Raw genomic sequence first — 144,179 nt, forward strand, 5'->3', positions numbered from 1 at the left:
TTTGGATCAGTAATTTTGGATTACTTCTTCAGCACTGGTTGATTTTTTCACTTTTGACTATAAAAACTCTGCCAGTAAAGTAAGACAAAAAATACACATGTTAAAAATAAGTTCTCTGAAAAACCTAAATATTTTATGCAGTGTTGTTTCTAAAACAAGATAAATCAAACTGATCTTGTTTTAAGGATTTTTAGATATGTTTACAGGAAAACAATAAAACAATTATTATCAAGAATACAATTTTTGCCCTAATATCAAAGGTTTTACTAGAAAAAAAGAAATTATGATCCAATGTGAATTTTCTTGATAAAATAAATATGATCATGCCTGGTAACGTGCATGTAAAATGGCTAGAAATAGCATTTTAACTTAGCATAAAGCTGACAATTTACACAAGGTTTATTTCTAATATTTTCTGCTCCAAACTTACTTCAAACTTACTTCTCTGTCTGCTCATATGAATGTAACACATAAGAAAGTGTTTCACCACTGTTCAGATGCACTTTGGATCACATCATTTATATGTATAAATGTTTTCCATCTGAAAGGACTAAATATTAAATGAAACAAATGACAATAAAATGCAAAGTAATCTCTTCAGTAATCAAAATACTTTTTGAATGTAACCCCGGGAGGGGGATAACGCATGTGTAATGTTTAAATTTGAGTTTGAAATTAATGTTCTGTTGATTGTCCACACCGGTTCCTGCTTCCTCCTTGGTAGGGTAGGCAGAGTCTGCCACAGTGATACCGAAACCCGAGATAGGAGAAAGACGCACTGTCAGAAATGCCCTCGCTGCTGGGGGAAGAGTCACAACGCTGAGGAGGTATGATACTGTGGTACTGGAGCCCAGTGCCGTCTGGCAGGAGACAAAGGAGCTGCTGCCATCCGCCAGGGGGCGGGGGAGCTCGCTGCCATCCGCCAGGAAGTGGAGGAGCCGCTGCCGGTCGCTAGAGGGCGGAGGAGGGACTACCATCCCCCAGGGTGCGGGGGAGCTCGCTGCCATCTGCCAGGAGACAGAGGAGCCTTTGACATCTGCCGGGAGGCAGAGGAGCTCGCTGACATCCGCTAAGAGGCGAGGTCTAGTGCTATCGCCCGGCGTCTCGGAGGACCGCTGCCCAGCTCGCCAAGGACCGAATGGCGGCATGGTTGGGGACCAGTGTGTTTCTTTATTCTCTCTCTCCTCACACACTCTCTCTCTCTCTCTGTCTGTCTCTCTCTCTCACTCTTTCCCTCTCCCCTTTCCCTCCCCTCATCTCTCCCAGGGTCCAAAGAGGCGGGGAAGACCTGCCGGCAGAAGGACAGGCGGAAGGGCAACACCTCCCCTCCAGGAAGGGAGGGGAGTATGTCAAGCCGGAGGTTTCCCCAGCCTGAATTGGGTGGTGGAGGAGTGTGACGAGGAGGAGGGCGTGGCCGTCCTTAAGTCCACTCTCATCTCCACTGTTTTGAGCATGTTCAGCTCAAGCTTGCTTTGACCGCACCAGACAGTCAGCTGTTCAACCTCCCATCTGTATGCAGACTCGCCACCGTCGTGGATGAGGCCAATGGCCGTGGTGTGTCTGCAAACTTCAGGAGCTTGACAGGGGTCCTTTGCAGTGCAGTCATTCATTCATGTACAGGGAGAAAACCAGTGGAGAGTGAACACATCCCTGAGGAGCACAAGTGCTAATAGTGAGGGTCCCGAATGTGATTTTCCCCAGTCTCACTAGCTGCAGCCTATCTGTCAGAAAGCTGGTGATCCACCATCAGATTGTGGTTGGCATGAACTGAAGTCCACAAATAGGATCCTTGCATAAGTCCCAGGTCGAGGTGTTGCAGGATATAATGCAGTCCCATGTTGACAGCATCATCCACAGACCTTTTTGCTCGGTAAGCAAACTGAAGGGGGTCTAGCAGGGGTCCAGTTATGTCCTTCAGGTAGGCCAAAACCAGTCTCTCAAATGACTTCATGACCACAGACATGAGAGCGACAAGTCTGTCGCTCAGAATCCTGTGATTTTGTTTTTTTGGGGGACCGGAATGATGGTGGATTGTTTGAACCACCAGGGGCTGGTTGCACCAGCTATATGTAAGTTACAACTTAGCTTATTTGTGGCGTAAATGGGCACTAAGTCACAATTTACACTCTACTAAATATTTGAGCATTGCACCATTATTCTTAGGTAGGACGTAACCCTACGCATAAACTAAATATTTACGGAAGCCTCCAACCAGGAGTAACGGATGGAATAAAAAAGCAGATTCATTTAATGACATCAATGAGCTCATGTTTTATGTTTCCTTTCAACATATATGATGATGTTGGCAATGACACTCGTTTACATAACGGGAGAAAACATTATGTAAAAAAACGTACTTCTTCAGCATGAAACCGATCTAACGGTGCACTTTCCTGTGTACGCCGACTGGTGTCAAGTTTCAACATACGAAATAGATATTAAAATGAATAAATGTCTATTTTTCCAGCCTGTTGTATTAGAACTTATGTATTTATTGCCCCTTATTCATTTTAGAAACAGTTATTATCTATTAGTATGTGAACTTTACATCCCAACTTACCTACTTACGCACAGCTGGTGCAACCCTACCCAGGGAACTTCACACTGCTCAAGTGATCTATTGAAGATCTGTGTGAAGATGGGGACCAGGGCAGGGTTGCACCAGCTGTGCGTAAGTTCTCACATAAGTTAAGACGTAAAGTTCACACTAAGGGCTTAGTAACTACTAGTTAGTTTGTAACTAAGTCAGAGCTTAATTTGGTTGCACCACCTGTTCTTAAGGCAAGACTTAACTTTTTAACGTAATGTTTTCTCCCGTAAATATAAACGAGTGTAAATGCCAACATCATCATATATGTCAATAGGACTGAAGCCTGTCATGCAAAACATGAGCTCATTGACGTCATTAAATGAATCTGCTTTTTTATTCCATCCGTTACTCCTGGTCAGAGGTTTCCGTACATATTTAGTTTATACGTAGGTTACGTCTTACCTAAGTTTAATGGTGCAACCCTCAAATATTTAGTAGTGCGTAAATTGTGTCTTAGTGCCCATTTACGCCACAACTAGGTTAAGTTGTAACTTACGTATAGCTGGTGCAACCAGCCCCAGTTGGTCAGCGCAGACTTTCAGACAGGTAGGCAGTAGGGGTAAAATCTTTCCGTGGCAGGGAGAGCTCTCACTCCGCCTGCCACGGCTCTCACTCCACCTGCCACGGCTCTCACTCCACCTGCCACAGCTCTCACTCGGATATCACTCGACCTGTCACTGTCATTTCATTGGGGGTTAATTTCCTTTTGACAAAGTCCTGTCCAGTGCATTTTAAGTGTGATTCAAACTTCCACTGAAACCACTACTCAAAGTTCAGCTGCCTCTGTGTCATGCACACACTTTAAGAACGTGCAAGACATAAGCTCCTGATTTTGCATCAGATCTAGGTGAGAGCTGGCTGTGACATTTACTGATCACATCTGAGAGCTGGCTGTGACGTAACGGATCGTGTGTGAGAGCTGGCTGTGACATAGCGGATCATGTGTGAGAGCTGGCTGTGATGCAACAGATCGCGTGTGAGAGCTGTGACGCGACGGATCGTGTGTGAGAGCTGTGATGCGACGGATCATGTGTGAGAGCTGGCTGTGACGCAACGGATCGTGTGTGAGAGCTGTGAGGCAACGGATCAAGTGTGGGAGCTGGCTGTGACGCAATGGATCATGTGTGAGAGCTGGCTGTGACGCAACGGATCATGTGTGAGAGCTGGCTGTGACGCAACGGATCGTGTGTGGGAGCTGGCTGTGACGCAACGGATCGTGTGTGAGAGCTGGCTGTGACGCAACGTATCATGTGTGAGAGCTGGCTGTGACGCAACGGATCGTGTGTGAGAGCTGGCTGTGACGCAACTGATCGTGTGTGAGAGCTGGCTTTGATGCAACGGATCGTGTGTGAGAGCTGGCTGTGACGCAACGGATCGTGTGTGAGAGCTGTGAGGCAACGGATCAAGTGTGGGAGCTGGCTGTGACAACAGATCGTGTGTGAGAGCTGTGAGGCAACGGATCAAGTGTGGGAGCTGGCTGTGACGCAACGGATCGTGTGTGAGAGCTGTGAGGCAACGGATCATGTGTGAGAGCTGTGACACGACGGATCCCGTGTAAGAGCTGTGATGCAACAGATCGCGAGTGAGAACTGTGACGTGACGGATCGCGTGTGAGAGCTGTGACGGGACGGATCACGTGTGAGAGCTGTGATGCGACGGATCGCGTGTGAGAGCTGTGACGCGAAGGATCGCATGTGAGAGCTGGCTGTGACGCAACGGATCGCGCGTGAGAGCTGTGATGCGACGGATCGCGTGTGAGAGCTGTGATGCGAGGGATCGCGTGTGAGAGCTGTGATGCGAGGGATCGCGTGTGAGAGCTGTGATGCGAGGGATCGCGTGTGAGAGCTGTGATGCGAGGGATCGCGTGTGAGAGCTGGCTGTGACGCAACGGATCGCGTGTGAGAGCTGAGAGGTGATGGATCACGTGTGAGAGCTTTGACGTTATGGATCGCATGTGAGAGCTGGCTGTGACGCAACGGATCGCGTGTGAGAGCTGGCTGTGACGCGACAGATCGCGTGTGGGAGCTGGCTGTGACGCAACGGATCGTGTGTGAGAGCTGGCTGTGACGCAGCGGATCGTGTGAGAGCTGGCTGTGACGCAACGGATCGTGTGTGAGAGCTGGCTTTGATGCAACGGATCGTGTGTGAGAGCTGGCTGTGACGCAACGGATCGTGTGTGAGAGCTGTGAGGCAACGGATCAAGTGTGGGAGCTGGCTGTGACGCAACAGATCATGTGTGAGAGCTGTGAGGCAACGGATCAAGTGTGGGAGCTGGCTGTGACGCAACGGATCGTGTGTGAGAGCTGTGAGGCAACGGATCAAGTGTGGGAGCTGGCTGTGACGCAACGGATCGTGTGTGAGAGCTGTGAGGCAACGGATCAAGTGTGGGAGCTGGCTGTGACGCAACGGATCGTGTGTGAGAGCTGTGAGGCAACGGATCATGTGTGAGAGCTGTGACATGACGGATCGCGTGTAAGAGCTGTGATGCAACAGATCGCGTGTGAGAACTATGACGTGACGGATCGCGTGTGAGAGCTGTGACGGGACGGATCACGTGTGAGAGCTGTGATGCGACGGATCGCGTGTGAGAGCTGTGACGCGATGGATCGCGTGTGAGAGCTGGCTGTGACGCAACGGATAGCGTGTGAGAGCTGGCTGTGACGCAACGGATCGCGCGTGAGAGCTGTGACACGACGGATCGCGTGTGAGAGCTGTGATGCGACGGATCGCGTGTGAGAGCTGTGATGCGAGGGATCGCGTGTGAGAGCTGTGATGCGAGAGATCGCGTGTGAGAGCTGGCTGTGACGCAACGGATCGCGTGTGAGAGCTGGCTGTGACACAACAGATCATGTGTGAGAGCTGAGAGGTGATGGATCACGTGTGAGAGCTTTGACGTTATGGATCGCGTGTGAGAGCTGGCTGTGACACAACAGATCATGTGTGAGAGCTGAGAGGTGATGGATCACGTGTGAGAGCTTTGACGTTATGGATCGCGTGTGAGAGCTGGCTGTGACGGGACGGATCGCGTGTGAGAGCTGGCTGTGACGCAACAGATCGTGTGTGAGAGCTGGCTGTGACGCAACTGATCGTGTGTGAGAGCTGGCTGTGACGCAACGGATCACGTGTGAGAGCTGGCTGTGATGCAACGGATCACGTGTGAGAGCTGTGACACGACGGATCGTGTGTGAGAGCTGGCTGTGACACAACGGATCATGTGTGAGAGCTGTGACGCGACGGATCGCGTGTGAGAGCTGGCTGTGACGCAACAGATCGTGTGTGAGAGCTGCCTGTGACGCAACAGATGGTGTGTGAGAGCTGGCTGTGACGCAACGGATCGCGTGTGAGAGCTGTGACGCGACGGATCGCGTGTGAGAGCTGTGATGCGACGGATCGTATGTAAGAGCTGTGACACGATGGATCGTGTGTGAGAGCTGTCTGTGACGCAACGGATCGTGTGTGAGAGCTGGCTGTGACGCAACGGATCGTGTGTGAGAGCTGTGACGCAACGGATTGCGTGTGAGAGCTGGCTGTGACGCAACGGATCGTGTGTGAGAGCTGGCTGTGACGCAACGGATCGCGTGTGAGAGCTGTGATGCGACGGATCGCGTGTGAGAGCTGTGACGCGACGGATCACGTGTGAGAGCTGGCTGTGACGCAACGGATCGTGTGTGAGAGCTGGCTGTGACGCAACGGATCGCGTGTGAGAGCTGTGATGCGACGGATCGCGTGTGAGAGCTGTGACGCGACGGATCACGTGTGAGAGCTGTGACACAACGGATCTTGTGTGAAAGCTGTGACGCAACGGATTGCATGTGAGAGCTGTGACACAACGGATCGTGTGAGAGCTGGACTGATACTAGTATCATTTAAAAAATGAAAACCCTAACCTAACCCTTTAACCCCATTGTGTCTAAATGAATTTCTTTAACTCATTAAAAATTATTACTGAACTAATCTTTGTGAAGTAAACAAAAATAGTCCCCCCCCCAAAACAACAACAACAACAACAAAAAATCTTTCATTGTTTACTCACTCTAATGCCATCCCAGATGAGTCTGACTTTGTTCTGCTGAACACATACAAAGATATTAGAAGAATCTGTCAGATCTGTAAGTCCATAAAATGCAAGTCATCACAATACAAAACCTTTAAGCTCCAAAAACACATAAAGGCAGCACCCTTTATCTTGACATTAGCAGTCTCCTTGTTGGTCTTTCCTGTATACTGCAATTGCAATATTTTTGTGAAAAAGGTATTCTCTGTTCTCACCCAAAAAGACGGTCTAATTAAAAAAAAAAAAAGATATTAATTAAGCCACTTATGGATTACTTTATGGTGCCTTTATGTGCTTTTTGGAGCTTCAAAGCTTTGGACCCTTTTGAATTGTGTTGTATAAAGCTACATAGCTGAGATATGCTTCTAAAATCTTTGTGTTCAACAGAAGAAAGAAGGTCATAAAGATCTGGTATGGCATGAGGGTGAGTAGATGATTTTCATATTTGGGGAAATTATCTCTTTAAATTTTACACTGGGATGCGTGGCAGAGCTCATTTCGTGAACACCAGTGGGAAAAGCAATATTTAAAAAACATTACTGGACTTTGAGGTGGTGTTTGTAAATGTTACATAATTATTTATGATGTAACAGTGTTAAGATATTTTATTTCAAATACTTTGTAGGTATTTTCTAGAGAATCATTGTTCCTCTGGGATTTTGTGAAAAGAGGCTCTTCGAAGGTTTTGCTTCTCAGTATTAAGAATTTCTCCATTTTTGCTTTTGCTTAAGGTAGAAGGCATCCTATATATATAATTAAATGCATCAAAAATTATAAAATTTTCAAAAGTTTCTACTTGACCATATTCACCCAAGAGTATTAAAAACAAAAATTAATTCAAGATCATTTTTATTTTATTTTAGTTAGTATTGGGGTTATGAAAAGATTAATTTAGTTTAGTTTTATTTATTTTTTCCAATCATTTTCTTTTTTAAATATTTTAGTAAATGAGAATTGTTTTAGATGGTTTTGGTTTTGGTTTTTGTTAACTGTAATAACACTGGTGCAATTAAATCTAAAGTTTTACATAGAAGATAAAGGAATGCAATACCACAACATATTTAATGACCATTGTTAATTAATGATTAAAGTTATGTAGTCAAAAAAGTAAATTAATTTTTTTAAATCCAAATTGACCATTAGAAGTGAAGTGGGTGCCTATACCATCACTGATATACTAGCCATGATTTGAGTGTCAGTTGACAAAATGTGATTGATTTTACTTACATTCTCTATAATTTAACATAGCCAATATCCAGTTAGTACTACGTAATGGTGGTGTAACTTTTCCGGCATATAAAAAGCATTTCATGCCCTGACAGGCAAGGACGAATTTCGATCGCAACATTACCTAAGACCGACCGACCTACCTACCTACCTACCAACCAACCAACCAACCATCTCATGTTTATCTTGTTCATAATGTAACAGTACATTGGCACTAGTGACTTATGAATGTGCTGCCTTCATTCAGAATCAAAAATCGTAGAAAGCATGCACATCCAAACCATGTTTGAATCCAGGTGCACGACCCAAAAATGTACATCCATAAAAACTCACAACAAAGTCGGCACACTTTTGCTCCTACACTGTAAAAAAATACATCTACTTTAACTTAAAACTTAAGTTTAACTGATGCCTTAAAGTTTTAATTTAAATCAATACGGATCTAAAAGTTATTTCAACTCATTATAAGTTTTCCTAATTCATTATTTTACATTTAGACTGTTATTAAGACTGAATGTAAAATAATGCAATTTATTTTTTGTAATTATTTTTGTAAAAATTATTTTTAAAATTACTTGTAAAGCTACACTATATTGCCAAAAGTATTCGCTCACCCATCCAAATAATTGAATTCAGGTGTTCCAATCACTTCCATGGCCACAGGTGTATAAAATGAAGCACCTAGGCATGCAGACTGCTTCTACAAACATTTGTGAAAGAATGGGCCGCTCTCAGGAGCTCAGTGAATTCCAGCCTGGTACTGTGATAGGATGCCACCTGTGCAACAAGTCCAGTCGTGAAATTTCCTCGCTACTAAATATTCCACAGTCAACTGTCAGTGGTATTATAACAAAGTGGAAGCGATTGGGAATGACAGCAACTCAGCCACGAAGTGGTAGGCCACGTAAAATGACAGAGCGTGGTCAGCGGATGCTGAGGCGCATAGTGCGCAGAGGTCGCCAACTTTCTGCAGAGTCAATCGCTACAGACCTCCAAAGTTCATGTGGCCTTCAGATTAGCTCAAGAACAGTGCGTAGAGAGCTTCATGGAATGGGTTTCCATGGCCGAGCAGCTGCATCCAAGCCATACATCACCAAGTGCAATGCAAAGCGTCGGATGCAGTGGTGTAAAGCACGCCGCCACTGGACTCTAGAGCAGTGGAGACGCGTTCTCTGGAGTGACGAATCACGCTTCTCCATCTGGCAATCTGATGGATGAGTCTGGGTTTGGCGGTTGCCAGGAGAACGGTACTTGTCTGACTGCATTGTGCCAATTGTGAAGTTTGGTGGAGGAGGGATTATGGTGTGGGGTTGTTTTTCAGGAGCTGGGCTTGGCCCCTTAGTTCCAGTGAAAGGAACTCTGAATGCTTCAGCATACCAAGAGATTTTGGACAATTCCATGCTCCCAACTTTGTGGGAACAGTTTGGGGATGGCCCCTTCCTGTTCCAACATGACTGCACACCAGTGCACAAAGCAGGGTCCATAAAGACATGGATGAGCGAGTTTGGTGTGGAAGAACTTGACTGGCCTGCACAGAGTCCTGACCTCAACCCGATAGAGCACCTTTGGGATAAATTAGAGCGAAGACTGCGAGCCAGGCCTTCTCGTCCAACATCATTGTCTGACCTCACAAATGCGTTTCTGGAAGAATGGTCAAAAATTCCCATAAACACACTCCTAAACCTTGTGGAAAGCCTTCCCAGAAGAGTTGAAGCTGTTATAGCTGCAAAGGGTGGGCCGACGTCATATTAAACCCTATGGATTAAGAATGGGATGTCACTTAAGTTCATATGCGTCTAAAGGCAGGTGAGCGAATACTTTTGGCAATATAGTGTATGTTGATTTAACTTAACTTTAAGGCAGCAGTTAAACGTAATTTTTTAAGTTGAAGTGCATGTAACTTTTTTTACAGTGTAAATAAATGTAATGAGCTCACCACATAAGCAAACGTGATGTTTCGAGCTATATGCAGCATACATACAGCGTGCTACCTTCATCCAGGATATTTGCACATTGCGCGCAAAATTTTGCCAAACCCACATGTGCCTAGACTTTGCGCATCTTGCACAAAAATGCCAAAACTACCACTGACTTTGCGTGTATGGCTTATGGCATTGCGCTGAGCTTATCGCTAGCACTCTTAAAATAGAGCCCCATATCGCTAAAATAATGCAAATTCACCTACTTGAATAAATACTGTGTTAACCAGTATTTATAAACTGAAATGTATCAAATTAAAACCATAAATAAAACATGTGTTTTCAGTTTTTATCATGTGTGCAAATGCCAAATAACACACATTAATAATGGTTTAAATATATACATACATTATATACTGTATGTACAAGGCATGTGTGTGTATACAGTATGTGTGTGTCTGTTTAGATATATTACGTTTATATGTAAATACAGCATGATGGTAATTAATTATGTATTATTTTTATATCTGATGTGCTAGCCAATTCTGCCGAAATATTGATGTGCCTAACAACCACAAAATCAATAAGGCAACTAACCCCAATCACACTCTCTTCATAAACAATGTTGGCCAGCTACTATTGCTCAAGCAGGTTTATAAACCATCAACATAACATATAGTTATCAAATTACCAGAAACTTACTATGTGGCAACCAACCCCTGTTGCCGACGGACCACGGTAACCCCTATAAATTGTTGTATTTTATAGGCTGGTGTGTGATTTTTTCCCCTTTTCCAACAGTACTCCCAATAATGTTTTGTTTAGAAAAAGTATTTTTGCTTTTGGCTTATTGATATGGTGTATGGCTGTATGTATCCCATGACATATGCTAGTCTATCTAGTAACAAGACACCCAGGTACAATTCTCTGCACATTAATATAACATAATATAATATTTTAACATCAAAATCTAACATTCAGTTGGCTAAATTTGAGAAATGTTTTGGATTAAAATCATTATGATGTTTCCATATTCAGTTACAGAGGCTCAGTGCAATATGACAGGCTTTATCTAATATCTACAGTGTTGTATAGTGAAAATATATAGCTTTTGTTATGACAGTAACTGAATGTTTTTCACTCCTTTTAAAGTTTGCAAAGTGTTTGTGGTTTGCAAAAGCACTGACATGTTTTTTGTGTTTGTTTGTGTGCGACTCCACCCCTATTTATTTAGCCTGTTTTATTTGTCTACATAAGATGCTGTGCTGATCTCCCCTAATGATAAAACAAAAAGCAGTATATGTAGAAAATAATATGCTTAGAAGTTTTGCTGTATGTCATCATCACTTGCTTTAATAAATCTCCTTAAAAAATACTCTCTTGTTGTGAATTTTGTTATTAACATTTTTTATTGATTCATAAATTAACACAAGAAATACAACAACATCTATATGAATCAAAAACTTTTAACATTAAACCCCCACTATATCCCCTCCCCCTACCAAACTCTCAACCCACCCTGACCCCCCCACGAACACCCCTGTGGTCAATAGAATATAGACACACACACACACACACAGAAAACTAAAACAACAACATAAAATAACATACAATAAACAAGTATGATAATAATTAAAAAAAAATAAAAAACTCTAAATTACTCCCTCCACTGCCCCACCTCGAGATTCCCTAAAAATGCTAAATAATTGCCCCATTTCTTATTGTAAGTTTCCCTAACACCCATCCTAATGCTCGACCCCTCCTCGAAGGCAGCCACCCTCCCCATCTCTGCGCACCACTCTGGGAATGAGAGTGCTCCATCCCACTTCCAACTCCTCAAAATAACCTGTCTACCAATCATCACACCGGTCAAAACCCAGTCCTTCATGTACTTATCTACCAAATCCATGACCTCCCTATCTCCCAAAATGCAGAGTCTGGGACAGAACGAGACCTGAGTGCCCAACACATCACACACAAAACTTTGCACCTTCAGCCAAAATTCTTGGATCTTAAGGCACCCCCAAAAAACATGGATGGTGTCTCCATCTTCAGTACGGCATCGCCAGCAGATGGGTGTGTCCTTAAGACCAAGCCTATACAATCTAGAGGGGGTCCAATAAAATCTATGTAAAATCTTAAATTGCATAAGGCGAACCCTTGCATCTCTAGATGCAGACTTTATGTTTTTTAGAATCCTTGCCCACACTCCCTCCTCCAATACCAAGTTTAAATCTTTCTCCCATAATCTTTTAAGAGAATTTGTAGCTCGGTCCCCCAGACTCTGAATTAACAAGGAGTAATACACTGATGCCTCATGACCCTTCCCAAAAGCAGCAATCACCACTTCCAGAATATCTGCCACTCTAGGGGGGTGTATGCTACTCCCAAAAACAGAGCAGAGCAGGTGGCGCAGCTGTAAATACTTATAAAATTGAGATCTGGGAATCCCAAAATGTTGAATCAAATTTTCAAAAGACCTCAATACTTCACCCTCAAACAGGTCACCAAGTGTATTAACCCCCTCACAATCCAATCCTACCAGCAGAAAGGGGACTTATTAATACATAGTTTAGGGTTTAGCCATATGCTCGAGGCTACGTTTAAATAAATATCAGAATTAAACACTCTGGACACTTTTGTCCATATCGAGTGCAAATGCAAAATAATGGGGTGCGACTTAACCTCTCCAGCTAGTTTAATCGAAAGGCTTTGCAGTGGCGAGATAGGGGCAAGAACTTCCTTTTCAATACAAAACCCCCTGGTTTTGAGGAGCTCTCTCAGGTGGAAGCGACCAATGAACCAAATGTCTAAGACCGAATGCTTAATAATAAAATAAAATCTTGGGTAGGCCTAACCCACCTTTGTCAAGCGGCCTATGTAACTTACTGAAATTTAACCTGGGACGTTTACCATTCCAAATGAAGGACTTCACTATGCTATCAAATTGCTTAAAATAAGAGAGAGGGACATCTACAGGGAGAGATTGTAGCAAATAGTTAAATTTTGGAATACAATTCATTTTAATAACATTAACCTTCCCAATCATCGATAAGTGTAATGAAGCCCACCTGTCCACATCATTCGAAAACTTTTTTATTAAGGGATCAAAATTAACTCTAACTAAATCAGACAAATTTGCTGGGAATAAAATTCCCAAATACTTAATTCCCTGTTTGGGCCACATGAAGGCACCCAGCTGGAAAGGCGTTACTGGACAGTACGCTGTCAAAGCCAAAGCTTCGGATTTAGACCAATTGACTTTGTATCCTGAGAATTTGGAAAAGGAGTTAATAATTCTGTGGAGGCAAGGCATGGATCTAGTAGGGTCGGAGATGAATAATAAAATATCATCTGTGTAAAGCAGAAGCTTATGCGCTACACCTCCCGTCGTCACCCTTGGAAAATCATCTTCCTTTCTTATTGCGGCTGCTAATGGTTCCAGGGCAAGACAGAACAATAACGGGGAAAGAGGGCAACCCTGCCGGGTGCCCCAATCCAGAGTAAAATAATCTGAAATTAACCCGTTTGTTTGGACCGCTGCTACAGGGTGTCTATAAAATAACTTAATCCAACCAATAAATGTATTCCCGAACCCATACCTTTCCAAAATCTTAAAAAGATAATCCCATTCTACCATATCAAACGCCTTTTCAGCGTCAAGTGAGATGGCAGCAACCGGAGATTGTTCATTTGCTACTGACCACATAATATTGATGAAACGCCTAATATTATCAGAAGAACTACGGCCTCGAATAAACCCCACCTGATCTATATGTATAAGAGATGTCATAACTTTACTTAATCGATTAGCCAGAATTTTGGACAAAATTTTTACATCTAACTGGATCAGGGAAATTGGTAACTTTTACACTCGCTTGGATCTTTATCTTTTTTTAGAATCAGACTGATCTGGGCTTGTGTCATGGTTGGCAGAAGCTTTCCGTTCTTTAATGATTCAGTATAAACTTCTAACAAAAGTGGAGCCAGTTCTGTAGCATAAGATTTGAAAACTCAAAGGAAAAGCCGTCAGGCCCCGGAGCCTTGCCTGTAGGCAAGGCTTTATTTACCTCATCAAGCTCCTCCAAGGTTATCTCAGAATCAAGAGTTTTTTTGCTCAGTCGTCAGTTTAGGAAGATCTAATGGTTCCACAAAGTTCCTAATATCTTCATCAGTAGATGAAGACGTGGACCTATAGAGATCAAGATAGAACTCTTTAAAAGCATTATTAATATCAATGGCTGAGGTAAATATTTCACCACCAGCAGATTTCACTGAGGGAATGGTAGAAAAAGACTCTGCTTTATATATCTAGCCAAAAGTTTTCCTGCTTTATCATCTGACTCAAAGTATGACTGTCTTGCCCTGAATAACCAAAACTCCACCTTCCGCGACAAAATAGTATTATACCTGTATTTCAGTCGGGTCAATTCTCTGAGGCCGTCAGCTGACATACAGCGCTTCAGCTCTGCTTCTGCACTTTTAATATTTCCTTCCAACTCCACAAGTTCTTGTGCTTTGGATTTTTTAATGAATGAGGCATACTGTATGATCCGACCCCTAAGAACAGCCTTAAGTGCCTCCCAAGCCACGCCCACAGAGGATACAGAGGACCAGTTGGTCTCCATATAAACATTGATTTCAGCCTTTAACATTTGTTGGAAATAAGGATTTTGCAAAAGGGATACATTAAGGCGCCAACTATATGATTTATTTTTCTCCACATGTGGCAACATCTCTAAACTCACCAGGGCGTGATCTGAGACTAAGATATTTCCAATTGTTAAAAAAATCTATTCTAGAATAAATCTTATGGACTGATGAAAAAAATGTATAGTCCCTACCAGATGGGTTCAAAAGTCTCCGGATGTCTGTAAGACCAAGATTTTTACACATCCTGTGAAGCATCAGTGTTGCTCTAGGGGGCTTACACACTTTTGCTTCACTGTGATCAAGGACTGAATCCATCAAAATATTAAAGTCTCATCCCAATATTATATCATGTGGGGTGCCAGCGGTTTGCAACATCCCTTCAAGATCTATAAAAAAGCCCTGATCATCAGCGTTAGGTGCGTAAATATTAGCCAAAATAAACCTTTGCCCTTGAATTTCAACTAACACAATAATGACTCTTCCTAATTTATCTTTAATCTGTTTGAGACATTTGAATTGTAGATGTTTATTTACCAATATAATGACTCCCTTGTTCTTACTTGAGCCAGCACTAAAAAAAACATGTCCACCCCATATCTTCCCAAATTTTTCAGCTTCCTGCGGGGAGAGATGTGTTTCTTGAAGAAACACTATATCATATTTCTTACGCTTAAGAAAAGTAATAACTTTCCTTCTTTTTATGGGGTGCCCCAACCCATTTACATTCCATGTGGAGAGAGATACAGTAGTACACTCATATTAACATTTGACATTTTGATATAGTATTTGTGTGTCAAAAACAAAATTATATAGACCACATTCCCCATTAGTGAAACAAGCAACCCCCGAACATCCCCCCGAACAAAACAAACAGAAAAAAGAAAAACGTGCACATTAACCCCGTGCACAACAGCGCCAACTGGCGTCAATCCCTCTAAACTCAAAAGGTCCATAAACGCACACGAGTCCCCACAACAACTTTGCCATCGGATTGCTCAATTTATGAGGCAAAATTACATAACAGAAAATACTTTGTAAAATAAACCCAGTCAATAGCAAGAATGAACATTAAGAACGTGTAGATTCATTCACAGAACTGTCTCAAAGGTGTGATCTTCCACAAAACAAATTCCAGCTGATATAAAACCATTCAGATTCCTCGGACAGACAAACAAATGTTTAGTTAGCCGGCTGTTATGAGTTCAGCAGATGACGTAATCATTCCAATGTCCCGTAAAAAAAAACTCAAAACAAACTACAGCCAGCAGGAGGAATAAGCATGAAGAACAAACAGATTAATCCACAGCTGTTCCAAAGGAGTGTTATTCAACAGAACAAGCTCCAGCCACTAGGCGGAACTAATACAAAAAGAAACAAAAACCGGCATCCCGGTTCCCCGGATGATTGAGTCAATTCACTCGGAGGCCGCATAAACATATATACCATAACTTACACAATCCGTCAACTTTATAAAAGACATCCTTTGTGTGAGCATGTAGATATTTTACGGTCATCCATAGTGTCCACTCTCAATCTGTCGGGGAACTTCAATGCAAATGTAATCTTCCATCAATGCAAAAGTTTCTTTAAGGAAAAGTGTTATTCACAAAACAAGCTCCAGCCGCACGGCGGAGCCAACGCAAAAAATCAAAAATGTCGCCCAGCATCCGCAAGAGTTAGTACAGCGAGTCACCCCACTCCCGTGAGAAACACCCAATGGTTTACTCAGACATTGATTTTATAAAAGACATTGCCAGATTTGGACATGTGAATACTTTGCGACCGACCTTCGTTTCTATTCTCAGTTTGGCAGGAAATATCAGAGCAAACGAGATCTTTTTCTGATGTAAGAGTTTCTTACATTCCTTGAACCGATCGCGTTTCTCTCTTGTCGAACTCGCAAAGTCCGGGAACAAGAAAATATTATGGTTCTTCCAAGAAAGCTTCCCTTTGCTCCTTGCCTGGTGCAACACAAGATCTTTATCGGATGATCTCAGAAATCTGGCCAGAATCGATCGGGGCCTGTCTCCCTCAGCAGATCTCCGAGCCGGCACTCTGTGAGCTCGCTCGATTTCCAGCTTGTGGTCTGTTATGTCGAGCAGACTCGGGAAAAACTCATCTAGGAATTTCACCATATCTCTGCCCTCTTCATGCTCAGGAATTCCAACAATTCAAACGTTATTCCTGCGGCTTCTATTTTCAAGATCTTCAAGCTTTTCAAGGAGACGTTCCAAATCAACTTTGGTCGCGGGTGGATTAGCGGTTAATTCCCTCTCCGAAGATTCCAGAAAATCGATTCGTTTTTCAACATCAGTCACTCTTGTAGCTAACTCAGAGAATTTTATTTCCATCGCCGTGGTCGATCGACGTATTACAGCGAGATCCTCCAAGTCAACAAGAATCTTCGTCAACATCACCGACATGTTGGACAACTGACGCTGGATCTCCTCTCCCGCCGCGCCGTCCAAATCGAGTCCCCGGTCTGTAGGCCTGTCGGGGCTTTCATCCTGAACACGTAAGTGTCTTTTAATGTCTCCCGAGCCCGAGGATTTTGACCTCTTTGCCATGTTTTGCAACAAAGGGCAAATGTGTAACTGGGTGTAACAAATTTCACCAGATTATAATATGAAAATAATCGAAAATTCAGCAAAGTGCGCATAGCTCGTCGCTCACACGTCTGCTCCTTGCATGGTGTCACGTGCCACTCCTTGTTGTGAATTTTGTATAAAAATGTCTAAAATTTTTTTTGAATTTAAGTAAAAAGAGAACATGCCAACAACCGATAGCCAATCAAATGAGTGAGCTTAATCAATAGGAGGATTGTATAATTTGCTGGCATATAGTCCTGTTTAGCTTGTATAGATGATGACTGTCAGATGAACCATGCTGCTACAAGGCAGATACCAGCAGTCATCAGAACCACTTTGGACTGCAACTTTTAATCCTGTAAAAGACAAAGAACACTTATTTAAAGATTACGAAATGTATAAGCCCTTAACAAATATTTAAAACAGGACTAAAGATTGCAAGAGAGGCGCAAGTAACGGTGACGGTGCTAGTTGGAGCGGTCTGTGACGCTGACGGATCGAGAGGGAGGCGCAGGTAACGAGTGAGAGCCGTGGCAGGTCGAGTTATAGCTGAGTGAGAGCTGCCTGCGGCGGTGGCAGGTCTCTGCCACGGAAAGATTTTACCCATCTGGGCCTAAAGCTTTCCTAGTTTCCTAGCTTTCATAGTATATAAATATTATATATTAATGTGTAACATTTATATTTTAATATGATATAAATATTGATTGTTTAAATTTAATTTTAGAACCCTTAGTTTAGCCTTATATTGTAAATTTGACTGTTGTTTTCAACTGTTATATTTGGTTTGGGACCTGCGGCGCTCCGTCTCTGCCATTTGCACGTGACTTAAAAAAAACTATAAATAGGAGTAGAGGGCGTCCATTGTCTACAGCGCAGAGTCACTGCCTGGACAAACACACTGGAACAGTATGGCGTCGACAAGCCGGTGAGTATGATTTCTACTGCATTTATTCTCGATCTCATGTTTTTTGATATCGATCTGTAAACGTATGGCTCAGAGGACCCATGAATGTTCCTGATGTGTACTTCTCATGGCAGTTTGGCAGAGCTTGTTGTGTAAAGAAGGAAATGGCCTCTGATAACATTGTGTCATTTTGTGCTAGCGCACGTTGGCTGGCCTTTGATGGGGTCTTGAAACTGATCGAAATGAAAACTGATTTCAGCAAATAATTCAAGACTTGCCGTTCTATTTGATCTATTTGAGGTTCTGGTGTTGGGGTGATGTTTGATAAGGTGTTGTCAGACATCTCAGCTAAAAGCGCTATCTGCGCGTACCTCAATAACAACAACACAGCGACTTTAAAATGTCAGCAAGTGATTTCCATTGGTTATATATCCAATAAACAATTCTCACCAATTTATCCTAGCCCTCCTGAGCATGTGGCTTTGAAAAAAACGGCTTTAGCATCTGTGTCTGTTAGCATTTATCATACTATGGTGTGGCTGTAAAACCAACAGTGGTATAGTACTGTTGGTTAAATTAAAGAATTGTAAGAGTGTTATTACAGTTTCTTGAGTCAAATTTTCCAAACAGTAATGTTGAACCACTTTTATTCTTGTGACAATGAATGTAACTGTTAATGAGATGAATAATATATCAAAAGAGAAGGAATTATAACTTCATTTTGCATATTATTTCAAACTATAAACATTTCTTTGATTTTAACAATGCAACATTTTAATCTAAAGATAGATGCACAATTTGCTGCTGCTTAGTAGATTTTAGATCTTTGGATTTTATTTTATGGATCCTACTAAGGATGTGACTAACCATATATTCAGAATTGGAGCTTTTACTGTAACCTCATTCGCAGACAAACGGTAGAATTCATGTGGATCTTCTAACCCCTTGAATCTGCTGTCTGTTACAGTGGAGACTCTCTTCCTAAGGTGCAGTGCCCAAATCACCCCGATGCACTGCTGGTGGAGGACTACAGGGCAGGAGACATGATCTGTCCTGAGTGTGGCCTTGTAGTAGGTATGATGCTCTCTGAATTTTCACTTGTTTTATGTTCTGTTTCTGAATATTGGAGCATTGATTAAAAAAATACAAATATTTTTATGGCGTTGCTTATTTGTCCAGTAGGGAATAAAGAATAAATAAGCTTGCTTTTCTTCTAGGTGACCGTGTGATAGATGTAGGGTCTGAGTGGAGAACATTCACCAATGAGAAAGCAACTAATGACCCTTCTCGTGTTGGTGACGCTCAAAACCCTCTCCTCAATGGAGGAGACCTCACCACAATGATCAGCAAAGTGAGGAGCTTTGCAATCCTGTCTTCCTAATGACTACATACAAACAGCCAAACATTAAGTCATCTTCCTCATTGTGATTTTATTTTTTATTTTTTTAATACTCTCCATATGCGTTCTCAGGGAACCGGTGCAGCGAGTTTTGATGAGTTTGGAAATTCCAAGTACCAGAATCGTAGAACCATGAGCAGCTCCGATCGAGCCATGCTGAATGCCTTTAAAGAGATCAGCACTATGGCTGACAGGATCAACCTCCCCAGAAACATCATAGTGAGTGACCTGCCTCTCCTCTCTACTACTGCTGCTGACATAATAATCACCAAAGCCTTAACATTGTTGCAGCCAGTGTTCATTTCGTCAGCAAAATCACTGACTAAAATGTTTCAATCAAAAAACTCTTCCTCAACAATAACGAAAACGAGACAAAGAAAACGCATCATGATGATAATTAAACATTTTATTAATCCTTTAAGCTCTGAAGGTGTTTATAAAGATTTCCTGCTTTAGTGGTATACCCAAAATTAAAGTCATAAAAAAAAAGAAAACTTTTCAAATTTGTAATGATATAGATCATGATAAATTCTGAGACTCTCAGCCTAAGAAACTGCTTAAAAAGTCACAAAAAAACTTGAGCCAAAAATTTCTTTAATTTTTCTCAGTGTAAATAAAGTAAATCTGCTTTTGTTTTGTTCCCAATCATGTCACCTGTAACTGAGTAAAATTGTGTTGATACGACAAAGTAATCAAAAGTTATAACATTACAAAAATTATTTATCCTAATCTCCAAAATCCTCTCCAAACCAATAAACATAATTGTACATAGGGACTAATTACACCTGCAAATACAACAACGACTAAAGGTATGCTCTCTTTCCAAAGCATGCAGGCATGAATAAAGAGATCTCGATCAATTCCATTCTGTGTCATGTAATTGGTGCCATCTCCTGATGGCCATATGTAATTAGAGTGAACTATCCTCTCTGCCCATATATGGGTGATTTCCACCTGTGGTTGCAGCGCTCTGAATCCTAATATAGGGATGAAACGATTTGTCGTCATCGAATAGTAGTTTGATGTCATTTAACGTAACATGAGATCATATGAAACTCTAATGTTGATGCGTGAGAGCAGCACTGCAGTTCGCGCCTGACTGAGGAGAGGAAGAATTACACCGCTCACAGACCAGATGCACTCTAAACTTTCCAAACAGCTTCAGGTGATGTACAGTTGTGCTCAAAAGTTTGCATACCCTGGCAGAAATTGTGAAATTTTGGCATTGATTTTGAAAATATGACTGATCATGCAAAAAAGCTGTCTTTTATTTAAGGATAGTGATCATATGAATCCATTTATTATCACATAGTTGTTTGGCTCTTTTTTAAATCATAATGATAACAGAAATCACCTGTCAAAAAAAAAACTGTCTTTTATTTAAGGATATTTTCAAAATCAATGCCACAATTTATGCCAAGGTATGCAAACTTTTGGGCACAACTGTAGATCGCGAAATATGAGAGAAGTATAATGCAAAAGTACAAAATAAGTAAAAATACAGAAGCACTCTAATTGTGGAATAAGTGGAGCCGGCGCTGTCGCTCCGCTGAAGCAACACTTGCGTGTTGAGCATCTTTTAAGACCCCCTCCAGTGAAAATCATGTTTTTATCCTTGTTTACATGTCCATATGGTGTTTTTTATATGCTAGAAGACATACCATGAGTGAAATCAGCAGTCAGTGCCATGGCTGAGCTTTTTCGCCTTGGAACTGCAGTCTACCAAAGAGTACACTGATTCAGACAGCCAGGGTTTCATACGTCACAAACCTAAGGAACCAGTCCCATCGACTTGCGGGGTGGGGCTTTCCATATCAATAGCATATGGTACAGCGAAGCAAGGGGGTATGAGGAGAAGCTATGTGTAGCTACTTATCTGTATTTTGCAAGACATGTTCTGTTTTCGGATGTAAAATTGCGAAAGGACGATTGGTGAGCCTTCATGTATTACCAAAGGATCTGAAATAAATTAGATCCGAGATAAATGGGTGCAGTTTATTTGGAAATCGTAATGTCCCAGCAAAAAAACTTGGGTTTGCAGTAGTCATTTTCCAGAGATCTGTTGAAAATTTTACCCAAAAACAGATGCCATTAAACTTATATTAAAGCCCAACACAGTTCCATTAATTTATGCTTGGGAGCCTGAGCTGCACGCTTGCTGCAGCTAGATTATAACGTGATGGCTCGCAATTTATTGAATCATAATATATGTCACTGTGCATTTCATATCATGAAAATTGGCAATACGCAGCTTTATTAAGAAGAGAGAGTTTGTTTTTTTGTGAGTTAAAGATGGATTGAAGTGAACAGAAAGGTGAGAGAGGGTAGTCTTCGCTCCGTTATACACTGCAACAAAATACGTTTTTGATTTGTTTTTGTTTTGGCTTGTTTTCCAATATAAATATCTAAAACTCCTTTAAAACAACGTACATTTACTTTAGCAGCTATATTGCAGAATAAAAAAATTATCTGAGAATGTTAAATATAATATTAAAAATACAAATATTTTTAAATATCTAATCATTTTTGCAGTGAATTTCTTTACTGAATTAAACTTTTTTTTTTCCCCCCCTTTAATTCAGTGAATGTCATTTAGAGGAATTTTTTAAAAGATGAATTTGTCCTCTTTATTGTTAGTAAGCATGTTTAATATAACCTTTTAAGTCTGGGCACAAGCTGAATAATCGGTTAAGAGCTAATTATAAATCGTCGCAATCGCTGAATAGTCGAATAATCGTTCGAATAATCGTTAAATTAATTGATTATCAAAATAATCATTAGTTGCAGCCCTATCCTAATGATTGTTTCATGACGCTGGACAATGTACCATATAATTTCTGATGAAATCATATGATCCAGGAAAGATAGTGTTTTTTTTAGCCAGAAAATACATAATGTGCTGTGCACATTGTGCTTTGTCCAGATTATCTAATGATCTATGCCTCCGATTGTGGACTCGTTTTAGCGGGAATCCCCTCTTCTATGTAATGATATTTTATGTTCTGTTTATTTTCGTGAAGTTGTAAGCAAAAACGCGGCATATAAGCAACGCCTGTTTACATGTAACATTTATGTCAAAGACATATACTTATCAAATAGGCTGGTTGTATTCTACTCTTGGAGAGCTTTCCAACAGCATATGAAACATAGCTATTTGATCAGTTTGATGTCTTAACTGAATACAGTAATATGTTGAGTGCAAAAATATTAATAAATTATCAAAACGGAACACATCTGATTTGTGTGCAAACTTCAAAGCACTTGTTCAGTTATGGTCATAATGCCTACATGCATTGTAAAGTACAGTTTCTAAGATTTAAAACGATGCCTATTTTGTTTTTGTCAAGACTATAGTTATTAATATTTTGATGATGATTTTTTTTCTCAGTGGGCCTGCCAGTGAAAAAAAAAAATACTGCGAGATATTAAAAGTGCAAAATATAAACAGAAGAAAAATCTACAGAAACATCTGTTTATAGAAGAAGATAATAGATATTGTTCATCTAATACAACAATCCACGCTGAACATCGGCAAAATGAACTGCTTTAAAACAGGTTCATTACCTCACCCATTTATACATGAGATTAATCACTACATTCACAACATGTATGTAATACTACAACTTATATTTGCACAGCCAATGAAGCTAATGAACAGGTGGACTTGAACTAAGTTAGGCATTAGTCATAATATGCATAACTTGCTCTTTGAATACGCTGTTTCCGTAAAAAATCACGCTACACGTAATGCAATGTCCTAAACTGATTAAACACGGAAAATTAATACGTTTCTAAAGCATTAAAAATTCAGAATACAGTAGGCTAACTTCTAAAGAATATCTAATACTTCAGGAGCTCAAGTTTTCACAACAACTGTACAGTATTTTGTATGTAACCTGTCTTGTATATGTTTGATACATGTTTAAATTAAGAAATGTTTTCTAAATGTTTGATTATTTTATTAAAGTTTGGTCTGTTACAGTTTTTTTTTTTTTACACCTTTTTTGTTTTTGTTTTCATTTTGCACATTATCATCAACTAAAATGTTATTTTCATTTACTAAAATTATAGTGAATGAGTTATGACTGAATTATGACTGAAATGAATGAATGAATATGACATGATACAATACTGACTGATGTTAAAGGACATTTTCGTCAAAAGGCAAACTATGAGTAAAAAAAAAACTGTGTGGAAATAAACACTTTTTCCTGGAGTGGACAGAATTTGCCACTCAGTTGATCCAGTGTTACATAGAGTATTTTCTGAAGAGATGATGTTTTTACACAGCTGTAAATAATAATTCCATCCTCACCAGTGAAACGCACCTTTTAAATCTTTCTCTTTTTATCCATCAGGACCGAACAAACAATTTGTTTAAACAAGTTTACGAACAGAAGAGTCTAAAAGGCAGAAGTAACGATGCCATAGCTTCAGCCTGCCTCTACATAGCGTGCAGACAGGAGGGGGTCCCAAGAACATTTAAAGGTAAAAAGAGCATATTCTTTTCCATTGAGTGATATAATGTGCTTTTGACATTAGTTATTAGTTCAAATAACAAATGGTTATCTCCAAATATTTCTCTATCTTTGAAGAATACTCAGCTGTTGATATTTAAACTTGTCTTGAGATATAAATATTTTAATTATCCAATTTCTCTCCAACCCAGAAATCTGTGCCGTCTCTCGCATCTCAAAAAAGGAGATTGGTCGTTGCTTCAAACTGATCCTGAAGGCTCTAGAGACAAGCGTGGACCTCATTACAACCGGAGACTTCATGTCACGTTTCTGCTCCAACTTGGGCTTGCCCAAACAGGTGCAGATGGCGGCCACCTACATTGCCAGGAAGGCCGTGGAACTGGATTTGGTTCCAGGCCGCAGTCCTATCTCAGTGGCAGCTGCAGCTATTTACATGGCCTCTCAAGCATCTGCTGAGAAAAAGACACAGAAGGGTATGAAACTCTAGTTGTGTGACAAGACATCTCTGTACTTTAGGCTTCAGTGCTCATTGTTGTGGTACTTATAGAGCTGGGTGACATATAAAATTTTTGCAATATGTTTGTGGTACTTCTGCTAGCCATATAAAATTAAGCAGCATTGTGAATATTGCAATGATTTTAAGGCACTTTTTATTCGACCAATGAGTTTCTTAAAGACCGTACCTAATTTCGCAATTCCTTCTTGTCTTGCAACTTATGATTTTGAGAGCGTTAAGACAGAAATGTTTAATAGCGTCTCATTTAATCTTCAGTAGCAAAAATGGCATCAGTATTCATCAGTTCGATTCATTTCTGTGAATCAGTTCAAACTGTTTCAATTAATCAATTCAAATCACTAATTCAACTATTCGTTTTTGTCATTACTTGATGTTGGTGTAAGTCTTTGCATGGCGTTTTTCATATTTAGTGTAAAACAGTATGGAAAAATGCCTGGATTCTTTTTTACTAGATGTTTGCTGTATTTTACTATCAACTAAGGCTGTCGATTTAATGCTTCAAGAGAAAAAAAGTGTTAAAAAATAAATAGTGCAATTAATCATGCCTCCGATCTGGACGAAAATTATGAAATAAGGAATTTATTCAATAATTTCCCAATTCAAGCTTAATTTACAACTTTGTTGTAAGTCAGCACTTCAGCTGTACAGGCAACACGCCCTGTCAAACCAATGAGCAGGCAGCGCCACCTTTATCAGAAGATAGCTAGATGGCTAAAACAAGCACAATAGAATGCAGGGCCTCTTGAGATGCATTTTTCAATGTTTCAAAATACATTTAATATGACACGGAGTCGTAAAAACACGGCGCTTATAACTATAGACACTGAAAACTAGTTAGACGCGACGCAACCAAAGTGAGATGCTCAAAGTGCCCATCTGATGCAAAAGTTCATACACCAGCAGAAGGAAGCAGGCCAATAATATGGTTATGTTCAATGATTTGGAAATAAAACACAATATTTTGACTTCTAAGCCACTTTTTTTTTTTTATTGTCTAAATGCTTTTACTTGTCTGCTGCCACTGTATATTAAGGCTGGGTATTGATACAGATTTCCCGATTCGATTCCGATTCGCAAGCTTTTGATTCCGATTCAATATTGATTCAAATGGGTATATTTTAGTTATAATGCCCCCTTTGAAATTCTCTCTCAGTTAATGTTGTTAAACGAAAAGTTCACCCAAAAATTCTGTCATTATTCACTTACTGTGATGTCATCCCAGATGTGTATGACTGTCTTTCTTCAGCAAAGCATAAATGAAGGTATTTAAAAGAAGATAGACCTCTGTCAGGTACTTATAATGGAAGTACACAGGTGCCAGCACTTTGACAGTCCAAAAGTCACATTTAGGCAGCAATAAAGTAATACACACGACTCCAGTTGATCAGTGAATGCCTTCTGAAGCGAATCGATACGTTTGTGTAAAAAAATAAATAGATAATTAAAATTATTAATGTTATTAACTTTTAAAAAGCGCTTCACGCCAGCTGCTGACGCGAAACGTGACGTAAGCGTGTCTGCGACTTCACGTGAGAATTTGGAAGCGCCGCTTATTTACAACAGAACAACAAAGTCATGCGAGAGTTCGGCCATTTCAAACAGCTTCAGAGCCCTGGATGGAAGCGCCGATTTAAAGTTAAAAACGTTTTAATTATCGACTTGTTTCTTACATAAACCTATCGATTCGCTTCATAAGACATTCATTGATCGACTGGAGTCGCATGGATTACTTTTATGCTGTCTAAATGAGACTTTTGGACCATCAAAGTGCCGAGTACATCCATTATAAGGACCTGACAGAGCTCTATCTTCTAAAAATCTTAAACTGTGCTCTGCTGAAGAAAGACAGTCATACACATCTGGGATGGCATCAGGTTAAGTGAATAATGAGAAAATGTTCATTTTTGGGTGAACTATTCCTTTAATTATACAAGGGACCTTCTAACTGGGTACAATATCAAAGTATTAATCTGACTAATTATATTTTATTAGTTTTTCATAATTTTGGTCACATTTGAACTTTTTTAAAAATGAACAAATCAATGTATTTAATCAATAAATATGATATTATATTGCATATATTATATTTTTTACATGTTTATTGTTTAATTGCATAATTGATAACGTGCTAAAAATACTGTCTCTTTAAGGAAACCCTACATTTTTGTAAACAGCATCTTTAAATTAGCGTATGTTAATGAGAGAGACTAGAATTGCTTTATCTGTGCATGATTAGAATTCAATGTTTATTTTTTGTTGTTTTTGATCAACAACTGACTGTAAAGAACAACAGGGTATTAAAGGTGCATTCTTTTCCCTCATTAAAAAAGTTTAACTCCTAAAGACATTAATTATAATTTTGCAGTATATGTAGGAAATGATGACCATTCATATTATAATGAAGACTCCAGTCATTTCAGTAACCTTATAAAAGCTGTTTTATTCTACATGGAGAGGGTCCACACATGGGGGCTGCCATGTTAGAATCACATGACCAGCCTGTCACATGACTGTTATTTGACACTTTCACTCATTGATTAAAATAATCATGGCTGACTGTGAATACTACATTTCTACAATGGCATCTGAAACTGAAAACGATTTAAGCTACTATTCAAGAATCTATAACTGTCCAAGCTGCTAGGTGTCCATGAAAGTCCAAGATGACACGAAGACAAAAGTTAGAGTGCACCTTTTAAAAGAGACATTATTCATTGACAAATCGGTTGCCTGGATCTCGTCTTTGGACATGCATTACACAGAACAACTTTTACTCTCAACATGCAGTGAAAGGATCTTCATCACTATACTACACAATAACTGATGAGTGAAATGTAAACATTTACCAGGCGGTTGACAAATATACATTTTTAGTCGCATAGTGTGAAATTTGGTTGCAAATGCGAGTGATTTCCTCTCATTGTGGAGGGTTGTGCAAAGAGCAAAAGATCAATCTTGGGATTTAAAGGTGCACTCAGTAACTTTTGTCTTTGTGTCATCTTGGACTTACACTGACACCTAGCGGCTTGGATGCAGCATCATTTAAAATCAATAGTTTTCAGTTTCAGATGCCATTGTAGAAATGTAGTATTCACAGTCAACCATGATTACTTTAATCAATGAGTGAAAGTGTCAAATAACTGGACGGTTACTGAGATTAAGTGAGTAGTATTCGGCTGGTCATGTGATTCTAACATGGCAGCCCCCATGTGTGGACCCTCTCCATGTAGAATAAAACAGCTTTTATAAGGTTACTGATATGACTGGAGTCTTCATTATAATATGAATGGTCATGATTTCCTAAATGTATTACAAAATTACTATTCATGTCTTTAGGAGTTAAACTTTTTTTAATGAAGAAAAACATTTCTGAGTGCATCTTTAAGTATCAATATATAGATCGTTCAAATGAAGATCGCGAGTAATTGGGAAATCGATATCTTTACCCACCCCTACTGTATATGATGTAATGTATCTGAATTATTATATATAATATTTATAATTATTTATGTCAAGTTCTTTATTTGGGGGCTTTCTCAATAAATATCGATAATTTATCGCCACATCATAAAATTAATACTATTAAAAATTGTAATCGATTTGACTGCCCTACTTTAAAAAAAATTAATCTACTGTCTGAAAAGATGGTTCCTCTGATTAGGGAAAATAAGCTATTTAAGAGCGAATACATAAATATCAAGATCTATATCAATGAACAAAAATCTGAACACTATCAAAATATGATTATTTTGGATTTATTTTAAGTATTCAGATTTAGCCAGCAAATGATTGCAAAGAGCATACATGTGACTTTATGCTGCATTTGTGGATGTACACGGATGAAGACATTAGTTTTGAAGAAGTGTCCTGAAAAATTCAGCACCACAATTTCACTAAATTGCTGATTCAAGCTTGTGAAATTGGCAATAGAATACTTAAGTTTGTAATATAGTAATTTTGGTCAATGTGTTTGGCCTAGATATAAGGAAGTGTTTGTTTTATTTTCTTTTTTCCTCTTGTGCAGAAATTGGGGACATTGCTGGAGTGGCAGATGTCACCATCCGACAGTCATACCGCCTCATCTACCCCCGTGCTGCAGATCTCTTTCCTCCAGACTTCAAATTTGACACACCAGTGGATAAACTGCCTCAACTGTGAACACCCGTGTGCCCAACAGTCATTGCTTTTTGTACTTTTAGAATTTTCAGCCTTTTCTCTTTTGAAATTTACAAGGTTTGCTCTCACAATCCTTTTGAAAGACAATGGCAGGGATTCTACAAAGTACAGAAGACACATTCCAAGGTTTAACACAGATTCTGGGCTGTACTTTCATCTGTGTATATATAAATTGTACATATGTCTAAGGGAGAATTTGATTGGTGGTTTCAACTAGGCATATTTCTTACTGTAAACATTTTCTTTTGTAGGAAAGAGTGTTAGCTTGTTTGCATTATATTTAGTAATTTAAATAAATGCTTTTCAGAAAAGCATTTTGAACATCTTGGAAATCCCCAAAACAGGTTTACAAAAATCTTGAGCTTTGAATAAGCATAAAGCATAAATGGTTTTATTATTTCCCCCCACCCCCCTTTTTTTATTTCACGAGAGATGTGGGATGAAACAGAACTTTTGTTTGTGTGTTTGTTCCTGTATTCACAGCACGGTTGTTATAAAAGCTTTCATCAAACCCCAGAGAATCCTTTTTTGAAGTGACCAGAATTCACTCAAATCATAAATTCTACAAGTACAAAAAAGAGAGGAACTTGCCATGTTTCTTACTTCCATAATAAACATGGAAGTGGCAAAACCTGTTATTTACATCACTGTCAGCATAAACTTCAACACTGTGTACCACTGAAACATTTTACTTTGCATAATGCTCAGACATACTGTATAATAGGTAAAAAAAAAAAAAAAAAACTTTGTACAGTCCATTTTGTCCACAATTCACATAAAATGTGGATAATTTAAAATTAATTTAAAAAAATGAGTGCTTACAGTTAGTGTTTATGTCGGATAGTCTATATAACATGGCTAAAACTAGCATCTGCCCCTCCATTTGGATTGTTTGGTACACACATTAAGCTTCAAGCCAATTTGGTTTTGAACTTCTAGACTCTTACAGTCTAGTTATTAACAACTGGTGTCATGTATGGATTCCAGTTTATGCCTCATGCCTACCAGTTATGAGCCACACCAAGAGTTTTGTAAACAAAGACCTATGAATTGGAGCAATTTAAGTAGGGAACTAAGAACAACTAGCCCCTAACTCAAATGAGCATTCTGCCATATCATTATACAAATGGAGTTGTAAATATTTTTGGAAATGGCAGCAAAATTTACATTCACTGGTGAGATACAAAATATCTGAGTGGCAACCTATCAGCTCAGACTATGGCTTTATAACACTTTTTAACCAGTCACATTATACATTCTAATACATCAAAATCAATGCCCATTATTCTTATGACACTTATAGCATACACAGCTGATGAAATTATATAGGAAAGATAAATGTGGCTGTGGCTAACTGATTTCCATAACTCTAGGGGGTGTTTGATAGCACAGACAGAGACCAACCAGAAGTAATCAACTCGAACCCTGGCAAGCTTATTGCAATGATCATTAAGACTTTTTTTTTATTTTTTATCAGTGATGATGCTCGGTAAACTTTTTATCCTAGACCTGAATGTGGTGGTAACAAAATACTCCTTTTTTTAATTTATTTTTTATAAAAGTTTCTTCAAGTTAAAAAAACTGGAAAGGGTCTTATGGTAATCGTAAAATAACACTTGAGAACAACACATGGTATGAAATTGCGAATGGATAAAATAGTCTGATTCACATTTTTTGCGCGTGTGTGGAGAGGGAGGAGTGCCATCACATGGCTAACACCAGTCTGCTATATAGTCAAAGTCTGCAAACAACTCCTGCTCCTCCTTGTTTAATTGCCGGGGTTCTCGGGGCGGCGTCAGCACTGGATCCTCTGAGGTAAATTCATCATCAAAGTTACTAACGTCACTGGAACATTGGATTGTGGGTACAAATGGTGGCTTCACTTTCTTTGCTAAAAGTCCATCCCAATCAATATTCTGAAAAAAAAATAAAAATCAAGGTACAAGTAATAATTTATTCAGACAGAAAGAGAGAAGGAAAAAAAAAACACTTAAAATGAATGAGCACATGTAGCCAGATGGGTTTGGACTCACTCGGAAGAACAGATGTTTCTTCACATCCTCTGCATCGCGTTCACCAGCTCCAAGCCGTCGTTCTGGATCCCTTCTTAATAGCTATGGGCAAAAGTGAAAATAAATAAATGGATAAGGCTTATGACTGATATTTTTAACAATTTTTTTTAAAAATTTTAGTTCTATGAGAACTTTTGGTGAGTAAATGGTAATGCTGCTTTTGGCACAAACCCTTCTCATAATGGAGATGGCCTCTGTTGAGAGGAATCTTGGGTAGCGAACCTCATCATTCACAATGCTGTCAAACACCTCTTCTTCATCATCACCAGGGAACGGAGACTATGGAAACATAAGTCCACTCTGTCACAAAAGATGTTCCAAAAATACATATTTTTCTCAGTTCTTTCTTTACAAGATGAGCCAATGTATGATTTTGATGTCACTCTCACATTTTAAACTTTGTAAAATGCTTTCCTTATCAATGGTTCTAACACTGGAAGCTGTTTAATCACTGTTGCCAGGCAATAAATGCTAGAAATGGTAGAACAATGCTCGTTTAACTTTTTAGACGAGATTTGTGTCTCTGCAGAACAAAAATGTGGGTGTTTTCAAACTGGGATGGACGTTTTTCCAACCTCTTTATATGACTTGTCTACTACATTGAGATATCCCCATTGGATAGTTGAGGAATGCCCATCATGGTTTGGAAATGCCTACTGATTAGTACATTGAGATTCCCTAATTTCACTGGATAGTTGAGGAATGCCCATCCTGGTTTGGAAATACCTACTGATTAGTACATTGAGATTCCCTAATTTCATTGGATAGTTGAGGAATGCCCATCCTGGTTTGGAAACACCTACTGATTACTACATTGAAATTCCATACTTTTATTGGATAGTTGAGGAACGCACATCCTGGTTTGGAAACACCTACTGATTACTACATTGAGATTCCCTACTTTCATTGGATAGTTGAGGAACGCACATCCTGGTTTGGAAACACCTACTGATTACTACATTGAGATTCCTTACTTTCATTGGATGGTTAAAAAACGGCCATCCCAGTTTGAAAACGTCCACAGATTGGAAAACGCCCATTATTGTTCCGCAGATACCTATACTTCTTCACATCTTGTTTCTTCTTTGTAACAAGATGTGTAAACTTTAAGTGTAAATCAGATGTTTATTGTAATTGTCATACTGCTATGTTGCTTGGAACCACACCCAAAACTTTCACCCTCTGTTGCACTTGTGTATATGGTTGAGTGACAATAAAGGGATTTTATTTTATTTGATTCTTTCACACCCACTTTTTCAATGGACTTGGTGTGCAACCAAATTCAGAAAATGGATTTCACCCCAATCGAATGAACAAAACTTTATGTTCAATCAAACCAAGGTCCACACCGAAAACTCTTAACGTCAAAGTGACATGAGACACACTAACTTAATTTGCTTTGAACAGAATAATGATTATGATGTATTTGGAGAGGGGGAGAAGAATTGAATAAGTAGGGGAGCTCTTACCTCCCCAACAAGCATTTCAAAGATGAGCACACCGAGCCCCCACCAGTCCACTGCACGTGTATATGATGTTTCGGTTAAGACCTCTGGAGCCAGAAACTCTGGAGTGCCGCAGAAAGTGCTTGTTCTGTCATGGTAACCCATTCCTAACATGGAGACAGTATGACATTTCTCTCTGGTGCTTGCACAGTATTCAGGGATAATACAAAAACAAATATTTCCCTACCTTCTTTGCAAAGACCAAAGTCAGCAATCTTGACAAATCCTTCTGTGTCTAGCAGTAAGTTATCCAGCTTCAGGTCTCTAGAGAATAGATCTAATTATCCTCAAATTACTGGATTAAATTCATAATAAAAAAATTAATACTAGTAACAAATTTTTCTTATACCTGTATACAATCTTGTGCTCATGTAAAAACTGTAATCCCAAGACAACACAAGCAGCATAAAACCTGTAAAAACAAAAATAAACAAAAATTTTAACATATTACACACACACCACAAAACATCAGGTCACTGCTGGAGTTGCACTGCAGTCCTCGTGTGTATAACTCACGTGGCCCGTGGCTCTAAAAACACATCTGCATGAATATGCATCATGAGATCTCCACCTGCTGCATACTCCATCACAAAACACACATGCTCCTTGGTCTGGAAACATGCAAAAAGATTGACCAGGAATGGGTGGCGTACACTGTTCACAGTCTCAAATATCCTCTTCTCACACATCAAGCTAAATTGAAAACAAAAACAATAAAAAAAAGCAGTAAATAGTGACATTAGCTGATAAGTCTTGCTCTCAAATGAACGGAATGTGGCCCCAGAATTAGTTGGACAACTAAACTGCACTTAATGTTTGGATGTCATTGCATTAGATAAAATATCAAACCAAATGACATTTATTTTTAAAGAAAGATAGTACAAGCACACTTTTTTTAAGCAAAACATTTCCAAATTAGTTTAAAGCTAGTTAAAATTCATACATTAAAGAGATAGTTCACCCAAAATTTAAAATTCTCTCGTCATTTACTCACCCTCATGTCATCCCAGATGTGTGACTTTCTTTCTTCTGCAGAACAAAAATGAAGATTTTGAGAAGAATATTTCAGCTCAGTAGGTCCATACAATGCAAACGAAAGGGTACCAAATATTTCAAGCTCCAAAAGTACATAAAGGCAGCGTAAAAGTAATCCATACAACTCCAGTGGTTAAATCAATAACTTCAGAAGCGATATGATAAGTGTGGGTGAGAAACAGCTCAATATTTAAGTCCTTTTCTCTATAAACCTCCACTTTCACTTTCTTGTTCTTTTGTTTTTGGTGATTCATATTATTTGTGCATATCGCCACCTACTGAGCAGGGAGGAGGACTTAGATATCGATTTGTTTTTCACCCACACTTATCGTATTGCTTCTGAAGATATGGAATAAACTACTGGAGTCAAATTGATCAAGTTTTTGCTGCCTTTATGTGCTTTTTGGATCATCAAAATTTTGTAACTATTCACTAGCATTGTGAGGACCTAAAGAGCTGAAATATACTTCTAAAAATCTTTGTTTGTTATTCATGAGAAGAAAGTAGGTCACACACATCTGGGATGACATGAGGGTGAGTAAATGAGAGAATTTTCATATTTGGGTGAACTATCTTACATTCTCTTACATACATTTTTCTGTTAAAACTCATCTTTTATTTAAGCTGTAAAGTTGTTTAATTTTCATTTTTACAGTCGTTTTATGGTTTGTTGACATTACATCGTAATGGCAACGAAGTTGTAAATTGGCTATAACTTTACACAGAAAAGGTTTGTAAGCGATTTTATCTCACTAAAATAATGTTAACACACATACTGTTTATGTCTTGTGTCTATACTTTTGAAACCTGAGTATTTTAACGTTCACCTATTGGCCCCATTCACTTCCATAGTAAGTGCCTCACTGTAACCCAGATTTGTGCTTTTTATTTTTTTTAAGAAAATGAGGGACAAGTCGAAATGAAATTTTGTGGTAATCAATATTATGCCACAAATGCTGTTGAATGAGCTTGTATTGAACCCAAAATATTCCTTTAAATGTCCAAATAATTTTGGGGCCACTGTCCATTAAACAGAGGAGAAGAATCACCTTTCAACCTCATCACGGGCGACAACATCTCCCTTCTTTAGGGCCTTGATGGCAAACATTTCACCTGTAATACTGTATTCTGCAAGTAACACCTGTAGAGACATGGGAAAAAGTAAAGTAATATAGATGGATTCAGAATTTGAAAAATTAAAAGGCAAGCATAAACAGTCTCCTACCTTTCCAAAATGGCCACGGCCTAACACTGCAACACATTTAAAGTCTTTAAGGCTGAAATTAAACTGTTCTTTTTCCTCCTCTTCCCTAAAAAAAAGAAAGAAAATAAAGTCTTAAGTTATGTAGTGTATATTTGTACAAAAAAATTAAATTAAATGAAAATGATAAATAGTTCACCTTATATCTGTGTTTGTTTGGACAGCTATGAGTTTTAATGCTGATGGTTGTGTCTCATGTTCCACAACAGTTTCGAGATTAGATTGAACAATGATGCTGTTCCTGTCATTTCGATAGTCAAATGTGGCCAAGGTGTCCTGCAGAAAAAAGATATACTTTTAGTTGTCGCTGGTATCAGTTCAGTTGTTTATACAAGATGAGACTAAATAGTCTGTTATCTTCACGCTAAATAAAAGTATGGATAAAGGCATTTCCTTTTCTTTTAAATCCAAGGGGGGAGATTAGATTTTTTAGTTTAAAGAAGTCTTTAACTGTACAAGTCCTTTTAAGGAAACAGATGGTATCAAAACAGATGCCTGCACTGCTTGTCTCTACAGCAACATGATAGTGTGTGATGTTACCTGTTCTCTGTCTTTGTTGACCATCTTGTTCTCAGGCAGTGCTTCTCTAATACTAACAGGAGAGTAATGCTTTGGTGTAGCGTCTTTGTCAAAGTCCAGTTTTGTCACTACTGGGTCACTAAAAAAGGCATTCAATTACAAACAACACAATCAAAGCCCCACATTTAAAAAATTGGCATCTAAGACCGTGTCTTAACCAGACACAATGCAATAAGATTCCAGCGGCAAACTATTTGCCCGTTCACACTGAACACGATAATGTTGCATTACCCAGCACAAGCACAGCCAATAAGAACAAATTTAAGATTTAATGCACAGTTATGAAGAGTGCAATTTTGGACCAATGACACTTGATGCCACAGAAATAGAAGCCAAAATATCCTGACGCTTAGTCGGTTAGGACAACAACTCTGATTAACATGGAAGTGATCCCTTTTATCACTAGTCGCATCCTGTTTCATTAGGACACGGTGTAAATGAGCATGTTTGCAAATGTATGCGTGTTGTGTACATTCATACCTCCTCAAAGCAGGGGTTCCTGGATGACTACTGTGGCCAGTCTCGGCTGCCAGCTCTGCTACTTGTGGACTAAATGAGTTATTCGGAGAGGGAATGGCTCTCCTCACCAGCCGGCCCCAGGTACCAATGCTCATCTGAGGGGCCCGCAGGAATGTTCTCCCTATAGACACAGGTGCGGCCATCAGATCAATCCAAAAGCATGAAGAGGAAACACATTCAACCGGCCCCTATAAACCTCTTCACTTAGACACCGGGGTAGTATAAACAAAGTGGTTACAAAAAGAAAATGTCTTAACTTGAAGAAAATGATGTTTCACAAAAAAAAAAAAAAAAGCTGCCAGAATTTGTAGGTGGTGTGCAGATCTGGGCCTAAACACAGGGTCTGCTGAGAGGCTGGTATGCATCGCAATTTTGCCACACTACAAGCAGTGTGTGCTTTATGGTGTGTCCTCATTCCAAGTTATTTAGGTTAAAATCATCTGCCCAATTTCAAATGCATCTGCTCTTAAAGGGGTCATGTCATGAGGAATCAAATTTACCTTGATATTTTGACAAGAGGTCATTCTACAATAAAAACATACTGTACATTTCAGAACACAAAACGTAATCCCCAATGCAATAAAAGCATTTATTGAAACCAAGCTGCAAAAAATGCCTCGTTCTCTACTTCTGCGACTTCTCCACATCACTAGGGCGCTCATTAATTCATGACCGCCTATACAGCAACAACATCAACGCCTACTTTTACGTTGTCACACCCTTGGCCCCGTTCACTGGCTCTCAGTTTGTAAACTGAGAGAGAGAGCAGGACAGACAGGCCTAGTGTGGCCTAACTATTCCTGAATGCCAAAGGAGACACATCTGGACTACTTTGAAAAATACCCTAGACAGACATCTTTGACAATTGTCATGTATATCGGGATGCTTTTAAAAGACGCGGTGTCAAGTTACAACTCTGAAAACGAGAAGCCATTCAGTTTCATTTAGCTGCTGTGCCTCTTGTTGTTTTCAGCGTAAACAGGTCATGGATCTGCGCTATTTTTAATTGTTGGTGTAGGTAAACATGCACTAGATGGATGTCTTTGATGCGTTTCTTTGATGATTCTGATGCGTTTCCGGTGATGTGCGCTTCAGTGCATGATGATATTGTACAGTATGTGTGTGTGCGTCTTTTTCATCCTGCTTTGGACTATGTAGTTGCGTATGTTTTGGCTCATATCAGCGTGGATTGCTTGTGAACCAGTCATAATACTATTCAAGCTTTGCAAAGGAACTGTTATTGAAAGATGGGGCAGTTAAAAACACTACTGGACCCGATCGCAAAACCGTGAGTAAACAGTTTCATCAATGAATGTTTCAAATGTCATGACTGTTTGATAGTTTATGGTGCTGAGTTTTAACAGTTGTGCTTGAGTGAACAGTTTAATATATTTGGATACAATGTGTTGGATGTGCTTAATGTGTAAACCCTGAATATTATATATATATATATATATATATATATATATATATATATATATAAATAGAGTATGTTTTAACCCTTTTGAAGGGGGTAATATCATTAAAAAATATATATTTTTGGAAATAAAACAGCATGTAAACATTCAGAACTCACTCCTCAGTTCAAAAAGACCATCTACTAAAACTATGTTGCAAAAACAGCCTTTTCTGAAATTTGTGCTTTTGTGACATCACAAGAACGAATACATTTACACATCGACAACACCTGTTTGGGCTATATAGTTACTCGTTTAACATGCCAAAGGGTGTTTACATAGAAATTTTAAAGGTAAAGTAGCAAAACACAACTCATTTAATTCTAAGGGTCAGAGAGAAGGTGGAAAATGGTCAACACAGACTAATTTTCAGCTGTTTTGGTGCAAGAAACAATCTTAAAATGATCTAAAAAATCATCAATTTACAAGATATTTCTAAGTACTCAATCATAGAGACTACTCCCAAAGGTTACAAACATCATGCAGAACAAATGCCCTCACCTTGTTGTTTTGAAAAAATCTTCTTCTGCCTTTGGAGTTTGGTTCTCCGCTCAATGACAGGATTGAAAAAGGTAACCTGTAATACAAACATGCCTTTTAGATCAAGCTCTAAAACTAATCAAATCCTACTTAAGGACTACTAGGCTCAGGTTCCCAAAAATGGGAAAACCTCCCCGAGGGTTTAAGGGGCCACTGAGCGTGAGGAATTCACAGTGCGCTAGACTGCTAATCAGAGGTCTCTTTGTGGGAACGTGTTGATCAGTAAAAGACAATATTGTAAAGATACCTCTGCAAACAGAGTCCCTTGTGGTTCAAGGTAAAGGCACATTCCATGGCGCTGGTTGTCCAGAAAGTCCTCCAGTCGGAGGAATTTTACAGCACAAAGAGATCGCCAATCTCTCCAATACACAGAGATCTCCAACTCCCGAGACTACGGTACACACAAACATTAAATCATCTCATATTAAAACAACACCCAGTACTGTTATGAATGCATCGTAAACAAAAAGCTGAAGTGTGCAATTTCATTACTAAATGGACTGCAAAATGTATGGTTTTAAAAAGTTTCCCTGAACATTCCCTCTGTCTGCCATTGGTCAGGAAGAAAGACAGTCCCACTCCAAACTTATGCCATAAAGCCACAGTGTTTACACTCTTTAAGTCAACCTACTAATGGTTTACTAATAGTTACCTCAGCATCTTAAACTAGGATAGGAGAAAGTACAGTATTTTAACACTGACAAGATTACACACTTCAGTTTTAATTTAAAGTTGACGTGTGTAATTTCTGAGCCACTAGCGCTACCTAATGGAATTGCAAAAATAACATTGTTTTCAAAACAGCTTTCCGAATATGCCCTTCCCCTCCCCCTGTTGACTGAACAAACAGATAGTCCCACCCGCAACTCACACCATTGGTGGAGTAAATGTTGTAGTGTCAGGCTGGACAGGCCACTCAAAAAAGAGCAGTTTCTATAATGCTAGAGACAGTGTTTACAGTTTTCAAGACAGTAAGCCAGTCACATACTGCATATTAAGCTGGGATGATAAAAAGTATTTTAACATAAAAAAAAGTGACACACTTCAGCTTTAACAGTAAGGAAGGCCAAATTTTACCCGGTCTAGCTCTAATGTAAACTTCTGGTCCCACGACTGATTGCTGACAGGTTTCCAACTGGTCTGTCCTACTAATGTGTTGTCAAGCTTCAGAACAGCACTAATCTCATCTGGACACACACATAGAAAATAATATTTCTGACAACAATTAAGCCCCTCAAAAGGGTGCAACAGTCTGGTTCCGGAAGTAAAAATCCTATTAATTTTTTCCATAGACAAATTAATTTTCAATGACAACTTATAAATCTTTAAAAACAGACCTACCTTGAGCTCCGAGGTTGTTCTTCGATGGTATATGCTTTCGTTTAAGTCATCATATTCGTGGTACTTCATGGGATTGTAGTCCATGCCCTCATGAAAGATGGTAAGTACACAGTACCTTTGTCTTTTTGTCTGATTTTTAAATACTTTTAAATACTTTTTTTTGCCTCAAAACAAAATTTGTGATGTTGTGATTTACCACAGAGCCGGCTGGTTTGGTTCATGGCTTACAACTCTTTTATAAAGGATTTTATGAAAAGTCTATGGGAAAAATGAATAGGAAAAATACTTCCGTAACCCAGATGGCTGACTGTTGCGCCCTACTGCCACAATAATTTTACTTGATTAATTGTGTCATGTCAAAATGAAAGGCCTGTGGAGAAGCCATTTGAAGGCAAGCACTTAAATGCACTCAACTGGAAAGGTCGTCAGTTTTGGAGAGATTTCGAACGCTGGTTCCTCTGCGGTTCCCACGGCTCATGAAAGAGGAGCGCGTTTCACTGGGGCTCCAGCCTGGCAACGGTACCGACGTGGCTTTAGACCGGCCAGGAATATTCTCCAAAAGGTCCTGGCATCCCATGAGTCGAACCTCTAACTTACCTATTTTAAGTCAGTTTCAATCATCATTAATATAGATCTGTGCAGATACAACTCTATGAGGACTCAACAATAAGGATGTCAATAAGACAAGTGACAGTTCTGTCAAATGGCATTAAACTCTCTCTCACCAGCTCTGTGCCATCCTTACTGTTAAACCCTGTTAATAGAGTAACAATTAAGTACCATGTTAAACAAATTCTTGAGGCAGTATGTCTTTGTCACCTGTGAGTGCAGCTGGCTTGGTGCTGTACTGGTTCTTCACAGTGCTGTGTTGGTTGTGTGTGGATATGAAGCTCTGGCGGGGGCTGAGAGCAGGGGAGGACATAAGGGATAACTCTTCCATGATCAGACTGCTCTTGGGGTGGTTTTTGGGAAGCTCATTGAGTCTCTGCTCCAGGGAATACTTCAACAAATCCAGCTTCTGATTGGACTCATTGAATCTAGCTTGGGCCTGGATAACACATAATTACAGCAGAGGACGAATGAATGGAAATTACACAAAAGTATAAATGTGAAATTGTGTAATTTAGTTTACAGATGCTAAGCTTACAACTATGGCATTAATGTGGCATTCATTACTATCTTTTTATTATTTTATTTATATTATTTTATTTATCTTATTTTATTACTGGCTTGTGGCTGCTCTCTCTCTGACCAAAATGCACCATGTTTTCTATGGCTACAAGGTCTACCAGATGAAAAACATGAACAGTTAAAGCTGCTGTTAGCAATTGTTTAATGGAATAGCATGCAGAAAATGTCCTTATTACACAACAGATATCACTGAAATAGGTGTCCTGAAATATCATACCTAGCAAACGCAGTTAACAGTAGGGTCAGAAATTAAGGGAGGCTCGGGGGGAAAAAATGCCACTGACAGTGACAAAAATGCCCCCATAATTTAAAGAAATATTCTGGGCTCAATCCAAGCTAAGCTCATTCAACAGCATTTGTGACAGAATGTTGATTACCTCCAAACTACATTTTGACTTGTTTAATTTCTACCATACTTTTGTTAAAATAAAAGCAAAAATTCAGGTTACAATGGAAGTGAATGGGCCAATCTGCAAACATTAAAACACTGTTTTAAAAGTATAGCCACAAGACATAAAGAAATATGCGCGTTTACATGATATTAGTGTGATCAAATCGCTTACTAAACTTTTTTGTGCAGTTATATCTAATTTTACAATATTGTTGTCATGACGACGTAACGGCATAAACCCTGTAATCCCCGTAATTTAGTAGTCCGCCGCAAAAATGATGAATTAAACAACTGTACAGCTCAAATAATAAAAGCCTCCACACGCGCTATGTCTCCGTGGTAACACATTCAACAAGTCACGTGATAAGATGCATGGACTGATGGGTCTCAGACGTGGAGGCAACTGAGATTTGTCCCAAGTCAAAATATATTTTTGTGGTAATCAACATTATGCCACAAATGCTGTCTCATAATGAATCCTCTGTTTTTTATTTGTAACATCTGATGCAGTTCTTAGTATTCTATTCTATGCATTTTACCTTGTTAATCTTAATGAACTGGTTCAATTGAAGCATTTAACCTGAAAAGATGGCATGCAATATATTTTTTTATAGTTGGAAATAAAAATACAAAATCCTCCTTAGAATCAACTGCAGGAGGCACATACTGCCCCCAGCAAAAAAAAAAAAAAAAAAAAAGGAATCTGACTGCAGGAAACTATTGTTTAGCCAATCAGAAGACTTTGAGGTAAGGGCAGGATTTTTTTTAACTTTTTTTAAAGGGTCTGGTCTAATTCAGTGGCTAAGTCTGGCAGAAGTTAGCAAAATGGCTAACATCGATTACAACACCTTTAAATATCCAAATAGTCAATGAAGGACAGACAGCGCCTTGCTTTACATGCCAAACAGAGTGCCACAGACCAGAAGAGATTCAAAGAGGTCAGTTCAGATGATGCTGATGATGTTGCAGTTGAAGATACCTCAGAGTGAGCCCTCTTCTCAGTCAGTTTGCCAGAGCCTAGCAGCTTCATGACATTCTTGGCCCCCTCTGCCACAGCGTATTCTATCCGTGTGTGATGACAGAGCTCCTCCACCCGCAGGTCCAGTGGACTGATGATGGACTTGGCTTCACAAACACCACCAGATAAATAAACTGTTACACTACAGGTGATTTTCGAAAAGCATATATACATATTTTTCTTTTGTGTTTATGTAGAACTGGTGAATGCTAATATTTCAAGAAACAAAGTTTGAGTGGTACCAATGACATCATTGTTGTCAAAGCTGAGTTCGTTGGTTTGGCTGGCTTTGAGAATCTGCATTCTGATAAACTCGATCTTGGTTTTACTGTCTTGGAGCATCTGCTGTGCTGTTGCAAGCAGTTTTCTGTCCTATAAAGCAATGTCAACAACAGTTTTATAAAAGCCAAGTCTAAACCACAAAAGGGAGAATGCAAACACAAAGACACAAATACAGATTTTAAGTGGTGGGATATTAATTGACAAAATTTATCTTACAACTAAGGTCAGTTATCTTCTTTCACCCCGTTTATTAGACATTCAGTAGACCATTTGTAATATTTTTTAATGTACATTAGTACTTGCACTACTTGCACTTTTGTGCAAGCTGGTCAAATTGTTATCAAGTTCCCTCCAAAATCCAGGGTTACCATGCTGACGGTGTGTGAGAAGTCATTTCCTAGTTTACATCAGCCCTAGCTTAATGTTGAGCCACAGAGGCAAGCTCACAACTCCTGGGACTAATCCCCTCAACCAGCTCACAGGAGCTGATATTATAACATGTCATTAAAACTGAGGTTGCAGTACTGGGCCTGTGTTTCTAACAGAATACATTTAAATCACTGCTGTTCACAATTTAACAAAAAAAAACCCACTCTCAATCTGTCTAGACTGAGATTTAAAGTTGCACTTATTTTATTTTATTTATTTATTGTCATTATTTGCTTGTTGCGATGGCCAATACAGCTGATTTAAAAAAATTACAATTCTGTCATCATTTACTAACCCTCAAGTTGTTCCAAATGCATATGGATTTCTTTATTATGCACAACACAAAAGGAGATTTTAGGCAGAATGTGAGATTAAGTCAACATTCCCATTAATTGTATGGAAAAAAAAGATATGAAAGTGAATGGTGACCGAGGCTTACATACTACCTACATCTTTTGTTTTCCATGGAAGAAATAAAGTCTCATAAGTTTGGAACAACATAAGGGTGAGTAAATGAGAAGAAAAACATCTGTTTTGGATGAACTATCCATTTACCTCTTCAACTCTGCGGCATTTTTGGGCAGCAGCCTGCAATTTTTCATACTCAATTTTAAAAGCTCACCATTTACACATACTGAGGACTAACTGCCAAAAATTGGTCTCATTTTCAGAAAACCCCCCAAATGAAACAAAAGACAGCAATTATTCATAAATAATATTGTATATGTTTACAATTTTATGATGAATAGAAACTTGGGGGAAAAAAACTTTTTTTGTTGTTGTCCTAACTTTGTAAACATGTAATTATGGTTCTGTCAAAAAGTCTTATTTTATTCCACTAGATGGAAGCAAATATTAGATAAAATAAATTTTCCTCTATCACTTTCAGTCACAAAAAGCCATTTTGAAATGTAGGTGGTGTTTTAATGTATTTTAGTCCTCACAGATGTACTTGTCCATAGACATTCAGTCTAATTTTCAGTTCATGCACCACGCACGTTGTTTCATATCTTGGCTTTTAAGTGGACTAGAAGCTCAGTCTAAGTGTCTTTAGAAAGTTGAGATTCTCCGCTTTGTGATATATGATATATACAATTTTATAATCAATAGTCAATAACATATACTGTATTTCTGATATGATTTGTTTAGCATGCTCTTCCTGCTGGACCGCATATTTTGTTCTGGATATCTAAGATATAACACTGGATTTAGGGCTGCAACAACTAATCGATAAAATCGATAGTTATCGATAATGGAAATAACCAACAACGAATTTCATTATCGATTAGTTGGATATTTGCGGTAAGCACGGAGAATCCCCATCCGTGACGTCACTCCACAGCCAGTGAAAAATGTGTTGCATTATGAAACTCATGAAAAACAAAGTTGAAGTGGGAAAAAATCACCACCCAAGTTGTCCTGTGCACGAGAGCAGTTTATAAACACTTCAAAGAAGATCATAATAAGCGTACAGATTAATGTGGAGTGGTTGCTGCGTCAGGTGCGTTGACCGAGTGCTTGTGCTGTTTGGTGCGTGAGAGTTGTTTCTCTCCTGGGCATCACTTAAATTTTACTGCTATTTTCTAAGTTTTATAATGTGAACATGTTATGAATTCAAATCAGCAGCGTATTTCGCAAAACTGTTTGTTCTTACCACAAGCGAGTCTCTGTTAAACTGTTATGAGCAAGCAAGCACGCGCATCCGCGTCAGTGAAACCAATCACAATGGAAAAAGGGAGAGCAATCATTAACATCATACCACGATTTCAGTTTCATTGTAATCAATTGTGCAGCTTTCATGGATAACAGACTAAAGTCTCAGCAATCAAGGTGTGCCGGGTTTTAAAGTGTTTTCTCTTGCTCACGTAAGCGCATGTCATACAGATGAGTCTTTTCAGCGCGAGAGTGAATTTGCACAGGGTTTACTATGAAGGTATTTTTTGAGCAAAACAACTGAGTGCCTGTGACAGTGGAATTTGTAGTTGTAGAGATTAGCCACACATGTTTATCAGTAAATTTGAAGTCACAGAGAAAAATGTTTTAAGAGTTGCAAACTTGTAGATTTTTTTTTTCTCTCCCACAAACACAACACGACAGTTACACCTTCTCAAATTCTTCATTGCAGGTGCACAAATCCATTCTACGAATGACAAATTAAGAAACTCATACGCTCATATTTTTGCTACAGCTGCTGCAGTGAATATGGTCCAAAACACATTCACACACCCGCAAGTCATGGACAGATTTTGCTCATCCGCAAATCAGTATGTGAATTCATCCAATGAGAGTTGCACACTTGTGGAATATTTTCTCACAAATACATTTTTTTCTTGGATATTTTTCTAGCACAAACATAAGTACATAACTACACCTGATTGAATCTGCTGCTACGAGTCTCAAACACTGTTTTTCTCTTGCAAATGACAAGTTTCGCACGCTCTCCCTTTTGCACCACATATCTGTGTAAAATATGGAGCAAAAGTGATTTGTGCATCTGTAGAGGCAGCGGCGGGCACTGTTCAGAGATCAGAGAATTTTGGCCAATCAGAAGAGCTAGTTATACCAATAAAGGTATGTTTTTTCTTTCTTTTTCTGAAATCACTCACCGTTATACATTTGTTTATAGTTAAAATATGCGCGCTGGTCAGCTACTGTTGGTAATCAGTGTTTCTTAGTTAGGTTAGCCTTTCTTGTTTCACGAAAGGTAAGCTAACGCTAGACTACCTGCACTGTTAAATTTGCTATTCAGTCGTCTCATATTAAATTATTTATTCCTTATATTCTCTTCTGCTTTACCTTCTAGAAAAATTACAGAACAGGGTGAGTCTTTGCAGGTGAGTATTATCAAGTATGCACCTAATGTAAGATTACCCTTATGAGAATTTACCATGGTCAGAAAACCATGGGTACCATGTTTTTTTTCTTTTGTTTTTTTTTAATAGTTTGTTTTTGGTGGATAGTAATTTTTATAGGAATACCATAGTAAAATAAAGGGATGTCAGAGTTTGCACTACAGTAGACAATTTGCCCAATAATTATTACTCCCATAGGGAAGCAGTCCCAAAATTGGAAGCTATAAATAACATAATCTTGATCCCATAGGTATCCAGGAATTGAGCGAAACTAACCAAGTAAACTAAGGGGGCTGGAAGCACCTGTTTCCAAGTGATTAATCCTCTGTTGCAGGTCAGCAGACGTGATTTAGTGGGACACTGCAGGGCACATGGGAGTGAGATAACTTACTATTCGACTATGTAAATATTGATTTTATATTATATGGAACACCTATTTGCAGTGACGTTGGATGAAAAACATGCTTTAAATCGCCTTTAGGCTTTATAAAATGTTAATTAACCCACTCTGTGACTCACTGCAGCTTCCAATTTTGGGACTGCTTCCCTATGGGAGTAATAATTATTGGGCAAATTGTATACTGTTTGTAGTGCAAACTCTGACATCCCTTTACTTTACTATGGTATTCCTATAAAAATTACTATCCACCAAAATCAAACAAAACAAAACAAACAAAAAGAAACATGGTACCCATGGTATTCTAACCATGGCAAATTCTCATAAGGGTAATCTTACATTAGGTGCATACTTGATAATACTCACCTGCGAAGACCCACCCTGTTCTGTCATTTTTCTAGAAGGTAAAGCAGAAGAGAATATAAGGAATAAATCATTTAATATGAGGGTATCATTTAATATGAGACGACTGAATAGCAAACTTAACAGTGCAGGTAGTCTAGCGTTAGCTTACCTTTCGTGAAACAAGAAAGGCTAACCAAACTAGAAACGCATATATTAACAAATGTATAACGGTGAGTGATTTCAGAAAAAGAAAGAAAAAAACATACCTTTATTGGTATAACTAGCTCTCTGATTGGCCAAAATTCTCTGATCTCTGAACAGTGCCCGCCGCTGCCTCTACAGATGCACAAATCACTTTTGCTCCATATTTGACATAGATATGTGGTGCAAAAGGGAGAGCGCGCGAAACTTGTCATTTGAAAGCGAGTTTGTGCTAGAAAAATATCCAAGAAAAAATCTTATTTGTGAGAAAATATTCCACAAGTGTGCAACTCTCATTGGATGAATTCACATACTGATTTGCGGATGAGCAAAATCTGTCCATGACTTGCGGGTGTGTGAATGTGTTTTGGACCATATTCACAGCAGCAGCTGTAGCAAAAATATGAGCGTATGAGTTTCTTAATTTGTGATTCGTAGAGTAGGATTTGTGCACCTGCAATGAAGAATTTGAGAAGGTGTAACTGTCGTGTTGTGTTTGTGGGAGAGAAAAAAAAATCTATAAGTTTGTAACTCTTAAAACATTTTTCTCTGTGACTTCAAATTTACTGATAAACATGTGTGGCTAATCTCTACAACTACAAATTCCACTGTCACAGGCACTCAGTTGTTTTGCTCAAAAAATACCTTCATAGTTTACAGATGATTGTACTATATTAAACTGTATGTAATGCTGAATATAATACGGGTCCTGATATTTGAAAGTCCTCCTGATAATTCCACATGTAATGTCTTATTTCACTAGAAAATTTATACTATGGCAAACATTATTTTACTGGATAAACAATTATTATTATTTTTTTAAAGAATAGTTTAGAAATGTAATCAGTGAAAATACTATTTTAAAAACTATAATATTAAAATACTTAAATGTATGTAATCAGTGACAGTGTACAAGGATATGTATCTAACATAAATATGTATTTTTCAGCTGGGCAGAATTATTAATATTTCTATTCTCATGTCACTATTGCTCTCTGCTGGGCTGATTTTTTTGTCCCGCTCCATGCAGTACAGATCATTTTATGACAAATGTTTTTGCATATGACAAATCTTTATGATGAGCATTTTTTGTTAAGTTTTACAAGTAAAGGAACTGTTTCACATATGTCATGAAAGTAATAATAATAATACATTCAAACTGATCTTTTCATGATTCAGGCTTTTGTGAGAGTATAGAATCGTGAATTCAGTATACAGTAAATCAAACCAAATCCTTAAGCCCTTTATCATTTAAGTTTTTTGAAAAATCATGTTTTAATAAAATACAGGAAATAAAATGTCATTCTTATCCGATTAATTGATTAATCGTAGAAATAATCGAAGATTAATCAATTATCAAAATAATTGGTAGTTGCAGCCCTAATTGGATTATTCACACATGCAAGCTCATAGACAAGTAAAAAATGGCTCACAGAAAACTGCATAAGGTAATAGCAGATATAAAGTTCTTAGCTATTTGGGACTTACAGCAGCAGTGATCGGTGCATAAAAGAGACATTTGTATTTGATGTCTTAAAGAAATCATATTTCACTTCGTGATTCTTTTCGAACTGTGGTATTAGAGCAACAAAAATAAACTGTAGTCGCATTCCTGAGAGCTTTCATTTGATAAATGATTTGTCTATTTAAGTGCTATTTGAAAGACTTTTATATTCATATTAATATTTCTACCACATTACCTCTAGGAGGCGCTGATTTGTGACACGGATGTATTCGGGCCTTATTTTGTTATTTGATTGAACATAAAGGCAGAAGTGATGGTTATTTAGGAAAAGTTCCGATTCTTAGCTTTCAACCGATACCACATATGCATGACTAATTGAACATTTTCAGCGTAAACTTTTTTCGCGACATAGCGCCCCCTTTTATGGCATACTTTTTACCACTGTTTACATGTGGCTCGGTCAGTAAGCAGTTTTCTCCACAGCAAAGGGGATATTAAATAGCTTAATATAAAAAAAACTGTGGTCTGGTAACTTATGCATGTTTTGAAGGCATAAGTTTTTGAAAAGGCCCTTTTTCCCTGCACATTTGTATTACAGTTAGCCTTCTCCTGTGCACTGTAAACATAAGAATCCTGGATTCTACATCACCAGTAAAAAAAAAATTATCAAGCAGAAAGCATCAATAAATAAAACCAAATGGTTGATTACCTTCGTTGAGCCATTTGAATACATCTGGATCATGTTCTCGGCCCCCTGCTTCACTTTTAATTCAATGTCATTCTGTTTTTTTAGGGCAGCTAGTCTGCTGCTGCTAGTGCATGTTCGTGCTTCACTTGTGGGGCTGTCCAGCGTGGGAGGGCACTCTGGAAAAAAGAATGGCAGAAAAGTAAAGCACATGCTGCGATCTGGGACTTATTGTACCATACTCGTCGGCAACTCAAAACATCAAAGGTGACAAGCTTGAGTCTTGTAGTGCGCGCTTGGCTTTAGCAGATAAGGTCAACCCTTCTGGTGTAACCAAGGTTAAGTGTCATGCTCAAGAGCACAATGATGATGGCTAATCATTTGAGGGGCTTGAACCTACAACCTCTTGGTTACCAGTTAAGATCTTCTTATGCAAAAACGTTTATGCAGTTCTCTGTGGCAACAACTTCCAGATTTTTTGCTTAACCACAAATAACAGGAAGGATATAGCAACAGTGTAACTAACTGTTTGTTTGACCTTTGATAGTCATTAAGAGTGATGTTGTGCAGAATCTGCACTAATCCAACACTCAAAAAGAAAAAAAGGATTTTTGCAAGTTGTTCAGTTTACTTAATTAAAATTAACAAAAGAAACACAATTCTAGAACATTCTGTCACAACTTGATTTCAAATGTAAGTTTATTTAATCCATTTGAGTTGGGACTACATAAATTCTTTTTGTAGCTTTGACAAAATTGGGCAGAGGATTTCCATTTCTCAACGTTCTTTGAATGGGACTGGATGGGGTGAACAAATGCATTTTTTGAGTGAAATAAGAATAGGAGGAGATTTGTTAATGTGTAATGTTTTTATATATTTGGTATTTAAAAAGATTGTCTGTTAGGCTGAACTTTACCATTGTGGTGAAGAATGGCACTTCTGCTTAGGTTGAGGATGTAATTTCACATTGATCTGAGTGCTGCTTAGCTCTGTAAGCAGTTGTTATCAAATTGACAGTGCAACAGCTTCAGTATCCTTACAATTGCTCACCTGGCATATACTAATGATTAATAAAAAAACTTAAGTTGGACCAACATAAGAAAATTAAACATTATTAAACTAAGTTTGACTAACCTAATAAAGTTGAGTTAAAACTACTATAGTACATTGATCTGACCTTAAACACAATTATGTTGGCTCAATGAAATTGACTGAATCTGAATAAACTAAATTAAATTGCTTGTAAAAAATTCTCAAATTCAATTAAGAAAATTACTTCCTAGTTTATATAATAAATAATATAAACATATGCATGGGTAAACAGTAATAACAATGATTTAAATTCTTCTTTAGCCTATGTACCCTTAATGTGGGGGTAAACTAAAGGGGGAAAAATAAAAAAATGCAATCTGCACACATTATATAACAGTGACAATCCATTAATTTGAGAGACAGACACAGACAAAGGATGAAAACTAATATCATTTAAATAAACCACTGCATTACTTTTCATGTTCAGGCTACAAAAACTCCCCCACCCCTACAGTTTCACAAAAATGAATAAACCTGTTTGACTTTTGTTAATAACGGCCAAGAATATCAGCTTTCAGAAATTCAACTGTTTCAACAACGTCAATCAATATGTACCAACACTGAAACTCAACCCTCGATTGTACGTATTATGAAAGCACTTTTAAGAGTAAAGTTTACTCGCCAAATAATTGCTTTTTTTCTGGGGTTAGTTCTCCAAAGCAGAAATCTGCATCCTCCACATAGTGCTCAATGTCAGAAAGTGTCTTTAAAACGGGCACCAGGATGTGTGACCAAGTAAAAGCTTTTGATTGGTTTATGAATTAATTCCTTCTTTATTAAGGGGTATTTATTAAGTGATTTATACTCAGTGATTTATTTGTTACACTGAGGCAACAGGTGCAATAGAGGGAGAGAGTTTTATACATATAAAACATGGAAAATTAATAAAATGATGAACACAAAATCCACAATCCTGAATTAAATTTAATTCAGTTGCTCATCTGCTGTTATACTTTTGATTTTTCTTGTATGGTTGTGCACCAAAAATATATATATTTTTATTCTGGTTATTTTCTTGATTTGTTGGTTGCACTATAATCTGCTTCTGGGATTTTATACATTTTGGAAAGTAAGTAAAGATTAAGATTTTTTTCAAAATAGCAATTTTAAAAACTATCGACTGGTTAATTGGCTTACCAGCTTTTTTCTCCTACCTTAGTTATCGCTATCTGCAAAATACAGTATCCCTCAACCTCTAAGTTAAACTTCTTATAGCCTATATTTAATCATTGAAATATGTGATATCATCATAAGACCAAGCAAAAGTGTAAAATATTTAAAAATAAACTGCATTGATCTAAACGTAATGTCTTAATAGGCAACATAGGCAGTATAAAAAAAATTACTATTTAGCCTCTCTGCTTTACAATTTCAATAGCTTAACTAAGGCTGTTCAGTGAAGAGGCAAGGGAGTCTGTAATTCATGTATTTTTACAGAGCACATTAGTGTGAGAAGCAACTGTTAATGAGGATGAATTTGTCTTTTGTTGTGCACCTGGAGACAAGTAACTGAGTCACATCATTCCACAAGGCATAAATACAGATGCCTTTGTTGTGGTTATTATAAGTAGAGACTGCTGGGTATGAGATAATGCACCCACACAGCAGGTATTACCAATCTACTACAATGAGACTAAAAAGCAGATTAAAAGGCAACGTACTAAAATAAACAATAAAAACAACTAGACACAAAAACAAATACTGGACCTTGAGCTAAGTGCGTGTGCCACTGATGTGTCCATTGAGTTAATGATGTAATGGGGTAGTTGACATAACATGGATTTTGCTAATCAGCATCAAAATGAATGTATAAGGGAAAGTGTACCATATATATATATGTAACTGGTCACCATTTCTTTTAAGCTTTTCTTTATTTTTAATTATCTCTTTTTTCTTCACTAGTTCATTTTAAATAAACCTGTGGTGTGACAAAGGAATTTTTAAAAGTACAGATATTTAATTAGCCTAATATGAGGTCATAAAGCTGCATGCATAATATTTATAAAAGAATTAGCAAAATACAGTTTAAAATAGTTTTAGACAGAGTATAGCATGTCACAACACAGGACAATGTGAACTTTACAAAAGCATTTCTATTCTATGGCAGTTGCACCTCTCTGCAATGTTTGATAAAGTCAATCATCAGATCCTCCTGTCCACCCTCTCTACTCTGGACATCACAGGAACAGTGCTTGACTGGTTTAAGTCCTATCTCTCAGGTAGTTCCTTTAAGGTAGCCTGGAGAGGTGAGGTGTCCAAGTCACATCAGTTACTTACTGGGGCACCTCAGGGCTCAGTGCTTGGGCTACTTCTCTTCTCCATATACACAACTTCACTGGGACCCATCATTAAAGCACATGGGTTCTCTTACTACAACTACAATAATGCCTTCCAAAACGGTCAGAAATCTATGGGTAACCATCGATAACCAACTCAATTTCACAGACCACATCTAAAAGACAGCACGATCATGTAGATTTACACTCTACAATATCAGGAAAATAAGACCCTTCCTCTTTGAACATGCTACACAACTCCTTGTGCAGTCAATTGTCATAACTAGTCTGAACTACTGTAACACTCTCATTTGCAGGCCTCCCTGCATGTGCAATTAGGCCCTGCAAATGATCCAGAATGCAGCAGCATGACTGGTCTTCAATGAACCAAAGAGAGCGCATGTTACACCATTCCATGTCCCTCTTCACTGGCTGCCGGTTGATGCACGTATCAAATTCAAGGCTCTGATGCTGGCATACAGAACAGTCACTGGGTCTGCTTCAGTGTACCTAAAATCGTTTCTGCAGAACTACATTCCAACCAGAAGCCTGCGGTCGGCTAATGAGCGGTGCCTTGTTGTACCAATACAAAAAGGCACCAAAACACTTTCCCGGACTTTCGGTTTCACTGTACCTCATTGGTGGAATGGCCTTCCCAACTCCATCCGTGAAGCAGACTCACTCTCTGTCTTCAAAATACGGCTAAAAACACATCTTTTCCATGAGCACTTATCCATGCACTCATAAATAATAATAATAGAATATATATATATATATATATATATATATATATATATATATATATATATATATATATATATATATGGGGATGGTGGCGTGGTTGTGTATCTGTCTGCAGGAGAGGGAGAGCGGTAAGGCACGTCACCTGGGCTGTCATTATCATTAACACCTGTCTCTCGTTATAGTGATGGCCTAAGTTCTGGTGGACAATGCAATGCAATATCCGGAAACAGTGCCCCTACGCAACATTTTTGTTGACTCTCAAAGACGTGGCCAAGTTGCAAGTGGAATTCACGGACATGTTCTCGCCTCTCCCCGGTCGCACGAACCTCATAGAACACCATATCGAGACCACCCCGGGGTGGTGGTTCGTAGCCACCCCATCACCTTCCTAAGAAAAGGGTTGTTCAGGAAGAATTGGAGGCAATGCTCGAGATAGGCGTAATAAAAGAGTCACACAAAGACAGGGCCAGCCTGGTGGTCCTGGTACCTAAGAGCGATGGGACAGTCCGGTTCTGTGTAGACTATCGCAAAGTGAACGCAGTGTCCAAATTTGAAGCGTACCTGATGCCTCGGATTGACGAGTTGCTCGGTCGGTTGGGCGCGGCTCAATTTTACTTGACACTGGACTTAACAAAGGGTTATCGGCAGATCCCTTTATCTACAATCTCCCGAGAAAAAACGGCTTTTTCCACACCAATCTGTGACTCTTCCGTTCGGTTTGTTCGGGGCCCCTGCCATGTTTCAGCATCTCATGGACAAAATTCTCAGACCACATACAGCAAATGCCGCCACGTAATTAGATGATATTATTATTTATAGTAATGACTGGCGGCGGCATATGCAACATCTGAGGGCTGTCCTGAGGTTGCTGCATTGGGCGGGACTCACGGCCAACCCGAAGAAGTGCGCAATTGGGTGGGTGGTAGTTCAGTATCTGGGGATCTACTTGGGTCACGGACAGGTGCGACCCCAGGTTAACAAAACTGCAGCAATCGCGGCCTGCCCGAGGCCCAAGACCATAAAGGAGGTAAGACAGTTTCTGGGGCTGGCAGGCTACTACCGATGGTTTGTGCCTAGTTCCTCTGATGTCACCAGCCCATTGACTGATCTTACTAGAAAGGGGGCCCCGATCCAGTCCAGTGGACAGAGTCGTGCAAACAGACTTTCCTAAAAGTAAAGTCCGCGCTTTGTGGGGGGCCGCTTTTACATGCTCCTAATTTCTCTCTCCCCTTTACTTTGCAGACGGATGCATCCTTCAGGGGGTTGGGGGCGGTGCTTTCGCAGGAGGTGGGGGGGAGGAACGGCCGGTACTGTTCATAAGTCGCAAGCTCTCCTTGAGGGAGACAAAGTACAGTAGCATCGAGAAGGAGTGTACTGTATTGTTGCCCTGGCCTGAGTTGGGCAGTGAGGGTATGTGGGGATTGGGGCTTGGTTGTGTATCTGTCTGCGGGAGAGGGAGAGCTGTAAGGCTCGTCACCTGGGCTGTCACTGTCATTAAAACCTGTCTGTCAATATAGTGATGGTGGAGGGAGACCTGAAAAGGCCGACAGACGCATCAGTCAGCAGAAAGGGAAAGCAGAGAGAGAGTCGGCTGTGTGTGTGACTACTAATATTGAAATTAACTCTCACTGACGTGATGTGTGTTTATTTGGCCACAAAGAGCCCTTTTTGTTTATGTTCCTTCTGATGCTAAAGGAGTAATAAAAATACTCACGTTGACCATTTCAGCAGCCTCCTGACTCCTCCATTTGCCCTGAAAATACAAACTCTGATACAATATATATATATACTTGATGCACTATAATCTGTCTTGGATACTACTATTCTCATGCTAGTAAAACTTTGTAATGCAGCACTTTTCCTACTACTGTCTCCTGAAGATGAATCGCTTATGATGTATTATTCCTCTTTTGTAAGTCGCTTTGGATAAAAACGTCTGCCAAATGAATAAATGTAAATGTATGACAAAATCAGTAGAAGCTGTGAAGTAATTCAAACATTACAGTAAGAGTAACATAATATGATATAAATAAATGACATGCTGGTTGCTCAATTTCTGTGTAATATAAGTAACATTCTTCCCTAGAAGTAAATGTTATGGGAAACCACCACATTATAAATACAGTAACTCAGACATATAAGATGAACATACAGGCAGGGCCTGTCCAAAGCAGAGGGTTTCACCCGGGTAACTACAGCCTCACCCACTTCATTTTCTGGAGTCCTGACAAGTGCTGAGCCACAAAAGAGCACTATGACATCATCAGTGAGGGACTCGCACTGTAGGGCTGTTGTCTGGAAGCAGATCTGCTGATTTCTGCTCAGCAGAGACAGACACAGACAAAGGAGGTCGACAAAGAGGTGTGACGTGTGGCAACATTCCTCTACCATTGCATCACTAAACAAAAGACCTCTCTCAAGTTTTCCATGCCAGTCTTAATTTGGTCCTGTTTAAGGATGCGACTATAAGGGCAATATGCTTACAGATTTTCCCAAGCATCTGGCAGAAAGAATTCACTAGTCCATAAGAAGTTGTACATCAGACCTCATTGTAGCCAAAGATCCTTAGAGGCATGTCAGTTTACTCGGCGGCCATATTGGTAACGCCTTCAGTCATGCAAGTACCGCAGGGTTCCCCAATTAGTTTTCACCAAGGCCAAATTCTGTCAGCAACACAAAGCCAAGGGCCACCACTCTCGATGTTATGATAAAGTGTTTGTACTGCTATTATTATTATTGTTGTTGTTGTTTTTATTGTTTTTGTTGATAAAAGTGGCAACATAAATATTCAGATTTTTTATCAGTTCTTTTTCTCAGTATTAGTAGCCTGTTTTTTTTCTTATTCAAACAATTATGAACATTTTGCTTGTATACAGATACACAAAACTACACAACTTTGGCTGTTGAAAATTGTAAAAAAAAAAAACACAAAAAAACTAATGAACAATCTGGATCCAAGACTGTAACCATGTCTTGAACTTTGGGGGGGACCAAACCATTTTGGGGGTGGGGGGTCATGGGTGTTGAGGTCACAAATATAATGGTCATCTTTGGTCCTTTAATATAGTAAAGGCGCTGAATGCAATAATTTTCTGAATAAAGGCCCAAATTTGTGTAACTTTTGGTTTTAAAAGATACATGTATTTTTAAAGTTCACACAGTACAAGACAAACACTCTGTCTGCATTGCCAGCAATTTGCCTGTTTCAGTCATCTTTCTTTTTTGTGAAATTACACAAGAACAAATATATCAATCTGACTGGCTGATGAATCTGACAAATCTGACTTTAGGTGCCTTTTCACTGCTGTGTTGAGGGATTCTGTGGAAATTCTAAAGGCCTGACGGGGTGGAGCACAGACTCACGCGCTGCTTTGGCTTCGGGCATGTGATTTGTGAAACAGTTGTCATGCTTTGCTTCTAAGCATCGAGGAATAAATTCTGATTGGATAACATTTTTGTTTATTTCTGTTCATTTGTAGATGGATTAGGAGTGGAAAGCAATTGAAAATACAAAGGTCAATGAGAATCAAAGGGTGAAAAAATATTTATTTATTTGGCATGTTATGCCAGCAGAGAAGGCTTTGCTGGCCTTGAGAAATCACCACTGGTTTTATGATATGTTATACCTGTTAGCCTACATGCAGTTTTCTCATGTCGTTTATGTTGATAAATCTTAAATACGTTTAATACATGCTTAAATAATTAAATGTTTATACATTTCATAAATGTTTGAATAGGTAAGGGTTGAATAGGATACATTTTTGTCATTTTTGCACATTATTGTCAACTAAAATCCGTTATTTTCACAGACTAAAATTATATGCCATTTTAGACAAAGTAAAATTGACTAAAATAAGTAAATATGACATGACAAACATGTTGACTAAATTTCAAGGACATTTTTGTCAAAAGCAACTCTCTAATGACAAGTTGGATAAGGAATAAAAAAAATGTGTATACTATACTATAAAGTATTTATAGTAATGATACAGTAATGATACAAGCTGTCGTTTAAAAATGTCATACACATTTTTAGCAAAAAATTCACAAGGTTAGAACCCAATAATAAGAACAGAATTCCACAAATAATAATAATTTAATAGTTGTAATAAAAAATAACAACTGAAGTGCTACTTTATCAAAATTACCATATTTACAATGTTTGTTGAAGTTAAATTATTTCATTATGTATGATTGACCCTTTAAATATTTATATTTACACATTACACTTACTACACTATTACATTTTGTTACATGTTTGTTTATATACACTTGAACGATTCACTTGAGCTTACATTGATATGTATAACAAGCATTAAAATGGTACTGTCTCTTTAAGAGACCTGGCAGCTCCACAAGCAAATGTTTATGGTCGATTTAGCACAGCGCACATTAATGAGAGAGAAGTTGCATGGTGGTTTTTCCCTCATTCAAGCAATGTATGATAAGAATGAATGTTTATTTTTTACTTTTTGATCACCAACTGGCTGTAAATAACAGACAGGATATTACAAGAGACATGAAATGAAAATGGAGTGTGTTGATATCGTATCGACACAAAATACATGGAATGAGCCAAATGGAAACTTTTACTTGCATAATGTGTATTGACTTACATGTACAAATATTTATTGTACAAGTTCTCTAATTCAAATCTATAAGCCCTCGAGTTTTGCAACAATTTTACCTTCTAACAGACTGGTCTGTTGCCATGCTGTGCAATGGAGAATGTTGTGAAAACAGTAAGTGGAAACGTTTAAGCAAAATCAGAGTTGACGTCCTTAAATGCAATGTAAATGTAACTATGGCATATCACAGCTCAACTAAAGCAATGGTGGCAGCACGATCACGACACCTCAGGACCCACTGCAGCCAAATAAGCTCAATTTCCTTCAGAGTGCGCACTCACGAGACACAGCACGCATTAAAAGACGAGGCTGAATCTAGCTTCATAAACGACAACTTTTTATCCAGTAAAAGGATCGCTGTGCTTAAGCTCTACACCAATACACAACTCAATCACTGGCGAGTAAAATCTGAACATTTACTAGCCAGTGGCTCATAACAGACATATTTTAGTTGCATAGCGTGAAATTTGGTCGCATTTGCCAGTGATTTACTCGCAATGTAGAGGGCTGAAAAGATAAAAATTATATAAAATCTGCAAGGTTGAATTAACAATTTATTGAAAGAAGCTTTTTTCATACCTAAGAGGAGATCTTCTGGATCCTTCACCACAATATGGGCATTGAGTTCCTGCAGCTCTTGATGCAGCTCCTCTAACTTCTTGTTGGACTTTTTGAGCATATTATCAACATATGCCAGTCTCTTTTTTTCAGTGGTGACCTTTCTAAGGTTCTCCACCCCCTCTTTGATCTTCAGCTCTTTGCGGATCTCCCTCTTGATCTGCTCCTTGATTTCATCTAGCTTCTGTTGCACCATGGTATCAGACAGGTCAAGGTTGTGCCCCAGGCCCAGCCGCTCCGAAACCATGTGAGCCTGTACAAAATAAACTGTGTATTACAATGTTTTATACAATGCAACATATTTGGCTGTCTATACACTGCATGCCCAATTATTAGGCAAATTGTATTCCTCAGGATTAATTTTACTGTTGAACAAACACAATGCTCTCAGTCAATCCAAAATGTTATTGAACCTCAAACCTGAATGTTTAACAAAGAAAAAGTGAGTTTTGTCTTTCTCAGGGGAATATATAAGAGTGCACAATTATTAGGCAACTATTAGTGTGCACAATTATTAGGCAACTAAATTACAAAAAGAATTTCTCCCAACTCAGTTGTTTGTTCTCAATTTTTAGAGTAGGTGCAACAAATAAGTAACACAAAATGACAATTAAATAACATTTTTGGCCTTTCAAAAATATTCAGTGACCAATATAGCCACCCTTCTTTTCAATAACTGCCATGAGCCTTCCATCCATGGAGTCTGTCAGTTTCTTGATCTGTTCACGATCAACTTTCGCTGAAGCAGCAACCACAGCCTCCCAAATGCTGTTCAAAGAGGTGTATTGTCTTCCCTCACTGTAAATCTCACATTTGAGAAGGGCCCACAAGTTCTCAGTAGGATTTAAGTCAGGTGAGGAAGGGGCCAAGTCATTATTTGGGGATCTTTGAGGCCCTTGCTGGCTAGCCAAGCAGTGGAGTACTTGGATGCACGTGATGGAACATTGTCCTGCATAAAGATCATGGCCTTCTTGAATGCTGAGGGCTTCTTCCTGTACCACTGCTTGAAGAAAGTACTTTCCAGAAACTGGGAGTAGGTTTGAGAGTTGAGTTTCAGTCCATCTTCAACTCAGAAAGGTCCAACTACTTCATCTTTAATGATAGCAGCCCATACCAGTACCCCTCATCCACCTTGCTGGCACCTGACTCGAAGTTGTGCCCTGTGTCCATTAGTGATCCAGCCATGGGCCCATCCATCTGGTCCATCAAGATTCACTCTCATTTCATCTGTCCATAAAACCTTTGAAAAAGCTGTCTTCAGGTATTTCTTTGCCCAATCTTGACGCTTCAACTTGTGAATATATTCAGTGGTGGTCGTGTTTCATCCTTCTTGACCTTGGCCATGTCTCTGAGCACTTGGCACCTTGTACTTCTGGACACTCCAGGTAGGTTGCAGCTCTAGAATATGGTAGCATTGGAGGATAATGGGTTCCTGGTAGCTTCACGTTTAATTCTTCTCAAGTCTTCTGTAGTTAATTTGCACCTTTTCTTCTCCATGCGTTTTTTGCGCCCCAGTTGACTATTCACAACAAAACGTTTGATTGTCCGTGGTCATGCCTCAATAGTTTAGCTATTTCAAGAGTGTTGCATCCGTCTGAAAGGCATTTTACAATATTTGACTGTTCAGTGTCAGTTAAATCTCTTTTTTTGGCCCATTTTACCTGAGGTAATGAAGCTGCCTAATAATTATGCAAGGTGTTAGTCACTTTCGCCACACCCTCCCTCATTACACAAATACATACCACCTGAAAATGATTGAATCCAATAAGCATTCAAATGTATATGGTTTGGAGTTGGAAAAAGTGCATGGAAATAATGATAAGGTCAGAATACTCACTTGCCTAATAATTGGGCACGCAGTGTATATACTGTATATATATATATATATATATATATATATATATATCCTATCACTTTATGCATAATATTAGTTGAGAAAAGTCAAAGAGTGACTCTTTATACTATATTTGCTTTGCTTTAAAAAACAAATAAATAAATAAAACATTCATAGTCAGCACCTGAAGGAAATTCCCTCCAAAGCAGAATTATCACCTCCAGTGACATGAGTCATTGTATTGCGTTCATCTACTAGTGCACCCTGCACACTTACCTGATAGTCATGCACTAGTCTAATGCATGTGCACACAAACAGGTACACATACACATAAACACACACAGTATCACTGACATCAGCAGGGAGTATAACTGGTCTGAGTGGGGGAGCCAAATCCTGCTTAGCCCAGCTCTTCATGAGCTCATGGACAACATGTAAGACAACTAACACGGGTCATCTAATCTTCCTCCAGGGGGAAAGTGTAGCAATAAATAAAGCAGGTCTATTGAGCTAAAAGCAGAATGCGCTTACTCAGGTCTAGGAGAATGTTAAGGTGAGGTCCATCAATAAGACATTTATACATTCAAAATAAAGTGGCCCTAAAAAGACACTTTTGGACACTTTAGCATCACTTAAAATGGTATCAAGTTAATTGTATGGATAACAAAATATCAATCCATCTTGCATCTGGCAGCACGATGCTAGACAATAACTTCAAAACTAACTTAGCTTTTTTTCATATTTGTAATTACTTCTAAACAGCTGGTCCCATTTAACTATGAAAACCAGAAATACTTCCATCTTCATTTTGAGCATTATATCTTTTCATTTGTTTAAAACCTAACAAAATAAATAAATAAATAAATTGTTTAAAAAAAAAAAAAAAGAGCTTTCTTTTTAATAATTGCTATTTGGTTTGACATTTTTGTTATCTAATGCATCTAAAATCAATCGTGCATTTTTAAGTGTGACTTAAGTGTTCAAATACTTTTTGCGGCCACTGTATAATTCTCCTAAATTCTCCTGTTGATTATGTTTTCCAGTTAGAAATAATCTAGCCTTAATCGCTTTAGATCTGCTCTTATCACAAAAAGCGGAAATGGGGGGATCTTCTGAAACTGTGACCCACTTGAAATCCCACTGTCTGCTGATAAGCTAAATAAATTCACTGATGTAAATGTTTTGACTGCCTGAGTGGACAACTATGACTCATGAGTCAACTGAAGGTCATGCTAAAGCAACTTCTGTCCTACATTTTGAGTACTATCAGTAGGAAAAAGCCAGTGGCACCTTATCTCTTCCTCACTTGTACTGCACACTGTGCTATGCTCAGGAAAACAAACACAATTTCAGGTCACAAAATGACACATAATATTAAAAAGCACAATCTGCAGGACAAAAATGATTCTAATAACAATGGATTTTAATAATTAAAGGGACAGTTCACCCAAAATGGAAAATTCTCTCATCATTTACTTTCCCTCATACCATAACAGATGTGTATGACTTTCTTTCTTCTGCTGAACACTAATCTTCTAAAAGATTTTTTAGAAGAATGTCTCAGCTCTGTAGGTCTATATAATGCTAGTGAATGGTGGCCAGAACTTTGAAGGTTGAAAAAGCATATAAAGGCAGCATAAAAGTTATCCATAAGACTCCAGTGGTTTAATCCATATCTTCAGAAGTGATATGATAGGTGTGGGTGAGAAACAGATCAATATTTAAGTCCTTTTTTACTAACAATTCTCCTCCATGCTCAGTAGGTGGAGATATGAATGAATAATGTGAATCACCAAAAACAAAAGAAGAATGTGAATGTGAATGTGAAAGTGGAGATTTATAGCAAAACAAAGGACTCAAATATTGATCTACTTCTCACCCACACTTATCATATCGCTTCAGAAGACATAGATTTAACCACTGCAGTCTTATGGATTACTTTTATGCTGTCTTTATGAGATTTTTGGAGAAGAAGAAGAAGAAAGAAAGTCATACACATCTGGGATGGCACAAGGGTGAGTACATGATGAGAGAATTTTCATTTTTGGGATAACTATGCCTTTAAATATTCCTGCTCTGGATGTTCAGACAAACACCATTTTTTAATCATTTTTACCAACACCAACATTTTAAAACCTCTCATTCACCACATAAAACTAAATTGTTTTGGCGTACTTTTCATAAAACTCTTGGACTTATCAGGTCTGGAAAGGGAAGAATGCTGACAAAACACGTTTCAGTAATAACAGTGTCATTTCCAGTTTACGATAAGTGAGAAAAACTCTCCAGAATCCCAGTTGTTATCTGAACACACTGGCAAAATGACATCTGCCATCAAGTGATGCAGCATTCCAGGATACTGAATTCATAAAAGCTCAGAATACAGAAATCTTGTGATTATGCCTGTTCCTGAACAACATAAAAAGTGAAATTAAATGGAGTAGAACTAATAATCATTCTAGCAAGAATGAAGGTAAATAACTAGCAGTCTCTAATGGTAATATGAACTGACAGCTCACTGACGTTCATGAGATGTCTTCCATTTGCCATGTTTAAGATGACTCTATAATCGATAGCCTGACTTTCATTATAACTAACACTCGGATTGTACATTTCACTATTCTGAAATGTCTCAAAGGCAAATAAACAGTTTCTAAACCTGAAAGAATTTAATATTGTTAACTAACAAAATAAACCAGTCTGGATATTCAAAGGAAAAGTGTACACTGTAAACACCTCTTGTTTAACTTTATGGACAGTTTCAAAACGTTCAAAAGAAGCAGGATTCTGAACACAGAAACAGAATAACTTTTTGTAGGAAAACACATTATAAAAACATGTAGAAACCAATACGGTTACTTTACCACTGTGCATTAGCTATGGGTAAATCTGTTTAGATTATGTCTTAAAATGATGTCCAAATATGCTATCTAGGCAGGCAGCTCACTAGGTTGAGACACAGCCAGTGGGTAATTCTCACGAAACCTGTCAAGAAAATGTCCTGGTCCTATTTTACTCCAAAACCATAAGAAACAAATATGAAAATATTTTGCATATTAATAATACTAATGGTCCTAAATGTAGGCTTCATTTTATTTATGCATTATAATTTCATATTTTATGTAGCCTATTGATTTGAGGTTCAATATGACAAGAACATTTTCTTGACAGGTTTCATGAGAATCACCCCAGTGTGTACAATTTCAATCCACCATGTTTTCCTTTGAGCAACATCGCATAAATCAGACCATTTTCATCTGGAGACACTGCTATGACTTCACAGCGGAACAAAACTTCCTCAAAACTCCTGTCATAAGTATTTTTCGGGCCGTATTCCCTGTTGTCCCGTGTCAAGAGCTCTTTGGGTGCAGCTCTTCCCAAAAAAGAATAGTGGTTTGAAAGAGAGAGAGAGAGAGAGAGAGAGAGAGAGAGAGAGAGAGAGAGAGAGAGAGAGAGAGCGCTGCGCTTAGGGAGCACATCATGTTTTTCTATCAAAAAGTTCGCAGTGCACCCTTAAACAATCTGACGTGCACTTTACATACATAACTCATGAAATGCAAAACTTTTCCTACCTGCATGGGATCGGCGGCCATTTTGGTTGTGAACTCTTTTGAATCAAACTCACTGGGGAAGGGGAGGTAAGTCACTCCCAAAAAAAAAAAAAAAAAACAAGCCTGTTGGGTTTCCGTCTCAAGCGAAAAGCGCTATATTTGGGGTATGATCCGTAAGATGTCCGGGGGACGCAGGGGGTCCCATGGTTGACTGAGCTGTTGATTTGTTATGAATGTAGTTGTAGAACACAGCGCATTGCGGAGATCCTGGGACGAACACAGAACTGTGCTGCTAATATTGAAAGGGGAGGCGGGTGGCAGAACGCCCCAAGTGCAAGTTTCTGTTCCCGCAGTTCAGCTCAGCCACGGCCAGTCCACCCACGATCATGTGATCAATAACGGTTTCACAAACACACAATCTGATTCTTTATTCTGTAGAATCAATGCAATTAATTTCATTGTGATTTTTTCAATACACTGTAAAAAATTAAAAGTTCAGTAAACTTAAAAAGGTAAAGCAACCAGCTGCTAAGCGTTTTTGAGTTTACTCAACTTCAGGCAAATTAGTTGTAGCAACTTAATTTAAATTGTATTGTAAGTTCCATTAACTAAATACAAGTTCAGCCAACTCAAAAATATTAATGATTTTTACAAGAAGGGTACAACGGGCCTAAAGGCACACCTTTAAGGAAATTTTGCTTCTTTTTTTCTGGTCACAAAGTGTATCAAGATTGAAAAGATAAAATATTTATTTGTATTGAATATTGGATGGAGCAACATAATTTGTGTGAAAAGAAATAATAATGGAAGGTTGTTTTTAATATAATCATAAAAATAAATAAAAGGCTGTGAGGGAGCCTTTTACCCCACACTTCGGAAAAGGCCCCCAGTGGGGTTATAGTGATATTGTGTAAATAAAGGGACAAAAGTTATAGGGCAATGTTTTTCAAGTTTTTGCTTTTTGGACAGTAAGATGCTTTTTTTTTAAGAAACAAATTAAGACAATGCTTATTCAAAATAACCACTTCAGAAAAGGATTAAGTCAAGTCATTTTTATTTGTATAGCGCATTTCACAGCATAATTTCAAAGCAGCTTTACAGAAAATTATGCTTCAACATAATCAAGTCATAATAGTGCGGTTTTATAAAAAAAGACATGATTGTAAATTGTGCCTTAAAATAAATAATAGAAAATATTTATATTTATATTTAGACCCCCAGTGAGCAAGCTTAAGGCATCTGTGGCAAGCAACACAAAACTCCATTATGGGCCAATGTTTAAACAAAAAGGTTTTGTATTAACTGTAAGATTAATGACTAAAGTCTTAGAATTTACATTCTTAATTAACTGCGGAAGTGCAAACAGATGCATTGTCTATTGTTATTTTGATGATAAAGGCTGCAATTAATTTCTTATCTACGTATTCCATTTTAAGAGTGTAGTCCATCCTTTGACCAAGGTGATGCAGGCAGAGGTCAGTAAGGTGCACTGCAGTTCGACTGTAAGCTTGTGGCAGATTAATTTCCGGTGGAGTCCATCTTAAATCCAAGTTTCAGTGAAGTATCCCATGTCTTACAGTTGGTGCTGGAATCAGTTAATCCTCTGTGAAGTTCATCTTAGTAGACTGAAGTGATATCTGGCTGGCACAGGCTGCAGTTAACCATACGCCATTTTCTGTTCATTTCAAACTCATTGCCCCACTAAGAAAAACAATGTGTTTTGGAACAGGGGGGCTTTTTAGCTTTTTAACAGTACTTATTGTACACAACTATTTTGATTTAATCACATTGTTCAAAACTTAAAATTACAAATAAGTATTTTGTCTTTTAATTAATGTGATTCTCATTAGCTTCATAAATTTGTAACATTTTGAAAATGATTAAATATTAGATCAAATAACCTCAAAATCAAACTATAGACATTACACAATCTCATGGATGAGGAATATTTTGCAGTGTATATTGACAAACAGGTGTTAGGGAAAGTACTGTTGTGTGTTTTGTTGCTGTTTAGTGTGTGTGTGTGTGGGGGGGGGCTTTTGAAGAAGTTCAATAAACTTGAATTTTTAAGTACAGCTGACCATCATTTTTAATATCCTTGAAATAAAAGATATTCTTCATTGAGCAGATATACTGTAGGTGCATGACCCCATTTTAAATTGTATTGGGACTTATTCTATTGGACTTGCACTAGCCATTACAAAAGGCCTTAAACTATAGGGATTTATTCTGTAGAAGTAACACAATTTATTGTAATGTGATTTATAATATTAGAGCAGGACACATTATATATATATATATATATATATATATATATATATTAGATTGCAGTACTACTCAATCTATTGAGATTTATTCCATGGGAGGAATAACATTATTTAAAAGATAAAGCCTTTTTAGAAATAAATAAATAGCAAAAAGTCAAAAATATTAACTGATATTTAAGAGACAAATGTAAGTAAGATGGCAGAAGCATAGACAGAAGGTAGACAAATAGCATCCTTAACCTGGCTGTGTCACAAGAATATCCAAAAATTTAACGATTAGGAGAAGGTGGTGGGAAGGTGCTTAAATGTAGTTTAGCATGACACATGTAGGTTTTAGTGATTAACTTGTAGTATATTTATTATTTACAAAATAAATGTTGTTTCGTGTGAGTAAAATTATTATTGTTTCAAATCCTTAAACATTTAATGGGTCATTCCTGCATATAACTAGTGTGCTATCAAGGTTGGCGAGTAACGGAATACATGTAACAGGATTACGTATTTAAAATACAAAATATAAGTAACTGTATTCCACTACAGATACAATTTAAATCATTGGTCATTAGAATACAGTTACATTCAAAAAGTATTTTGATTACTGAAGAGATTACTTTGCATTTTATTGTCATTTGTTTCATTTAATATTTAGTCCTTTCAGATGGAAAACATTTATACATATAAATAATGCGATCCAAAGTGCATTTGAACAGCGGTGAAACACTTTCTTATGATGTGTTACATTCATACGAGCAGACAGAGAAGTAAGTTTGAAGTAAGTTTGGAGCAGAAGAAATAGAAATAAACCTTGTGTAAATTGTCAGCTTTACGCTAAGCTAAAATGCTATTTCTAGCCATTTTACATGCACATTACCAGGCATGATCATATTTTTTTATCAAGAAAATTCACGTTAGATCATAATTCCTTTTTTCTAGTAAGTCTTTTGATATTAGGGCAAAAATTGTATTCTTGATAGTAATTTTTGTATTGTTTTCCTGTAAAAATATCTAAAAATCCTTAAAACAAGATCAATTAGATTCATCTTGTTTTAGAAACAACACCTCATAAGATATTTAGGTTTTTCAGAGAACTTATTTTTAACATGTATTTTGTCTATTTGAGTTTTTATAGTCAAAACAAGTGAAAAAATCTACCAGTGCTGAAGAAGTAATCTAAAGTATTTAGAATACGTTACTGACCTTGAGTAATCTAATGGAATATGTTACAAATGGCATTTTACATCATGTATTCTGTAATCTGTAGTGGAATACATTTCAAAAGTAACCCTCCCAACCCTGTATACTAATAGTTGCTTTTGCTATTCAGTTTATGTTTATGTTATTGTCATGCAAATAAGTTCCTACAGATACAGTTCTCCATTCAGCCAACAGAGGGGGATGTTTTCCATAGATTTTTCTGTATCCATATAGTTTTTGGAGTTCTTAGAATTTATCACAATTACTAAGTACACACATCATATCATTAAATGGAGTTCCTTTTAAAGTTTTCATTTATTTGGAACAAAGAAAATATTACTTGTTACACAGCACACTTCAGAGACAAAAAAAGCTTTATACTCCCATAGATATCCCTGGAAAGCAGTTTCAAATGATGCAGGGAACCAGATTAGTTAGCTAAATGGTAAGACATCTGGACTCTCTGGATGCTTGTAGGACTGACTTGTATGGACAGGTTAAGTGCAGTGATATCATAATTATGGACCAAGCAAAACAGCGGTCCCATTAACAAAAGATAAATGTCACTCACACACCAGTGAAAGATGGGGTTGTGTGGATTCAATGTTTGTCAGCAAAAACAGTTGCAGAGGTAGCCCACTGAAGTTAAGTACACAGTCAAGCACAATTTTAAGACTATTAGATACCACAACTAAATTATTGCAGGTCCACCACAGTATATATGAGAAAGGTAATTCAGTGCAAACCAATTCATAATTGATTATGATACGCAAGGGCACCTGCTAATATTGCTTTTCAGCTCCAGTGGTTAACCTCATTTACACTAGCAGATATTGCCACATATGTTGAATTTCCACAATATTAGACCTTCACAAAATGGTCTGTTGCTGACAAAGCAACTACAGGGTTATGTGAAATCTTGAATATGAAACTAGGTGCTCCATTAGTGTCTCTTTCTTGGAGCTCATTTCAAAAGCAAAAAATGATCAGCTCATGACTTCTGTTCTGAAATATTGTGCTCCCGAAGTGAATCCAAGTGACTGTTTGTGTCTGGAGAAGCTGTTGGCCTGTCCCGCTCACAGAACAGTTCTCCATTCACATAGTGAAAATGATCACCAGGTATTAGTTGATTATGGCAGATGGAGCATACAAAACACTGCAAGAGTAAAAAGAAAAAAGAAAAAAGAAAAAAAAAATAGTGAATTGACTGCTGTGACAATACTGTGAAGACAACATATCAGAACACCGTAAAAAGACACTTTAGCATACAGCCTAAAAACTATGGGTAACACTTTACTATAAGGTTCTATTTGTTAACATTAGTTAATGCATTAGGTATCATGCAACTAACAATTAACTGTATATTTTTACATCATTTATTAATCTTAGTTAATAAAAATACAATTGTACATTGTTAGTTCATGTTAGTTCATAGTACATTAATGTTAACTAATACAACTTTTCATTTAAAAATATTTACTATATGTTGAAATTAACATTCACCAAGTTTAATAAATGCTTAATAAGTATTGTTCACTGTTAGTTCATGTTAATTAATGTTGTTAACTAATGTTAACAAATGGAACCTTTTTGTAAAGTGTTACCAAACTATGACTACACATGTAGATAACTTCTGAATTAAATGTATTTGAATGGCTCAGTTTAATAAAGTCGATTACCTTGACATGGAAAACATTTCCCTGTGTCCGCATAACCATTTCACTTGCTGGGATGGATTTATTGCAAGCCCTGCAGACTCCGCTGTTACCAAATAATCTGTAGTGAACAGCATAATCAAACATAAGTCTTTTAATAAGCATGTTATTACTAAGAAAGCACTTTACAACATTTATACCGACTTATTGATGCTGCTTGATTAGTTTGTTTCCTCAAAGTGTAATACCACATTCTCTGTCTTGTTACAGTAACAGTGGATGAAGAAATTCAATGATAAATCATTATAAAAATTATAAATGTAAATCATCAAGCAGCTGATAACAAAACTGAGTATCATGTAGTATCATGTAGTCTGACCTTATATAGTCACTTTTGCAGAGGATCAAGCCACGCTTGGTGAAACACGAAGAGCCAATTTCTGCCAGCTTGGCATGGCAGCAGGAACACCTGAGACAGTGGCAGTGCCAGTATCCATCCAAAGCAAACAGGAGGAACCGGTCAGAAATCTTGCATCCGCATCCAATACACCGTTTCCATGCCAGAGCCCCCATTCTTACATGAGCTAGTTGTGTATTGCAGGCAGTGTTTACCATAATAACTGGGTCACTACCTAGAACAGATTTCATAACAGAGAACACAACATAAATATAGACACTTATCAGTTGGCAATCGGCCTTTATTGAACCTCATCTGTCCAGTAAGCCGTCTTACTAATGAAGTTCACATGTTCAAGTTTGCACACCAAACGCGTCCTTGCGCTAAAACAAAAACAGTCTAGACTCAGAGCCACGAAACGCAGCTATCACGAGACACATTTTAACAGTTAAAGTTCTAGCAAACTGCACACGCTGCGTTTCTGCGCGAGAAAAAAGTGTTTAATGAGAACAAAAAAAAAAAAAAAAAAAACGTTTACATAGGAAAACAATGCGAAAACATCGCAGACGGACGCAAAAACGTGTGCGGTGTGAACGGCCCCTTATACTTTCTTGTCAACTATCCGATCATGTCACAGACTCATAAACAGAACAAATAATCGCGCAGTCAAACGATGATCCAGTTTAATTCGTCAAACACCGACGTCCGACCATATCGTGTCTTTTTAGGCAAAAAAAAAAAAAAAAAATAGATCTTATGAATACGGAGGAGAATTAATTTACCTACATTTGGCATGTCATCCATGCGAAGTCCTTAAGTTAACGGTGAACGTGAACGCTGCGCTACGTTGACAACACAATTCTATCCCTTTTAACATCTGTGAGGTGACGTCAGGCACGTTTCAGCCAATCACCAGTCACCTAAATTTTGACCTCCTGCTCGGGCCGGTATTTTAGTGCTCCTTGGCTCGGGCAGGTACAGTATTTAGACACTGCATGATTATTGATGTAATCAGCATCTCAACTGCGCAATCATCATTTGATTACTGACATTTAACGGGCTGTTCAAATTGTAAATCACAAAATTGGCTCACAGATCCATAGGCCTAAACAAAAATTAATTTGTCAAAGTCGACAACATTTGTGGCATAACATTGATTACAAAAAAAATAAAGAAATAAAATAAAATAAATTCTTGAAAAAAGGAGCAAAAATCGAGATTAAAGTGAGGCACTTACAATAAAAGTGAATGGGACTAGTTTTTGGAGGGTTTAAAGGCAGAAATGTTAAGCTGATAATTTTATAAAAACACTGAATTTACACAATAATTCTTCTGTTAAATCTTAAGTATTATTTGAGCTGTAAAATTGTTTAATCTCATTTTACAGTCAATTTAGGGTTTTAGGGTTTGTTGACATATTGCAATGAAGTTGTAAAATTGGTTATAACTTTACACAGAAAAGGTTAGTAAGATTTTATCACACTAAAATCATGTTAACATGCATATTGTTAATATCTTGTGGCTATACTTTTGAAAGAGTGAGTATTATAACATATGGAGTTCTTAACAAAAGTTTGGGAGGAGCATGTTCATTTAATCCAACCAGTCAACACTGGAGTAATCATATATAAACAGTCACTTACCTCTACCCGGCGACAGTTCTTCCAGCATCCCTCCGGCATCCCAACTCCACCTTCATGGCTAGTTACCACTAAATCAGACAAGGAGACTCTAAATCGTCTTGAGCTCAAGCCCTCCATTATGGACAATGAGCCACATATGTTTGTCTTTTCTTCATTCAAAGATTACATGAACATGTGAACTCATGAATTACGTATTGGCCCCATTCACTTCCATTTGAAGTGCCTCACTGGAACCCAGATTTGAGCTTCTTTTATTTATTTTTTTTTCAAGAAAAGGAGGGACAAGGCAAAATTATATAATTTTTTTTAAATTATTTTTTTTTTGTGGTCATCAACAGTTACAAATGCTGTTAATTGAGCTTCATTTGTATTGAACCCGGAATATTCCTTGAAGAGGACATTTTTTAAAAGCTGCTTCATATTCCCCATTTGGAGTCCTTACAATGGGACTCTCTCTCTCTCTCTCTCTCACACACACACACACACACACACACACACACACACACACACACACACACACACAACGTAGTGGCCAAATCACTATGAAAAGAAACCCTGACAGCAGTCTGATTGGGTGGCAATAGAAAATCATCCGTGAGAAAAGGATCCTGGCTGTCTAATCATCTGTCTGTCATTTAGACTTGATTACCATCAGATAAAATACAATAAAAGTAGTTTGGGTGAAAAGTGGTAGTCATGGGAACCAGGAAAAACTGTTTATCTTGTCAATTGATCTTAATTTAAACCTGCGCACTCTAGATTACAGAGATGTAGACAGAAGGGGAGAGCGTTGTGTTTGTCGCACAGGCTTTCTGTCTCTCATTATGGTGTATTATGTCACTATTCAATGCCCCTTTAATGTAGGAAATTAGTCTCTGATGACACGACGAAGCCATTAGAGTGGCTTAGTGTTGATATATAGGATGCTGTTTACTTTGAGAACCTTTTATTTCCATCTAGACTGTCTGAGGCTGCTTATATCTGCACATTCACTATATTGTATGAACACAAACATCTGTGAACTTTATATACTTTATTTAAAGGAATAGTTCACCCAAAAATAAAAAAAAATTCTCTCATCATCTACTCACCCTCATGCCATCCCAGGTGTGTATGCATTTCTTTCTTCTGCTGAACAAAAACTAAGATTTTTAGAAGAATGAATGGTAAATGGTAGTGAATGGTAGTAAATGGTAGCCAGAACTTTGAAGCTCCAAAAGCACATAAAGGCAGCATAAAAGCAATCCACACGACTCCAGTGGTTAAATCCATGTCTTTAGAAGTGATAAAATTAGTGTAGGGTAGTAAAAAAGGACTTAAATATTAATATTTTTCTATAATTTTTCCTCCCTGCCCAGTAGGTGGCGATATGCACCAAGAATGTGAATTGCCAAAAACAAAAGAAGAATGTGAAAGTGGAGATTTATAGTAAAAAAGGACTTAAATATTGATTTGTTTCTCACCCACACTTATCGCTTAACTGGTCACAGTTTAGTTGTATTGTATGGACCAACAGAGCTGAAATATTCTTCTTAAAATCTTCATTTGTGTTCAGTAGATGAAAGAAAGTCATAAACATCTGGGATGGCATTAGGGTGAGTAAATAATTTTTTGGGTGACCTATCCCTTTAAAAAGAGATAATCTACCCCTGAAACATCTGGAGACACAACAAAACACACAGGCAAAGAAGCATATAATATTACGAATGTGCATGAAATTATCCGAAAGCCCAAATGTATATATGAATGCATGAGCTATTCCTCATACTCAAGTTTTATTTGTAAAAGCAAACCAACCCCAATTTCTGGTTTTGCCTCTGTAGATTTTCTGTAAATGAGACCAGCAACACTTCACTGGGTCTTTGTTTGTGTAATGAAGTCCAAGTCGCTGATCTAATGGCGGAGCACAAAGTTTGAAGATTATATGTGTGCAGAAAGGGGAGTGTAATGGTATACAAAGTGAAAAGAAGTCATTTTCTTCACAGCTCCCTTACTTTAATTGTTTGCTGAGCAGAGGCATATTGTGACGTTTCAGATAAAGACTCACAGTAACAAAGGGTGGGAGCTGTCCAAGCATACAGTTAGATAAACATCACATGGAAACAGCGAAACAGAGACCACATTATTTTCAAAAGGTTAACAAGCGTGAACCAGCCATGTTCTTTTGAGCACAAGACAACTGAAGGTATCTAATGTACTCTGCAATATATATATGTGAAAATGTGTGAAAATTTTGCTCAGGCAAATACATTTTCAGACAAATCCACTGAATTATTTTAACTGCTTATTTTAATTAAACATTTTCCCTATAATGTATCCTTTTCCTGTTGACTATACCCTACAATTATAAGTTCATTAAAAATGAAGTGAAGCCTGACTGTCGATCAAATACAGAAAGGGATTGTTAGAATAGCCCTTTATTTGTTGCTGTGACAGCTCAATCAACCATCATGATCTAAGTGGTGGGAGCTAAAAAACGCTGACAATGACCATCAGAGGCTACAGGCAGCCCTTCATTTGAGTGCTAATTAGAAAAATTGTATCTCTGAATGGCAGCATGGTATCTATTCCCAGTGTGTTGAGAGGCAAACTGAAGACACAATGAGTTAATAGAAAAATTAATTATTTACACCATTATCTAGGCCATGCCATTGAGCGAATGACTCCATAATGCTTTAATTGTGTTGCTGATTACATTTCCATTGAGATGGACTCAGAAGCATATCACCTCTTTGATGTCGATAAAATGGTTTTGTTCAAATGAGATAACATGGAATGGTTTGGACAGAGAATATATTGCAGTGATGCACTGCATTGCTAAGAAAACGACTAAGTTTTGCGCATGTTTAATGTATTTGCATTAGTATGTCTTTTGTGCACTCTTAACTGAGTTTAAACTAATGGGTTACACCCATGTTGGATAGAGAGCAATTCTGGTCATTTATTCTAGATTAAAGAAGTTTAAGGGTGAAAAAAGATTATTCGAAAAGAAAGACATTTTTTTCATTTATGTTTGTGTAGTTAGTAACAAAAAGGCAAAGAATATTAAATCAAAACACAAAAAGTTTGCACTGAAACAAGAGTACAGTTTAAAAATATTTTGTCTGTCCTTTGCAATAAAAGAACTGACATGCAAGTTGTTGAAATTTTTTTTAGGTTTGAACAGCACATTTTAAAATTGGAAAAACAAATTGCTAATAAGAAAAGATCATGCAGTTATCCTCCTGTATTTAAACTTTTTGGTCCAACCATAACTAAATGACCAGTATTTACATATTTATTTATTTATTTATTTATAGATAAAAAATATATTTTCTTGGGTAATTGCTAAAAAAAAAAAAAAAAGGAATGAACATCAGGTTTGTGAGTAGAAGGTTCTGACTAATAATACTAAAAAAATATATATAAAAACCACTAATGTATTTTTTATTTTTTTTTAAAGTTTCAGGTATTACAAAGAAATAACATGGCATTTTTTTAACTATGTAAAATACTTCGGTATTCCCTACACATTCCATAAATAGCCTTTTGAATCTACCAAAAATGTTCAAGTTGACTGACTCCAGCTCCACATTTTGTCCTTAAGGCTCATTTGCCATTCTGATAAAGAACTTCAGGATATTCAATGTTTAGTAGTCTTACACTTTAAAATAAGATGTTAAACTCTCACCCAGCATCATTCAGTTACAGAACAACAATAACAATAAAACTACTATTAAATGAGAATCAAAGACATTATGCTGAAAAATCTCTCAAGAAACATGGCAGCATCTGTTTAAAGTCCAAGAGCATATGGCAAAAAGGTGATAGTTGTCTGTAATAATGAAAAGATCTCAGTCAATTAAAGCTCAGCTGAGAATTTTGAAATGATATGTTTTGGGGGGTATAAAGCTCCTGAAAGCTACTTGGCCCCAAGACTCTTCCCTGTGGCACTTACTTGATTCAGTTCCTGTAATGTACAAATCCAGATGGAGAGCGATTAGCCAGAATGTACCAATAAATGTAATGTCTTCTCTCCTCTAGTGTTTCTGACAACATCTTACAGCATTATGTAGCACTCTTGAGTGTCAGGTAGTTTTTGGATAGATTTTCTCATAGAAAAAGTTTTGTGCCAGTAGGTACAGTTCTCCATCTTTTTCTCTCACTGCATGAGCCCGAACATACTGGAACTGCTCTAGTGCAAACTCATAAAACTCATTCTCCATTTTCCAGATGTCTGACTGCTGTAGTCTGGCAATAGACTCTTTGGTGGGTGCCTTCTTCTCACTTGTCTTCCTTAGGTGAGATTTCTTCCCTTTAGATGCAGTTAGAAACACAAACATATGATTGTCATCATCACAATCTACATCTCTATGGTTAGTTTATATAAAGTGTTTCCGCTTGAGAATTCATCTACAGTTCATCTACTCTTGCAAAGACAAGATCCTTAAGCAATCATACCTGTCCGATAGAGCTCTGCGGCCCCTTTAAAAAAACGAGGAAGTGCTGCCTCCAGCATCATAACAAAGTCTTCCAACTCTTCTGTCACCCCAACTAACATATATTCATTCACCAGGTTGTATTTGGCCTGCTCCAATGCCCATTTACTGCCAATGTTCCTGTGGGGAAAAAAAGAGAAAATAAGATTATAGTAGCCTTAATTATAGATTTCTCTCAAATATACTGAAAGACGGGGGGGGCCTGGGTAGCTCAGCGAGTAAAGACGCTGACTACCACCCCTGGAGTCACGAGTTCGAATCCAGGGCGTGCTGAGTGACTCCAGTCAGGTCTCCTAAGCGACCAAATTGGCCCGGTTGCTAGGGAGGGTAGAGTCACATGGGGTAACCTCCTCGTGGTTGCTATAATGTGGTTCACTCTTGGTGGGGCGCATGGCGAGTTGTGCGTGGATGCCGCGGAGAATAGCGTGAAGCCTCCACATGTGCTACGTCTCCACGGTAACGCGCTCAACAAGCCACGTGATAAGATGCGCGGACTGACGGTCTCAGACGCGGAGGCAACCGAGATTTATCCTCTGCCACCCGGACTGAGGCAAGTCACTATGCCACTACGAGGACTTAGTGCACATTGGGAATTGGGCATTCCAAATTGGGGAGAAAATAATAAATAAATGAATAAATAAATACCAACCTATTAAAATACCTACCAGCACTCAGAGTAGTGACCGCAGAAAAAGGGAATTTGAAGCCACAGTTTCTCTGGAGCACAATCAGATCCTCCTGCAGCTACACACTCATCAAACGTCTGAAACACACCCAGATCTTAGAGTTTAAAAAACATGACAGCTATGACATCAATACTGACACTTCAACTAAAAATCACCTTTTTGTCTCCTTGCTTCCTGCGTCGTAGGCCTGGCCTGTAGTCATCACCAAAGCGCAGGAAGTAGTAGTAAGACACCAGGCGCTCAATGGGGTCCCGGATGACATTTATGTAAATTGGCCTTTTCTTTACCCCAAATCTGATAAAGAAAGGAACAGTATACGTCTATATTTTAAAGCTGAAGTGTGTAACTTTTTCTGTGTGAAAATACTTTTATCCCAGTTAAATATGCAGACACAACTACAACTAAGCCATTTAAAGGTTAATTTTCTCACAAACTGTAAACACTGTGTCTCTGTAGCACTATAAAAATGTCTCTGTTTGCTTTGAGTGACCCGTCCAGCTCGACACAACAGCACTGAATCAATCACTTGCTTGAGCTTGGTGCAGGACTATCGTTTGTTCAATCAGTGGCAGACGTGGTTGTTTTCGGAAAGTCGTTAGAAATTTTTTTTTGTTTGGTGGCGCTGAAATTACACACTCCAGCTTTAAGTATTTAACGGTTTAGTTCAACCAAAAATTAAAATTCTGTCATCGTTTACTCACCATCATGTTGTTTCAAACATGTATGACTTTCGTATGTGAAACACAAGAGGACAAATTCTGAAGAATGTTGAGGTTGCTTTTTTCCATTCAATAAAAGTAAATGGTGACTAAGGCTGTCCATCATGATATTCTGCCTAACATGCCATTTTGTGAAAAAAGAAAATCACAATGGTTTGGAACGATATGAGGGCGAGAAAAGTATTTTTCTTTTTTGGGTGAACTATCCCTTTAAATCCATATTCTGTCTTTGTAAAAGACGACAAACCCATTTATTACATTGCATTACATGATGTAATATGTAGGTGCATACAGTATACGTGTCTGTGAATTTCATAATGTATGTCAAAATGTATTTGGAGATCAACAAAATGGAAAACAAACAACATGATTGTATTGTGTAGATTAGAAGAATACACTACCGGTCAGAAGTTTTGAAACACTTACTCATTCTTTATTATTATCATAATTTTTTTCTTCACATTTTAGATAGTAGTAAAGTCATCAAAACTATGGAATAATAAATGGAACTATGGGAATTATGTTGTGACTTAACAAAATCCAAAATAAATCAAAACTGTGTTATATTTTAGCATCTTCAAAGTAGTCACCCTTTGCCTAGAATTTGCAGACATGTACTCTTGACATTTTCTCAACCAACTTCTTGAGGTATCACCCTGGGATGCTTTTTAAACAGTATTGAAGGAGTTCCCATCTATGTTGGGCACTTATTGGCTGCTTTTCTTTATTATTTGGTCCAAGTCATCAATTTCAAAAACTTTTTTTTTTTTTTTTTAATTACATTTTAGTTTTGTAATGAAATAAATGAATATGGTGGCACAATTATATTTTTGTCTACAAAAATAATTTCAAACATTTAAGCATACGCCTTCAGATCAAAAGATTTTTAAGATCATGAGAAACATTTCAGTCAAGTGTTTCAAAACTTTTGACCAGTAGTGTATGTTTGACAGGACTGGTGCAATTCTTTTCAATACCACCAGGAGTCAGCAGCATCAAAGTGCTTTCTTAACATAATCACAGTGGCAGGAAATATTTTTGTTAAAAACCATGCGTTTTGCCACTTTATCCATTAACCTCTTCAACTCTGGTGCATTTTTGGGCTGCTGTCTGCAATTTTTCACTCAAATTTAAAAGCTCACCATTTACACATACTGAATACTAACAGCCAAACATTTGTCTAATTTTTCAGAACCCTCTCCACTGACCAGGATGACCGCCAACTCATTCGAATGTCACTCAACAACCGTAAGATGACATCAAGTGACCTACAAAAAGAATGGCAAATGACAGCTGGGGTGAAGTGCATGGCAAGGATGTTTCGAAACAGGCTCCTAGGGGCAGGGCTGAAGTCATGCAAACCCCTTCATCATTGAAAAGGAAACAAGAGTCAGGCTGAGGTTTGCAAAAGACCATAAGGTTTGGACCGTAGAGGACTAGAATAAGGTAATCTTCTCTGATGAATCCAATTAGTCGTCTAATGGTTAGACACCTGGTTATCTAATGGTTAGATGGAGACCTGGAGAGGCCTACAAGCCACAGTGTCTCGCACCCACTGTGAAATTTGGTGGAGGATCAGTGATGATCTGGGGGTGCTTCAGCAAGGCTGGAATTGGGCAGATTCTTCTTTGTGAAGGACACATGAATCAAGCCACGTACGGTTATCCACGTAACGTTATCCTGGAAGAAAACTTGCTCCCTTCTGCTCTGACAATGTTCCCCAACTCTGAGGATTGTTTTTTTTTCCAGCAGGATAATGCTCCTTGCCACATAGCCAGGTCAATCAAGGTGTGTATGGAGGAGCACCAGATCAAGACCCTGTAATGGCCAGCCCAATCTCCAGACCTGAACCCCATTGAAAACATCTAGCATGTAATCAAGAGGAAGATGGATGACCATAAGCCATCAAACAAAGCAGAGCTGCTTGAATTTTTGTGCCAGGAGTGGCATAAAGTCACCAAACAGCAATGTGAAAAACTGGTAGAGAGCATGCCAAGACGCAAGAAAGCTGTGATTGAACATCAGGATTATTCCACCAAATACTGATTTCTGAACTCTTCCCAAGTTAAAACATTAGTATTGTGTTGTTTAAAAATGAATATGAACTTGTTTTCTTTACATTATTCGAGGTCTGAAAACACTGCATCTTTTTTATTTTCACCAGTTGTCATTTTCTGCAAATAAATGCTCTAAATGACAATATATTTATTTGAGAAAAATGTTTTCAGTAGTTTACAGAAAGGTAAAATGTTCATTTTACTCAAACACATTCCTATAAATAGTAAATCCAGAGAAACTGATCATTTTGCAGTGGTCTCTCTTAATTTTTTCCAGATCTGTATATTTCCAAAGATTTTTTTAGCATGCTTCTCCTGCTGGACTGCATATTTTGTTCTGGACATCTAAGGCCCCATTTCCACCTGGTATTAAGATGCGTTTCGGGTGATCCGATCCCATGTGGTCAGCCCTAAATACAGATCTGAGGTCACAGGAGAAGCATTTGTGACCAGGTATAAACAGTCATGTGTCTCACCTGACCACGTGATCGGATCAACCAAGACTCATTGTAATACCAGGCGGAAACGGGGCCTAAGATGTAACATTAGATTAGTGGACAGACAAGTAAAAAATGGCTCTTTTTTTTTTTTTAAACTGCCTAAAGGTAAGAGCAGATATAACGTTTTTAGCTATTTGGGGCTTACAGCTGTGATCGTTGCATAAGAGACATTTGTAATCATATTTCACTTTGTGATTCTTTGACAAATCTTTTGAACTGTGGTATTAGGGCAACAAAACAAACTGTACAGTCACATTCCTAAGAATTATAGCTTTCATTTGATATATGATTTGTCTATAAGTCCTGTTTAAAAGACTTTTATATTCATATTAATATTTCTACCACATTACCTCTAGGTGGTGCTGATTTGTGACGCAGATGTTTTCGGGCCTTATTTTGTTATTTTATGTAACATGAATGCAGAATGTGATGGTTATCTATGAAAATCAGATTCTAAGCTTTCAAACAATACCACATACGCCTGACTTACGTACGGAGACTTGAACATTTTGAGAATAAACATTTTGTGACATAGCGCCCCCTTTTGGACATGCCAAGGGGTCTGCAGAGTTGAAGATATGGACCACAAACCCTGATGTAGATTTCTAATTATGCAGAATGTTGGTAAATCACTCTGGTGTTGGCACTGAATGCAAAACCTAAAACCAGTCTAAACATAATTTTGTTTCCATTCATGCTAGCAAACTGACCACAACAGATTGAGGGAATTTGCACACGGCACGCACTTAGTGAAGTCCAGAAAGGAAACGTGTCCATGGTAGAATGCAGGTTTCATCTCTTTCCATAAAGTCACATTCTTGACAAATCGTACCTGGAAAAAATAAATAATGTTAAAATATTTTTTCTTATCCCTGCTTAATATAACAGCCAAGAAAACCAAGTAATCCATTTGTAGGTCGATTTCCTTGAAAAGTGTAATCACTGTGACACCATCAAAACATTACTCTGTTTGTTTGAGCATAATGACAAGCCCAACACAGCAACACTGGCTCAACCAATGGCATGAATTTTGGGCTGGATTATCTGTTTCCACAACCAATGGCACACAGGGGGGAATGCTCAAGAAACCTGTTTGAAAACGGTCGTAATTTTTGCATTTCCATTTGGTGACACTAGCGGTGATGAAATTACACACTTCAGCTTTAAAGTTTTGATCTAAAAAAAATAAACAAACTTAAGCTTCAGAGTTTCATGAGTGAAAAACGTACTTATTTAATCATACTGAACATCTGCTGTACTCCACTATTAAGGAAATGCCTTGTGTCATTAGGAGACTGTTTGGAGCATTTCATTACACAGAAACATGGGGAATGCTTTCAGTATTATAATCTGCTGTTTGGATGGCTGCAAGTGAGAAGCACTAATAAACATACACAAACAGTACAAAAACAATTTTATAAGGTCAAAAGTCAATTCAACAGCCCCCACTTTGGACCGACTGACACTGATCTTGCATTGCCTGATAATTTGAGAAGATAGAAGTCTCTGACCTGGTCCTGAAAGGACATGACAGGGTTGTTTTTAGTGGTATTAATGTGCAGCACATGGTAGTGGTTCTTGTTGCACAGGTCATAGGCTATGTTGGTGAAGGAGGTGCTGGCTGTTTTTGGCACTCGGTTGTAGATGACCACCGTATTGTCCTCCTCTTGCACATCTTCCTTTACCCACTCCTGAATGTGCCGCTGCTCAATCTCTTGTACCTCATGTCTGGCAATAGCTCGTTCTGTAATGCAGGCAGAGAGATGTTTAACACAATCAGTTCAGCTCCAAGATGAGGAGACATTTTTCATAATCCATTTGAATATTGCAAATTAAACTGCCATACCAGATATGTACAGAGATGCTCACAATGATGTACGAGAGGGATTGAAAAGAATACTGGAGCTTGTATAATCACCCCCTAAAATTAAATGAATGTCTGAGTCTTTTACTAGTTACTGTAATCTTGAGGTAATGGCCTCAGCAATGTGATGCAGAAGGCTTAAATGCTTAAGAATACTGTAACAACCAGGGAACACTTGTCCACTCGTGAAAATGCTTCTATAATTTTGCTATCTTAATTTTTTCCAGTACAAATTAGCTATATTAATTGCATGACAATGTGTGTGAAAAGCTGAATAATAAAACAAAATGTAACATTTCAATTCAGAATTTCAGAATGTCTTAGTATTTGATATGTTCCTCTTTTAAGCCTCGAGCTGGCATGGGCAGTTTGTGCAAATCCTGATGATCCATGTTATCCCAGCAAGATTTGAGAATGTTACAAAGAGCATGTGTGCTTTAATGGAAGCAAAGAAATCTGACCTTTTCTTAATCTTAAATATGAATAATCTTAAATATTTATTTTTCATATTATGTTAATTATACTCATTCACATTACACGTTTGTTTTGAATTGTTCAAAATCCTAAAACCTACTGTTTCTTTTCAAGTTCAATTTTTTTTAAATCCAGATTTAACCCCTTTTTAAATCCACAGACCTATGAACCCCACTGTATCTGCATTACTGAAAAGAAATTCTGGCCACACTATCTTGGAATAAAAATACCAACATTTTCCGAAATCTGCCAAGAAGCAATGACATGCTTTACCCTGTACATTTGATGTACAGTACTACTTCTTGTAAGTCATTTTGAATAAAAGCATCTGCTAAATGAGCATTTATAATTTGAAATAAAGTAAATGAGTAATATCGAAGGAACACAGGACAGATCTGTGTAATGCAAAATACAGACTAGAACTAAACATACTTAAATGGACAAAATTCAATCCACACATAAAAAGAGAGAAGGCCTTTTGGCTTCTGGCCTCGAAATACTCGTGGGATCTCAGGATGGAAACTTGACAGTGCACATGATGTGGTGACAGTAGTGTGTAATGCAAGCTGGCCGGGCAGCTGCTTGTGTGGAGTGATGATGTCAAGCCAACCATAGCACATTCCCATCACTGCGACTGTTCTTGGGGTCAAAGAAACCAGTCCCCAACCATCACATACAGACAACTGGTGCCGCCCATGACAACAACTGTTGCTATACCACATTATGATGTCAAACTCAACATCAACAACATAGAAACTTGCTGCTCTTGCAAATGGCATTTAGATTTTTATAATTGCCAGAAGAGAAACGGCACTTTCTATGAATAAGTTTAAGAAAATTTAATATTTTATTGTAGAGCCGAGGAGGGCGGGGCCGGGCTGGAATGAGACACACCCGGTCCCCAATCAGCCTGATGGGGCGCGCAAGGGATAAAGGCAGCCGGGGACGACAGTTTGAGAGAGAGAGAATTGCAGGCAGCTGTACTGTGTGGTTTTTGGTTGTGTGTTTAAGTTGTTTATTAAATTATTATTTATATTATTAAGCCGGTTCTCGCCTCCTCCTTTCCACTGAACCCCCTTACATTTATATATATTATATATATATATTTACATAATTTTTCCATCAAAAAAACTTGGATGACAGGCTTGAGTGGCTGAGCTTACATTTGTTAACATTTGTTACCATCAACTAACAATGAACAATACTTTTACAGCATTTACTAATCTTGGTTAATGTTTGTGATGAGGAAGAGGGCGTGGCCAGGCTGTGAGTGTGCACGCCTGGTGCTGAGCAGCCCGATCAGTGGGAGAGAAATAAGAGGCAGAGTCAGGAGTGCTGGAGAGAGAGAGACACACACACACACATGGAGCTGTGTGTGTGTGTGTGTGTGTGTGTGTCGTCATGTTATTATGTTCCAGTTCAGTGTTTTAAGTTGTAATTAAAGTCTTGTTGAGTGTCAATCCGGTTCCTGCTTCCTCCTTTACCAACGAACGAGAGGCTTGTCTGCCACAATGTTAATTTGAAAATATAGTAATACATTTTTTTTAAATGTATTTGTTTTTGGGTGCTTATGCCTCCTGTTGGCTGGAGTTGGTTTGTGGAATATTTCTTGCAGGACATTGGAGTGAGTTTGACTGGCCAAAGAACTGAACGGGCCGTTTGTTTTTTTTTGTTTTTTTTTTGTGCTGGTTCCGCTAGCGGCTGGAGCTTGTTTTATGGAGGTACACACCTTCGAGACAGTTAAGTGAATGAATCTACACGTTTTTGTGTGTGTGTGTGTGTGTGTGTTTATTCCGCTTATGGGCTGGAGTTTGTTTTATCGATTTTCTTCTGTTGTGTAATTCTGTCTTACAAATTTTTGTATAGAAACATCGGACTTCAGCAATCTGACAGCAAAGTTGTCACGGGGGCTCTCGTAGGCGTACATGGACTGTTTGAGTTTAGAAGGATGGACGCCAGTTGGTGCTGTCCTGCGCGGGGTTTTCCTTTTTCTGTTTTTGTTCTGGGGAAAGTTCTGGGGTTGATTGTTGCACCAATGTGGAATGTGGTCTTTATAATTTTATTTTTGACACACAATCTATTTTTTCTCATATGTCAAAATGTCAAATGTTAATATGTTAATATGTTAATATGAGTGGATTGTCTCTCTCCATGTGGAATGTGAATGGGTTGGGGCACCCCATAAAAAGAAGGAAGGTTATTTCTTTTCTTAAACATAAGAAATATGATATAGTGTTTCTTCAAGAAATGCATCTTTCCCCGCAGGAAGCTGAAAAATTTGGGAAGATATGGGGTGGATATGTTTTCTTTAGTGCTGGCTCAAGTAAGAGCAGGGGAGTCATTACATTGATAAGTAAACATCTACAATTTAAATGTCTCAAACAGATTAAAGACAAATTAACAAGAGTCATTATTGTTTTAGCAGAAATTCAGGGGCAAAGCTTGATTTTGGCTAATATTTACGCACCTAACGCTGATGATCAGGGCTTTTTTATAGATCTTGAAGGGATGTTGCAAGCCACTGGCACCCCTCATGATATAATATTGGGAGGAGACTTTAATTTATTGATGGACTCAGTCCTTGATCATAGTGAAGCAAAGGTGTGTAAGCCCCCTAGAGCAACATTGACGCTTCATAGGATGTGTAAACGTCTTGGTCTTGCAGATATTTGGAGACTTTTGAAGCCATCTGTTAGGGACTATACGTTTTTTTCATCAGTCCATAAGATTTATTCTAGAATAGATTTTTTTTATATATCCAAGTCCCTCATTTAACCTGTTGTTGATTGCTCAATTGGAAACATTTTAGTCTCAGATCACGCCCTGGTGAGTTTAAGAGGTGTTGCCACATATGGAGAAAAAGAAGTCATATAGTTGGCGCCTTGATGTATCCCTTTTGCAAAATCCTGAATTCCAACAAATACTAAAGGTTGAAATCAATGTCTATGGAGACCAACTGGTCCTCAGTATCCTCTGTGGGCGTGGCTTGGGAGGCACTTAAGGCGGTTCTTAGGGGCCGGATCATACAATATGCCTCATTCATCAAAAAAATCCAAAGCACGAGAACTCGTGGAGTTGGAAAAGAATATTAAAAGTGCAGAAGCAGAGCTGAAGCGCCGAATGTCTTCTGATGGCCTCAGGGAATTGACCCAATTGAAATACTATTTTGTCGCAGAAGGTGAAGTTTTGGCTATTCAGGGCAAGACAGTCATATTTTGAGTCGGGGGACAAAGCAGGAAAGTTTTTGGCTAGATATATAAAGCAGAGAGAGTCTTTTTCTACCATTTCCTCAGTGAAATATGCTGGTGGTAAAATATTTACCTCAGCCATTGATATTAATAATGCTTTTAAAGAGTTCTATCTGGATCTCTATAGTTCCACGTCTTTGTCTACCGATGAAGACATTAGAAACTTTGTGGAACCATTAGAACTTCCTAAATTTACGAATGAGCAAAAAAAATTCTCTTGATTCTGAGATAACCTTGGAAGAGCTTGGTGAGGTAATTAAGGCCTTGCCTACAGGCATGGCTTCGGGGCCAGATGGTTTTGCCGCTGAAGTTTTTAGATCTTATATTACAGAACTGGCTCCACTTTTGTTAGAAGTTTATACAGAATCATTAAAGAATGGAAAGCTTTCGCCAACCATGACACAAGGCCGGATCAGTCTGATTCTTAAAAAGGACAAAGATCCAAGCAAGTGTAAGAGTTACCTTTCAGTTTCCCTAATCCAGCTAGACGTAAAAATATTGTCAGAAATTCTGGCTAACCGATTAAGTTATGACATCTCTTATACATATAGATCAGGTGGGGTTTATTCGGGGCCGCAGCTCTTCTGATAACATTAGGTGTTTCATCAATATTATGTGGTCAGTGGCGAATGATCAGACTCCGGTCACGGCCATCTCACTTGACGCCAAAAAGGCGTTTGATATGGTAGAATGGGATTATCTTTTTAAGATTTTGGAAATAGTTTGGGAATACTTTTATTGGATGGATTAAGTTATAGACACCCGGTAGCAGCGGTACACACAAATGAATTAATTTCAGATTATTTTACTCTGGATAGGGGCAATCGACAGGGTTTGTGCATAAGCTTTTGCTTTATGCAGATTATATTTTATTATTCGTCTCTGACCCCATTAGATCTATGCCTTGCCTCCATAGATTTATTAATTGCTTTTCTAAGTTCCTGGGATACAGAGTCAATTGGTCTAAATCCAAAGCTTTGTCTTTGACAGCGTACTGCCCAGTACCGGCTTTCCAGCCGGGCATCTTCCAGTGGCCCAAACAGGGCATTAAGTATTTGGGCATTTTATTCTCAGCAAATTTCTCTTATTTAGTTAGAGTTTGAGCGACGTGGGCAGTTGGGCTTCATTACATTTATCTATGATTGGGAAGGTTAATGTTATTAAAATGAATTGCATTCCAAAATTCAACTACCTGCTACAATCTCTCCCTGTAGATGTCCTCCTCTCTTATTTTAAGCAATTTGATAGCATAGCAAAGTCCTTCATTTGGAATGGTAAGTGTCCTAGATTGCATTTTAATAAGTTACATAGGCCGACTGACAAAGGTGGGCTAGGCCTATCCAAGATTGCCAATTGTGCTGTAGTGAAAACACCTCTGCTTAAATCTCTGTGCTCTTAAAAGGCACCTCTGCTTAACCCTTAGATTTGTGAACGAAATGGGCAGGGGCTTGTGCCCCTGTAGCCCTCGTTCTGTGCATGTCAGTGATTCATGATACCTAATGCTACATTAACTAATGTTAAAAAATTTATTGAGAAATTTTTTACAACAAGACTAAACTTCACTAAAGAAATCCACTGTCTTGTATTAGTCTTTTGCCTCTCAGCTACATAACAATCTTATAGCTCAATTGTGTGTGATGTACTGCAATAGGGGATTTTTTGAGGTAAAAGGAGTCAAAGCTCAAGCATTTATGGGTAGACTGTGTACCACACTGTATTGCCATCTTATTTATCATTACTGCTGCAATACCCAGCCGTATGTAATAATATAATTGCAAGTTAATGAGAAAAACACCATGAATAATTACCAATTTCCTACTTGAGGGACACACAACCGCTGCATTTTGCTGAGTGAAAGTGTTCATTTAAAACTGGACAGGCAGTGAATGGGCCCTCAGGCTGTAACTGATTCAGAATGGAAGACTGGAAGTTCACCTTTATTGGACTTCACACGCTTGAGGTGTTGAGCACCTCTTCAGAAGTCCAATTACCGAGACGGAAATGTCACTGCATTTTTTTGTATTATGTTTACATAACAAAATGATTTTTTGCCATTACCGTTGTGTATTTCGGTCAATTCATGTATACACTTTCCTCAAAAAAAATAAAATAAAATAAAATACTCGCATTGTAAGCATCTATTTATTAGTAATACTACATTTAAAGACGGTAAAGAGATTAAAACAATGACTCATGAAAGTGATATGATACTGCAAAAACATTTTAATGAGAAAGGTGAATGTCTTTTTCCAGTTAAGGCTAAAAATAATACGAAGCGCAAATGAAATGTAATATCTACAAATGTCAAGGAGCTCTGGAGAAAGGGAGGATTTATGGCGATCAGCTATCAATCCTAACGAGTTACATTCTGACTGATGTCTTTTCGATGACTCAAATCAAGTTACAGTCTTTCCTTAGAACAAATAACTTCCTCCAGAACGATTTCCCTCCAAGAGACTCTACAATGTAGAGAGACATGGAAGTCAACTTGGGGACATTTTATGTTGACGCTTGATAACCAAGGTCTGTTTGTTCCAGTTCTCAGTGTTTACTGGCTAGACAGAATGACTAAGGCTGTCTAGGAGAAATGGGATAGTGTGGCGTTTTCAGTGCAAAGAAAAAAAAAAAAAACTCTATGGTGTCTTCAGTGTAAAAAATGCTATATAAATTGACAATGCAAGCAGCAATATGCCTTAGGAATTCATTAAAAAGTTTTAAAAACTGGTTTGAACTTCAGGATAAAGATCTATTCGTTAATATTAGTTAATGCATTAGGTATCATGAACTAACAATAAACATATTTATTTACAGCATATATTAATATTTGTTAATGTTAGTTAATAAAAATACAATTGTTCATTCTTAGTTCATATTAATTTATAGTGCATTAACTAATATTAACTAATACTTTTTAAAATTTACATTAACCAAGATTAACAAATGTTGTAAAAGTATTGTTCATTGTTAGTTCATGTTAACTAATCTTAACAAATGGAACCTTATTGTAAAGTGTTGACGAAATTTAACAAAAAGCTAGTAAAGCGTTTAACGCACATTTAACATCACAAGCTTGAGCGAGATGTGAGCATAGTGTCAGCTTAACTACAGTGTAACTGCAGCTGCAGACTCAACAGGGCTCTCACACTGGAAGCGTTTTTATAGCGTCACAGCAGCGGCTCTATACAGAAAATTACTGTGATTTCTATGTTACTATGATGAGTATTTATTTGAATAAAGACCATAACTTATAAAATGGTTATCAGGAGTGGGTCATTGATTAGTATTACAAACTTGATTGTCATGAAATCTTATGAGGAGGAGGAACACATGGCTGGTTCTAAAAGGTAAACAATAGAGCACTTTGTGCTTCTCCACCTCCACAATCAGTCTTGTATCATCCATTGTTGAACACGAATGAGGTAAGATCTGAATGTACCGACATCACGATCAGTCACGTGCATTTACAAGAGAAAGCAAACTCGGCTGTGAGTGGGTATTGCTGAAGCCATAGACAAGATGTCGACCGTTAGTGGAATTTTCAGATACCGATAACTAAGTTGGGCAGTACCTGCCGATAACCGATTAATCAAACGAGAGTTTTAAAATGTATATTGAATGAAAAAATAACATTCAAAATAGTGCTGAACTTTATTACAAAAATAAACAGTACTTACTGAATCATGAAAATGTTTTGTACTTTTTAAACTAAAATATATAAATATATATATATATATATGAACTAATATTCGAATGTTAAAGTCAGCTGATTTTAAAATTTACATTGTTTCCTTAGTCCACAAGAGGGTGAAATAAATACATAAACCATTCAGCACCATTATTTTATTGCATAGAACATTCCTATCCAGGCTGTTAAAAAAAAAACAGGTCTCCTAAGCAACCAAATTGGCCTGGTTGCTAGGGAGGGTAAGAGTCACACGGGGTAACAGTTGTATGTAGAGTAGCAATATTCACAGATAGTAGTGGTATTTGGCTGAACTCGGTGGTGAAGCGGCTCAGACTATGAGCCCAGGCCAGGGGCTATTCAAACAGTTGGAACACAACAGAATGGAACTGAACCGCATGAGGTTAGCTTTAATGTTAACATCCTCTCAGACTTGTCGGCAAACATACTGCTGTTCTCTACTAATGCAGCATCTAGTCAACAAATTAATTACTTTATAATGATAGGACAACCTGTACTGTATACAGACCTTTTCATGGTTGATGTTTTAAATCCGCATCTTAAGTTTTCCGCTCCATGCAGAGTGTAGTCTCACTTGTCAAAAACACCACAAGGCATCAGTGAAGTGCTGTATAATGACAGTGGACCCTTCCCAGCCGCTTCAGAACCAGACGCAATGGGGAAAAACTATCGGTGTGGATTTTTGCAGATAACCGATAGTTCCAGAAATCTGTTATCGGTGTCAATTAATCGCCAAAACCGGTATATCGGTTGACCTCTACTATAGACCTGTTCTATGTTTAATAGTACATAAAAGAGTTTTTTTGTCTCATTTTCAGGCTCATAAGTTGTAGTTTACTGTAGTTTTAAATTATAAACCATACTTCTGATTAAGATCTATAATAAAAATACTTTAAATTGGTTTAAATGGTTAAATCTCCTGGAATTGTTTTTATCTTTTTTTTCCCCAGATGTGCTCCAATTCATACAGTATAAAGACACACTAGACTACTAATATACAGTATGCTTATTCTGTGCATTGTGAACTTTGTGTCAAATCACATTAATTTTATCCATCAACAGTGCACGGTCACTTTAATTGAGCACGAGCGGTGCTGCAAAAATAGACTCTGAGCCGAAACCTCCACTGCACTTCTGCGCACGCTACGCTCTGACGCACTGCTGACACTTCCGATGTCAGTGCTGGAACCCTGTGGTTCTCAACCCTGGTCCTAGATGCCCCCCAACACTACACATTTTGGATATCTCCCTAATGAAACACACCTGATTCATCTCATCAGCTCGTTAGTGGAGACTCCAAGACCTGAATTGGGTGTGTCAGAAAAGGGAGATATATAAAATGTGCAGTGTTGGGGGGCCTCCAGGAACAGGGTTGAGAACCACTGCTGTAACCTGTTAACAGGGGCACTGAAAAAATACGATATGCTCACGTGCCATTCACACTTGCGATGTGAAACAAAGGCTCATACTTTGCCCCAAATCATGTTTACCATTTTACACACTACAAAATCTACCAACTGTCTTGAATTGAATTTTTTATTTGTTACACACGTGTAAGATATGTATAAACTGTCATATTCTGAGAGCAATATAAGCAAATTCACAACTAATTTTTCAGTTTGTTTGTTTGAAATTCTGTTCATCACATGTAAACTAAACTGTACTATTTGTCTTTTAGTTAAAAATCTAGTGGTATAAGATAGTGGTAGAATAGTAAAGATTTATGCTACAATTGAGCAAATCTACAAATCTAGGGTACATGGATAGTGTACTTAATGCATAATAATCATTTATATAAATTATATCAAATGTACAGTATAAAGGATAATAAACCATACCGTTCAATCATTTGATTTGTAGGGTGGAGAAATATTTTGTTTAGGCGTTATCCGCTGACCCCGAAACCTTTTTCAACAATCAACAGAGCTTTCAAAGAGACTTTAGACATCATAAACACATGGCTATTTTGGATCTAAAGATGTACTTTAGTCAATGTAGTGTGTGCCAAAACATAACACATGGCTTAGGTTCTTTCACAGCTCTCATCAGGGCTAAAAACAGTACCGATCTGAACTGAGTTCAAAGGGAATCTCAGATCTTCCATTAGCAAATGGAGACAAATTAATATCAGGTTAGATATCAAATAACTTTCCAAAGCTGATGAACCGTGAAAGTGCACGTCAGCGGTCATCATTACAGCAAATGGAAATATGTGATAAATCAAAGTGTTTAATTGATGCGAGACATAAAGAACAGTCAGAAAATGAACAAAAATATTGATGCACATATATAAAACAGTTTACACTATCTATGTCTTACAGACCCAATTTATTTACAGTTAACCATGATGTGTAACAGGATGACAGGTTCATAAACAACGTCAATTTATCCAGTGCCGAGACTGACAGCTCTCTCCAATTATAACCAGATGGAAAACCTTTCTCTCACCTCTCTGCCTGCTAATGTATCTTAAATTTCACTGCAGTTATGCAACTGCAATAAGTTGATGTGAATAACTTAACATGAATGGTGGGAACCATCTAAGCCAAACTAAACCTGTGTGCCCATTTTTAATAGAATTAAATTATTTAAACGAACAAACAAAGAATTATAATAACTGAAGTGTGGCACAGATATAGTCTATCTCTGTGAAGGTGCTATGAAACAGATACGATGCAGAAATTATGCATTGCAGTCCAGCATTTAAAATATCCTGTGCAGGACATGAAATAGCCCATATCCAAATCACTGTAGGCATGTGGGTTTGACTTGGCTCATGAACTTGTTAGACAGTTGGATTGTGTCAGAAATCACACCTTGAAATCAAACTGAACATTGATTTTTGGAACGCCACAGATTTTTAACCTTCTTATCATTTGATTACTTTAATTGTTCTGTTGTAACAAAGATAAGAACTTTTACTTTACAGATTTAAATGGGTTCCAATAGTACTAACCAGCCTGAAGCAATGAACAGCAAACAGCTACTTTAATGTGCAATAGTGGCATGTAGTGATAGACCTATATATCGGTCAGTCTGATTAATTGGCCAATATTTGGCCATTTTGCAATTATCGGCATCGACCGATAACTGTGTCTGATTGAAGTGTTAACTTTCCCTTGTGTCAGTTCCAAAATATACCAATAGATTTGTCAATGTATAGTCAACACTTTCTGTTTTCAAGCTTTTTCTTTTCAAGTTTAAGCAAATGTGTTTGTTTCACCTAAGAAATTTTGTGAAAATCTGATTTGCTGTTCTTAAATTGTACTATGTTTATCGGCATTTATATCAGCCACCCTCCTCTCCAGATATCGGTATCAGCTATTGAAAAACCCACATCGGTTGACCACTAGTGGCATGTTTGATGCAGTAGTTCCATTTAATGTGCAACAGATGCATGATGGAAAATTACTTATACAATATTCATTGCACAACTAGATCGGAGTACACGAATATTGGATCTTGTTTGAATGAAAATGCAGCTGCTGCATAAGACATGATGTAGCACAAAAAAACAAAACAAAAAAAAACAAAAAAAAAACCTGCTCGTTAAACCCAGTAAATTCGCTAGCAAATGTACAGTGATTCTCACCCAGCTTTCCCCGTGACTCCTCAAGCTTCTGAATTTGGTTTTCCAAGAAGATCATGGCAATCGCAAAAGCCAACAGAGCCAGGAGCTGAAACTTCGGCGGCATCTTTACTCTTAAAAGCCCCATCAAAAAATCCAACACGGAGAGGACATGCCGCGATCGAGAAGTTTATGACAGACACTTCATAGATGCAACGGGTAACACTGTTATTTCATGATCCTCAAAGTCCGTCCACGAATATAAACACAAACAGTGAACTTTACTCAGTGGACACTTATTGCCTAAACAACAACTGACATAAAACGTTATACTTATTGAATCCAACTACCTCAGACTCGCCTGCACATGAGCAGCATCTGTAGTGTAGGTTCGGTTGTTATTAAATCCTGGGCACTGTGGGCAGCAGTCACGTTGTATCAGTGGGCATGCGCATTCGCCAGCTTTGACGTCAGGCGTTCAGCTGTAGTTCTGTGACTGAAGAGATTCACACTATACTCAAAGCGTTAAACTCGCAGTGGTTCTCAACCCTGTTCCTGGAGCTCCCCCAACACTGCACATTTTGGATATCTCCCTAATGAAACACAGCTGATTCAACTCATCAGCTCGTTAGTGGAGACTCCAAGACCTGAATTGGGTGTGTCAGAAAAGGGTGATATACAAAATGTGCTGTGTTGGGGGGCCTCCAGGAACAGGGTTGAGGACCACTCAAAATACCACTCTAAAAATAGCAAAGCAATTAAAACAACTGCAATATGTTCTTCATTTAATATTTTCATATAAAAAGTATCTATTTATGCTTATTCAACAATATATAGATATGTACCATCTCTGTTTAAAAAATAAAAAAATAAAGAAATAAAATATTATAATTTCTATTATATTGTGAAGCATGTGATATGTTCCTCTGTTGTAATATGGAAGTTACTCTTGTACATGCTATTTGTTGATAATAAAGCATTAAAAAATAAATAATAATAATAATAATAATAATAATAATAATAATAATAATAAACATCTGGTGAATTCTCTTCCGGGTTTTTGGACTACAAGCTTCTGTCGCGGATGTGTGTGACGCACTTCCGACTGGACTTAGAAGGAGGAAAAGAGATGGCGGGGGAGGTTTACCTGCTGTGGTTACTGCCTTTATTACAAACGGTAGGTGAATAAACCATATCTTTGCGATTTAAAGTAATGAAGTAAATACTAAAAAGGGACAATAAATCCACACGGCTCTGTAAACTCTGAATTAATAAAGCTCAAGGGACTGGCTAACCATTTCGCTAATGTTAGCTCATGACGTGGCTCAAACATGTAACCGGCTCATTGTAAAATAATACTTTTAGCTAGTTTACCTACACATTAACCAGAATATAACTGGACCGAAACGGACATTTTAATAATGTAACCTTATGTGTTAACAAAACTGCAATTGTGATTTTAATTGTAACCCTTTGGGGATATTTTAAGTGAGGCTGTTGCTGGTGGTAACGAACTATTGGAAGGACTGCGGTAAAGTTGGTTTCATATTCACACATTCGGACTAATTTTGTCAATAGTTTTCTAATAATGGATGTAATACCATCAGTGGTTGTAAATTATAATAACTGGCATGTATGACAATCAGCTACAAATAGTTTAATCAAACAAAATACGCCATCATCGATTTTGTCATATTTTCTCCGAATCTCCACCGAACGTGTGTTGGAGAAGTTAGGGACCGGCTATAAAGTGCGATTTGTTTTTTTTTTTTTTTTTTTAATTTAATTTTATTTATTTTTTTATTTTTTTTTGTGACCAGCATGAGATGAAACCACCTTCGTTTGATTGCGGACGCTGATCAGCGTGCGTTATTACTTCTTTATCTTATGCCTTTCCTGTACTGACAATCGGTAAATTTCTATTCTTGTGACAGATACTGTTTATATTAAAACATGTTCTTCATGCAACCTTAATGCACTTTTCGATTATTTCAACCATTGTATTACTAGTTGAGTGGATGTTGAATATTGAATACGTCAAACATATTGGTCTGATTTAGAAATATAAACCTTTATTGATTTTTGGTTTTAATAAAAAGTGAGAACCAGTTGTTGTACTGGTTAATTGGTACTAATAGCTACTATATATATATAATACATTTCACCTCATCATACTCAAAATGTTTGTATATTTAAACTTTTTTATTTTTATAATTTCAATACTTCAAGTCATTGGATAGTGTTGAAAAAGACTGAATATGTTATGAAACACCCTTTAAATGACACAGTACACTGTTTGTTAACTGTGTTTAAGATATGACATTTTGAAAGTTTTACTAGAGAATGAATTTGAATGAATTTTACACTTTGAATGAATAAAAAGAATTAACAAATTATTAATGTTTCCTTCAGAGAATGCATAGGTTACTAGAACTTTTATTTTGCACCAGTCACTCCAAAATCTCAATACCTTCTGATGGTTGGACACAGTTTTTCAAAACAAATTGAACAATTTCAAGGAGCCTCTATAGCATACACACTTCATACTTTAGTTTGGTAATTGCACTGTCTACTAGGCACTGCAGAGTTTAAGGATGTACTAATAAGAGTTTAATACTTTATAAATGGTTGAACCAATTACTCTTAAAACAAGCTGGGTAACCTAAAGGATATGCTACATCTCTTCAGTACACAATATCTGGGTCAATATTTAGAAGCATTGTGCAGTGTTGACTTGTTTAATGGCACTAGATACTATGGTTGCGTGGTTTACCGGTACTAATGAAGTACCGCAATACCAAAAAAAATATAAAATGGTAGGAAATCATGACAATTTGAAAATAAAATAAAAAACCTCTGGATATGGTCAAGTGTGATCATTAAACAGCAGAAGGATGTAATTTAAACAATATACAGTCACATGCGCTGCACGCTACAGAATGAACAAGAGGTGCATCTCTGCTCTGTCATGATTCCCACACACGCACACATGGGCGCACGCATGCGCACACTCACACAACACACTACTGATGCTTAGTTTTAATTTAGAGTATAAATGGCTGTTAACACTTAAATGAACTCCTCGGGTGCAGCTCGGAGATTTCAGCTCGAGAGTGGCGATGGGAGTATTCCAGCATTAAAAGAGTAGTTCACCCAAAAATGAAAATTTGCTGATAATTTACTCACCCTCAGTAAGATGCATCTGAGTTTATTTCTTCATCAAAACAGAATTTAAGACTTTTAGGATTTCATTTCAGGCCTCCTCCTCTAAACAATGCAAGCGAATGTACTCCATTTTTGACGGTTCAAAATGCATATTTAGGGTGCATCAAAATAATCCACACGACTCCTGTCGACAAATAAAGTTCTTCTGAACCCAAACGATTGATTATTGAGAAACAAAACAATACTTATATACTTTTTAACTACAAATGTTCACTTCCGTACATCTCTGTGATACGCGCTCATGAGCGCGCATCACAGAGATGTACGGAAGCGAACATTTGTAGTAAAAAAGTATTGTTTCTAAAAATAATCAATTGTTTGCATTCAGAAGAACTTTATTTGTCGACTGGAGTCGTGTGGATTAATTTGATGCACCCGAAATATTTTTAGACTGTCAAAAAATGGAGTACATTCACTTGCATTGTTTAGAAGAGGAGGCCTGAAATTAAATCCTGAAAATCTTAAATTCTGTTTTGATGAAGAAACTCATCAAAGATACATCTTGGATGGCGTAATTTTCATTTTTGGATGAACTATTCCTTTAATGGGAAGCTTGATATAACTAACCCATAAAAACAGGAAGAACTCAAAGGTCTGTCAAAATAAAAGTCCCGCTAACACGAAAGCTCTATTCAAATGGATGCGTGAAATTGAAGGCAGAAAAATATAACTACTGTATACAAATTTTATATTCAAAAATTAGCAATAATACTCATAACAATTATGTAATATTAAATGGCTGTATTATTATTACTATTATCATCATCTGTAAGCATTATCACAAACGCAAGCAGCCTTGTGCCACAGATAATCAGATTTTTTTTCATTAATGTTTTCATTAATACTGTGAAGCTCTGTTGTGCAGCATTTTATTTTACCAAAAATAAAATTGCAATTATTTTGTAAAAAAATAAAATCTATATTTTATTTGATTAAAACTGTATGTGTCAATTTTATTAAACACCATTTCATCATAATATTAAATTAAAACATTTAACATGGAATCCAGAAAAATGTAAACAGAGAACGCATAATTTGAATTAGGGATGTGCACGAGTAGTCGAATACTTGAGTATTCGTTCTGCAATAAATATTTGTGAAGTAAAAATACTATTCCAATTTCGCAAAGTTTTGCTTTACTGGCCATATATACAGTGAGATGCATGTTAAATCCTGAACACACAAACTAAAGCTGTCAGTTATAACAGAATGCTCTGGGTGCGCTGTTGAGTATGGACACAATATGATCACATTTGATAAGCAAACTGTTCTGTCAGTACGGTTAGATGGACACCAAAACGCGGGTTATTGCGATGTGGCTTACTGCGAGAAAGCTGGGTTCCTGTTTAAATGTACTGTATAAGCGATGTACTCTTTACTCCTGTATATGAGCAGCTCGTCTGAAAGCAGCGTCCCCGTAGCAATGTAATCCCCTGCGACACTTCTGTAATCAACAAACATTGCATCCGAGAAAGACTTTGCTAGCTGAGGTAAGGGACATTCCATCATTTAAACCGGTGTGTATAAATGAGTATAGTTTACTGAGCATGGGGATATGCTTGTTTTTCTCAACAAAAACATGACTTGAGATACAATATAAACATAACTAATATATGTTGAGTGTTTATTCAAATTGTATGAGTTTAAACAAAACTGAAAACTTTTCAGTAGTAATTCAGCAATAATTACAGTGCTCTCAATTCTAAAGATAAATAACTTTAAAATGGTGCGAGGCATAATTCTAAAACAACTTGAACATTATCAAGCACCCTCTAAAGGACAGACTATAACCCTTAGTAATGACTGCAGGCAATTGTATTGCTAAATTGTGAGAACTCTAATTACTGCTGAAAAGTTTTCAGTTTTATTTTAAATTCAGGTCAGGTGAAATTTGAATAAACCTGAGCTGTAGTATTACCTTTGGGGTAAACTTAAGGTTTTCAAACTTGTTTTGGAGCAATATGTTCCTCCTTTCAAAATCTATTGAACTGTTTATGTAGTGTCATTAAGGAAGTCAACACTACACAATGCTTTTATACATTGAAAATCTGAGGCAGAAATTGTGAAACAAAGAGATGTAGCATGTGTTGCAGGTTGTCCAAAAGATTTTCCCATGTGTTTTGGAACAATCTGATCATTCATTGAAAAACTATTGAGATCCGTATCTTGCCTTGATAAAATGTCAAAAGACTTTAGTAGATATTACAATGGCTCAACTATGATGTGTAGTATATCCTTTAGAAGGTGTATGATAACGTCAATGTTGTTTTGGGGTAATCTGTGCAACTACTAAAAAGTGAATGAAATTTTATAGCCACTTGTCCTATGCAGGGTTGTGGGAAGTGCTGGAGCCTATACCAGCTGTCTCGGGCCGAAGGCAGGGAAACACCCTGGACAGGTGGCCAGTCCATTACAGGGCTAACACATACAGACAAACACGTGGAACAGAGAGCGTAGTTGAGCCGGGACTTAAACCCAGGACCTTCTTGCTGTGAGGCGACAGTGCTACCCAGTATAGTTTGCATAAACGTTCCAAACTGTTTCAAAGCAATTTGTTCATTGACTCAAAACCTATTGAATCTTTTGTTATTTAATCCAAAATTCCAAACAATTGAGTAGAATAACCGTGCACTGACACATGGTAGAAATGTGCACATTCAGCACCACACATGGCCAGTGCATACATGTCTTGATTAAAATGAACATCACTAATATTAAGCTATAGGTAGTCAACAGAAATTGGTACAGTTGACAATGGACAAACTGTAAGGTGCAGTATGACTAAGAGGGTGCTTAGTAATGTTAATGCTGTTTTGGAGCAATTTTTGCAACCACTTAAAAAGGTATTGACATTGGAGGTGAGAATGATGCAACTAGTGATGTTATATGTCCTGTAAACTTCACATAAGGCTTGTCAAGCCATTTTAGAGAAATGTACATTCAAAAACTACTGAACCCTAAATGTTGTCACATTAAAAGTCAAAATACTTAAATTATTACAATGTGCAGGCATCTGGCAGAATCATCCACTTTCAGCATGTTTTTTATAAAAATGTACATCTCTAAAATGTATCTATGGTGAAACTTTTAGCTGTAGTATATGTAGTTGTGTACAAGTAATAAATTCCAGCATTTTTTTTAAACTATCCGTTCCACCATGTTAAATCTATTGAGCTCAGTATGTTACTGCATTACAAAGTCAAGTGAACTAAGTAGATTACAATTCCCAAAATATGATACATAATGCTGTGCTGGGGCAACTTGTGTAACCAATGAAATGGTATTGAAATGTAGAGGTGCTGCAACTGCGAAGACATCTCTTTATAAATAGGAACAGCACCAAAATTGAGATGAAAGCTAGTAGTGTGTTCAGTATGGGTTCACATAAATGAATCCAACTTATTCTGGAACGATCTGTTCCACCATATAAAATTTATTGAGCTCTATATGTTGCTGCATTACAAAGTCAACAGAACTCAGTAGATATGACAATACCCAAACTGTGAGGTTTAGTATATCATTTAGATGGTACTTTATATTGTCAAAGTTGTTTAAGGGCAATCTGTGCAACCACTAAAAAAGTATTGAAATTGTAAGTTGAAACATGCCCTTCAGTTTGCAAAAGTTTTACAAATGGTTTTTAAGCAATTCATTTATCCATTCAAAACCTTGACAAGGACAAACATACGCAGAGCAAAAGTTCAATTTACATCAAGAGTTGTTTTTTACATTTATTTATTTTTGTTTAAAATGTTCTACAACTTGTTTTGGAACCTTAAAGTCAAGCAGAGATGTTCAGCTCAGAAGCCGGGCTGGTTGACTTAAAATATAATCTGTAATTTGTAGACGGTCCCTTAGAAATAGTTGCCCCCATAGAGAACAATGCTTTTGTCCTTTTTTTAAAAAAAAAACTTCATCTTCAAGGGAAGTAGTGTTGTAGCTCATTGCCATACTTGACAGTATTAATAATTTACTGATACCATCCTTTATGTGCCCATCGTTAGAAAGCTATTGAGAGAAGAAATCCGAAAATGTAACCAACTTTACCGCAGTATAGGAAGTTCACCAAGTGCTATGACAGCAGCTGTAAACAGTACACTCTTGTTATCATAGCTGTAGCCAAAGTGGGTTTTTTTGCACATTGCTGAACCTGTGCTTTGCTGTACGTTTGCCGTTTTTCTTTGGTTTTAACGACACTTAAATGAAACACCAAAGACGCCGTCAGTGAACAGCTGAGAATTTCAAACACGTTTGAGCTGTTTACATAAAGGTCAACTGGAATCAGTACTTGTTTTGTGTACTAGGTGTTTGAAATGTTCTCAATCTCAATATATCTCCCTCCCAGCTGGCAGCCTATGGAGCAGAGCTTTCTTCTGAGGCGTGCAGGGAGCTGGGCTTCTCCAGCAGTCTCCTGTGTAGCTCCTGTGACCTACTGGGTCAGTTCAGCCTGGGCCAGTTAGACCTACCCTGCAGACAATGCTGCCAAGAGGAGGCTCAACTGGAGTCCAAGAAGGTGAATTTAGCATTTGTCCCAAACTACCAGTAGGGAGACGGCTGCTTCCTACCATTCAAAGATTTTACTTCCTCTGCCAATTACCTGGTCATGCTATTCAGTCCATAGAGAGTCCTGAAATTTTTAAATGAAGCTTTACTGCAGCCATACATTAAATACAGCAAACCAAAAGCTGTGATCATATGGTTACTTGCATATCACTTGATTTTCATAAAGTTGTCATTACGATGAATACATATATTTTTGGTATTTTATTCTGTCTTCCTCTTAATTTATTTCCAAATAAATGTATATTTTGTCACTGTTTTCTTTGATAGCTTTACCCTGGAGCCATCCTTGAGGTCTGTGGATGAAAACTGGGGAGGTTCCCTCAAGTCCAAGGTAATATCTGTCTGTCTATATATACAGACACACACTTCAAATAGATGTTTTTATTATAGCAACTGTTTGACAAATTTATTTATTTATTTATTTTTTTTTTTTTTTGTGGCATAGATTACCAGGATTTTTCATGCCTGTTTTGTATATACATTGTTTGCTGTTTCACTCTTTCTGTACTGAGTCATTTTTGTGACTATTTCCTTTAGCTTTTGTCAGGAGTGACAAGCCAAAGATGTTCAGGGGTCTTCAAATCAAGGTAAAAATTTTTGCAAATTGTTGGAAAAAAGTATTCTTAAAGGTAACAGACATTGACAATGTTCATAATTTGCCATAGTATTCATATCTACACATTGTATAGTTTGTAAAATTTTGTTACAAAAATGTGATTTTTAACAAAAGTGCATCGCTAATATAATTGCTAATATATTATATAATATAATATAACACTAGTTTTTAAAAAAATGCTATTTACTTTGCATTTATGGCAGTATGTGAGAGGCTCAGACCCTGTACTAAAGCTGCTGGACGATAATGGGAACATCGCTGAAGAACTCAGCATCCTCAAGTGGAACACAGACAGTGTTGAAGAATTTCTTAGTGAGAAATTAAATCGAATTTAGACTTTTTCATATTAAAAGTCTCATTTCCTCTGTTTCCTTTTTTTGTATAGATCAGAAATTGAATCACAGGACCTCAATAAATTTGTGTGCTCAATAATGGATGTTAACTGAACATCCCTTTTAATATGTCAAATTTTCTGTTGTCTGATTTCCAAAAGTAACTGCATCAGTGTATGGTTTAAAATTAAGTGATCAGTATGTATTGTACTTATTTTGATTTACTTATTTGCAGAGGCAATTTTATACATCATGTATGAGTCAGAGAGTGAAGCTTGCTGAATGTGCTGGTTTGGGAAAGCTTTTGGTTTTCCCTCAGAAGCAAATGCTTATGTAGATTTGCACATTAGTGAAGGCCTGACAATAAACCAGTCCCTGGAATGTGAGGCCTGAAGACACGTGTAACTCTCCGAGCATGTTGTTATGGTGCGAACCTTAAGTTGTACCCCAGTTTGAGAAGGTGGAATATATTCATTAAATGTTTGTTTCAAAAGATTCTTTAGTTGAAACTCAATTTCATTTATACACGCACAAATAAATTTGTTTTTCATAGTAACTTTTTATTTCATTCATTCATTGGTAGCTAAATGTGTGAATTACTTTAAGATAGTAAAACTAAAATTCAGTCATTGTTTACTCACTCCTGTGTTGTTATAACCCCATATGATTTTATTTCTTTTTCTGAACACAAAGGGAGAAATTGTGAAAATTTTTTGTTCTTAGTGATGTCATACAATGGGAGTTTATGGTGACCAACACTTCAAGCTTCAAAAGAATGCAACAGTATAATTCATAAGTCTAATAAATTATTGTATGTGACTTGTGTCTTGTTCTGAAGGAATAAGATAAGGTTTAGTGAGAAACAAACTCATTTGCTAGTGTAGGGTTATTGCACTGTCTCTGGATGTCTGCAAATTGGTAAGTAAAACTGAATCTCTGATAAGTAGCATGTTTGGAAAATCATGCACCTCACAGATTTACACAGTGTGTTTGAGGCCATTCTTCATTTTCCATTTGGCCCTAGCAGTGTTAGTTATCATTAGTCACCGCTAGTCACCACTTAATTAAAAGATGAGCACATTTTGTAGTTGGGCCATGGATAGATTAAGTTTTTTTTTTTTTTTTTTGTAATTAACTTTTATTTTTTTTATTAAATCATACAATAACAAGATGCAAAACATATATAAATAAAAACATTTAATTCTGGATCTCAACAAGCCACCAAAAAACATGGGCCATGGCTCAATCCTCTGACTGGCATCACCAGCAGGTGGGTGTGTCTTTGAGACCAAGCCTATACAATCTAGAGGGGGTCCAATAGAATCTATGCAAAATTTTGAATACATTAAAGCGCCAGCTATATGATTTATTTTTCTCCATATGTGGCAACATCACTAAACTCACCAGGGCATGATCTGAGACCAAGATGTTTCCAATTGAGCAATCCACAACAGATGAAATGAGGTACTTAGAAATATAAAAAAAACAATCTATTCTAATAAATCTTATGGACTGATGAAAAAAATGTATAGTCCCTACCAGATGGGTTCAAAAGTCGCCAGATATCTGCAAGACCAAGATTTTTACACATTCTGTGAAGCGTCAGTGTTGCTCTAGTGGGTTTACACACTTTTGCTTCACTATGATCAAGGACTGAGTCCATCAAAAGATTAAAGTATCCTCAGGGGTGCCAGTGGCTTTCAACATCCCTTCAAGAACTATAAAAAAGCCCTGTTCATCAGCGTTAGGTGCGTAAATATTAGCTAAAATCAGACTTTGCCCCTGAATTTCTCCTAAAACAACAATAACTCTTCCTAATTTATCTTTACTCTGTTTAAGACATTTGAATTGTAAATGTTTATTTTTCAGTATAATGACCCCCCTACTCTTACTTGAGCCTGCACTAAAAAAAACATGTCCACCCCATATCTTCCCAAATTTTTCAGCTTCTTCCGGGGAAAGATGCGTTTCTTGAAGAAACACTATATTATATTTCTTAAGCTTAAGAAAATAAATAACCTTCCTTCTTTTTATAGGATGCCCCAACCCATTGACTTTCCATGTGGAGAGAGATAACCTACTCATAATAACATTTGACATATTGATATAATAAAAATAAAGAAAAATAAAACAATATTGTGAGTCAAAAATAAGATTATACAGACCACATTCCCCATTAGTGCATCAATCAAACCCCGAACTTCCCCCCGAACAAAACAAACAGGAAAAAGAAAAATGTGCGCATTAACCCCGCGCATGACAACGCCAACCGGCGTCAATCCCTCTAAATTCAAGAGTCCATGTACGCATGCGAGAGCCCCCACGGCAACTTTGCCGTCGGATTGCTCAAGTCTGCAAAATTTTTGTGAGGCAAAATTACATAAAAGAAAATACTTTGTAAAACAGACCCCAGCCAACAGGCAGAATAAACACAAAAAACATGTAGATTCATTCACAGAACTGTCTTGAAGGTGTGTTCCTCCACAAAACAACTTCCAGCTGATATAAAGCCTTTCAGTTTCCTCGGACAGACAAACAATTGTTCAGTGAACTGGCTGTTATGAGTTCAGTAGATGACGAAATCATTTTAATGTCCCTTAAAAATACTCCACAAAAACAAACTCCAGCCAACAGGAGGCATAAGCACAAAGAACGAACAGATTCATCCACAACACTGTCCTGAAGCAGTGTTATTCCACAAAACAAGCTCCAGCCACTAGGCGGAACCAGCATGAAAAAAAACAAAATAGGCATCCCGGTTCCTCGGATGATCAAGTATGTATTGAGCGAGTCAAATTCACTCGGAAGCCACGTAAAGAAAATAAAAATACACCATGACTTACTCAGTCCATCAGCTTTATAAAAGACATCCTTTATGTAAGCATGTAGATATTTTGCAGTCATCCAAAGTGTCCATTCTCAATCTGGCCGGGAACTGTAGTGTAAAAGCAATCTTCTGTCAATGCAAAAGTTTCTAGAAGGAAGTGTCATTCTACAAAACAAACTCCAGCCACTAGGCGAAGCCAACACAAAAAGAAACAAAAATGGCACCCAGCTTCCTCAGAAAATCGAGTCACTGAACAGCGAGTCAGTCCACTAATATAAGAAACATCAAATGGCTTACTCCAATGTATTTATGAAGGAGAGTGCCAGTTTTGGACATGTAAATACTTTGCTGCCATCCTTGGTGTCTATTCTCAGTTTGGCCGGGAACATCAATGCAAAAGCGATCTTCTGTTGATGTAAGAGTTTCTTACATTCCTTGAACCAATCGCGTTTCTCTCATCTAATTCGCAAAGTCAGGGAACAAGAAAATATTATGATTCTTCCAAGAAAGTTTTCCTTTGCTCCTCGCCTAACGCAACACGAGATCTTTATCGGATGATCTCAACAATTTGGCCAGAATTGATTGGGGCCTGTCTCCCTCAGCAGATCTGCGAGCCGGGACTCTGTGAGCTCGCTCGATTTCCAGTTTATGGCCTGTTATGTCGAGCAGACTCGGGAAGCGCTCGTCAAGGAATTTCACCATATCTCTGCCTTCTTCATGCTCAGGAATTCCAACAATTTGTATACTATTCCTTCAGTTCATATTTTCGAAATATTCAAGTTTTTCCAAAATGTGTTCCAAGTCTGTTTTGGACGCGGGCTGATTAGAGGATAATTCCCTTTCAGAAGACTCCAGATAATCGATTCGTCTCTCAACATCCGTCACTCTTGTGACCAACTCAGAGAATTTTGTTTCCTTCGGCGTAATCGATCGACGTATTACAGCGAGATCCTCCAAGTCGGCAACAACCTTCGTCAGCATCACCGAGATGTTGGACAGTTGACGCTGGATTTCATCTCCCGACATGATGTCCAAATCGAGTCCCCGGCTCGCAGGCCCACCAGAGGTTTCAACTTGAGCACGTAAGTGTCTTTTAATGTCTCCAGAGCCTGAGGATTTTGAATTATTTGCCATGTTTACCTCAAAGAGCAAGTATGTAACTGGGTGTATCGAATCTCACCGGATTATAACATGAAAATACTTAAAAACTAGCAGAGTTCGCAATCACACATCTGCTTCTTGCATGGCGTCACGTGTCCTCCATGAATAGATTAAGTTAATAAATATGGTAAGGCAACCAGGAAGTGCTTTTTAGCACCAAGATGTCATTTGGAAAGATGTTTTGTTGTGTCCAAGTGCTCTAACATGGGCTGATAAATACCTAAATTGTTAGTTGACTACAGGTGCATCTCAATAAATTAGAATGTCATGGAAAAGTTCATTTATTTCAGTAATTCAACTCAAATTGTGAAACTTGTGTATTAAATAAATTCAATGCACATAGACTGAAGTAGTTTAAGTCTTTGGTTCTTTTAATTGTGATGATTTTGGTTCACATTTAACAAAAACCCACCAATTCACTATCTCAAAAAATTAGAATATGGTGACATGCCAATCAGCTAATCAACTCAAAACACCTGCAAAGGTTTCCTGAGCCTTCAAAATGGCCTCTCAGTTTGGTTCACTAGGCTACACAATCATGGGGAAGACTGCTGATCTGACAGTTGTCCAGAAGACAATCATTGACACCCTTCACAAGGAGGGTAAGCCACAAACATTCATTGCCAAAGAAGCTGGCTGTTCACAGAGTGCTGTATCCAAGCATGTTAACAGAAAGTTGAGTGGAAGGAAAAAGTGTGGAAGAAAAAGATGCACAACCAACCAAGACAACCGCAGCCTTATGATTGTCAAGCAAAATCGATTCAAGAATTTGGGTGAACTTCACAAGGAATGGACTGAGGTTGGGGTCAAGGCATCAAGAGCCACCACACATAGACATGTCAAGGAATTTGGCTACAGTTGTCGTATTCCTCTTGTTAAGCCACTCCTGAACCACACACAATGTCAGAGGCGTCTTACCTGGGCTAAGGAGAAGAAGAACTGGACTGTTGCCCAGTGTTCCAAAGTCCTCTTTTCAGATGAGAGCAAGTTTTGTATTTCATTTGGAAACCAAGGTCCTAGAGTCTGGAGGAAGGGTGGAGAAGCTCATAGCCCAAGTTGCTTGAAGTCCAGTGTTAAGTTTCCACAGTCTGTGATGATTTGGGGTGCAATGTCATCTGCTGGTGTTGGTCCATTGTGTTTTTTGAAAACCAAAGTCACTGCACCCATTTACCAAGAAATTTTGCAGCACTTCATGCTTCCTTCTGCTGACCAGCTTTTTAAAGATGCTGATTTCATTTTCCAGCAGGATTTGGCACCTGCCCACACTGCCAAAAGCACCAAAAGTTGGTTAAATGACCATGGTGTTGGTGTGCTTGACTGGCCAGCAAACTCACCAGACCTGAACCCCATAAAGAATCTATGGGGTATTGTCAAGAGGAAAATGAGAAACAAGAGACCAAAAAATGCAGATGAGCTGAAGGCCACTGTCAAAGAAACCTGGGCTTCCAAACCACCTCAGCAGTGCCACAAACTGATCACCTCCATGCCACGCCGAACTGAGGCAGTAATTAAAGCAAAAGGAGCCCCTACCAAGTATTGAGTACATATACAGTAAATGAACATACTTTCCAGAAGGCCAACAATTCACTAAAAATGTTTTTTTTATTGGTCTTATGATGTATTCTAATTTTTTGATATAGTGAATTGGTGGGTTTTTGTTAAATGTGAGACAAAATCATCACAATTAAAAGAACCAAAGACTTAAACTACTTCAGTCTGTGTACACTGAATTTATTTAATACACGAGTTTCACAATTTGAGTTGAATTACTGAAATAAATGAACTTTTCCACGACATTCTAATTTATTGAGATGCACCTGTAGATGTCAGTATAATTCTATGTAGTTTTCTTGCATCCACTTTACCAACACATCTGAGCGATAACATGACGGAGTTATGACTCCTGAGTGGTAGAGATCGCCAGGTCTGGGTGTTTCTCCATTTGACCTGGTCACAGAAGACTAAAGCACCCACATGCCTGACAACAACTCCCATGATGCTGCCAATAAATCACCAGTCTCCACTTCAACACTTCTCCCTTTAAAAGGCAGTTGATGATTGTATTAAGGATTGGCAACTTTCTACATATCATTTGACTGTGGTTTTATGTGATTACCTGGAATGTGTTTACATTCTTGAATTTATATGGTTTGTGTAATTTTGGGTTGTTAAAAATTGTGTATTTGTTCTGCTCTTTAGTTTGTTGAAGTTGTTTTGTTGGGGTGAGTCACCATTTTTGTTGTTCCCCTTTTTCTCCTGTTTAGTTAGTTGAGTGTTAGAATTGTGTTTGGTTTGGTATGCTGGTTTTGTGTCTAGTTAGAGCTTTTATTATTTTGGCCTTGACTCACCCTGAAGCCATTTTACCTTTTCACTCTCTATGTTGTGTGGCATTTAAATGTGGGCCTCATTATAAATAAAAGAATATCACCATGTGTGGGATTTGCAAACATCTCGTTACCTCCTTTTTTATAATGTCTCGGTTACGTATGTAACCTCTGTTCCCTGAGATGAAGGGAATGAGACATTGCGTCACTAAGCTGACACTTGGGGAGTGTCCTTCTACCTGACCTAGTTGAAACCCTTCTACAAAATAAGCCCTGCCCTATGTAAATGTGGGCGCGCAAACACCATTCCTCAGAATTTTCTGAATGAGGGACAAAGAGCGTATCGCTTGCACATCAAAGAGCTCTGAGTCTGAAGTTCGGCCAGTTTACGCAATGTCTCGTTCACTCATCTCAGCAAACCGAGGTTACATACGTAACCGAGACATTCCCTTACGATTCAGTTCACTTGACATTGAGTCACTAAGCTGACGCAAGGGGAACAGTGTCCCATCACGCCACACTACATGACAGAACCCTTCCAGAGAGGAAACATGATGCCGCAGTCCCGCGGGACGGCGACCGACACGAGTATGCCGCAAGTGAATGACCCTCCTAGTGATCCAGGAGGGGAACACTCAGAATGGTATATGTCATTTAGTACGAATTAACCCCTTCACGATCCCAGTCGGGAAGGAAGTTTTATTTATAATGAAAGTGCTTGTGACTTTATGGGAAATTACAACAGCCTGAATGCAGGCGGTTGTGTAAAATGATGGGGAGACTGTACTTAGAAGGAGGGGCATAAATATATGTTTGGCCAATGAAATAGCAAGCGGTCTAGAAAAAGAGGACTTGCGATGAGAAAGACGTTACGTCTAGGTTGTAAAACCTTGCGATTGTGTTTTGTGAAGACCATCCTGCTGCAAAACATGTCTTGTAAGGACACACCGTCAAACCACGAAGAGGCCATGCTTCTAGTTGAGTGTGCTTTAACACCAACTGGGCAATTTGCACCCTGTGACTCGTAATCCAGGGCAATCGCATCAACGATCCAATGGAAAAGTCTTTGCTTGGAGACAGACATTCCTTTTGTGCATCCTCCATAGCACACAAAGAGCTGGTCAGACAGTCTGAACTGGCGGGTGCTCTCAACATATGCGTGTAGTGCTCGCACAGGGCTTAACAAATGCAAGGACTGTTCCTCATCCGAATTAAATGCAGGAGGGATAAAGGCTTGAAGGTGAACCACCTGTGCTCTGAAGGGTGTGGTTTGAACCTTAGGCACATAGCCTTTTCTGGGTTTGACAGTGGCTTTTGAAAGACTTGGACCAAACTCCAAACATGAATTGTCGACTGACGGTGCTTGCAAATCACCGACCCATTTTACTGAGGCCAGAGCCAGCAGTAATGCAGTCTTTTTTTTTTTTTTTTGTTATTAACATTTTTATTGATTCATAAATTAATACAAAAAATACAACAACATCTATATAATGAATCAAACACTATATCCCCTCCCCCTACCAAACTCTTAAACCACCCTGACCCCCCCACGAACACCCCTGTGGTCAATAGAATAGACACACAGACACACACACACACACACACACACACAGAAAACTAAAACAACAACATAAAATAACATACAATAATCAAGTATAATAATAAAAAAAAAATGTAATAAAATAAAACAAACTCTAAATTACTTCCTCCACTGCCCCATCTCAAGATTCCCTCAAAAATGCTAAATAATTGCCCCATTTCTTATTGTAAGATTCCCTAACCCCCATCCTAATGCTTGACCCCTCCTCGAAGGCAGCCACCCTCCCCATCTCTGCGTACCACTCCGGGAACGAGGGTGCTCCATCCCACTTCCAACTCCTCAAAATAACCTGCCCACCAATCATGACACTGGTCAAAACCCAGTCCTTCATGTACTTATCTACCAAATCCATGATCTCCCTATCTCCCAAAATACAGAGTCTCTGGCAGAACAAGACCTGAGTGCCCAACACATCACACACAAAACTTTGCACCTTCAGCCAAAATTCTTGGATCTTAAGGCACCCCCAAAAAACATGGATGGTGTCTCCATCTTCAGTATGGCATCGCCAGCAGATGGGTGTGTCCTTAAGATCACGCCTATACAATCTAGAGGGGGTCCAATAAAATCTATGTAAAATCTTAAATTGCATAAGGCGAACCCTTGCATCTCTAGATGCAGACTTGATTTTTTTTAGAATCCTTGCCCACACTCCCTCCTCCAATAACATATTTAAATCTTCCTCCCATAATCTTTTGAGAGAATTTAAAGCTCCGTCCCCCAGACTCTGAATTAACAGGGAGTAATACACTGATGCCTCATGACCCTTCCCAAAAGCAGAAATCACCACTTCCATAGTATCTGCTGCTCTAGGGGGGTGTATGCTACTCCCAAAAACAGAGCAGAGCAGGTGGCACAGCTGTAAATACTTATAAAATTGAGATCTGGGAATGTTCCCAAAATGTTGAATCAAATTTTCAAAAGATCTCAATACTCCACCCTCATACAGGTCACCAAGTGTATTAACCCCCCTCACAATCCAATCTGACCAACAGAAAGGGGACTTATTAATACATAGTTTAGGGTTCAGCCATATGCTCGAGGCTATGTTTAAATAAATATCAGAATTAAACACTCTGGACACTTTTGTCCATATCGAGTGCAAATGCAGAATAACGGGGTGCGACTTAACCTCTCCAGCTAGTTTAATCGAAAGGCTTTGCAGTGGCGAGATGGGGCAAGAACTTCCTTTTCAATACAAAACCAGGGAGGAGCTCTCTCAGGTGGAAGCGACCAATGAACCAAATGTCTATGACTGAATGCATAATAATAAAATAAAATCTTGGGTAGGCCTAACCCACCTTTGTCAATCGGCCTATGTAACTTACTGAAATTTAACCTGGGATGTTTACCATTCCAAATGAAGGACTTCCCTATGCTATCAAATTGCTCGAAATAAGAGAGGGGGACATCTACAGGGAGAGATTGTAGCAGGTAGTTAAATTTTGGAATACAATTCATTTTAATAACATTAACCTTCCCAAACATCGATAAGTGTAATGAAGCCCACCTGTCCACATCATTCAAAAACATTTTTATTAAGGGATCAAAATTAACTCTGAATAAATCAGACAAATTTGCTGGGAATAAAATTCCCAAATACTTAATTCCCTGTTTGGGCCACTGGAAGGCACCAGGCTGGAAGGCCGTTACTGGACAGTACGCTGTCAAAGCCAAAGCTTCGGATTTAGACCAATTGACTTTGTATCCTGAGAATTTGGAAAAAAGTTAATAATTCTGTGGAGCTAAGGCATAGATCTAGTAGGGTCGGAGACGAATAATAAAATATCATCTGCGTAAAGCAGAAGCTTATGCGCCACACCTCCCGCCATCACCCCTGGAAAATCATCCTCCTTTCTTATCGCGGCTGCCAATGGTTCCAGGGCAAGACAGAACAATAATGGGGAAAGAGGGCAACCCTGCTGGGTGCCCCTATCCAGAGTAAAATAATCTGAAATTAACCTATTTGTTTGCACTGCTGCTACAGGGTGTCTATAAAGTAATTTAATCCAACCAATAAATGTACTCCCGAACCCATACCTTTCCAAAATCTTAAAAAGATAATCCCATTCTACCATATCAAAGGCCTTTTCGGCGTCAAGAGAGATGGCAGCAACCGGAGATTGATCATTCGCTACTGACCACATGATATTGATGAGACGCCTAATATTATCAGAAGAGCTACAGCCTCGAATAAACCCCACCTGATCTATAAGTGATGTCATAACTTTACTTAATTGATTAGCCAGAATTTTGGACAAAATGTTTACATCTAACTGGATCAGGGAAATTGGGCGGTAACTTTTACACTCGCTTGGATCTTTGTCCTTTTTTAGAATCAGACTGATCCGGGCTTATGTCATGGTTGGCAGAAGCTTTCCGTTCTTTAATGATTCCGTATAAACTTCTAACAAAAGTGGAGCCAGTTCTGTAGCATAAGATTTGAAAACTCAAAGGAAAAGCCGTCAGGCCCCAGAGCCTTGCCTGTAGGCAAGGCTTTAATTACCTCATCAAGCTCCTCCAAGGTTATCTCAGAATCAAGAGAATTTCTTTGCACAGTCGTCAGTTTAGGGAGATCTAATGGTTCCACAAAGTTCCTAATATCTTCATCAGTGGATGAAGATGTGGAACCATAGAGATCAAGATAGAACTCTTTAAAGGCATTATTAATATCAATAGCCGAGGTAAATATTTCACCACAAGCAGATTTCACTGAGGGAATGATAGAAAAAGACTCTCTTTGCTTTATATATCTAGCCAAACGTTTTCCTGCTTTGTCCCCCGACTCAAAGTATGACTGTCTTGCCCTGAATAACCAAAACTCCACTTTCCGTGACAAATAGTATTATATCTACATTTCAATCGGGTCAATTCTCTGAGGCCATCAGATGACATACGGCGCTTCAGCTCTGCCTCGGCACTTTTAATATTTCCTTCCAACTCCACAAGTTCTTGTGCTTTGGATTTTTTAATGAATGAGGCATACTGTATGATCCGACCCCTAAGAACCGCCTTAGGTGCCTCCCAAGCCACGCCCACAGAGGATACGGAGGACCAGTTGGTCTCCATATAAACACTGATTTCAGTCTTTAACATTTGTTGGAAATCAGGATTTTGCAAAAAGGACACATTAAGGCACCAACTATATGATTTATTTTTCTCTGTATATGGCAACACCTTTAAACTCACCAGAGCATGATCTGAGACTAAGATATTTCCAATTGAGCAATCAACAACAGATGAAATGAGGGATTTGGATATAAAAAAAAAAAAAAACATCTATTCTAGAATAAATCTTATGGACTGATGAAAAAAAATGTATAGTCCCTACCAGATGGGTTCAAAAGTCTCCAAATATCTGTAAGACCAAGATTTTTACACATCCTGTGAAGTGTCAATGTTGCTCTAGGGAACTTAAACACTTTTGTTTCACTATGATCAAGGACTGAGTCCATCAAAAGATTAAAGTCTCCTCCCAATATTATATCATGAGGGGTGCCAGCGGTTTGCAGCATCCCTTCAAGATCTATAAAAAAGCCCTTATCATCAGCGTTAGGTGCGTAAATATTAGCCAAAATCAACCTTTGCCCTCGAATTTCAACTAACACAATAATTACTCTTCCTAATTTATCTTTAGTCTGTTTGAGACATTTGAATTGTATATGTTTATTTACCAATATAATGACTCCCTTGCGCTTACTTGAGCCAGTACTAAAAAAAACATGTCCACCCCAAATCTTCCCAAATTTTTCAGCTTCCTGCGGGGAGAGATGTGTTTCTTGAAGAAACACTATATCATATTTCTTACGTTTAAGAAAAGAAATAACCTTCCTTTTTTTAATGGGGTGCCCCAACCCATTTACATTCCATGTGGAGAGAGATAGTACACTCATAATAACAACTGACATATTGATATAATAAAAAAATAAACTGTGTGTCAAAAACAAAATTATACAGACCACATTCCCCATTAGTGAAACAATCAACCTCCGAACATCCCCCCGAACAAAACAGAAAAAAGAAAAACTTGCACATTAACCCCGCGCATGAAAGCGCCAACCAGCGACAATCCCTCTAAACTCAAAAGGTCCATGAACGCCCATGAGCCCCCACAACAACTTTGCCATCGGATCGCTCAATTTTGCCTCACAAATTTGTGAGGCAAAATTACATAACAGAAAATACTTTATAAAATAAACCCAGTCAATAGGAAGAATGAACACAAAGAATGTGTAGATTCATTCACAGAACTGTCTCAAAGGTGTGATCTTCCATAAAACAAATTCCAGCTGATATAAAACCATTCAGATTCCTCGGACAGACAAACGAATATTTAGTGAGCCAGCTGTTATGAGTTCAGCGGATGACGTAATCATTCCAGTGTCCCGTAAAAATACTCAAAACAAACTACAGCCGGCAGGAGGAATAAGCACGAAGAATGAACAGATTAATCCACAGCTGTTCCAAAGGAGTGTTATTCAATAGAACAAGCTCCAGCCGCTAGGTGGAACCAATACAAAAAAAAAAACAAAACCGGCATCCCGGTTCCCTGGATGGTCGAGTCAATTCACTTGGAGGCCGCATAAAAGTATATACCATGATTTATTAAATCCGTCAACTTTATAAAAGACATCCTTTGTGTGAGCTTTGTAGTGTCCACTCTCAATCTGTCCGGGAACTTCAATGCAAAAGTTTCTTTAAGGAAAAGTGTTATTCACAAAACAAGCTCCAGCCGCTTGGCGGAGCCAACGCAAAAAACCTAAAATGTCACCCAGCTTCCTCAAGAGTAAGTACAGCGAGTCAGACCCACTCCCATGAGAAACACCCAATGGTTTACTCAGACATTGATTTTATAAAAGACATTGCCAGATTTGGACATGTAAATACTTTGTGACTGTCCTTCATTCCTATTCTCAGTTTGGCCAGAAACATTAGAGCGAACGAGATCTTTTTCTGATGTAAGAGTTTCTTACATTCCTTGAACCGATCACGTTTCTCTCGTCGAACTCGCAAAGTCCGGGAACAAGAAAATATTATGGTTCTTCCAAGAAAGCTTCCCTTTGCTCCTCGCCTGGCGCAACACCAGATCTTTATCGGATGATCTCAGAAATCTGGCCAGAATCGATCGTGGCCTGTCTCCCTCAGCAGATCTGTGAGCTGAGACTCTGTGAGCTCGCTCGATTTCCAGCTTGTGGCCTGTTATGTCCAGAAGACTCAGGAAAAACTTGTCTAGGAATTTCACCATATCTCTGCCCTCCTCATGCTCAAGAATTCCAACAATTCGAACTTTATTCCTGAGGCTTCTATTTTCAAGATCTTCAAGCTTTTCAAGGAGATGTTCCAAATCAACTTTGGCTGCGGGTGGATTAGCGGTTAATTCCCTCTCCGAAGATTCCAAAAAAATCTATTTGTTTTTCAACAGTCACTCACTCTTGTACCTAACTCTGAGAATTTTATTTCCATCGCCGTAATCGATCGACATACTACAGTGAGATCCTCCAAGTCAGCAAGAATCTTCGTCAAAATCACCGACATGTTGGACAACTGACGCTGGATTCCTTCTCCCGCCGCGCCATCCAAATCGAGTCCCCGGTCTGTAGGCCTGTCGGGGCTTTCATCCTGAACACGTAAGTGTTTTTTAATGTCTCCAGAGCCCGAGGATTTTGACTTCTTTGCCATGTTTTGCAACAAAGGGCAAATGTGTAACTGGGTGTATCAAATTTCACCAGATTATAACATGAGAATAATCGAAAATTCAGCAAAGTGTGCAGAGCTCGTTGCTCACACGTCTGCTCCTTGCATGGCGTCAAGTGACCCCGTCAGCAGTAATGCAGTTTTAAGGGAAAGCACATGCAATACAACAGAGTCCAGAGGCTCGAAGGGGGGCCCCGCGAGCGCTTTTAGAACCAAAGTTAGGTCTCAAGTCGGAACTGTAGCCGGGCGAGGGGGGTTCAGCCACCACGCTCCCCTAAGGAACTTCATGATTAAATCATGATTGCCTATAGAGATGCCGGCTTCAGGTGCGTGATACAAAGATATAGTTGCCACATAAACTTTGAGCATTGACGGAGTGAGCCCTGCGTCCAATCGATCTTGAAGAAAAGTGAGAATTTCAGACATGGGGCAGTTCACTGGGTCTTTGAAATGTGAAAAGCACAAATTAGTGAACATATTCCATTTCAGTGCATAAAGGCGTCTCGTAGACGGCGCCCTAGCCTGTAAAATGGTGTTCAAAACCGACCTAGTCAGTTCTGGCATGTTTAGCATGCTCCATTCAGGAGCCATACATGCAGGTTCCACAGCTTGGGCTGGGGATGCCAGATTGTGCCCTGCACTTGAGAGAGGAGATCCCTCCTCAGCGGTATTTCCCATGGAGGGCCGTCCAGAATCTCTATCATTTCTGGAAACCAGGATTGATTGGGCCACTTCGGCGCAACCAATAGAATAATTTCTTTATCCTCTCTGACTTTGCATATGACAGAATGAAGGAGGCACACTGGGGTAAGCGCGTTTCACAGGCCATTTGTGGGCCATTGCATCCACTCCTAGCGGAGCTTGGGACTTGGAGTACCAGAGAGGACAGTGGGTTTTGAAGGACCGCTTTGTCTAATATTTCCCAAATCATCAGGACAGTCTGAGGATGACGTCTCCATTCGCCCGGCATCGCTCTTTGGCATGACAATAGGTCCACAGTGTAGTTCAGACGGCCTGGGACATAAGTCACCCACAGGGGGAGGAGGTGAAGCTCGCTCTCATAGGAGGCGGTGACATATCAGTCTCAGCATTGGCAGGGAAATAATTCTGCCTTGGTGGTTTATGTATACCACAACTGTTGTTGACCGAGCAAATCAGAACATGATAATTCACTATTTCAGACTGAAAAACCTTCAAGGCTAGGAAAACAAAAGGTGCTAGTGCAGCTAGACAGCAGCGAGATATAGTGATGTGCATGCGCCCTTGGCGCCAGGCATGTCGTGGCACACGGCACTTGAGCAAGCATTGAGAACGACGGCGGATGCCACCACCATAAGCCCCAATGCTTTTTGAAATGGCTTCAGTGGAAGTGTTCTCCCCAGTTTGAACTGATACAGACATTGAAGAATGGCCTGAATGTGCTCGCTTGTGAGATGCACGTGCTCGCTCATGGAGTCGAGACGGACTCCAAAAAAGGAGATTTGTTGGCTGGAGGAGAGTGTGCTCTTCGCCCAGTTGACATTGAGGCCCAGGCTGTTCAGATGTTGGAGCAATAAGTCCCTGTATAGGCATAACAGAGCATCTGATTGGGACAGAAATAGCCAATCGTCTATGTACTTAAAAATGCTCACACCGCTCAGTTTCAGAGGGGTGAGTACCGCATCATAACACCGGTGCATCTTCGGATGGAACTGTGGAAGACAGAACACCGCTGAAACGGGGTGGCCGATGTGCAAATTGGATAGTATAACCATGTTCGTTATTAGCACCCAGTCGGAAATGCCCGTAAGGGCTCGCCACGCATCCGCGTAACTGCACAAAGGGCAATTTGGTTAGTTCATTGTATGATATAATGTGCCGCTCACCATTGGGAAGCGGTTGTGCATAATGTGTGGGCTTTGAAGTGGAAAAGAGCTCTTTATTAAAAAAGTGCGAGCATCTCATGCATGTGCAACGAGCGCTGTACTCTTTTTTTGCATTCTTTATTGCATGTGATTGAATGTGAGACACAGAAACAACATTTTGAACAACAATATTCCTTTCCCGACAAACAGCAGTGGGGAAGAGGGGAACAGCATTGTGTGTCTCCAATCGAGCCTTCTTCGGGACAGATCCGGAAGGAACGGCGAGCTCTGCATTCCACCTCATAAGGCTGTGCCCATCAGGAGCGCTTTTGCTGTGCGGGGGAGGGGGGGTTCATATCGGCGTGGGCCTCACGCTGAGGCAGCTGCCTTCGTTTGGGCCACGGCTTGCGCGGCTTTACCGGCAGTGACTTTTGGCGGTGCTGGCTTGAGACGAGCGGGTTGTGATGAAGTACTGCTCCATTTTGGCATAAAATGTCTCTTAGCCTGCGAATGTTGCCGAGTCGGGACATAGCGCTCAGCAAATCTATCCACAGAGATGCCGAAAAGGCTGGCTGAAGGAGCATCAAAGACAGCGTATTTTTCTGCGTCACACATTTCCGCGAGGGTCAGCCAGATGTGACGATCCAAAACCACCAGGTTACCCATTGACTTGCCAATGGCCTGGGCAGTGATTTTTGTGGCTCACAGCGCTAAGTCCACAGCGGTGCGGAGCTCTTTGAACGTCTCTAGATCGTAGCCTTGCTCGTCCATTTGCTTGAGGAGCAAAACTTGGAGCACTACCATCGCAGTGTACTAAACCATCTTGGTCCGTCGCTGAGTATTCTTTTCCAGCCAGTGTGGAAGTCAGTCGACACGGCTTGGAAGGATGAATGAGGTGTGATTTCCACGCCCTTCTACTTGCCAGGTAGAGATGTGCCGCTACCGCCTCTTCCACAGGGGATAGTTGGGCATAAACGTTGTCTTCTCCGCGGTCCACTTTAGTGAGGAGAGTGGAATCGCTGTGCGAGCAAATTTAATAGGGCGCTCGCCAAGATTTTGTTTGTACGTTATGAACTTCCGGGAAGAACAGGGCAGATCTGTGGAATGTGGTTGCTTGAAAACGTCCGGACTGCAGGAACGATTCATCAAGGTGAGATTTTTCAGGTTCCTCTGGAGGATAACACTTGAGACCGAGCTCTTCGACCGCCCTTGGAAGGATGCGAAGCATCTTGTCAGTGGTGCGTGCACACTCCTTGCTGGGGGAAGGGGTCCATTGACCACTCGCCAGATCCAGCGAGAGACATATCATCATCCCCAGCATCAGAACCGCAGAACGTGACGAGGCCATGTGCTCCTGCAGAGGGCTGAAGCTCGTCACGCACATACTGTATCGGCATAGACACAGTACATGGAGATTGAGGGGCTTGCAGGGCATGTGCCGGCACGAGGTCCACCTCAAATTCATCCTGCTCGACCTTGTGGCCCCACCGTGCTTCCTCGTGTGATCCCTCAGGAGTCACAGAAGAGGCGGGTGGGAGGGAATGGGAGGCGAAGCATCTTTAGACTCATGTCCTCACATGGAGTCTGTCTCCATGAGAGCTGCCTCAGTGTGGGCACGGCCCAGACATCATGTTGATCTGCTGGTGGGATGTGTCCCTTGCATAAGGAACACTTACGGAACAACATCTATAAAAAGACGCGAAAACAAAAGTGACTCATATATATATATAAATACAATATAGCAATAGCAATAAAGGATACTTAAGCCAAAGTGCTGCGTGGAGCAGGTGTGTCGCTGAAGCGAGGACTTGTTCACCAACAAAGGGTCAATTGGCGAGGTGCAGAATGTCTGCCGGAACACTGCAGGGGAGCAGAGAGTCTTCTAAGCTTGTGAAGATTCCGTCCGCTGGCACGTGTATTTCAACGGCGACAAATGTAGAGGGGCTTCTAAGACAAGAGATGAATCGCTGTCTTGAAGGAAGAACATTTTGAGGAATGGTGTTTGTGCACCCACTTTTATACAGCTTTGCGCCTAAAAGGGCGGGCTTAAACACCATAGCCAATTTTAGAATTGCCGTTATTGTAGAAGGGTTTCAACTAAGTCGTGTAGAAGGACATTCCGCATAGCGTCAGCTTAGTGACACAATGTCAAGTGAACTGAATCGTAAGGGAAATGAAGGGGTTTATAACAACCGTGTAATTCATGAATTTTGATGTTTGATTTTCACCACTAGCTGACATTGGCTGTGTCCTTAAACTGGAAAATGCTGCCTTCGGAAACCTGTGTATGGAGGTAAGATGAAACTGTTCTGAGACCAGTTTTCAGAAGTGTTCCGTTCATTCAAAAACGCTGTCGGTTAAGGCATTAACTGATTAGGCAGCAAGTCAGCTGCCTATGTTTTTTTGATGCACGCATTGTGTCCAGGATATTTTAAATTCATCATGTCACATGCACAGTGAAGAAAGCTACACCATTTCATAACCTATGCAAATTTGTACAGTGAAAGAAAAACAAACTTAACTTTTCAATAGCCTTCACAAAAATGATGTTATAACATGAAATTAAACAGATTTATTATCTCATGGAGAGATTTTAAGAAAAGCAAAAGACAATTTGTCACTCCAATGCATCATGCTGCATTACACAGATAACCATCAATCACCCATAAAGCACCAACCCATTTACCCACTGCCTAAGAGTAAATAATAACATTACGGGCTTATAGTTGACAAATCCCCTGGAGAACAGAACTATTATATACGTACAAACAATTAAAATGGTCATATACAGTCGCTATTTCAAAATGTTAGTGAATTTATTTCAGAATTTGATGACCTGCACATTAAATGATTGTTTTGCCCTATTTCTCCAAAATGAGTCATAAAATCTAAAAAGGAGCCTAATTAAATATCATTAATCCAGACTAATCTATACATTTCTTATGAATATATATGGCAAATAAAGCTTTTCACAGATTTACACAATGTGTTTGGAGTCATTCTTTTGTTATCTGGTCCCAATGGTTTTAGTCATCTGTTAATCAGTTCACAGTGAAAAGATAAACACGTTGATGTATTTGGGCCCTGGATAAATTGTTGTGCCATTCAAGTCCTGTTTGATTTTAATGTCAAATCACAATTTTGTGTCCTTGATATGTTCTGATGAAATAAAAAATAACATTGTGGTTCAGCCCACATCACAGTCCACAGTTCAACGGCACATTCTTGTGGAATTAGACTGATAGCAAGAGTTTGTTGGTCTATGTTCCTGTTTCTCATTTGTGTTGCTTTATATACACTATATTGTCAAAAGTATTCGCTCATCTGCCTTTAGACGCATATGAACTTAAGTGACATCCCATTCTTAATCCATAGGGTTTAATATGACGTTGGCCCACCCTTTGCAGCTATAACAGCTTCAACTCTTCAGGGAAGGCTTTCCACAAGGTTTAGGAGTGTGTTTATGGGAATTTTTGACCATTCTTCCAGAAGCGCATTTGTGAGGTCAGACACTGATGTTGGACGAAATGGCCTGGCTCACAGTCTTCGCTCTAATTCATCCCAAAGGTGCTCTATCGGGTTGAGGTCAGGACTCTGTGCAGGCCAGTCAAGTTCTTCCACACCAAACTCGCTCATCCATGTCTTTATGGACCTTGCTTTGTGCACTGGTGTGCAGTCATGTTGGAACAGGAAGGGGCCATCCCCAAACTGTTCCCACAAAGTTGGGAGCATGGAATTGTCCAACATCTCTTGGTATGCTGAAGCATTCAGAGTTCCTTTCACTGGAACTAAGGGGCCAAGCCCAGCTCCTGAAAAACAACCCCACACCATAATCCCCCCTCCACCAAACTTCACAGTTGGCACAATGCAGTCAGACAAGTACTGTTCTCCTGGCAACCGCCAAACCCAGACTCGTCCATCAGATTGCTAGATGGAGAAGCGTGATTTGTCACTCCAGAGAACGTGTCTCCACTGCTCTATATCCAGTGGCGGCGTGCTTTACACCACTGCATCCGACGCTTTGCATTGCACTTGGTGATGTATGGCTTGGATGCAGCTGCTGGGCCATGGAAACCCATTCCATGAAGCTCTCTACGCACTGTTCTTGAGCTAATCTGAAGGCCACATGAACTCTGGAGGTCTGTAGCGATTGACTCTGCAGAAAGTTGGCGACCTCTGCGCACTATGCGCCTCAGCATCCGCTGACCCCGCTCTGTCATTTTACGTGGCCTACCGTTTCGTGGCTGAGTTGCTGTCATTCCCAATCGCTTCCGCTTTGTTATAATACCACTGACAGTTGACTGTGGAATATTTAGTAGTGAGGAAATTTCACGACTGGACTTGTCGCACAGGTGGCATCCTATCACAGTACCACGCTGGAATTCACTGAGCTCCTGAGAGCGGCCCATTCTTTCATAAATGTTTGTAGAAGCAGTCTGCATGCCTAGGTGCTTCATTTTATACACCTGTGGCCATGGAAGTGATTGGAACACCTGAATTCAATTATTTGGATGGGTGAGCGAATACTTTTGGCAATATAGTGTATATATATCAGTGTTAGCTGCATACAATATTACTGCACATCTAAAATGAAAAATTAGGAGTTGTAGTAAAGGTCAAAGGTAAAAAAAGTGTTAAACCAACTAGAACTGCCTACAAATCCTAACACCACTCTAACAACAAATAACTGCATCCGCAAGGTTTAGGCCACGTCCACATTAAAGGTATATTCCTGGTTCAATACACGTTAAGATCAGGCGACAACATGTTGGTTATAATGTTAATTACCACAAAAAATAATTTCTTTAAAAAAAAAAGAAAAAAAAAAGAAAATCTGGGTTACAGTGAGACACTTACAATGGAAGCGAATGGGGACAATCTGTAAATGTTAAAATACTGTTTCAAAAGTATAGCCACAAGACATAAACAATATGCGTGTTAACGCATAATCAAAACAAGCAAGTACAACTCCCCCAATATTTATACAATTAATCAATGGAAACATGAAAATTCTTTACACTGTGACCCCTCCAATGTTCAAGACAAATCTACAACCTTGCCTTTAATCCATATTTGTTTGAAAACTCAGTTTTAAGCTTCCTAACATAATCGTTTTACAAATTATATGGTAATAGAGCTGTTCAACCATGATGTCAATTTGTAGGCAAAAAATAATTCTCCACGAGTCCCCTCTTTTTATATATGTGTATATTTTTTAAAGTAAAATAAGGTGTGTGGTAAACATGCTTGATGACACTTGTACATTTTGTTTCACAACATAAATTACACACATTCATATACCTCAAATGTGAATTTTGAAGCAGTAGTGTTTTTAACAAAATGTACACTGATGGCCAAATGTTTGGAATAATGTACAGATTTTGCTCTTATGGAAAGAAATTTGTGCTTTTATTCACCAAAGTGGCATTCAACTGATCACAATGAATAGTCAGGACATTAATAACATGAAAAATGACTATTACAATTTGAAAAAAAAAATGTTCAGAACTTCTTAAACTACTTCAAAGATTTCTCATCAAAAAAATCCCCCACATGCAGCAATGACAGCTTTGCAGATCCTTGGCATTCTAGCTGTCAGTTTGTCCAGATACTCAGGTGTCATTTCACCCCACACTTCCTGTAGCACTTGCCATAGATGTGGCTGTCTTATTGGGCACTTTTCACGCACCTTACAGTCCAGCTGATCCCACAAAAGCTCAATGGGGTTAAGATTCATAACATTCTTTTCCAATTATCTGTTGTCCAATGTCTATCAAAAATGACTTTCAAATGGTGATGGTGCTGTTTTTTTACGTCAGTAATGTCCTGACTATACTTTGTGATCAGTTGAATGCCACTTTTGTGAATTAACATCCGGCCTCTTTTTGTGCATGAGCTTGAAAACGACATTCCCAAAGTAAAACTCTTCCAGTTCTTTAACCATATGGTCTACAAACACAAACTTGGGCTCGTTTGAAAGTATACACTTAGACATTTGTTATTCAAGAGTAAAAATGCATCATTTTAGTATATAAAAAAAAAAATCTAATATTAAGTGATAATTTGTTATTTTTAAATATGCAAGACTATGCGCAGTGCCCCAAAAACACATCTGATACAAAGCCACCTGTCTGATGAAGGTCTGACACAAGTTTTAAGTCAGTATGATTAAACTCTTTGTTCCATAATGATTTATTATGAAGTGTACTTCCAAAAAGAGGTCACTTGGAGGCGCCAATAGACCACTTGTAGTAACTACGTAAGCCAAATGTTTACAGTGGTTCAAAACACACAATTTGTTTATATTTCAATGTAAAAAAAAAAAAAATAAATAAAATAAAAAATACCACATAAACCAAAATATACATTAAGATATCATTTTTTTTTAATTATTTTTTTTTTACTATTTGGGAATATATTATAATGCATTCCATATCTATTTATGCATTTTATAAACAATGTGAAAAGAACATTACAATTTGAAATGTTGCAATGGAAATAAACTTTTACTCACAATAAAGACGCTTCTGTTTGTAAATTGACAGTCATTTTTCAGAGCTTTTGCTCTGCCTTTCACAATGGGTCTTTAGCCACTGCCTCAAGCCCGGAGAGAGCGCCGTCAGTGAGGCCTGGAGCACACCTGCTCCCAATGTAAATTGAACGAAAAGCAGTGGGGGGACATTACTAAGAGAATGCCCCTGGATGCAGTTGTAAAGGGGATTTGATAGAGAAAAAAATTCAAAGTCAATGCATTGGGAGAGCGTGTGCTCCAGGGTCTAACTCACGGTGAGCGAAGACGGGGAGGGTGGCTCATCTCGGCTTGAATGACATGTCCGAGCCCCCGGATGTGCAGTTGAACAGGGGGTTTGATGAAAATATGCAGTCGGGAGCGTGTGTTCTCCAAACTCTTAGCGATGGTGACTGAAGCTGAGGAGGGTGGATCAGATCGCGGGTCCAAAAGTCGAGTTCTTTGTCAACAGTACAGCAGTTACACGCTACAACTACACACCGTGCGTAAAAGCGCACACTCAAACAAACACAGTCCACGGTTCCCACTCTGAAATTTCGAGATTCGGCATCAGGGTTATAAACAACCCTTATATCATTGTTTTAATCTTTTCATTGGCTACACGACCCATCAGTCAAACATGATGTAGCTTTTCATTGGCCGGCTTTATCCAGAGACAAACATGTGTAACACACTTGAAGGAAGGGTTCAACAAGCGTGTGATTCGTTCTGGGTTCTTTATTCAGCCAGCATCATTTGCACGATCATTCACAGATCTAGTCACAGCTTGAGCTCAGTACAATACTGTCAGTCATGTCAACGTAATGTGTACAACTACTAACTCTTTTCTTCTCTCTTCTAGGTCTACTCTGGGATTCTCTTCCTGGCTACTGCCACCTACTGGATACTCATCGCATAGCTGTAAGTATACTACAAATATACATGCATACGCTGAATAATTAAACAATTATTAATAATAATTTTTATACAAAATTAAATTAATCTGTAAATATATTCTATGTTTCCCCACATTCTCTGCTACAAAACAGAATGTACTCCCGACATTCTCAAAATACATTATTGGTTATCCCCCAGTTCGATTATTTGTTTGGTAGGAGTCAGTGATACAACGGTTCAAGTATTTGTGCTATACTTTTACACATCACACAACATTTATCTCCTTTTCCATGCAGTGTGTTTGCAGCAGACATCATTGTGCACCATGATCTTCTACCACCATCAATGTTTATCAACAGGAAACTGTACTTTCACTGAAGGAATCTAACCTTTAACCATGGAAACAATCTACTTTGTAAATGTTTTCTTCTGGAATGTTACGGTTACTACTTTATCTTAAACAAAACTGAAAAACATGAACTCAATCTTAATCTAGTTTAATTCAACTTCTTAACTTTTTTTTTTTTTTTTAACTGTAACTCATTACTTAGATTTTTAGTCAGCTTATCCATCTACAATACTAGGCTGACCTAGTGTATGGTAAGTAAACATCTTTTTTGCTTTTCTGTTTCTCAAAGGATATATTCTTTTGCAGGCAGGTTGTGAAGGAGTTTCCAAGTTACTCTCTTCAGCATCATCTGTTTCTTCGACTTCTTCCCCTTGTGATGACACGTCATCTTCTCCTTGGACTGCTGCTTGCTCATTTTCCTTTTCTGGATCTGTATTGTTCAGCATCACCGTGTCTTCAGGATAAGGTTCTGAGGGTTTTGACTGCAGACGCCTACTGTCGTTCTGACTCTCTTTGTTTACTGGCATCCCCATCAAGCATCTCCAATCATCCTCACCGTCTGAACTGTCACAGTGTGTTTGGTTTTGCTGTGTTGATGTTTTTCAACCCTGCCATTTTTCTTGTTTTGTTTCGCAGGTCTCACAGGTAAGTATTCTTTCTCTACAGGTAATCACACAGTAACAATACATTTCTGTGCAGTATTCTTGTTCTTCCTTTCCCATTTTCAGGTCGAACTTCATATACTGGACTATCCTGGTACTTCCTCTGGGTGACAACATGAACTTGTTTTTCCCAAAATGATCGAAGCTTACCAGGTCCACCTTTCTCCTTAAAGTTACAGACAATTACTCTGTTTCCAGGGATCAGTTCAGCTCCATGCACTTTCTTGTCGTACAAAGCTTTTCCTCTTTCCTTCTCTTTGTGTGACACTTTTGAGTCTAACTTGTAAGCTTCCATTATTCTCTTTCTCCAGTCCTCAGCATAGTCACGTTAAGAGAAGCTTTGGTCTTTCGCTGTTACACCAAACATAATATCAATGGGCAATCTGGGAGTACAGCCGAACAGGAGATAATAGGGTGCAAACCCCGTTGCCTCACTCTTCGTGCAGTTGTATGCATTCACAACTTTTGAAAGTAACATCTTCCAGTCAGGAAGCTACAGGCGTGCATGACATATTGTTCCACTTCCTTTTGCATGGTCAGTAAAAACTATCTCTGATCAAGTTCAGCACTTGTTCTGCCCCTAATTGACCCATGTCTCAATGTAACTCCTTATAGACAAGCTCGTGGTATTTCTTGGGCAATACAAGCTGATGACGAGTTGCTGTTTTCCAGAACAAGAGACCATGTTCATCCAGGTATAATCTAGCTCTTTCCCTCATCAGTCCCCAAGCCTCTTTACCTCAGCTTCTGTTCATGGACCATGGTTTAGATTTGAGATCTGTCAAGACTTCTCTGATTTCAGGATCTTCTTCTTGGGCTTTTCTCAAGACTTCCTTGGGAATCTCGGCAACTGATGTGAGCAGCTCATTCTCTTGTTCTCCAGACAACACTGTTTCGATAGTAAGTGGACACATCCATGGCCCTCTCTCACGACTCTGTACCATCACTGACTGAGTTATGCTGACCATGACGTCGGGGTGTATTTCTTCTGAACAGGGTTGAATGTCTGTTCCATCTGCAGCGGCATGCATGACAAACCATCAGCATCCCCATTTGACTTTCCTGGATGGTATTTTATAGTGAATCGAAAGTCAGCAAGTTCGGCTACCATCTGTACATTGTGGCATTTAGTTTGGCTGTTGGCATCACATACATGAGAGGGTTGTTGTCCGTATACACAGTGAATGAAGGGGCATGATAGACATAGTCTCTGAACCGCTCGCATATGGCCCACTTCATAGCCAAAAACTCCAACCTTCCCAAGTGGAGATGGTAGTTTTTCTCGGGAGGGGTTAGGATTCTTGATCCGTACGCTATCACCACTAACTTGCCTCTCTACCTTTGGTACAGCACTGCTCCGAGGCCTTCCTGTGAAGTGTCACAGTGGAGTACAAAGGGTTCATTCAAATCTGGATATCCCAGCACTGGTGGATTTGATAAGTAGTCAATTAACTCACAAAGGACTTCTTGATGTTCATCTGTCCATGTGACTGGATGGGACGATGCAAGCTGTCCTTGGCAGTTTTTCCCCTTGCTCTTACGCTTCAGCTGCCCTTTTCCCTTTGATGTCTTCATTTCGGCGAGTAGCATGTAAACAGGTGCTGCTTTGCGAGAAAAGTTCTGAATGTAGGATTGGTAGTAAGAGAGAAATCCTAATAACTTTCTCACCTTGCCAACTGTCTTAGGGGTCCTCTCCTTCAGCGCTTGGACAGGAGCGATGTCGGCGGGGTCCATCGTGTAGCCATCTTTGGTCACCAGCTTTCCTAAGAATCGTACTTGATTTCGTAACACTTCACATTTTCAAGGCGTTAACTTGACACCATGTTTCTGATAACATTGTAAAACTTTTCTGATGTCCTGAAGATGATTCTCAAATATCTTTGAATGAACTAGATTCTTATCTAAATACAGTTGACATACCTCATCTCGCAGTTCTCTCAGGCACGGAATTCGGCAGGTGCATTTGACAATCCAAAAGGGACTCTCACCCATTCATATAATCCCCACGGTGTTATGAACGCGGTTAGAGGACGACTGGACTTTTCTACGAACCCCTGATGATAGGCTTTGCCTTAATCAAGGACGAAAACCAGACGCTACCAGCCAAGCTATCAAGCATGTCCTGTATACGGGGAATAGGGTGTCTATCTGGAATGGATTTCTTGTTTAACTCCCGGTAGTCACAGCAGAGGCGGAGAGTTCCATCTTTCTTATGCACACAGACTACCGGCGAGGAATATGGTGACTTGGATTTAGTAATCCATCCCTTATTTAACAGATCCTCTAGGTAACCTTTAACCTCTTTACGCAATGGCTTCGGGACAGACATGTACGTGTGCTTCACTGGTGTGGGCTCACTGTGGCGAATCTTTAGCTGGAGCGATGGAATACATCCCACATCACTGTCATCGTGAGCAAAAGCTTCACTCTCCTCTCCCAAAAGCTGCTTCACTTTCTGCTGCTGTTCAGGTGTTAGATGATCGACGCGAACAGGAGGGTCCCATAAGTCTTTCTGTCGAATCAGTAACATCGTGTCAACATTTTCTGTGGATTGGATGACTCGTTTCCTGTCTTTATGGAACAGGCTTTGGGTGGTGTGTGCGACAGTAGCACAGGCACTCTCTTGCTGGGCTGTCACTGGTCTCATCTCAGTGGGGTAGATGGCTTTTACTCGCTGTATATGGCCCAGAACTGCACGTGGAGGCAGGTTGATGTCGTGAACAGAATCATTGATCACTGGAATGCTGATACATGAACAGGTCCCTCTCTGGAGGCGGACAATGTTTTCCTTCATCCTCAATCCGTCTGGCCACTTCGCACACTCATCCGGCACAAAAAGGGCATCTTGGTCAGATAGTAAAGGGCCTGTTTTAATGCAACATTTCACAGTTCTAGCCTGTTTTGCTGAATACTTGTTACTGACCTTCCCGCTTTTGCTATTCCATTGCTGCACCCGTCGTCTTGGCTCCTCACTAAGTTCAGCAGCACCTCTGCTTTCTTACAGTCACAGGAAAGTGCGGTACTCATGGCTTTGGTCGTTACACTGGTAGGTCACTCTACGCTGCTGTTCAGAAGGTAATCGATGACATTGTATCCAATAATGGGTTCCTCTGCCACCCCATCATAACCAGATACTAATACAGGTACCTCCAATTCCAACGGTGTGGCTTTGTCTGTTCCCAGCTTGAATGTCACTTCGACCCAGTTTTCAAACGGGTTAACCATTTGATTCACTGCTCGACTGGTGAGGCTTCCTGCACCTAGGATCTCTTCGAGACTGCGTAGTGTCGTGTGTGGGAGGGGTTCTTTTCTCCATTTTTCATTCATGAGACAAACTTGTGAGCCAGTATCCCGTAGCGCTTGCGTTGCCACACCATCGAAGAAACAGTTCACAATACATTTCTCTCCGATCAGGTTCAGTAACTGTGCATTACGTTTGGTAGCCAGCTGATTAGCACTTACGGATCTGATAAGCTGTAGATGGCTCTCCTTCTGCTTAGCTGCCTCCCAGGCTTCCAACTGCTTAATGCTGTCACACAGGAGTTCACTTGTGGCTATTCTGAGTAACTACCAAATCACAACTGCACAGAAAATGTTGAGGGCGGGCTCATTTTGTTCGTAAGACCCTCCCAAAGATCAAGCTTGGGTGGTTTGCTACTGAAACACTACATCGAGTGCAAGATTTTGCAGAGAATGCACATGAATGATAACATGTTGAATATGTAAAACCTGAACAAAGACAGATTGATCAATATTTCTTCATATTTGTACATTTTTGGACTAAAATCGCTAATGGGTTTTATTTATTGGACTCTTGCAATGAAAAGCATACCAAAGTTTGGAGGATTGTTTTCATCTATGTTTGGCTGGAAGACAATAAATGTAAGAACTTCCGATTTCATTTTCCGTGTTTTGATTTTCACTCTTGACACTTTTAATAAAATATTATTGTTGCAACTTTGCGATAAAATCGCTTTAAAATATCAAATATTGAGACCCAGATCTTTCAAATGATATATTGGATGTCAATATTAGTTTACAATTTCACAGTTTAAACATGCATTAAACATAAATTAAATGTAAATAAATTTTTTGGACTAACTTTTTGACCCACCCATCGTTAAGAGGTTAAAGTACCAATTTCCTTCCAAAACAGCAAAATCTGTATATTATTCCAAACTTTTGGCCACCAGTGTATATTGCTAACAAGTTGCCAAACAAGGACTACCACAAGCATGTGAGTAAACATGCCTGACAAAACGGAAAACCATTGTAGTATAGCAACTGGTTTGCAACATACTTTTTAAAATAAACATGGTGGCTTCAGAATTCACATTTGGTGTAAGAATGTGTGTAATTTATGCTGTAAATCAAAATGTCTGTATCTACAAGTATGTTTACCACAGACCTCATTTTACTTATAAATCCAAAACTGCGATTATAAAAACCCATAGGAAAATTCAAAGGGAACTTATGGCTCAAAAATGCTAATGGACGACACAGCTGCTTTCGTGTTCTGCGTAGTGTGGCTCATGCGTTTCCGGTTACCGCATTCAGCGCACCTACATGCAGAGGTTTATTCATGGAAAGGCAGATTATTTATACTTTTTAGGGCTGTCAGTTGATGAAAACAATAAATCATGTTTTTGGCATTAATGTGACTGACCTCAAATTTATAATTTACTGAAATTTTCCTCCAAATTTTTATTTTCCTTTAGAAATATAGGTAATCTCAGCTCCCAAATAATAAATCAAACATATATAACCTGCAGCAGTCTGGCCGTCTCATTAACGCATGTTTCATTCATTGATGATATCTATAGAACGAATGCAACTTTGGTTAAACGTCCCAGATAGATTGATTTATAAATACATTAGCCATTCTCGGCTTAAAACTGATGAATGCATTTATCAAAACTCTCTCTCCTCCCTCACACATGGAACATTGTGAGTGGATTTTCATGTATCTCACCTGACCCCATGTGATCGGATCACCCGAGACACATCGTAATACCAGGTGGAAACAGGGTCTTAGACTTCTTGTACTTCTAATTTAAAAATCTGTTGGACGCTTTGGAACATTAATGGTGTGTTCACATCATATCAGAATTACCGTAATTACGAGATTATGACTTGTAAGAAGCATTTACGTCTTTGAAGAACTTGTGATTACAAGTTGTAAACTCTGAATTCTATGAAAGCTCCGACTTCACAGTCGTGATGTCATGTACATATGGCAGTGGGCATGGCCTAGTGAACATACTGTATATTTCTGTTTGATACGCCATTTTATCACATCATCATTACCTAGAGTGCTTTCTTTGTTCTTAAACACTTTGCAACAATATATAGAGGTACGTATATTAAGGAATTGATGTAGTAATAAATATTTTGCTGTTATCTTTTATTTATTTATTTTTTTCATCCCCTTTTTTATTCCCCAATTTGGAATGCCCAGTTCCCACTACTTAGTAGGTCCTTGTGGTGGTGTGGTTAGTCACCTCAATCCGGGTGGTGGAGGACAAGTCTCAGTTGCCTCTGCTTATGAGACAGTCAATCTGCACATCTTATCACGTGGCTCACTGTGCATGACACTGCTGAGATTCACAGCATGGAAGGCTCATGCTACTCTCTGCGATCCACGCACAACTTACCACGTGCCACATTGAGAGTGAGAACACCTAATCGCGACTAGGAGGAGGTTACCCCATGTGACTCTATCCTCCCTAGCAACTGGGCCAATTTGGTTGCTTAGAGACCTGGCTGGAGTTACTCAGCACACCCCGGATTCAAACTTGCAACTCTAGGGGTGATAGTCAGCATCAATACTCGCTGAGCTACCCAGGCCCCCCATATTTTGCTGTTATCAACAACAAAGCCGTTTTGCCATTATGAGTGCTGTCATAGAAACTAATACCTTCTGAGGTCCCAGGACATTAACAGCTCTGACTAGAATCTCCGAGTTGCTATCTTATAATTACAGTAATTCCAATAAAGGCAGCATTAGGCCACATTCACACTTATCTGTTTTTTTTTTTTGGTGTGTTTTTTTTACTGTTTTCAGTTTCCTTACATCATTGTTTTCCAAAGGTAATGTAGAGTGTTTTATTGAACTTAATTCAATTGAGCCCAATGTTCACAATTATTGTATGCTAATGTGAAGTAAATGTCTGTGTGAGAAGGTACACACTGCTGCTAGATTAATGAAGACAGATTGTTATTTATTTATTTGAATAACCTAATGGTTCTCCAAAGCATGCACAAGAACAATACAACTATCTGTTATACATTATCATAAGAATTGTGTAAACTTTATGGGAAAATGTTACTTATTTTCATGTTTTTTTTTCTCATGATGAGTAAAAACATACTAGACCTCCCGGGGTCCAGGGGTAAGTTCAGACAGATCCTTTGCCAAGCACAGGACTGCAGAAACTCCTCACCTCTGATGAATACCATATGCACTCTTTGCTGCACTCTGCATGCAGACACTGCTTCTCTTCAAACATTATGGCATATTTCTTCCATTAGACCTTATTATCTGTCTGCCTTTCATCCAAAATAATAAACATATGCAAGCACACACTGACTTGTAGATGACAATCGATTTGTACTGTCAACAATCACAGAACATTTTGTGGGGTATTCCTGGCAGGACTGTAATCTATGTGGAAGAAACTCCTTATCTTCATTTTTGTTTCTCACAGCAATAATACTCCTTGTATATTCTGATGTTATGCACATTGAATGGAACATTCATATAAAAAGAGCTGTTTTCCACCCCCAACTGCTTAACGCTGTTTGCGAAAGAACATGTGGAACACACGCATTACAGCCAGTACTTGGTGGGGGTTTCTCTTAGTGGAACATATTGTAGGATTACGCTACACAAGAACAGCAAGTCCCACTGACTGTTACTGGCAAAATATCAACACTCCTTTGACCTTTTTACAATGAGCGGTGTGCATAACCCGAAGATGACCTTTGTTCAAAACATCAAGTGGAGCTGACGCCATATTCACTGATTTTGATAATAACCAAGAGTTTTTCCTGACCTCGCTTTTGTCTGTTAGTGCCCATAGAGGTAATGCAGATGAATAGGATAAAAGCTTTTTTGTACTCAGCATTGCTGAATAAGGATTTCTGTCTCTCTGACTTTCTCTCTCTAGCTCATCCTTCACTATTCTGTTTCTCTCTCCGTCTCTGCATTTCGCTGGACTGTTTCAGCCTCCTGGCTGAGCTGCTGTTTCAGTAGACGCTTCCTTCCAGAATGAAGGTTTGTTGGAGTCGTATGATCAGTGAGGCTGCTGTTATGACAAATTTTGAATGAAGCAAAGCATAAGACCAACATGAATTTCCATGCTGGTCCACACTGGTTAATGCTGGTTTAGTGCTCATCACCAACAACAACAACAACAACAAAAAATTTGCTAGTTAAACAGTATGGTGAAGCTGGTTGATTATGCTGATCTGTTCAGCTGGGCTTCCCATTCCTGGACTGGTCTTTTGGAACTAGTCACCTCTCATAGCTCAGTTGAGGCCTTGCTCTCATCCAGTGATTCATTTATTTTGTCACTCCTGATCATGACCACATGCACATTTATTGCTTTTTATGTCCTCTGATTTGATTGCCCAATTTTTCATCCCAGTTGTGGGAACTGTTCAGCATTTAGCTGTAGCTGAAATCCCTTAGTGTAATGAGACCAAGAGATTTTGTGGATGTGCCAGTGCTCAACCAGTCTTTAAGCAGGGTGGTGGGAACTTGACCTACATAGAGTTTTGGATTGGTTGCAGATGCTGCCTGTTGAGGGGGAGATAGAGGGAACCTGCAATTGATTCAGCTAATGCAGAAGTTCCAGCAAGCATTGTCTGACAAAAGAAAGACCTTTATTTGAAATCCAGAAGGCATTAATATTAATCTGTGAAACATTAAATGAACTAATGTTATGCATCACAAAGGATTTAATTTAACATTACTCATGTATATATAAATAACATCATCTTTTCAACAAGCAAACTATTTAAGGCCAAATTAAGTCTTCTGTTTTATGTCACACTGTAATCTTAATGTTGGGTTTTTCATACTAAGATGATCTTAAAATGTCAGCTTTGCTACCACCATGAAATTGCACAACTGTGGCGAAATTTTAGCAAAATTACATTACATGGTTCTTTACATGTATCGCAGCAGTTCAGAGGTGAAATATTCACTGTGTGGCACTAAAAGCGAGTTAAATGATCTCCCAAACAGATGAGGTTTTTAAGCATACCTCCCTACCCTAAACCCTAAACCTAACCAGCAGTGTCATTTTTGTAGTGCTTCAATGACACTTTTGGCTCTTGTGTCGACTCACGTGCTCTTCTGGATTTATACTCAAGTCTTTGGCATCCCAGGCATAATGCTCTATTAGTTAAACTACTTCAAAATTTGACTGAACTCAAATTTGTTAATCTAAATGTAAATATAAAATGTAAATATAGGGTTTTGATGGCTTAAGATAGCATTGTGAAATAACTTTCACCCTGTTCCTGTTTATGAACTGATAATCTGCTGTTTTACTCATAGAATGAACATTACTATAATTAAATTTTTGCATTTTTATGTGCTGCATTCAATGTTATACTGCAGTTTCCTGGTAAAATTAAACAAAAACAATGGGTGATTATGACTTTATAAACAGTATTTTATTGCATTATTACTCAAACACTGCTATGTTATGATATCAAAACACTTTTACTCTAACACCCTGTCTACGTCCGTTGATGCAAAGCATCAGCTTGAGGCTGCCTACACCGGGCCGTCCGTTGACGCGACGCAGCGGCTTGAGGCTGTCTACACTGGACTACACCGGGCGTGTCCACTGACGCGATGCAGCGGCTTGAGGCTGTCTACACCAGGCGCGTCCGTTGACGCGACGCAGCAGCTTGTGGCTGTCTACACTGGACGCTTCGACACAAACATTCTAAACTGTTTATTTGTCTTGTTGGCAGTAGTAGCGCCAGGCGTGCAGCATAATGGACGCTTCCAGTGTAGACAGCTTCACTGATTATAATGGGTTCTTTTGCTTTTGACACAATGCGCCACTCGCATCCAGTGTAGACAGGGTGCAACGCATTATTTGAAAAAAGGACATATATTAACGCTTGTATTACAGACTCACATACATCTACACACTTAAATACCTGTCAACATCGTATTGACCACCGCGGACCGCGTAAAATGCTTATAGGGAGTGGCAGTACCGGTCAGTAATACTACATTGAAGATGAATAATACCAAGAAATTGTCCATGTATTCAGATGGTCCCTTACCACATTCTTCACAGTTTTAGCAATAAATGCTTTTTTAGTTATTAATAATAAAAAGTGTATTTCCTTTCTTATATGCTAAGAACTTTCCTGACCCATGACTTATAGAAAATATAATTATTTTTATTTCCTCGATTATCTTTATCTTATTTATGTATACATCTGTGTTGGTTTAAATGTTTATTTTTTATTTATTTTTTATTATTTACTTTTTTTGTTATTTACTTTATTTTAATTATTTGTTTTTTTCCTTTACCAGTACTTATTGACTTTATGACTCAGTGATTGTATTCATACATTGTTGGACCTGTGTAATTTTGTACATCTTTTTGAACATTTATAGTATATTGAACCTTCTGTTTTTCAATTTAAAAAATCCAAAATTTTAGCACAATGTGTGGACTTTTCAGACGGTCCCTTACCACACCCTCCACAGTATTAGCACGTTTCAGCACAATATATGGACTTTTCAGACGACCCCTTACCCACTGTATGAAAAATGTCCAACTTATATCAGAATCAGAATCAGAATGAGCTTTATTGCCAAGTGTGCTTACACATACAAGGAATTTGTCTTGGTGACAGGAGCATCCAGTACACAACAGCACAAAACAGCAACAAGACTTACATACAAACACACATACATACATACACATACACATACGTAGTGCAAATCTAAATACAAATTGGTCATATACAGTGCAAGGGAATGTAATGGCAGAAGAGGTTGGATGTGTTGGATAATAAAAAGACTAATCTGTGTATTGCACATTAATTATTGCTCAATGGGGCAGTTTCAACTGTTCATGAGATGGATAGCCTGAGGGAAAAAACTGTTCCTGTGCCTGACGGTTCTGGTGCTCAGAGCTCTGAAGCGTCGGCCAGAAGGCAACAGTTCAAAAATGTGGTGCAGGGTGAGTGGGGTCCAGAGTGATTTTTCCAGCCTTTTTCCTCACTCTGGAAGTGAATAGTTCATCAATGTTTAATTGACACCGTGACGCCATCTGACCAGTTTACGGGACAAATCGCGTCCCGTATTGATGATCCCTCAATTTAACCTCAGCTTGTCAGCGACATAGTAAGCGCTATTGTTAATGTTCGCAGGTAGAACCCATGTCTTTTGTTTGCCTGGATACGAAATCTGTCATTAAAGATTTCAATTTGATTCGCAAATACACCATTGATCAAGTGATCAGAGAGATACATACACGAGAGCTGTTCTCCTCACAGATGTAAAGGGTAAATAAATCCGTGACAGTGCGAAAATCACCAAAGATATCTAATGCTGTTACGCTCGTGCTTGTGAAAAACTAAAAAGTTGTTATAAGAGGGAGAAATTAATTTCTTTGAAGAAATGCGCGATTGAGATGCCTGACTGATTGTTGAAAAGTCTTGCGAATAGAAAAAATGTTCTCTGATGCACGGGATTGTTCGGTCCGTGCGTGTATGTTGTGTTGCTGAAATGTTTTGTATTAATGCACTGAAATGTTATGTTCTTGTAACCAGTACTGTTATTGATGATAGTATTTAGATTTGAACTAATACCTATAAGCTGTTTTATGAGGTGGGGTTGAAAATGTTCATTTGTGTGTTTGTCTGTTGCAAATGTAGACAATGCAAATGAGATACACTTTCTTGAAAATGTAAGTCTGAAGGATATTGCTTGTCAGTTGAACATGAATTTGTACATGTGAAAGGCATGTTTTAGTAAAAACGCAAGTTACAAAATAATGATATTAGTTTTTATAAATATTGTTAAATAAAAAAATTTATTTCAAAAAAAATATTTAAAAGAACATTGCATTAGTTGTGCATAGATTACGCACAATAATGAGGAAATTGAGTAAAGGGGTGAACATTGTTAGAGTGCGGTTTTGTAATCCGGCCCCTTGGTAGAATGGAGAAAAAATGTTGGTTCTCGCCCCCCTTCAAAGTTGCCCATTGCTGCTTTAGAAAATGTGCTTTTCTCATTTTGTTTTTGGACACTATCGGTTAGGTGGTAAAGTGTAAGGATTCCTGTTTTGTGTCTACCTCTCATTTAATTTCAGATCAGTATTAGTTAGATTTAGGTTAAAGTTTTAGGTTAGGGAGGTACTTTTACACCTCCATCTAATATCCACCTTAAACACGTATGATTACGACACCATTTCACTTGCTTTTGGCGCCCCCTGCTGGACATTTCACTGGAAAACTGCAGCCAAACGTGTAATAAGATATATCATTTCGTTTTGAAAAAATTTTGCCACGGTCACATAATTTTCATGAGATCAGACTGATAAAAGGGAATATAAATCATTGTTGTAGCACCTCTTATGTTCATTTCACCAGGATACTGCCGCGATATGTACGTGTCATGTAAATATAATTGTGCAAAAATTTAGGAATAGTAACGTGATTCTGTGAGACCAGGTCAAATAATTGAAAAGCGGATATTTGTAGAAATATCAGGATTACATTTTATTTCTAAAAAGCACCTTGAAGTTTCACGACCTTGAACACAAGGCTTGCAATGTCAGATTACAACTGAAAAACTACCTTGTTACCGTCAGCATTTTTTATTTTCTAAATGTGACCCCTTTTTTTTTCGACTAAAATATGGCATTTCCTTTTTACCATGGTTCTCACCCACATCATTAAAAGTACTCCAGGGATGCAGAGAAACAGATTGGTGTGGAGAATCAACCCAGTCAGTCTGTATAGCTCTGGGTCACTGTGTTTTAAAGAGAGCTCTGAGATCACTTACATATGTTGAGCTTCAGTACTATTCAGCCACAACTCGTGGCCCAGAGGGTGGAATTAAGCAAAGAAGAGCACAACTCTGTATGGATGAAAACATTGTTCTTTTCTCCATATGCATGACTCAATGAGACACTACACGTTTCCAGTTTTTAGGTTTTCCAAAAGATTTGCCACTCAGACCTTCTTTCATGAAAACATTTCACATAGAATTACATCAAATTGCATGACTGCAGCTCTGGTATGCACTTCAAGCTAATTTGCAGTGTTTGTCTTAATAATCAGGTTATTTTCTCTTAGGTTTTTTGTGTGCCCAAAATTGCCCTATTTATGTAAGGTTTATATGTTTCAGCTGCCCTAAATTGCCTTATTTATGCCTGTTACATTTCATGCATTAGATATCAATATAATTTCATTTCATTTCTCAAAGCAGGGTGGAAATAGATTAACACATTTGACTAATTCAGCTGAATTTAAAAATCACATAGCATTACAGAAACATTTTGTATAACAGTACCGGCTGGTTCAAGAACGGGTCAGCAAGAGCTTTGTCCTATAAGGCTAGAGGCTGAATGTCACTCATAATCTGCTCTCACAATGTCAACACTACAGCGGCTCCTTCAGCACAACATGAAGCTGTCTTGGAACAACAAATCCACATATGGAGAGCACATGCTAAGGTCTTACTCAGCATTTACAATAACCTTATTTATGAATGATTTTCAAAGACTGATAAAGAGAGAAAACAATAGCTGAGTAAAATGAGCAAAACAGAGAATTTGCCCTTGTAACACTCAGTCAGCTAGTCATAGACATATGCTGTTGACTGACAAAAGTGTAAGGAAGCTCCTACAGTTCCACTTTTCAGCTGAGAAAAAGATGTCTTTTCATTTAATTGAGCATATACAATATGTATTATTTTTCTTAATGTGCAACAATTGTTCATACACAAGACATGCTGATACTTCCTGAATTTAGTGATGTAAAATGATGTTGAGCCTGCCTCTGCCTGACAACAAGAATTCCAATTTTCAGCTCAGTTTAGCTGTTGCCTGGTAACAGCGGAAGGTCTGTGAAGTGAAACCCCTCAGAAGCCCATGCTGGTAACAGTCCTCCCTTTGAGAGTGAAATATCATTACTATCTCTTAATGTCCAATGTTTTTCATGACTGAATAAAAGGGGAATATAAAAAATATATGATTTTAAAGAGGTTTGTTTCATGACAGTCTTATGTTGTTTGTTTTGGTGAATGAATGAAGAATAATAATTTAAAGGGATTTATTAATACATTTTTGATTAGGTGAAAACCTATTGAACAATAGAAGCAAAACTCACACAAATGCAGATGCTAGTAAATTTATGTACTTTATTTAAAGGTGCACTCAGTAACTTTTGTCTTTGTGTCATCTTGGACTTACACTGACACCTAGCGGCTTGGATGCAGCATCATTTAAAATCAATAGTTTTCAGTTTCAGGTTTATTGTAGAAATTTAGTATAAACAGTCAGCCATGATTACTTTAATCAATGAGTGAAAGTGTCAAATAACTGGACGGTTACTGAGATTAAGCAAGTAGTATTCGGCTGGTCATGTGATTCTAACATGGCAGCCCCCATATGTGGACCATGTAGAATCTCTCCATGTAGAATAAAACAGCTTTTATAAGGTTACTGAAATGACTGGAGTCTTCATTATAATGTGAATGGTCATGATTTCCGACATATATTGCAAAATTACAATTCATGTCTTTAGGAGTTAAACCTTTTTAATGAGGAAAACATTACTGAGTGCACCTTTAAAAGTATGAAGAGGCAAGATGATAATTTCTTTAAACAAGCTTTAGTATTTGGGCAAGTAAACGAACATTCTGTTAGCATATCTTTTAGTCATTCCACATCAAACTTTATATTGACCTTTTCTCACTTTCAAAACTAAACCCATAGTTTAAATCAGTGGTTCTCAACCTTTTTGATTCCAAGGCCCCTCATTACTATCCAAGACAACATCTGAATATTCAAAGTGTTTTCAAACTTTATTAACAAAAACCAGCAATTCCAATATTACACCATTATAAAAATTCACAGTGATTAATTTTGTGATTCCAGAAGTCTCAAGAACTGTATGCTCTTCAATGAAAACAGTTGAAGGGAGTTGTCAGTTTACATGTTGTCTTGATTTTTAGCATTTTTTAACAAGTTTTTTGTTGTTGTATTTTAGATTTACTATAGCATGTTAGACTATTTTATTATGACTTACTAACATTTTAAATAAATAAAACTGCTAACAGCAACTACAGGACCAAGCACAAACATGGCAATAACTGCACAACATAACACAAATAACACTTGCATCAGTGTATGACTGAACCAGGAGCTTCTTGTTTGACTTTTGAAGTCTCTAACCACTGCTCCACTCAGCCATTGGACTAACAGCCACCAAGAACAGACTAACCTCTAATAAGCCTTTTTTTTCTTTTCTTTTCTTTTTTTCCCTTTTTTTTTTTTTTTTTTTTTATACAGACAAGCACAGCAGTCACCATTATAAATGTCATGTTCATTTGACTTTTCATCAAAATCAAAATTGATTGGGGAAAAGCAGACCAACCATTCAGTAAGCACAATACAAAATTCTCCAGAACTACAGATATTTCTAATACATGACTTGCTGAGGTGGTGATTGCACCTACAACCCTTGAAATATAAGCAAGAACCTTACACACTGTGCCACTTAGCTGACATAGCTTAGCTATGGCAAAGAGACATGCTGATTCAGCACACAAGTGTGGGTTATTTTTTTAACAATAGGTGGCACTGTCTCCAAAAAGTTAAAGTATCCTCAGGACATGATGTAATGTGTAACAATTTTCTTTTAAATTCAACAATGCATTCAAAAGATATATAAAAGTTTTAACTAAACATATATATCAGAAGAACAACAACAATAATAAAAAGAACAATTTTGTTACAGCCAAGTGGATTTTAAATCAAGCAGGAATTATGCAATGTAGTCCAGCCTACATAGTACTAAGTACAACAGGAAGACTCAGAGGTCAGCAGAAGCACAATTTTCAAAAATTACATTTTGCTGGACTTGAACTCATAACCTTCCAAACCACAACACCAATCTTTAACCACTGAGCCAACACATCTTAATAATGCCAAAGACATCTACCAAGCAAAGATTACAAAACAAAAGCTGAGAATATCTTGATTTGAATGCTGAGTGGTTTTTAATTCAAGCAGGAATTATTCAATGAAGGACAGCCTACGTAGTTTTGACATGGCAATTGAGTGGCAAAGAGACTTCCTGAGGTTAGAGTCTGCACAAATGTGTTGGTTATCTTTTTAACTATAGGTGGCGCTGTCTCCAAACTGCCGAAGTAGCACCAGGACATGATGTCGATGAGGCATACCAATTTTCTTTGTACAGTTCTATGGGTTGCCGTAGACTTCCATTGGGGAGGAATAATAATAATAATAATAATAAACATAGCTGCAATTACAGGGCCAGGCATCAGCATGGTGTAACGGTCGCTTACAGGGATTACGGTAATTATGGGGAGTGATACAGCTGCACCTGTGAGAGCACAAAGAGAGCAGAGAGAGAAGGATGTGAGGAGATAGCTGCTCTCCATTTGTATTTCTTTTTGTTTCCTTTTATTTTGTGTGACTGAGTTGGTTGTTACACGCTTCCCCACTTGCCTTCATGTATGTGGAGGAGGTAGCACTCTTTTTTGGACATTTCATTAAATACTGGATGAAATGCTGACTCCTGTTTGTCTTGTGTGTCTCCTTCTCAAGTGAGTTATATCTATTTTTCCTCTTTGAGACACCTATAACATCCAACCTCCATTACAATGGCAACCACTGCACAACCCAAAGGGGTCACAGAGTAAGCACAGATCATATTGTCCCCAGATGGTTTTGAACCCATGATTTTTCATTCTACAGTTCAGTGTGCTAGCCACTGTAATTTGTATTCATGCAACAAATTTATATTCATGCAACTTACATTTACATTTATTCATTTGGCAGACACATAAGCGAATCATCTTAAGGAGACAGTGGTACGAAAAGTGCCATATTACAAAGTTTCACTAGCATCAGAATAGCATTCAAAACAGTTTAAAGTATAACAAGGATTTTTTTTTTTTTTTTGTGACTGGTTAAGTGCTCATGGAAGAGATGTGTTTTTAGCCATTTTTTGAAGACAGAAAGTAAGTCAGCTTCATAGATGGAGTTTGGAAGATCATTCCACCAACGTGGTATGATGAAGCCGAAAGTCCGGGAAAGTGTTTTGGTGCCTCTTTGTGTTGGTACAACAAGGCGATGTTCCTTAGCCGACCGCAGACTTCTAGTGGGCCCGTAGCTCTGCAGAAATGATTTTAGGTATGCTGGAGCAGACCCAGTGACTGTTTTGTATGCCAGCATCAGAGCCTTGAACTTGATACGTGCATCAACCGGCAGCCAGTGAAGAGAGACAAGGAGTGGTATAACATGCGCTCTCTTTGGTTGATTAAAGACCAGATGTGCTGCTGCATTCTGGATCATTTGCAGGGGACTAATTACACATGCAGGGAGGCCTGTAATGAGAGCATTACAGTAATCCAGTCTAGTTATGACTAATGACTGAACAAGAAGTTGTGTGGCATGTTCAGAGAGGAAGGGTCTTATCTTCCTGATATTGTAGAGTGTAAATCTACATGATCTTGTGGTCTTTGAAATGTGGTCTGTGAAATTTAGATTGTTATCTATGGTTACCCCTAGATTTCTGACCATTTTGGAAGACGTTACTGTAGTTGCACCCAGCTGCACAGTGATGTTGTGTTCAACAGCAGGGTTGGCTGGAAAGACAAGGAGTTCGGTCTTGGCTGGGTTAAGTTGCAGGTGGTGTTCCTTCATCCAGGCCGAGATGTCTGCCAGGCAGGCAGAGATTCGAGCAGTCACTGTGGTGTCATTGGGCTGGAAAGACAAGTAGAGTTGCATGTCATTAGTGTAGTAGTGGTAAGAGAAACCATGTGCCTGAATGATGGGTCCCAGCGATATTGTGTATATAGAGAAGAGAAGTGGCCCAAGCACTGAACCCTGAGGTACCCCAGTAAGTAGCTGATGTGGCTTGGACACCTATCACCTATCCAGGCTACCTTGAAGGACCTACTTGAGAGATAGGAATTAAATCAGTCAAGCACAGTTCCTGTGATGCCCAGCAAAGAGAGGTTGGAGAGTAAGATCTGATGGTTGACTGTGTTGAAAGCTGCAGAAAGGTCTAGTAGAATCAGGATGGATGATCTGGATTCAGCTTTCGCCTGTCTCAGCGACTCAGTGACAGACAACAGGGCAGTCTCGGTGGAGTGCCCACTTCTGAAGCCTGACTGCTTGTCATCCAGCAGCTTGTTCTGTGTGAGATAGGCAGAGATTTGATTGAAAACTGCCCTTTCAAGTGTTTTTGCAATGAATGGGATGAGAGAGACTGGTCTGCAGTGTTCTATTTGTGTGGGGTTAAGTGCAGGATTCTTCAGCAGCAGGGTTACTCGAGCCTGCTTAAATGTAGTGGGAAAAGTGCCTGTAAGTAGAGATGTGTTAATTATGTGAGTGAGTGCAGGTAAGATGGACGGAGAGATGGCCTGGAGAAGGTATGAAGGAATGGGGTCAGGGGAACAGGTGGTGGGGTGTTTGGAGAGGAGGAGTTTAGAGACCTCAGTGTCAGTCAGAGGAGAGAACATACAGACAGAGGAGTTGCATACAGGAGACGGGTGTTTGACAGGGTGAGGTGCTGAGAATGTATTGCTGATGGTTGTAACCTTATTAGTAAAAAATGTGGCGAAGACATCTGCTGTCAGTGATGTGTTAGGCTGGTGGAGGGGGAGGACAGAGAAGTGTGTTGAATGTTCTAAACAAGCTGCGAGTGTCTGTGGTGCTGTTGATCTTGTTCTGGTAGTAGGAAGTTTTTGCAGTTTTAACGTTATCTGAAAAAGTTGCAAGCAGAGATCTGCTGGATCTTTAGATTTCTGCCATCTCCTCTCAGCTGCCCTGAGGTCAGTCCGATGTTCACGAAGGACGTCAGAGAGCCAGGGGCTGGGTGGTGTAGTACGTGCAGGCTTTGTGGAGAGAGGACAGATGTTGTCTAGACAGGTTGTTAAAGTAGAGCTTAGTGTGTCTGTGGCAGTGTTTACATCAAGGGTGGAAAATACATTTTGTGTGGGAAGAGAGGTAGAGACAGCAGTGGAAAGGCGTGAGGGTGAAAGAGAACGGAGGTTACGGTGAAAGGAAACCAAAGGCAGAGTCTGTTTTAATGTAGATGGGAGAGTCATGATGAATTGAACAAAGTAGTGATCAGAGACATGTAAAGGAGTAACAAGAATATTTGAGTTGGTACAGTTATGTGTAAAAATGATGTCCAGCTGGTTGCTTGATCTGTGAGTTGTTGTGGTGCTTAGTCTTTCCAAGTCAAATGAGGCCAGATGAGCATTCAGTGGCCTGGGGCTTGTCTTGGTGTATGTTGAAATCACCAAGAACCACAAGTGGCTTACCATCCTCCATGAAGGAGGACAGCAGGACATCCAACTCCTTGAGAAAGTTTGCCAGCTGATCTGGAGGGTGATAAATGACAACAACATGTATTTTTGTGGGTTGCATTGTAGTAATAGCATGGAATTCAAAATTAGTATTGTTACATAGAGAAAACTGAACTTTTCAGCAAAGATGCAAATCAACATTTAATTGGGGAAAAGCCTGTCTCCATTCAGTAGCACAATACAAAAATGGCAAGAACTATGCACATTTCTAATGCAGGACTGCTGAGGTGGGGATTGAACATAGCATGTTCCACTTAGCATTTCAAGGCTCTACCCACTACTCCACTCAGCCACTGAGCTAATAACCACAAAGAGGAACATACTATGGTAAGAAGTTTTTTTTACACAGCTAAGCAAAAAAGTCACCATGATCAATATTGTATTTAAGTAACTTTTCAACGGAGATCAAATAAGAAAAGCCCAGCAAACTATTCAGTAACCACAATACAAAAATGACCAGAACTATTTACAGAATTACTTGCAGAGGTGGGGATTCAAACCCCTGATCCTTAAAAGCTATAAACCAGTGATACAACACACTGAGCCACTCATCCATTATGAGGAAAAGAGACTTCCTGAGGTTAGAATCAGCATACAAGTGTAGGTTATTTTGTGAACTATAGGTGGCCCTATCTCCAGACTGCATAAGTATCATCAGGACATGATGTCAATGATGCATACCAATTGTCTTTGAAATCCAACAATGTATTTAAAAGACAGATAATTTTTTAATAAATGCCAATATGGTGGAAAGGCAGCATGGCCCATATGGGAAAATCTGGTATCACTGAAATCTGCATGACCTAAGGAATTCACAAACACCAACCCTATGATTTTAGGACATACAGGGTTCAAAAGTTATGGGCAAAAAAAGTCATTTTTTTTGCGAAACTCTGCATGTGCCCTCAGACCATGGTCCTCATGAAGCATACCAAGTTTCGTTTTGATAGGACACAGCGTTGCCAAGATACAGCCTCAAATCCATTTTCACAGCCACCTCGTTAACTATGTGTTGGCATAACTTTTCAACAAAGTCAAAAATCAAACTTCTGTATAATTAATTCTGTGCAGCTCAGTCTGGAGATTATTTTGAGCCATTTTGTGTGCAAATCAGGCAAAGTTTGAAGGAGCAGAAGTGAAAAAAAGATGAATGACATATTCCAAAATGGCGACCACTGTAATGGACAGAGTTTTAATGTAAGGGGTCCTTGGGAATCATCAAGAGGTAATCAAAAAAAATTGTGTCTCTAGGACAAACGGTTAAAAAGATATGCACAAATTAAAAGTTAATCTTTGACATGTTGGTGGCACTGTAGAGTATGTCCTAGAGACCCCAAATTTGATATGGGGTTTATTCGTGACCACCCCTATCAGTGTGCCAAATTTCATCATTTTCCTACGTACGATTCTATGGCGACCATAGACTCCCTTTGGGGAGGAGGAATAATAATAATAATAATAATAATAATGGATACAATAGGTGCCACAGCACCTTCGGTGCTTGGCCCCTAATTATATGTAGGCTTTTGATCGATGCCATTTTCACGCATCAATAATCGGAAGATTTTTCCGATGATTATCGATATACAGTTATGCTCAAAAGTTTGCATACCCTGGCAGAAATTGTGAAATTTTGGCATTGATTTTGAAAATAATTAAAAGTTAATTTCCCACACCTGTGGCTTTTTAAAT

At 38.6% G+C, this 144,179-nt stretch overlaps 4 protein-coding genes, 1 long non-coding RNA gene and 1 pseudogene across 7 annotated transcripts; 2 read left to right on the forward strand and 4 right to left on the reverse strand.

Moving 5' to 3' along the window:
- Positions 1-17,865: 17,865 nt before the first annotated feature.
- gtf2b (general transcription factor IIB) lies at positions 17,866-29,016 on the forward strand. The gene is made up of 7 exons (XM_051700807.1): positions 17,866-17,956; positions 18,903-19,009; positions 19,153-19,286; positions 19,407-19,553; positions 23,693-23,822; positions 24,004-24,285; positions 28,354-29,016. Exons 1-7 carry the CDS (start codon positions 17,940-17,942, stop codon positions 28,485-28,487), a joined length of 951 nt encoding a protein of 316 aa, XP_051556767.1. The 5' UTR covers positions 17,866-17,939; the 3' UTR covers positions 28,488-29,016.
- Positions 29,017-29,154: 138 nt separating this feature from the next.
- On the reverse strand, positions 29,155-63,149 carry LOC127442620 (serine/threonine-protein kinase N2-like). Of its 2 annotated transcripts, XM_051700789.1 has the most exons (22): positions 62,835-63,149; positions 57,390-57,681; positions 48,095-48,249; positions 41,657-41,786; positions 41,376-41,521; positions 39,634-39,862; positions 39,229-39,411; positions 38,551-38,660; positions 37,721-37,864; positions 37,435-37,510; positions 35,438-35,597; positions 34,919-35,036; positions 34,518-34,654; positions 34,343-34,427; positions 34,167-34,258; positions 32,599-32,775; positions 32,432-32,494; positions 32,270-32,346; positions 32,047-32,189; positions 30,749-30,856; positions 30,539-30,619; positions 29,155-30,421 (listed from the first exon to the last, which is right to left on the reverse strand). In XM_051700789.1, exons 1-22 carry the CDS (start codon positions 62,853-62,855, stop codon positions 30,218-30,220), a joined length of 2,931 nt encoding a protein of 976 aa, XP_051556749.1. In that variant the 5' UTR covers positions 62,856-63,149; the 3' UTR covers positions 29,155-30,217. The 2 variants fall into 2 exon arrangements, with proteins under 2 accessions (XP_051556749.1, XP_051556750.1); XM_051700790.1 differs by lacking the exons at positions 57,390-57,681; positions 62,835-63,149 and adding an exon at positions 53,897-54,105.
- Positions 31,250-32,040, reverse strand: LOC127442637 (uncharacterized). The gene is made up of 2 exons (XR_007897504.1): positions 31,523-32,040; positions 31,250-31,449 (listed from the first exon to the last, which is right to left on the reverse strand). It is a non-coding gene; the product is annotated as an uncharacterized LOC127442637 (long non-coding RNA).
- A 3,426-nt stretch (positions 63,150-66,575) lies between the features above and the next one.
- On the reverse strand, positions 66,576-69,208 carry lmo4 (LIM domain only 4). 2 transcript variants are annotated; one of them, XM_051700813.1, is made up of 4 exons: positions 69,109-69,208; positions 68,309-68,557; positions 67,954-68,050; positions 66,576-67,430 (listed from the first exon to the last, which is right to left on the reverse strand). In XM_051700813.1, exons 2-4 carry the CDS (start codon positions 68,542-68,544, stop codon positions 67,266-67,268), a joined length of 498 nt encoding a protein of 165 aa, XP_051556773.1. In that variant the 5' UTR covers positions 68,545-68,557; positions 69,109-69,208; the 3' UTR covers positions 66,576-67,265. The 2 variants fall into 2 exon arrangements, with proteins under 2 accessions (XP_051556773.1, XP_051556772.1); XM_051700812.1 differs by having other exon boundaries at positions 68,309-68,561; positions 69,109-69,188.
- Positions 69,209-71,959: 2,751 nt separating this feature from the next.
- Positions 71,960-91,672, reverse strand: hs2st1a (heparan sulfate 2-O-sulfotransferase 1a). The gene is made up of 7 exons (XM_051700806.1): positions 91,291-91,672; positions 79,921-80,153; positions 79,156-79,241; positions 75,289-75,427; positions 75,113-75,210; positions 74,410-74,567; positions 71,960-74,263 (listed from the first exon to the last, which is right to left on the reverse strand). The coding sequence occupies exons 1-7, from the start codon at positions 91,412-91,414 to the stop codon at positions 74,037-74,039; spliced, it is 1,065 nt and encodes a 354-aa protein (XP_051556766.1). The 5' UTR covers positions 91,415-91,672; the 3' UTR covers positions 71,960-74,036.
- Positions 91,673-92,341: 669 nt separating this feature from the next.
- LOC127442636 (selenoprotein F-like) lies at positions 92,342-100,497 on the forward strand (annotated as a pseudogene).
- Positions 100,498-144,179: the final 43,682 nt, after the last annotated feature.

This window comes from Myxocyprinus asiaticus, chromosome 6 (genome assembly GCF_019703515.2).
Source record: "Myxocyprinus asiaticus isolate MX2 ecotype Aquarium Trade chromosome 6, UBuf_Myxa_2, whole genome shotgun sequence".
Classification (NCBI taxonomy): Eukaryota; Metazoa; Chordata; class Actinopteri; order Cypriniformes; family Catostomidae; genus Myxocyprinus; species Myxocyprinus asiaticus.

Bases quoted from the DNA above. Each gene is read 5' to 3' on its own strand.
- gtf2b (XM_051700807.1), top strand. The intron at 19,554-23,692 runs GTGAGTGACCTG...TTTATCCATCAG, and splicing joins ACCTCCCCAGAAACATCATA to GACCGAACAAACAATTTGTT. The intron at 23,823-24,003 runs GTAAAAAGAGCA...TCTCCAACCCAG, and splicing joins GGTCCCAAGAACATTTAAAG to AAATCTGTGCCGTCTCTCGC.
- LOC127442620 (XM_051700789.1), bottom strand. From the start codon at position 62,855: ATGGCCGCCGATCCCATGCAG. The intron at 30,620-30,748 runs GTTTGTGCCAAA...TTTTGCCCATAG, and splicing joins CCATCTCCATTATGAGAAGG to CTATTAAGAAGGGATCCAGA. The intron at 30,422-30,538 runs GTGAGTCCAAAC...TTTTTTTTTCAG, and splicing joins AGAAACATCTGTTCTTCCGA to AATATTGATTGGGATGGACT.
- lmo4 (XM_051700812.1), bottom strand. From the start codon at position 69,130: ATGGATGACATGCCAAATGTAG. The intron at 68,562-69,108 runs GTAAATTAATTC...AATCTGTTCTAG, and splicing joins GGATGACATGCCAAATGTAG to GTAGTGACCCAGTTATTATG. The intron at 68,051-68,308 runs GTCAGACTACAT...TGTTCACTACAG, and splicing joins TGCAAAAGTGACTATATAAG to ATTATTTGGTAACAGCGGAG.
- hs2st1a (XM_051700806.1), bottom strand. From the start codon at position 91,414: ATGGGGCTTTTAAGAGTAAAGATGCCGCCGAAGTTTCAGCTCCTGGCT. The intron at 80,154-91,290 runs GTGAGAATCACT...CCTGCATTACAG, and splicing joins GGAGTCACGGGGAAAGCTGG to AACGAGCTATTGCCAGACAT. The intron at 75,211-75,288 runs GTGATTTTTAGT...GGTGTGTTTCAG, and splicing joins GGAAGCAAGGAGACAAAAAG to ACGTTTGATGAGTGTGTAGC.